Source organism: Acinonyx jubatus, chromosome B2 (assembly GCF_027475565.1).
Source record: "Acinonyx jubatus isolate Ajub_Pintada_27869175 chromosome B2, VMU_Ajub_asm_v1.0, whole genome shotgun sequence".
NCBI lineage: Eukaryota > Metazoa > Chordata > Mammalia > Carnivora > Felidae > Acinonyx > Acinonyx jubatus.
In genome coordinates this window covers 130529645-130673823 of record NC_069385.1, presented here as the reverse complement: position 1 = coordinate 130673823, position 144179 = coordinate 130529645, and positions in this window count along the sequence as shown.

Here is a 144179-nt window from a genome sequence, read left to right as displayed (position 1 = left end):
TTGGCAAAAGTTAATTTCATGTAAAATGGAGGAACGTAAAACAATTAATATCAATTCATGCAATGCTATCTTAAGGGAAAATATTAAATTAGAGAATAATATTCCTGTAGAAAGTGAATGTCTTCCAGAAAGGTTTGCCCATAAAACAAAAGCAAAATATTACCAAATATTTCTAAACAAAGAAAAAAAGTTACAACCTAGAAGTTGAAGATGATGCAAGATATGAAATAATAGCATAAACACGAATTAGAAAAAAAGCTCAAGATTGAGGTGACAGAACTCCAGAAAATATTAGACGTAAAGGAAATGCCATTTCAGAAAGGAAAGTTAACCTGGAAAGCACACAGAGTGAACAAACTCAACAGATACTTCCTTAAAAGATGCAGAAGATAAAAGAAGAAAAACATTTAAAATCAAAAGGAGAAAGGGATTTGAAGACTAGAGAGAAAGTGACACATATAGAAACTAGGCAGTCATGATCCCAACACACATATAATGGAAGCCCCTCAAAGAAGAATACTAAAATCAGGAAATAGAATAATTACAAAATCACAATTCTAGAAAAACTTTGATAAGAAAAGGATTCAAAATTATACACTGAAAAGGTGTAATGTGTACCTGAGAAAATAAATTCAGAATTATCAAAACTGACATGTATTCTAGTAAAATTATTGGATTTGTAAAACCACTGGGCATTCAAGAGAAAGAAAATCAAAGGGAGCCTGGGGGCCTCAGTCGGTTGAGCATCAGACCCTTGATTTCAGTTCAGGTCATGATCTCTCGGTGGTGAGATTAAGCCCTGCCTTGGGCCTGTGCTGACTGTGGACCCTGCTTAAGATTCTCTCTCTCTCTCTCTCTCTCTCTCTCTCTCTGCCCCATCCACGTCCCCAACTGTGCATGCACTCTCTCTCTCCCTCTCTCTCAGAAAGAGAAGAGAAGAGAGAAGAGAGAAAAGAAAAGAAAAGAGGAAAGAGAAAAGAAGAAAAGAAAAAAGAAAAGAAAAGAAAAAAGAAAAAGAAAAAGAAAATCACTTAATGTGAGCCAGTTACTGATAAGATTAACAAAATCAGACTGTCATTAGATTTTCTTACGGCATCAGTTCATGACAGAAGACAAAGGAACATTAGGATACTTAGGTAAGATAGCTAAAATACTATAAGATAGCTAAGAAAAGACAAAGTGAATGAAAGATTTAACATCCAGGCAAATTGACTTTTACATGTAAAGACCACAGATACATTTCATGAAACTCAAAAATATTTCTCCCATGAGCTGTCCTTGGCAATCAATTAGAAAATAAGCTTCAGGGCACCTGGCTGGCTCAGTAGGTTAAGCATCGACTCTTATTTTTCTTTTAAGTTTAATTAGATTTTTTTCAAAGTTTATTTATTTATTTTGAGAGAGGGAGAGAGCGTGCACATGCGTATGAGTGTGGGGAGGGGCAGAGAAAGAGCTAGAGAGAGAATCCCAAGCAGGCTCTGGGTTATCAGCACGGAGCCCAGTGTGGGGTTTGATCAAGCGTCCACCTCTTTATTTCAGCCTAAATCATGATTGAGCCCCACATGGGGCTTTGCTCTGAGAGCACTGAACCTGTTTGAGATTCTCTCTCTCCTCTCTCTCTGCCCCTCCCCTGCTTGCTCTCTCTCCCTCTCAAAATAAATAAATTAAAAAAAAGAAGAAGAAATAAAAGAAGCTTCAGACAACCAAAAAAAATGTAAAAACATCAGTGTAAAAACTAGTTGTAAACACTAGAGAATTGAAATTATAGAACCGAAATTCGTAAGGTAGAGATTACAGTAACTGAGAGCTGTATGTGTGTGCAGGATAAATGTAAATGACATGGAGAGAATGAATGAATTGTGTGCAAAAAGCATATCTATTTTAAACTGTTTTTAGTAATCTTATCATTGGTGGCAGTCCTGACACCTTATTTTGAGCATAGTTTATGTATTTATAATCCTACCATGTCTGGCATATTAAGAATTATTATGAGGAGCGCCTGAGTGGCTCAGTTAGCTAAGTGTCTGACTTCAGCTCAAGTCATGATCTTATATTTCATGAGTTTGAGCCCCACTTCGGGCTCTGTGCTGACAGCTCAGAATCTGGAGTCTGCTTCTGATTCTGTGTCTCCCTCTCTCTCTGCCCCACCCCTACTCACACTCTGTCTCTGTCTCTCTCTCTCAAAAATAAATAAACATTAAAATAAAAGAATAGTTATGCTGAAGGAACAAGTAGCTACAGTTGTAGGGATAAAAGAGGTTAGATAAACATGCTCTAGTCCAGAATTCTAAGTGGAAATATCAATATGAAAAACGATGTGTTTTGTCTTAAAAAGGAGGAAGATATTTACAATTCAGAATTCTATGTGGATGTATATGTGCATATTTGCACACATGTTTTCAGAATTCAACTTTAAATTCAGAATTTTAAGGTGTTTCCTTCATCGAAAAGGACTAGAAACAATGAGCAACCAACCCAGTAGCCATGAACATTGCATGCCCAGTGTTCATTTCACGGGGGCTTTTTGGAGGAACGGCTGTCTGCAAGTCTGGGGCAGGAAACGTACAAGTTGAGGAGCCTGGGGCATGTTATCATCACAGGGAACAGGACACTCTTCAGAGTTTATGGAAAGAAATGTGGGAGCCTACTTGAGAAGTGTCTTATTGGCCGAATGTGAGACAAATTAAGCACCAATAAGGAAAATAACAGCAGTAGGCAGAAACACATCATAGATGTTAAATACATGAGTTCATAATCACACACACATGCATGACGACACCTGTGCACGGACACACACACACACACACACACACACACACCAAACAGACAAAGGAAAAAGTACTAATGGGTCCCTTGGAAGGATATTAGGAAACCAATCATTTGAAAAAGTGTAATAAAGAGATAGAATCAAGAATTTTTCTGCATTTCCTTTACAACAAATAGCCATTGGGAAACCAAATAGAAAGTGTAAAGTTTCTCTTTGTAAAATGCCCCCAACGAAGAAAGTGTTCTTGGGTAGCCGTTACCATAAGAACAAAGCCTAATAAAACACTTCTTCAAATCTTCAGGTCTTAAAGTAGCAATTATCTATTCTCTTGGATCTGTGGATGTGCCAAGTGTTGGCTGACATACATAGGTTGGACTCAGCTGAGTACTCAACCTCAAGCTACAGATCTGGTTCGCCATGGCTGTTCTACCTGTATCCATTCTGGGGCCCGGGATGAAGGGGTGATTGACACTGGGATTGAGGGGAAGTTTTTCTCATGGTGGTGGCCAAAGCCCAAGATGGAAAATGGAACCACAGAAGCCTCTTAAAACATAGGCTTGAAACTGTCACATGGTCAATTCCACCCACATACCATTGGTCAAAGCAAGTAACAAGTCTAAGGGTAAGGTCAAGAGGCAGGAAATGTGCTCTGACTTTGATACGCCAAGGCAAAGGTGCAATATGGACACAGGAACAGATGAAGAAGTGGAAAAATACTTTAAGCTTCCTCAGATGTCGTCGGAATATTATTTTTTCAATGAGGATGGGTTAAAGGATCTAGGTATTGATGTCAATACTGGCAACATCATGGAAAGAGATGGTCTGACATTGCACACCTCTTGTTGAAGGATGAATACCGCCCATGAAGTGATCTTGCCTCCTCTCTCCCAAATTAGCCACGTTTGATACGATTAACTGTCTGGATGTCGTAAGCAATTTACAGGAAATGTAGGATGAAGTAGAACCTGTTAACTTATATTGTGAGAATGCAGCCGGCAAAATCCAGACTGAAAAATTCTCGACAAAAGATGATCAAACTTCTTCAGTAGCTAGATTGAAAGACTGACCATATGATTCTCTTTGTATAACATTCTTAAAATGAAAGATTAGGTAGAAGAGATTAGTGATTGCCAGGGTTTAATGATAGGCAGGAGAGGAGGTCTCTGTGAGTATAATAGGATAATTTGTGGGGTATTTGAAAGGTTGGAACAGTTCTGTGTCTTGATAGCTCTAACGGTCACAAAAAATCAACCCATGTAATAAAATTGTGTACAACTATAGGAACATGTGCACGTGCACACACACACACACACACACAAATGGGTGCATTTAAAACAGGTAAAATTCAGGGGTGCCTGAATGGCTCAGTTGGTTGAGCGTCCGACTTTGGCTCAGGTCATGATCTAGCGGTTCTGAGTTCGAGCCCCCTGTCGGGCTCCCTGCTGTCAGCCTGCCAGCACGGAGCCCGCTTCAGATCCTCTGTCCCTCTCTCTCTGCCCCTCCCCTGCTTGCGCTCTCTCAAAAAATAAGTACATATTTAAAAAATAAGTAAATAAAACTGGTAACATTCAGATAAATTCTGTAGATTGAGTCGATGTCAGTATCTAGTTTGATATCATACTGAAGTTACGCAAGACGTTATCGTTGGGTGAACGCTAAATCGGTACTATTTTCTGCAACATGCTATTGATCTATAATTATTTCAGAATAAAAAGCTAAGAGGGAAAAAAACCCAATAGTACTCAGAGATACACACTGGGTGATAAAATTATAAATCAGAGTAAGAAATTGAATAAGAAAAGTCAGGAAAGTTGTTCCTTTTGAGTGAGAGAGAGGGCTGTGAGTGGGTGGTGGTACGTGAAAGGCTCCGGTGGGCCTGGAAATAACAATTTCTCGAGACGTTGGTGAGTATTACAAAGGTATTCATCATATAATAATTTGTTAAGCTGCGGGTTTATTTTATGCAGTTTTCTGTACTTGCATTATGTTTATCAACAAAATATTTTAAGTTAAGAATAATTAGAATGAAACCACCTGGAACTGTGATTATTTGAATACAGGGGAGTAATCACAACACAGTAAATGCTGTGGCTAGTTTCCGAGTCAAAGAAAGAATAAGTCAGGAAGTAGGAAAATACTGTCAGCTTGGGAGAGAGGTAGTTATGCAAAGGCAACATTATCTAGCAGAGAGTATTGCCTTGGAATACTGCCTTGGAAGTCTGCCAATCATGGGAGAAAGTAGAGAGCAAAACAGAACAGTAGCTCAAGTAGAGGACTTTGACAATCCTTAACTGTTATGTAGCATGGAATGAAGTAGAGTTCACAAAAAGACTAATGAGTGCAGCCAGAGTCAGAAGTGCCAGAATGTAATAGTACTGTGGATCCCAAGAGAACGAAGTAGTAGCTCTTCTCTATCAGGCCCCAAATTGATTTTCTGGGATCATCTTCTCAGATAAGGAATGCCCATACAGTGGTGCAGTTTGTATACTGCACAACTCTAGGGAGGGCATCCTCTGTGAATGAAGCCCTGAGACTGAAGACATATACATCCCGTCTGACCTCCACACCTCTATGATACTCAGGGCTTATGGGATTCTTTTCACTTCTCAGCACAATGTATTATTTGCACAGATGTTCACTCTGTCGTGAATACACTTTTATTCTTCCCGCAAATCACCTTGCTTGGAGTCTAATAGCAAATTTATACTACTCTGTGAAAATTTTGCAGAAATCTACCAAACTCACTTGGACTGAATAAATTTCCCTGTAGTGGTCACATGGTCTGTCGGGAAATAATAATCTCCACATTCTTCATGTGTTCTTTGCATATTTGTCTTGATCTGAGGTTGAGAACTTCTTGAACACAAAGGCTATGTCTTCATATCAATAACTCCCACAATTGGCACATCAAGGTTCAACAAGTGTTTGTTGAATAGATGAATGAATGAATAGCCAAGACCTGCCTCTAGATATGACTCTGTACATCGTAACGTAACAGTATTTTGAATAAAATCTCAACAAGACGATATTTTTGAGCCATTTCCTCTGTTATTTATTCTGTAAAATCAGGAAAGTAGACCTTACATAAAATATTCTAGCCCAACCAATATGCAAGTAGGATTGAGAAGATTGATAAGCAATAAAAGCCCCATGATCTTTCTCCTGTAGAGGTTAAATCAAAGTCAGAAGCTTTCTTTGGTGGCTTTAGAAAAAAGTCCCTCAGATACAATATGTTAAATGATTGTCTGCTTCTAGAACCTAAGGTACACAATGATGGGACCAGAATCCTCGAAGCCATATAGCACAGTCATGGATGCCCAACACTGTGGTTTTTCTTGTAGTTGTCTTCTCTTAATACCCCTTTTTCTCCCTTTAGGTGCGTTAATGTTATTCTTGGTGCCATAGTTTTAATAAATGAATAGAGCTAATATCAAAGGTAGACATCTCAAAGGAAAAGTCATCAGCTATGCATTTACTGGGAGTTTGTTAGGTTGACAATTTGACATTACCAATTCCCCTAAAATGGGTTTGAGGATTTCTTATTCCTTCTTGGGGTATTCCTCTCAATGGACCCAAAACGTCCAAGTGGTTCCACTTGACTTGCTCATTCCTTAGACTTCCAAGTAATTTCTTTGAAGCAGAGAGATCCACTGGGGCAAAAAGTTAAATTAAAAAACAAAAACAAAAGTTGTTTTGAAAAGCTATTCTTTCAATGACCTGCCAAGTGCTAATGGGGGCAGGGGGATGCTGGGAGGAAGATGGGAAGAGGGGATTGAATAGGTCTTTGAGTGGGAAGTAGACAGTTGAAGAAGTGGTTCTTCCTCTGGGGATACTCCAAGAAGCCTTCTGAGCCAAGCACTGGTCATGGCATTTGAAGCATGACCTGTGCCTCCTGGAAATCTCTTCAGTGACCCTTGAAGGCTGTGCATCCGCAGCTAAACTCATAAACTTCCTCCCTCATATCACCTATTCAATATTCTCTATCTCAATGAACGTCACCGACCGGCTGCCCTTCTCCCAAGCCAGAATCGGGTGTGGGTGCAGTTAACCTTCCCTCTTTCTCTGCCTCACAGACATAACAAAGTCTTCAGGCATGCTGTCTCTTGACTCTGTGCCTTCCTTCGTATGGTCTTCTGTCCGGGGCATGGTTCTCTTGCGTCCTCTTCAGCTCCCAGCAGTACTAGATGGCCCGGCTCACATTTCCTACCTTCGATTTCATGCACTTCTGTGCTCACTGTTAATCCATTCCATTGCAATAATTTGCTAATGACTGCTCACCTCTCCTGTGAAGCCCATGTCTTTTGTGCAGTGACGTTCTTCAGATCAAGAACCAGGTATATTGACCTTTGTATGCCAGCAACTCAGCACGGATTCACACACATAATGACCACTTGGTCGTGTGTGTAATGATTGAGATTCAGTAAATGATTTTACACTCTTATTTGTAGTTCTCTGCTTGATTTCCAAGCATGGTTGGCCATGGGACAGCACAGGGCTAAACAGCACAAATCCACTCATAAGCGAATTTTTTTTTAATATAAATACAGTACAGTACTATAAATGTATTTACTCTTCCTCATGGTTGTTTTTACAAACATTTTTTATACCTTACTTTATTGTAAGGCTACTGTGTATAATACATATAAGATACAAAACATGTGCCCATCAATTGCTTTTGTTATTGGTAAGACATCCAGCCAACAGAGGACTATTAGTAGTTGAGTTTTTCAGCAATTGCAAGTTATACACGGATTTTTGACTCTGCAGGGTGTCAGTACCCTGAGCCTCCACGTGGTTCAAAGGTCAATTGTATCGACACTTTTTTCCTCAAAGAATTACTCCTAAATTCTTGTGTTTTTCTTGCTATTTTCAATTCCAGAGAGATTACTGCCAGGCTTCCAAGAAGATGTGCATATAACTGCCCAAACTATGCATGTTTCGCTAAAAATTAATTTATTTGATTTTTATGGTCCAAACTTTGTCCTCAGTCTATCAGTGATGACATATGATTTAAGTATGCATTTAAAATATTAGTATTTGTTACCATTTCTGGTAAATACTGGCTCTCCTCAATTTTTCATGCTTTAGGACTTTCAGGAAAATGTAACACCTCTTTGGATGCATGAGAACCATTGATACTGAAAAGGTGCCCGATTAAAACTGCTCAACTGTCCCCCAACTGGAATGGGAAATGGACACAGAAACGATTGCCCTTTCCTGGTGCTGTGAATTTTCTCATGTACGATGCACCTGTAGATTTTTGGCAATAAGCTTTGTGGGAAGACACCCAAATCTAGAGTCAGCATTTTGTCTCTGTTTCCTTTGGTGAGTTTTGCCATATTTGTAGCCAACGTGTCTGAACCGCTGTGCCGTACCTGCAGAGGAAAGGCAAAAGTGTGAATTCTTACCAGTGCTGTGCAACTGCTCTCCTGTGAGCAGAGCTGAAAGCAGTAGTCAAGATGTATAGGGAAATTATGCCAGATTCATTTACAGAAAGCGTTTGTGTTGAACTACCAGGTTCCTGTTGTGTCAGCAATTTCCGATTGCATTTATTTGTTACTACAGTACTCGGCGAGAGTGCAATCCTATTAAACCTGTACAATACATTACATGAAATTGTAATCATTTTCTGTTTTATAAAATAAAAATAACTGTGAAATTTGTACAATTGCGGAGTTATGAATCAAAATGAAAAGACAGAAAGCCTTGAAGTCAAGCTTTTTTTTTTTTAAATTTCAGACCATTGGCTCAGCTTGTATTTTTCCATAAACCAACAACCTGAAAGTTTATTATTTTAAAACAATAAGCTATTGCCATTGCTCAGTGTTATATTTTGCATGATATTATCTTTAACAATGAGATTAAAGTCTTTAAAAAAATTTTTTAATGTTTTTATTTATTTTTGAGACAGAGAGAAACAGAGCATGAGCAGGGGAGGGACAGGGAGAGAGGGAGACACAGAATCTGAAGCAGACTCCAGGCTCTGAGCTGTCAGCACAGAGCCTGACGCGGGGCTCGAACTCACGGTCTGCGAGATCATGACCTGAGCTGAAGTTGGACGCTTAACCAACTGAGCCACACAGGCGCCCCTGAGATTAAAGTTTAAATGAAATCATCTTTGATACTAATTGTTATTAGTTCCAAAGCCAATTGCTGCCTGTTCTTGCCACGTTCTGGAGCAGGTCCTGATCGGCTGTGGTTCTGATCCACTGATAGAGGTCCATACCCATCGGTGAGTGGGGGTGTCTAATTAGTGTTATTATCTCAGAACTACCAAGTATACCTGTTGCAGCAAGTGCAGGGTCCTATGTGTCAACAAAGCTACAAAACCCTCCCCCATGTCCCAACAATGTGACACAACCTATGCGGGCCAAGGCTTCTAGCTGATTTCCTGCTTTGTGCCCCATGTTCACCTCTGAGACTAGAGTCCCTCCCTAGCACTGACTCACTTCCTGGCTAAGGAAGAGTTCAGGGTTCGATCCTTGTGCTAAGACTTCATAACTAAGGGATTTGGGGCAAAGTAGCTAACCTCCCTGAGACGTCATAACTTCACCATTAAGATGGAATAATAGGAACTCCTCGGTTTCATTTTATACAGGCTAGATATATGGATTGTGCACAGTGTGCGTGCTGAGAATTAAGTGAGATGTGGACAAGAATGTGTCGTTTCTAGTAGGTGATATGTGCTGGGTTCGTGGTTATTAGTCCTTTGGAGATGATTGGTATTGCTGATCAAGGACAGTAAGACAATGCTGCCCCCAAACACGCCCTATTGCCTTATTGGTTTTCTGGAGCTGAAACCATTTGGGGAAAGAATGCAGGGAGAGGCTGTCTTTGAACTTCTCTTCCCTGCCCACAGAGAGATCCTCCAAAGGGACCATAATCGCCATAGCTCATATCCCTGGAAGCTTCATCGGCCGGAGAAGATTGGGGCTAATAACAGGAGAGGAGAATGGGAGTTGACACCACATCTAGACAAACCTTGTCAGAAGCTGTCATAGATTTCATCTGTTCTTCTAAGTACCATTCATCCTTCCTGAAGATCACTCTCTCCTAAGAGATCTGCATCTGCCTTCCCTTTGCCTACTAATATGGTATTTAATCCTTGACAGGAAGCCACCTTGGGAAGTTACTCATTTTTCCCTGGGTATTCCTGCACATATACAGGAGGTTAATAAACTTCTGTTTGTTTTTCCCTTATTATCTGTCTTTTATTACAGGGGTCTCAATAAAGGACTCAGAAGGGTAGAGGGGGAATTAGTTTTCCTCCCTTACATTGATATCATTACCATTATTACCAGTCTCCTCCTGTGTTCTTCTATGTTCTTTTTTTAAAAAATTTTTTTAGTATTTATTTATTTGTGAGAGAGAGACATACAGAGCCTGAGCAGGGGAGGGGCAGAGAAAGAGCAGAGAGAGAGAGACGAGAGAGAGAGAGAGAGAGAGAGAGAGAGAGAGAGAAAGAGAATCCAAAACAGGCTCCAGACTTTGAGCTGTCAGCACAGAGCCTGATGAGGGGTTCAAACTAGGAAACAGCGAGATCATGACCTGAGCTGAAGTTAGACGCTCAACCTACTAAGCCACCCAGGCGGCCTCACTTTTTATATATAGTTTTTCCATGTTCTTATTTTTTCTAGTCATTGGCAGTGGTCTCATTCTAAATAGTATTGATAGTTCAGAAAAATTGTATTTCTATTACAATAGAACCTCTATTTCCTATAAATTTTTGCCGTTTGTTTCTGGCTCCTCTCGTATATAAGTCAGACAGAAGGAATGCAAAGTGGAACTTGAGGATACAGATAGCTTCTTATGAAATTAAATATATTCTTATCATGTGATCCAGCCATTGTGTTCCTTGGTATTTATCCATCTGAGTTAAAGCTTGTGTCCCTCAAAAACCTGCACATAAATATTTATGGCAGCTTTATTAAAAATTGCAAACCTTGAAAGCAACAAGATGTCCTAATAAGTGAGTAGATAAAAGACTGTGGTATATCCTTATAATGGAAAATTATTCAGCGATAAAAAAAAATGAGCCATGGAGCTATAAAAAGACTTGGAGGAAATATAACTGCCTATTGCTAAGTGCAAAAAGCCAATCTGAAAATATTACATACTTCATGATTCCAAATACGTGACTACAGAAAAGGCAAAAATATGGAGGCAGTAAGAATAGCAGTGGTTACTGGGGTGAAGGCGTTGGAGAGCTGAATAGTAGAGCATAGGGGATTATTAAGGCAGTGTTATTCTGTATGATGCTGAAAAGGTGAATACATGTCATTATGTATTTGTCAAAAATGTATAAAACGTACAAAACAAAGTGTGAATCCTATTGTGAACTGGGGAATTTAGTCAACAACAATGTATCAATCTTGGTTCCTCAATTGTACAAAGGTACCATAACAATGTTAGATGTTACAAACAGGAGAACCTGGAGGGAGGGGTGAAGGGGTAGATGAGGACTCTCTGTCCTTTCAGCGGAGAGGATTGATTGGTAGTCCTGCAGGAAGTAAGTGACGAACAGGCCAAAATAATGCTCCAGAAGCTCAGAAACATAAACTTCCTTTAGCATCACAGCCTACAAACATAGGGCAAGATCCATGTGCTAAAAACCTCAACAGGGTGGCTGCCTGCTGAAATAAAATATTGAAGTAGGATCCAGAGTCATACTAACATAGTAGCTAAAATGTCCAGAATGCAATAAAAATCAGCTGTCATACAAAGAATCAACACGATTCCAATAGGAATAAGATAAGGCAATCAACTTATACAAATACTGACTATCAATCAGATGTTGGAATTATCTGACAAGCACTTTGGAGCAGCTGTCATGAATATGTTTGTTTGTTTAATTTAAATCCACGTTAGTTAACATATAGTGTAATAATGATTTCAATAATAGAATTTAGTGATTCAGTGCTCATCCCAACAAGTGCTCTCCTTAGTGCCCATCACCCATCTAGCCTTTCCCCCTATCCAACACCCCACCAGCAACCCTCAGTTTCTTCTCTGTGTTTAACAATGTCTTACAGGGGCGCCTGGGTGTCTCAGGTGGTTGAGCGTCCAACTTTGGCTCAGGTCATGATCTCACAGTTCGTGAGTTTGAGCCCCGCGTCGGGCTCTATGCTGACAACTCAGAGCCTGGAGCCTGCTTCGGATTTAGTGTCTCCCTCTCTCTTGGACCTTCCCCCGTTCATGCTCTGTCTCTCTCTGTCTCAAAAATAAACGTTAAAAAAATTTTTTTTAAAAGTCATAAACATGTTTGAACCACTAATTACAAATTACCTTGAAACAAATGAAAAACTGAAAAAGAAACTTAGCAAAGAAATAGAAATGATTAAAAACAATCCATTGGAAATTATAAAACTAAAAGAAAATAAATAAATACAAGAACAAATTAAAAACCCAAAACTTCGCTAAATGGTCTCAACAGGAAAAGATATACATGAGAAGGGTGGAATTAGCGAATTCCATAGAATTCACCCAATTTCAACAACAGAGGTAAAGTAGACTCGGAAAAAAAACAAAACAAACAAACAAAAAAACCAACCATGGACAGAGCCTCCGAAGCCTGTGGAACAACAATGTAAGAGCCAACACTTGCATTTGTACCAGCAGATCCTTAAAGGAGGGAAGAAAAAGATTGGGGGATTAAAAAGTCTTTGAAGAAACAATGGCTGAAAATTTCCCAAATTTGGCAAAGGATACAACATTCAGATCCAAGACACTGAGCAAACTATAAACAGATTAACCCCAAAGAAATTGAAACAAAGACACATTGTGATTAATGTTTTGAAAACTACAGATAAAGGCAAAATTTCTTGAAAGCAGCCAGAGGAAAAATGGGTCATTACCTCCAGGAAATCTATCAGGTTTCGCATGCCCAACCACAGAGGCCAAAAGGAAGGAGCACGGTATTTTGCCAAGTGTCGAAAAAAAAAATAACTGTCAGGTATGAATTCTATATCTGGAAAAACTATCATTCAAGGAGAAAGAGGAAATGAAGACAAAAACAAAAAGGATTTGTCTCTAACAGATCACCCTTAAAGATCAGCTAGAGTAAATTCTTCAGAGAAGAAATGGTCAAGGAAGGTGTCTTGAAACATCTGGAAGGAAGAAGCAGTAATGACTGAAACAGAAATTTCAACATGACCTAATTTCTAAAACAATTATATTTGCAAAAGGAAAAAGGAAGTGGGTCTAAATGAACGCGAGGTTCACACACTTTCAGGGGTAGTAAAATGTTGATTCCAATAGACCTTTGTAGTTCGTACATGTACGTGGGGCTCCTGGGTGGCTGTTGGTTAAGTGTTGGACTCTTCATTTCAGCTCAGGTCACGATCTCTTGTTTCATGAGTTCGAGGTCCATGAGTTCTGTGCTGGCAGCACAGAGCCTGCTTGGGATTCTCTTTCTCTGCCTCCTTCTCTGCCCCTCCCCTGTTCATTCTATCTCTCTCTCTTTCTCTGTCATAATAAATAAATAAAATTAAAAAAAAAAAGTCATACGTGCACTTTGTAATACCCAGCCAACCACCGTGAAAACTATGCAGACATACACTCAAAAATACTCTACAGGCTTACCCTGTTTCACTGGGCTTTGCTTTATTGTGTTTTGCAGATACTGTGTGTTTTTCAAATCAAAGATCTGTGGCGACCCTCCATGGAGCAAGTCCTTGGTGCCATTCTTCCAATAGCATTTGCTCACTTCATGGCTCTGTGTCACACGTTGGTAATTCTCACAATATTCTGAATCTTTCCATTATTATAGCTATCTGTAATCAATGATTATGATTTGCTGAAAACTTAGATGATAGCACATATTTTAATAATGAAGCTCTTTTTTTAGTTTATTTATTTGTTTTGAGAGAGAGAGAGAGAGAGAGAGAGGGAACTAGAGGGGGAGGGGCAGAGAGAAGGGAACCAAAGATCTGAAGGGGGCTCTGTGCTAACAGCACAGAGCTTGATGAGGAGCTCAAACTCATGAGTTGTGAGATCATGACCTGAGCTGAAGTCAGACGTTTAACTGACTGAGCCACCCAGGCGCCCCTAGCAATGAAGTATTTTTTAATCAAGGTATAATTATTGTTTTTCTATGTTTTATTTTATTCTTTATATCTCTTAATTTTTTATTGGTCCTAATTAAAAAGAAATAGAGATATGAACCTCCATTTCTTCTTTTAAAAAAAATTTTTTTTTACGTTTATTTATTTTTGAGACAGAGAGAGACAGAGCATGAACGGGGGAGGGGCAGAGAGAGAGGGAGACACAGAATCTGAAACAGGCTCCAGGCTCCGAGCCATCAGCCCAGAGCCCGACTGGGGGCTCGAACTCACGGACCGCGAGATCGTGACCTGAGCTGAAGTCGGAGGCTCAACCGACTGAGCCACCTAGGCGCCCCTATTTCTTCTATATTTTTCAAAGCATTGTAAGTTTCATCTGAAAATAAAATACAGTATTTCATAAAATACTTTTTGAATGTCTAAAATATAATTATTTCCTCAGTAAATTCACTTGTAGCTCTTAGGATAAATGATCTGGCCTAGAGTCATTTTGGGGAAATAAATGTCAAAGAAAAGCAAATTTAATTTTATAAACTTATATCTCATTTTTTTAATGAGGTACAGTGGTCATACAGTATTACATTAGTTTCAAGTGTGCAATATGGTGATTCGACAACTCTACATGTTATGATGTGTTCACCACAAGTGTAATTACGTTCTGCTTGCAACACCACACTATTACAATATCACGGACTATATTCCTTATGCCATACCTTTCATTCCATGACTTACTGATTCCATAACTGGAAGCCTGTACCTCCCACTCCCCTGTACATTGTTTTGTTTTAGACCTGATGCTATGTCACACTTAATAGACTACAGTATAGTGAAAACATATATTTTATATGCATTGGGAAACCCAAAAATATATTTGATTCTCTTTATTGCGGTGTTCACTTTATTGCAATGGTCTGTAATTGGACCTACAGTATCTCTGAGGTATGCCTATATGTAAATCAAGATGGAATCCAGAAACCTGTTTAAATAATTAAATACCAACAGATACACAACAGATACGCAACAATAAATACTAACAGATACACAAGAAAAACATGAGCACAAAGAGGAGAAAACAAAAGAAGAAACACACAATAAAATGGCAGATGTAACCACAAACATATCAATAATTACCTGAAAATGCAAATGGTCTAAACACCAATCAAAAGACAAATTGGCAGAGTGGATTAAAAAAAAAGATACAACTGTATGCTGCTTACAAGAAAACCACATCAAATTCAATGATGTATGTGGGTTGGAAGTGAATTCAAAAACTTAGAAGAAATGGACCAATTCCTTAAAAACCACAGACTATCAAAACTCAGCCAAAATGAAGTAGGCAATCTGCATATTCCTATAACCACCAAATACTAGAATTTGTAATTATAAAGCTCCTAAAAAAAGAAAACTCCAAGCCCAGATGGTTTTCAGTAGCAAAATATTAGCAAACTGACTCCAACTATGTATAAAAAAGAATTATATAGCATGACCAAGTGGAATTTTTCCAAGTATGCAAAACTAACTCAATATTTGAAAATCAACTTATGAAATCCATTATCTCAACAAAGCTAAAGAAGAAAAATCATATTATCATAAAAATTGATGCAGAGAAAGCATTTGACAAAATCAAATACCAAGTCATATATAACTCTCAAGTTAGGAACAGAGAATTACTTCAAACTGATAAAGCACATCTACAAAAGAACCTACACTTAACATTATATTTAATCATACTTAATGGTGAAAAGTGGAATGTTTTTTCCCCTAAGATCAGGAGCAAGTCAAGGATGCTCATTCTAACTTCTTTCACTCAACATAGTAGTAGAAGGTTCTAATCAGCAGAACAAGGCAAGAGAAATAAATAAAAGGAATGGACATTGGAAAGGAAGGAATAAAACTAACCCAATTTGTAGCTGATGTGATAGTGAGATAAAAAACCTGAAGGAACACACACACGCGTGCACACACACACACACACACCTCTAAGAAATAAGTGAGTTCAGTAAGGTTGTAAGATTCAAGACACACACACACACACACGCACACGCCAATTGCATTTCTGTATAACATCAATGAACATATAAAAACACTTTATTTTTTAATTTTTTTAAACATTTATTTGTTTTTGAGAGACAGAGAGGGACAGAGCATGAGTGGGGGAGGAGCAGAGAGAGAGGGAGACACAGAATCCGAAACAGGCTCCAGGCTCTGAGCTGTCAGCCCAGAGCCCACCCCGGGGCTCGAACTCGCAAACCGTGAGATCATGACCTGAGCCGAAGCCGAACGCTCAATTGACTGAGCCACCCAGGCGCCCCCAAAATATCAGTTTTTATTACTTTCATTCAAGATTAAACTGGATGTACAATAAGGCATGAAAAACTGAAAGCCATAAAGAAGTAAAGTTAAATATACTTCATCTTTATCATCAGTCAATTCAGCATCTAGCTATTTGTTGAAAAGAAATGAACAGATGTTCACAAGAAACTTAAAGGTTACTAATATTAAAGGTTACTAAGTAGTGGCTGTAACCAAAACAGTGTAATCTTGGTGGAGGAAAGACACACTGATCAATGAAACAGAATCGCGTAGCCAGAAATTATGGTTCGTGAATGCACTCAACTGATTTTGCAAAAGGTTCAGAGAGGGAAAGGTAGTTCTAAAGATGATGTTGAAGGAACTGGATATCCAGAGACCAAAGCAAACACACAAAACACCCTCTATTTAAACTTCCCATCTTATACAAAAGTCATCTCAGAATGGACCACAGAAATTAATGTAAAAGATGACTCTGAAACTTTGGGGGAAAATAAGAGAAAATATTCGGGAGTTAAGTCTAGGCAAAGAGTTCTCAAATTTGACATTCAAAGTGTAGTCCAAAAAAGGAAAAATGATACATAAAACCTCATCAAACTTTTGCTCTGTGAAAGCCCATGTGGAAAGGTTAAAAAACAAGATCCCACAGTGCCTGGGTGGTTCAGTCAGTTAAGCAAAGGACTCTTGATTTCTGCTTGGGTCATGATTTCTGTATCTGTGAGATTGAGCCTTGTGCTTGGGATTCTCTCTCCCTCTCTCTCTCTCTGCCCCTCCCCCACTTGCCCTCACATAGGTGCTTTCTCTCTCTCTCTCTCTCTCTCTTTCTCTCTCTCTCTCTCTCACACACACACACACACACACAAAGTAAATAAACATTTAAAAAAAAAGCTTCCAAGTGGGAAAAAAATCTGCAAACCACTCATGCAACTGAAAGATGATAGAATATGCCACCTTAATATATGTGCTTTTTGACCTAAGGATTATTTTGAGCTAAAGGCACTTAAAAAACAGCAGATGCAGAAAGGACATTCTGGTCTCCACTCTTCGTCCTGAAAACAGGAGATAAACACATCCACGCGAAAGTGTCCTTTTTGTCCTAGGAAGAAAGTAACATTCTTATCATCAAGGAGGAGGAATGGAGACTGAGAGAATTCCATAGAAACAGACCTTGTGAACATAATTCTCATTTTCTGTTAGTTTTCTCACATCGTTCAGTTCCTTTTTCACAAGCTGCCTCCCTTCGTTCAACCGAAAAAGTCTGTATTTTTCACCATTTCTCTGGGTCTTTGTTTCCTTATGAGGGCTTCTGTGCCATGTAAAATTTACATAAATCTGTCTGCCTTTTTCCTGCCAATCAGTCTCATGTCAGGCCTGGCCAAAAAACCCTAAAAGGGTAAAGGTAAAATTCCTTTCCCCTACAAAACAAAGAATTAGTATCTAGAATACATAAAGAACTCTCATGCACAACGGTTTCACACAAAACTCCAATTAGAAAATGTGTGAAAGACACGAAGCGTCATTTTGCTGAAGATAGCAAATAATCACATGCAAAGATGTTCAACATCATTAGCCATTCAGGAAATGCAAATCAAAACCACAATAATCTATAACTACATACTTATCAAAATGGCTAATACATATATATATATATATATGGATATATATATGTGTGTGTATATATACATATACATATATATACATATATATGCGTATATATATATACATATATATATACGCATATATATGTATACACACATTATAATATATTTGGGGGAAGACATAGAGAAACTGGTTCACCTATACATTCATTGATGGTGAGAACATACAATGAAACACTCGGAAAAGTTTAACACTTTCTTAAAAACTAACCATGCAATTACCATACGACTTAACAATTGCACTCCTGAGCATGTATGCCAGAGGAAAAATAATATTATGTGTACACAAAAACCTGTACACAAATGTTCAGAGAAGCTTTAATTTGTGAAAGCCAAAACCTGGAAGCCACCAAAATGCCTTTCAAGAGACGTATTGTTTGGGGTGCCTGGGTGGCTCAGTCCGTTGAGCGTCTGACTCTTGATTTCTGCTTAGATTGTGATCTCTAGGTTGAGCTCCGCATTGGACTCTCTGCTGACAGCATGAAGCCTGCTTGGGATTCTCTCTCCACCCTTCCCTGGCACACGTTCTCTCTCTCTCTCTCTCTCTCTCTCTCTCTCTCTTTCAAAAATAAATAAACTTTAAAAAAATATTAAAGGGATGTATGGTTAAACCAACTATGGAGCATACCTTCCCTGGATTTCTACTAGGAGCTATTGATAGATGCAAAGCTTTGGGCGAATCACCAGAATTGAAACAAGCCAGTCCTATCGTGGTAGTAAAACCACAAACCCACGGGAACAGTATCCATTAACAGTAGAATGGGTACATTGATGTACACTACGTATACAGTGAAATACTCTAGGACTCTTTGAATTGGATGGACTATTGAAAACACAACAGCGTGAATGAATCCCACTAAAAAGTACTCAACAAAAAAGCCAGTCAGGTGTATTGCCCGATTCCATTTGCACAAAGTTCAAGTAAGGGCCAGAGGACTCCATGGTGTTAGAATCCAGGAGAGTGATTACTTTTGGGAAGGAGGGGTGGCACTGGCTAAGATGGGTAGAAGAGGGTCATCTGTGGGCTGATGACATTCTATTTCTTAATATAGGTGGTGGATTAAATGGGTGTGGTCCCACTCAGTGAGTGGCATCCTATCTTGTATTCCTTCCTCAGAAACCTTCCATGATTCCCCATTAACCGAAGAATACCACTTAAACTCAATAAAGGGGCATATAAGTCTTTTTGTTCTCCGATCCAGCGTCTTTTAACCAACCACTACTCTTGCCCTGCTCCCTGCGTTTACTCATTTTCACGAACATTTGCTGAGTGCTCAGTTGGTACAGGGCACTGTGTTCGGTGGCAGGAATACATTTTGGAGCAATATAAACATCTTTCCCTCTCCTGCAGTGTTTATTGTTCCGTAGAGAAGACATAACCTGAAATAGTTAATTATATTTGATAAGGCTGAGAGTTCTATGAGAGAAGAAACATAGGATCTTATGTGCACATAAAGAGGAAACATCTAAAGAAAAGCAGAAAAGACTTTTCATGGGAATAAGGTTGGTCTTGATAAAAGGATTAATAGATATTCACCAGACCTGATGCTGTGTGTGTGTGTGTGTGTGTGTGTGTGTGTGAGAGAGAGAGAGAGAGAGAGAGAGAGGACAGAGATCTTAACTAGTCACTGATTTCTTTATTGTGAGATGGTCTCATTGGGCAGAATTAAAATAGAATAGAATAGAATAGAATAGAAGGCATAGAAACAAAGATTTAATATTTTTAAATGAACTATTTCTAATCAATTAAAGCTTTCTGAAATTAGAGGCGACAATTGTGTTGAATTCTTAATTACAGTAGATTTACAAACCGGATGACACATCATATTGTTACTCTTCTATGAGGTATCTAAAATAGTCAAAGGCAGAGAAGTAGATAATGGAATGGTGGTTACCAGGGGATGGAGAGAGGTGTCTATGGGGAGTTGTTCAATGGGTATAAAATAGCAGTTTCACAAGATAAGTTCTAGAGATATGCTGCCCAATATAGTGCCTATAGTTAACGATGAGGTGTTGTGCACTTAAAAAATTGTGGAGGATAGATCTTATGTTCAATGCTCTTTATGTACACACACACACACACACACACACCAGAAAACCAAACCAAACCAGAGAGATACAAAGAAGGTGTAGGTGTGTTTATTAATCTGGATTGTGGCAATAGTAATATGAGTATGTGCATATGTCCAAACTTGCCAATTGCATACCTTAATTATAGGTAGTTTTCTGTACAAAACTGCATCTCAATAAATCTGGAAAAAATAAAAGATTTCTTTTATATAAAAGCAGAAGAACATTTAAGCTTATGAAAGAGGAATCAGAATAAATCCCTTCTAACACCATGATTGCATGTTAATCAGAGACTCTCTGTATTACCTGTTGGTCTTCAGTGACTCATTAAGGTGGCACAATTTCTAAGAATCACATTTAGGTTATGTTTTCTCAATGCATAGCACCCACATGAACACACAGAAAGAGATTAAGGTACTGCTTATATTTCCCATGAAAATTACTTAACAGGAGCTTATTTTTCATGAAAGCCATGACCACACACTAATTCATAATTAAAACAGTTAACCTATGCTTTTTCCTGTAGTATCTACTTTTCCCTCCTTCAGTTTAGAGCTGGCAGCATTTATGATTTGACAAATTATGATACCACACTATTTTTTTTTAGTTTAATTTATTTATTTTGAGACGGAGGGAGGGAGCAGCAGAAAAAGAGGAGAGAGAGAATCCCAACCAGGCTCTGCACTGTCAGTGTATAGTCTGATGATGGGCTCAAACCCAGGAACCGGGAGATCATGAACTGAGCCGAAGCGAAGTCGAGTTCTTTGGTTAACTGACTGAGTCACCCAGGCGCTCCCATACCATGCTTTTTTAAGGTGATGTGAGTGGTTTCAGTCAGGAAATAAGAGAACATCATGAAACCATGCTCTCGTCATGGATTGTGTGGCCACGTTTCTAAACCAAAATATTTATGTTTTGCTTGTGCCTTTAAATTGCTTTAAGTGAACCTTTTATTAACTAGAGCAGATAATTTATTTTGCACGTATTTAAATAGTTGGATCCATGCCAGGAAGTGAGTATCTATGAGGCTGGGCCTTGGATTTTGAGCAATCATGAAACTCTTTATTTATTTATTTATTTTTACCCTTTACTGTAACTATCACCCAAATCTGATTCTCTTCCTTTGGCTCTTAACATTTTATTCAACAACCTCTTCCCATAGCATTCCTCCGGAGCCTGAAACTCGTGCATTTTGCTACACGGTGCCATTCTACTGCTGTGGTTCGCTCTGCGGATCTGGCTGGGACATGTATGGCAGTATGGCATGTGTGGCTTTTGAGACTGGACTTTCTTCCCCACAGAAGATTCCAAGGAAGCTTGGCCCACAGAACACGCAGATCAAAGAAGTAACCACCAGCATCACATTCTCAGTGCTGTTGCAAAACTAAAATGAAGAAAAGAAGGAAGGAAGGAAGGAAGGAAGGAAGGAAGGAAGGAAGGAAGGAAAGAAGGAAGGAAAGAAAGAAGGAAGGAAAGATGTTGGGAGACTGAGTTTGGGTTCTCCATTCTGTCCAAGACTGTGTTGCGTCTCTGCTCAGGCAAAACAAACCAAAATTGTTTGATCTGCAATAACTAAATTCAAGACCAGATTGGTTTGGGGATACAGTCACAATTGAGACAATTACTTCTCTACTTTCCATTGCCAATGTACTACTGGCTTTGGAAGCTGAACACTGGAACACCAAAACCTTTCTTCAAACATTGTATGGAATATATTTCTAGGTTTTTTCTTTGAATTATAGGAAAATTTCCAATTAGCTGGTAACAGATTTCAATATCTAGATTAAAAAATATATGTCTGGAATTTTTATCTGGCAGATTTTTTTTTCTTCCTAAGATTCTAAGTACAAAAACAAAATAAGGAACAAGTAAAGAAATCAATATGCATTTTAAATTGTGAAATTCCATTTTCACTAAGCTGTCCTTCTGTATAGCCAATTTAATATTATTGTGATACAAGAAACATAGATCCACCAAAGCAAAATACAGCCTCCTTTTGATATAAAAAGTAATACACAGTTTGCTTTTCAGTGGTAGTGACGCAGAGTATTATTTTATCTTTAAGATCTGTATGGAAAAGTTATAACTTGGCTTGGCTGATACATTTAAAGAAGGAAAAAGGGAAGGAAGGAAAAGAGGTAAGAACTGAGGGAAGGGAAGAGACATAAAAGGGAGAAAGAGAGGGAAGAGAAGAAAGACTAGGGATAGGAGACAAAAAGGAAAATAAAGTTGACAAAATGACTATTTGAAGCATTATATGAGACCTTGTAAATCAGTGTTAATGTTGACTGTCTTTGGTGTTGTGGTATTAATGACACGTAAGGCAATATAAAGGTGTTAGGTTTGGACTCATAAAGATCTCACATAAAGTTACATTAATTGGCAACATTAGCAACAGGTGTTTTACCTACTAAGTATCTATCTTGCAGCATTAAAACTGTCAGTCTAAATACCCAAATATTTTTCTCCTGTAGTTGACTGTTATACACCAAATAATAATTAGCACTATCCAGGATTGATCTTATTTGGTTATATTTCTTATTTTTTTATTAATTGTTATGCAAAGCAAGGTGCATGAACATCTGTTTTCCCTATTACTTCTTTTATGTATTTTTAAACACTTAGTCTGGAATGTTAAACCTCATACGGAAGAAATAACATATTAGTATTGAAGGTATTTGCAAACATATATGCTATGAATCATGTGTTAACATGATAATTGTTTCCACACACACATGCCCACAACTCACAACTAGAATTGTTAACATAATTTAAGGGAAACTTACCACAAAACTTTAGAGTCATTTTTTTAAAGCGCAGTTTTGGGGGGCTAATTGATAAATATATAATACAACAATTAAACTTGTAACTTTCTCTGAATGTTTATAAATGCTAATAGTTTCTTCTTAATTCTTTTAAAGATTGTATTTTTTTTAAATTTTTTTAACATTTATTTATTTTTGAGACAGAGAGAGACAGAGCATGAACGGGGGGAGGGTCAGAGAGAGAGGGAGACACAGAATCTGAAACAAGCTCCAGGCTCTGAGTGGTCAGCACAGAGCCTGACGCGGGGCTTGAACTCACGGACCGCGAGATCATGACCTGAGCCGAAATCGGACGCCTAACCGACTGAGCCACCCAGGCGCCCCTAAAGATTGTATTTTTAAGTAATCTCTCCATCCTGCATGGGGCTCGAACTTACAACCCCCATGTCAAGAGTCCCATGTTCTACTGACTGGGCCAGTCAGGCACCCCTCTATCTTTTTTTTTAAGAATCTCTCCCTAAACTGTTCATACAAAATTGTGACTTTAGAATGTTTATAATCATGGCCAAAAATAATAATAATAATGTAGAAAGGCACTGCATCAGTAACTAACCAAAATTAAAAATATTTGTCCCAGATCGTGAAAGTTAAAAATTTCAGGTTATGAAAGATAGGAGGAAAAGGAAATCCTAGGAAGGGATGTAATGTATTGAAAGAATCTGAAGAAAGCCAGAAACTTTCCCCTTTCCCACATACCTTCCCCCCATTCTTCCCCTTATGTTACTAGAAAAACAAGTAAAGGCCTTTGGGTCACCAAAAAGATCAGTTTTTAAAGAAAAGAAAATTAAAGCAGGCTAACCAATGACATATGAAGGTGCACAGAATAAGCATTCTCGGATGGAACTTGAGCCAAGGACCCTCTGGGTCCAAAATATCAGTTTTACCAAAATACGTATTTGCTTCCTAAAGATACAGGCAATAGAACTCCATTAAGATTTGCAATATTTCATAAACAAATGAGGACCAGCTTTCTAGATACGACATTATTCAATTACCCAAGAGAAACTTGACATAGTCGTTTTAAAGGTACAATAAAGACTATGTTTGAATTTCTCAGTTACTGAGAGTTTGTGTGCGGATGTGTTTTGCTTTCTGTTTCTCCTCCTCATTTGCAGGACGAGATTATACAAAAGTGAAGGCCAAGAGAAAACCCATTCTTTCCTTTTGGTGATAATGACAGCACAGCTGACTTACATCTTAACATTACATAAATTTTAACTAATTTGGGTGATTGAATTCATCAGTCTTGTCTACACTATATATGGGTGTATTATTTTTAAAGTGAATGGTACACTTAAGTAGCTAACATAACGGACTTTTAGAACTTTTGTTTTCCTCCCCAACCTACTACTCGTCTTAGGCAAGTCCCCGTATTAAAATTTCCTCATATCAGTTATTTCTTTCCATCTTTTGTGTTCACCAGAAAGTGCCCACTTATGTCCTTTAAAACTTTGAGACAAAAAAAAAATCATATAAATCAAAGGAAAGGGGTAGGTATAGTCAGGGAATCTATCCTGAGAAAAGAAGAGTATATGAGGAATGTGATGCTGTATATTTTTGATATCACAGGAAGTCTAGATGTGTCCAGCCAATTGCTCAGAGCTGATGGGGAGCTTTTCAAAGCTCCAGACCTTTTTTTTTTTTTTTTTTTTGCTTCCTCATCAACCATCCTCGACTTGTGGCTTTAGACCTGATGTTCACCAATGAATGCGGCTGCTTCACCCTCACATATCACAGCTGCATTCCAGGCAGAAAGAAGGAGAAATGCTAACGGTAATGTTAAAAAGGTGTATGTGCGTGTGTCTGCCTCTATGTGATTCTGCCTTTTTCGCAGGAAAACATTACTTTTCCAGAAGCTTGACCCAGTTGAGGGCTACCCGTTACATTTACACCTCATTGATTAGGACGGAGTCACGTGATCATCATACGCTGCAGGGGGAAAGTCAGTTTTTCTAACAGAATAAAGTCAGAGTTCTGTAAATAGTGGAGGAAGAAGGAGTGGATTACAAGAAATAAACATCAGTGTCCACCCCAGGGATGAGACTGCATCCTAGTGAGTTTCCATCCCTGCCAGCGCTGTGAGTCTTGGGGAAAAGGCAAGTTAGAGGAAGGAAATAGAGTTGAATGAGTGAATGAATGAATGGATGCATGGGATGCTTCTTGGGACAAAAAATATTATTACTGTTGTTTATAAGTTACCTAGCAAATTTCCGGGATCAAAATAGGCTCTGGATACTTGTTTTAAGTTTTAAACTTTAAACTTTAGAAAAGTGGGTGCTCTTCTAAACCCCACACACACCAATCCAGTCTTGCAACCATCTAAATGTAAATTGCAAGGTCAAGGCAGATGCTCAATTAAAGACACGAAGAGGGAAAGAGTCTGAGTTCCCAACACAATGTTCATGTCTTACAAATACACATGCACGTGATAAATGTAGGCAAACCTTATGTGTAAATAGTCTGGGGAGTGATTTTGCAGGGGATAAATTTATGAAATTTTAAATCTCTACCTTTTAATTTTAATCTCTACCTCTAAATCTACTAATAACAGAAAAGATGACATTAATTTTATTGTATTATTCATTTTTAAATCTAATTTCTTCCTAAGTCACGGTGTGCTTTCAGTAATAATTCTTTACTACCTTCCTACCCATTCTTTTTGTTTTACCATGTACTGGGTTAAAAAAAAATCTGAAATCTCAGAGGAAAAACTGATGGTTACCAGAGGGGAGGCAGGTGGGGGGATGGGTGAAATAGGTGACGGGATTAAGGAGGGCACTTGCCGTGGTGCCACAGGTGTTGTATGGAATTGTTGAATCACTAAATTGTACACCTGAAACTAATATTACACTCTATGTTAACTAATTGGAATGTAAATAAAAATAAAAATCCAAAATCTCTTTTTTCCATATTTCAACAATTAACTGTAATACTCTTAGATAAGCAATAAGAAATCTTAGTATTACTTATTAAAGCATAGAGTGAAACCCATAGCATATTAATAAATATTGAATCCTGATATTTTAAAATTCAAATTCCTTCTGTCTTCTAAAAATTTAATATGGTTGTAGGAATTATGTATTAATAACCTTAGCACCTTACATTTATCCAAATTCTCCAGTGACTGCTTTTAAAATTATTAAAATTATTAATATATACTTATTAATATGAAAGATGTGAAGATGTAGGATGTTTACATATTTGTGTATTTTAACCCTAACACAATGTGACATAGTGAATTTATATATTTTGATTATAATAGATAATTTAATATCTACAATAGATAGATATCTACAATAGATAATTTAATTATCTACAATTCTGAATTCAAGCGGTAATGACCTAAGTGGTAATGACCCAAGGTAAAGACCTTGGTCTTAGAAAGTTACACGTAGAAGAGAATGATTGTTTTGGTCCTAAAAAATTAGTTTATTTTGACTTTTAGCAAGCTACAGACACCTAGCGTCTAATCAAAGGCTCATCATCAATAACCTAGAAACAGTATGTCTAGGAAGTTAAGACGGTTATGATATAATCATTTATCAGATCTTTATGGAGTGTTTAGGCTTCCTTCTCCCAAACCCAAAACATATAAACCTTGTTGGCAATATTCAAGCCCTAATACACACACTGATAGTATAATGTTTAACATAGGGAAAGACATTGAAAGACCCCTTTGTCGTAGCTCTCCCGTTCTTCAGATGAAAATCCCAAATCCAAAAGGTTAAACAATTGCTCAAAGAATCTTGTGGCCATTTGGGGAAGAGTCAAAACTTCCAACATCATGAGCTGTTCTCTACATCGTACCTTTTCATTAAACATAAGTGTCTCAGGTTACAGAACCAGAAAGTCAAAAGTGTCATCGGAGTCATCTACTCCAGACATTCTCAACCAAAATTAGGTAAACAGTTAACATTGGAACCAATATATGAATTCTTATTCCCCAAGGGCCGTGAGATGGCACTTGTTGGTTTTCAGATCCTATGGGCACATGGCTTCTCCACATGAACAGATTCCTGTTAACTATATACAGTGAACAGGTATTATACTGTTCTATGTGTGCCATTGCGGGGAAGCGTTAACTTATGTCAACATACCTCTCAAGACAGAATCCCCTTTATATTATCTCCAAATGGTAACCATTCAGTCGGCTTGACCCTATCTATTAAATAGAAGAGCAGCCTGAATGATTCAGGTTGAATAGCAGACACATTATCCAGGTCTCTGACTTTGGCCAAGATCCCTCCATATCTCCGTGTGGAAAAGAATGTGGTATATCAATGTACAGGTGGTTGTGGGCTCCCTTTAACAGATTCTTCTATGAATTTAACTTACCTGAGAGACACCCCTAGAGCCGTCCCCCGTAAACCTCACCCCAGAATAAAAAGTACTATCGATTAGCACTTTGGAAAGTAATACTTTAAAGAAGTAGGGAAATCAACCTGTTGCCCATTGCAGTCAATGTCCCCTAGGTTATTGTTCAGTGACCCCCGGCTGACATCGTCTGGATAAAAAAAAACTCAAAAACAAAAAACAAAAGCGAAATATCCAACAACACCAGCATAGAGTGAAAAAATAACTCAGAGGGCAAGATCTGATAGTGGCTCATTTTGATAAAAGGCAGTGTTAGAATTAAAACACAAATGTGTTTGGGCTGCTTTCATAAATTTTAAAATAAAGTCCTGTGTCCATGATTATGAGGAGAGCATACCTCAGACATCCATAAAACATACAGTAAAATTATTTAACACAGAAACCCCAGTGGCATATAGTAAGTAGTAAGCTGAAACATCCCGGGTAGTTGTCTAGACAGTTCTACCAACCCTGGCTACTGTGCCCTTAATAGGTCCAGGATTTGGATCACCAGTGGCTCATCTCAGAGATCCTGGCTGGCGAGACTAGAGCATCTTGGCCTGTCCTTTGTGTCTTTCTTCCAGCCAAGGCATGTTCGCAGGGCAATGGCAGAGGTTCAAGAGAGATCACGCCCAACCGTGCAAACACTTTTCAATCCTCTGTGTGTATTACATTTGCTAAGAGTCTTGTGGCTGAAGCAACGCCATGGCTGAGGCGAGAGTTAGAACAGAAGAGCCCTTCCGACTGACATGGCGAAAGGCAGGAATTTAAGACCAGGTGGGGAATTGGAGCCAATTTTTCAATTTATCACCAAATACGGATTTAAATGATATTGTAAATCAAGGAAATTTCACAGAGAAGACTTCTCAACGTTCCTTGCGTGGGAACACAATGCAATGACAAACCTCAACCACCCTGATAATGTGATTGCTTCACTTATAAAAACACTCATTTTCCCTTTGTCTGGCGGTGAGAATCATATACCCAGTTTTACCACTCTTGTGCCTTAGCTGCCAACAAATACAAAGTGAAATGTCATATATATACATATATATATATATATATATATGTATATATATATATAAGTATACTTCTTTTCGTATGTTTTTTGTGATGTTGAGCTTGAATTTTTATTCATTTGATCTTATCTCTTATTTTACATAAGTTGATTTTAAGTCATTTACCAAAGCATGCGGATTATACACTGTATTGTGATACTGTGACATTTAAGGCCACGTCCTGAGTCATCGGCACTTGACTTCTAGTGGAATAACTCAAGCTGAGGTTCCTACAGCAATCCAATTGATGCAATGGCGCTATACTCAAACTCCTTTGTACTTTTATAATTCACTTCCCTTCTGGAACTATCGATTCAAATGTCAGCCCCCCAGAAACATTTTTCTGGGCTCAAGAATTTCCATTTCCATTTTGGGGGGGTTTCAGTTGCTTGAGGGAGAATCAGTTATACTTCTCCTAAAGGGTCTGCAAAACTCCTCTGTGATATCGAGCTGTTTTACGTGGGGAAATGTAGACACGCTAAGGCCAAGTGATTTACTCCATCCTACGACTAATCAATAGCAGAATAAGGAGGAGACCAGAGTTACAGCACTTGGAGAGCGGGCTAAGCCTTATTAAACAACATGGAATCATGTATATCTGATACTCAGCTCGAAGTATCGAAATTAGACCACCACATCGCACAGGTGGAAATGTGTGTACAAGGTCTGTTAAACATGATATATTCCTAATGTACTGCAATTACTGAAACACCTGTGGCATAGAACACACTCGGTTCTTGAGGGAAAATGTGTAGCTCATTCAAATAGTCTGTCTCACATTTCATTGCGTTTACCTGCGGTTATACGATCTAGCCATTCCATGTTAGTGTAAGTCACAAGAACTGTTTCTTAATTAGAGTGACTCTTGGGTGTGACTGTGTTGATCTGCGGGGTTTATTTTTCTTTCTTAGAATTTTTGCTAGTTTCGGTAGCCTGGGAGGGAAACGATGTCTTTTAACTGAGTGCTCGACAGCTCCGGGAAAGCCATCTGCCTACGTTATCAACCTGTGGAAAAGACTTCCACGCTGAACTAGGATTCAACATCCACTTAGAATCTGGAAATTTCCCACCTAAGTCCTTTAGTTCAATAACACGCCACAGGCGCAATGCTACCCAACAGGTGGAAATTGGTTTGCTATTGAGAGGGCAATTCTGTTTCTGTAACACGCTCAGCCTCAGGGATGCGGCGCATATGTTTATACAGTTACATAAAGCTCAACCCCTGATTGTTTCTGAGGGATGACAGAGTAAGCGGAAAAAATATAAATAAAGAGTATGATGACATTATAAAGGTGAGAAGAAATAATTTTTAAAAGTTAATCTTTTGGTCAGAGAAAAAAAACCCATTGCAGCTATATTTCTTTACAGGTTTAATGGCAGTTTTCAGATTTTCAGGATTCTGTTGATTTGCTGAAATTTCCTATATAAATGGTATATTTATAATCGTCTATCAAAATAATAAGAGATGAGAATACGTGGCTTATGGACAAAATTAATTTTTTTTAAGTAGGTGATAGAATCCCATTGATGGGCTTTTACTGTATCCATTATAGTACCCAGAAAAGAGTTAGTGCATGAAAAAACATAAATTATTAGGCTGGAAGAAAACTTGGGGATAATAGAGAATAGAGAATGCCCACCCCTGGTTCCCAACTCTCACAACACCTAATAAACTTTTGAGAAATTAATAAACTTACCACAGCAAAGAAATGACCTGTATTAATGACAAAACTACTTGCAACAGCTAACTTTTGAACCTAGGTTTCCTGATTTCAGAGTTCACTTCTTTTCACCTTTTCCTCTCATTCCGCTGATTTTTAAAAAAATTCATGGTTTAGACAAATGCATCTTTTTCTCTGCTATGAGTACTATGTGTGTTTGTTCCCTTTCTTCTTTCTCTTAAAAACTGACTTGAAGATCTCTTAAAATATTTTAGAGTCACAATTACGATTGAAGAATAATATAAAATCTGTGTTCCTAACACCTCATGCATGAAAGTTATTATTAAACATAAAATGAGCTGAAATTTCCTTTGCCACCCTTTCAGTGTGATCCCCAGATAATACTGTTTTCTTTTTCTTTCTTTTTTTTTTTTTTTGCAAATGTCAGCATTCCCATTCTTTATACTTTTACATAAAAGGAAGCTTTTATGTAAAAGTATACATAAGCTTTCTACATACACAGTTTTATGAATTAAATTTCTTATAGCATGCCACACATGACCTACTGATGTTTGTGTGCTCAGTTCAAGATTTGACCATATTTATATATTGAGTACTAGCTCATTATTTGTACTGATGTGTGTTATTCTATCTTATAACAATAGTTCACTGAAGTATCCATTCCCCAGCTGGTGGGCAGCTGTGTTGTACATGTAATGATTTAATAAACATATACCTAACTAGTATTTGTTGAATAGTCCATCCATTCCCCACTGATGTGCTGTAAAAGCTTGTCATAAGCGATCTCTTGCATATCTGTGTGGTTTTGTTTCTAAGCTTTCTACTGTGTTCTTTATGCAGACTGACCCTACCATCTTAAACCATTATGTATTTATACTGTCTTTTTTTTTTAATTTTTAATTTTTTTTTTTAATTTTTGAGAGAGAGAGAGGGGAGGGAGACATAGAATCTGACACAGTCTCCAGGTTCCAAGCTGTGAGCACAGGGCCCGACATAGGGCTTGAACTCATGAACCGCGAGATCAGACCAGAGTTAAAGTCCACACTTAACCATCTGAGCCACCCAGATGATCCTAGTAAGTCTTGATATATGGTAGGCATGATCCTTTACCTTTTTATTCTGAACAGTCGTGGCTTTATTGCTCTTCTATAGGAAATGCTTGCAATTTTGATCCCTTGCCCTCCCTCCACAAAAAAATGTTAATGTTGAGTGAAATGAAATTAGTTTTAACATGAATTTAGGTAAATCTGGCATACTTTCACTGTTGAGTGTTTTTATTCGTGACTAGCTATATATTTTTTTTATTTATTTAGGTCATCTTTAATCTCTCTCAATAAAGTTTAAAATTTTCAGTGCCAAGTTCTTTCACATATTTGGTTGGATATATTCTTTGTTGTTATGTTTAAATTGGATCCTTAAATTTTTTTTCACTTAAATTTTTCTTGGAATCTAGAAATCAAATAATATTTTTGCTATTCATTTTATTCATAAACTTGCTAATGACGTGACACCTAAATTTAGGAATTATCGTATAGATACAAAATTTAAATCCATGGGGTCAGCATAGCTTAGTGTGAGAACACAGAAAGGAAAGAGGGAGTAGCTCCTACATGTAGAGGTCAGGTAGAGAAGAAATGTGGCTGGTCGTTGAGGAGGAAAAGCACAAGAGACTGGCATGACATGGAAAAGCAGGGGAGAGTTTCAAAGAAGAAATAGCCAATAATGTCAAATGCCACCAAGAAGTCATATAAAGTAAATATTAATAATACAGAGAGCAAACCGATGATTGCTAGAGGGGAAAAGGGTGAGAGTATACGCAAAACTAGGTGAAGGGGAATGGAAGGTACAGGCTTCCAGTTATAGAATGAATAGGTCACAGGGATGAAAGGCACAGCGTAGGGAATATCGTCAATGGTACTGTAATAGCGTTGGATGGTGACAGATGGCCACCACTTGTGAGCCACACAAGTGAGCACAGCGTAGTGTACAGACTTGTCCAATAATTATGTTGTACATCTGAAACTAATGTAACATTGCGTGTCAATTGTACTTCTGTAAAAATAATAATAATAAATAATTTGATAGAAAGCAATGGACCAGAAGTGAAACTCAGATATATTAATGAATAAATAGGCTATTAGAAAACAAAGAAATTAAATGTAAATTGTTCTTTCAAGAAGTGTAACAGTGAATGACAGTGGTCGGAAGTTTATATGTGTATATGTAAAAAGCTTGTCCTAATTCATGAAGTAGTTTATCCCACCAGTGGGATTTCAATTGTATTGAAATATTATTTCGCATCTTTGAGAAGCCCAGTGGTTTTTCTTCCTTTTATCTGTTAATGTGGTAAATTTCAGTACTGGGTTATTTAATATATACACATCATTGAATTCCTATGCTGAACACAAAGTTGTCTATATAAATTCACATATTTGCATATTAGTTGATAAATTCAAGTTTTGTTCATATTTTAAAATATTTGAATGTATATTCATTAATAAAGACACTGACCACTAGTTATTCTTTTTTTTTAGTTTTTTTTAACGTTTATTTATTTTTGAGACAGAGAGAGACAGAGCATGAACGGGGGAAGGTCAGAGAGAGGGGACACAGAATCTGAAACAGGCTCCAGGCTCTGAGCTGTCAGCACAGAGCCCGACGCGGGGCTCAAACTCACGGACTGCGAGATCCTGACCTGAGCCGAAGTCGGCCGCTCAACCGACTGAGCCACCCAGGCGCCCTGACCACTAGTGATTCTTAGGCTGGTCTTATGAAGTTTTGATGTCAATGTTATTAATCTTTATACAATAAGTTATTCAGTGTTAACTCTTTATTTTCTAAGATTTTTTTTTAAGTTTACTTATTTGTTTTGAGAGAAAGAGAGCACACAGGAGAGACAGAGAGAGAGGAAAAGAGAAAGGGAGAGAGAGAGAATCCCAAGCAGGCTCTGCACTGTCATAGCGTGGCACCCTATGTGGGGCTCAAACTCAGGAACCATGAAATCATAACCTGAGCTGAAATCAAGAGTCAGTCACTTAACCGACTGAGCCACCCAGGCACCTATTACCTAAGACACTCTGTATTAGCAGTATACTTTGCCTTGAAAGTGTGGTAGAACCTAACACTAAAACCACCTGGTCTGGAGGTTGAATTGATATGTGTGTGTATATTTTACAGTTAATTTAACTTCCGCTTATAAGTCCCTTTCAGGTGTCCGTTTCTTCTTGGTACATTTTTAGCAAGTTATATTTTAAAGAGATCTATTATTTGAAGTAAAATCTCAAATTATCAAGTTCATCCCTGTATTGTATTATCTTTATATTTTTATAATTTCTACTTTCTCTGTGCTTGTTTCACCTTTTTTGATTCTTAATACTAAGATGCTTGTGCTGTCTCTCTCTGCCCCCTCCCCTCTCTCTTTTGCCAGTTTATTCATTTTCTCGATTTTTATAAAGAACTAACTTTTGGCTATGTTGATTCTTTCCAATTTATCTCTGCTCTAATCTTCATGATTTTCTTTTTTCTACTTTTTTGGATTAGTGTATGTCCTTGGATTAGTATATAATTTCATATAGTGTTTCCACTGTTTGACTCTAATAATAACCGTCATATTTTCAGAGATACTCTTTTGGTATTGATCAGCTCTAGGTGTTTTCATGTTTCCATTTCCATGTTTGGATTTTGATTTTGGAGAAATGTGTTGATAAATTTCAAAACATGTTTTATTTATTTATTTATTTATTTATTTATTTAGCATCAGAGTTTTTGTCAAGGTTCTTAAGAATGATACGTATTTTTTGGACCTAACACTTAACTGCGTTATCACAAATCCTTTGGTGTCCAGTGCTACTGACCTTTGCTCATCGTGATTCATTTCTCTTCGTGTTTTATAATTTTGGATTGTGAGCTTATTCTTGACAGAGCTTCATCTGTGAGAATCCTTGAAACCTACATCACTGTATTTATTCTGAGAGAACTGGCATTCACTGTTATCAGCTACCCCACAATTACTTGAAAGTGCTTTGAGTAGACCTAAAAATAAGTCTGCTCTAAGTTGAGTTATTTTTTGTTTTGTGTTTCTTTAGTCATTAAGGTGGTATATATTAGAATTTCCGATGCATCTGAAGGTATGCCCATAGATCAAAATTCTTAGGAGATCCTTTTCTCTTGCTTAGAGCCCAGGCTCAGACTTAAATTTTTAATATTTCTTTTCAGGAAGAATAGTATTTAGAGGAGTTTAGGATTATGTGTGTTGAGTGTGTCTCCATTCTAGCTTTCCATCTTGGCAGGCTTACGGCCCTTTTTCCCATTGCCGTGTAATTATTAAGATTCAAGCGTCTTCATTACTTCAACTGGCAAATTTCCTCAGTAGAGCAATATAATTAGCATGAACTCTCCATTGTGATTTTTCAGTTCCTTTGTAGTGTATGATCTCTAAAGATTTCCTTTATATCCTATATAATCAATTTCATTTTTTAGAGTGGTTTTAGTTATACAGCAAAACTGAACAGAAGGTACGGATATTTTCCATATACTCTAGTCCCCACACTTGCACACCATACCCCATTATCAATATCCTCCACTAGAGGATTTTATTATACTTGATGAACTGAAAGTAACACATCATTATCACCTGGAGCCCATAGTTCATATCAGGGTTCAATCTTAATGTTGTATTCCTTTACATCTTGAAAGTTCAAATATTCATTGAAAGATGAGTGTCTTGTTGAATATCCCATATTTGTACATATTTTTAGTTAGAATTGTCAGACTAAGCAACCATTTATTTTATTTTTTATTTTCAATTTTTTGATTTGAGAGAGAAGGAGCAAGAGGGAGGGAGAGGAGCAGAGACAGAGACAGAGAGAATCTTAAGCTGGCTCCACACTCAGTGCGAGCCTGATGCAGGGCTGGATCCCCTGATTCTGGGATCATGACCTGAGCTGAAATCAAGAGTTGGGTGCTCAACCAACTGAGCCATCCAGGTGCCCTTCTAATCCACCATTTTAAAAAGAATGGAAATGAAGCTGCCATATCATTAAATATACCTTTAAAAATTCCAGTGATCAAGTTGTCACGTACCAGAAGCTCATTAGCAATTAGAAAAGATCATAAACAAGGAAAGAAGAAACAACTGAGAATAGTGAAATGAATTAATTGGTATGAGTCCAATGACCAAGTCAGATCTGAGGTAACCAGTGGGCCAAGGATGTGAAGTATGTATTCACAACACTTCCATCAGTGATAGAAAAGCAGGTCTCTACAAGTGGTAGCTGGGAATGAATCTCACGGGTTCCAGGTTCCTTTATACTTGGCTCAATGTGCTCTTGATGAGCTGGGAGCACACTAATTGCCAGTGATAAATGAGAAAGAGAAAAATTACCAAGTTACATTGTGTAAGATTGTTACAACTGATGTGTCAAATTTTTAATGAGATATTTAGGGATTTTAGGCTTTGCTCTTTTTTTTTTAATTTTTTAACGTTTTTTTAATGTATTTTTGAGACAGGGAGAGACAGAGCATGAACAGGGGAGGGTCAGAGAGAGGGAGACACAGAATCTGAAATAGGCTCCAGGCTCTGAGCTGTCAGCACAGAGCCCGACACAGGGCTCGAACTCACGGACCGCGAGATCATGACCTGAGCTGAAGTCGGCTGCTTAACCGACTGAGCCACCCAGGCGCCCCTAGGCTTTGCTCTTTATAGCAAAAAGGTATATCTATCTATGTATCTTTTTTATATCTATCTATATCTATATCTGTATCTATATCTATCTACTATGGATAGATCTATCTATGGATAGATACAGATACAGATTTGAAAATGTGCAAATACTGCTTAGCTACTTCACCAACACATAAAGCTGTGATCTTTGTTATTACATTCAATTTAGAGCTGTGTAACATCCACCCTCCGGATCAATATGATAAGAAAACAACACATAAGCAGTAGTTCTGTTCATGACCTAAGTGAAAGGTCATAGTAAATAAAGGATAATAATGGAAGAAGTTGTGGACCAACTTTCCTTTTCTTTTCTTTTCTTTCTTTCTTTCTTTCTTTCTTTCTTTCTTTCTTTCTTTCTTCCTTTCTTTCTTTCTTTCCTTCTTTCTTTCTTTCCATGAATTTGCATTCCTTTTTTTTTAATGTTTATTTTTGACAGAGAGAGAGAGAGCAAGAGAGCACAAGAAGAGTAGGGGCAGAGAGAGAAGAAAGAGAAGAGAGAGAGGGGAACAGAGTATCTGAAGCGGGTTCTGGACTGAGAGCAGAGAGCCCAATATGGGGCTCAAATTCAAACTGTGAGATCATGACCTGAGCCGAATTTGGATGTTTAACAAACTGAACCACTCAGGAGCCCCAGTGAACCAACCTTTCTGAATTCAAATCCTGACTCCTCCACATATTATTCACTTGACACTGGACAGTTTCCTTCACCTCTATGTGCCTCAATTACCTCATCTGAAAACTGGAGATAATAATAGTGACTACTCCTAAAGTTGTTATAATGATTTCATGAGTCAATGCCTTTAAAGATCTTAGAACAGTGCCTGTCATATAATAAGCACTCCGTTAATACGTGTATAATTATTAGCTACTATGGAGAATGACTTCAGAGCCAAACATTGCTTGCTACAAGAGTTTTCTAATGATGTCAGAGTCCTGGTAGACAAGCAGGCAGGATGAGAGAGTAAAGAAGTGGTACATGCATTTGATTTTACAACATAGTGTAACCTCCAACCTGTTACCATCATTAAACTTTAAATCCTTAAAAGTAGGGCTCCTCATTTACTTTATAGTCCTAGTTCTCAACATAGAAACTGGCTTACAGGTGCAACTCATTAAGTTAGTGTGTGTGTGTGTGTGTGTGTGTGTGTGCGCGCGCGCGCGTGTGTGAGAGACAGAGGCAAACAGAGGAGAGAGAGAGAAAGAGAGAGAGAGGAGGAAGAGAGATTCAGACATGACTATAACAGCAGGTGAGGAATAATCACGGCTGAGCCCTGTAGATTACAGTGAGAATGCATTCAGCTGTCTATGCCAGCAGACTTATTGGCTAGAATTCGTTCTCCATGACCTCATTCTGCTTGGTAGCCTGCTTATTATTTGTTTGACCCCAAAATGGCCTCTATTAATGCCTATGGGCTGTTGATTGCCTTTTGGCATAAAAACTATTGAAAAAGAATTAGCTCCTGTTCCACATTAATTAACAGAGAATGCCTTGGAGTACATTTAGTGCAGGGAATTGCTCTAAAAGTATTCAAAAATATTATATAATTAATTCTTCATATAGATAGATAGATAGATATAGATATGTATATATGTTGTTATTTCAATTGACACTCAAACTTTAATATTTTTTCTGATGCTTTCTAAGTCTAGGATTTGAAGCTCTGAGTACTTTAACCACATTTCAATGTAAATTATATATGTCAGATTCAAAACTACCAAAACTGCTTCAAAAAAATAAATCAGTAGCATCGCACAATTATTTTATATAACATAATTGCACTGAACATAACAAAATAATAAAATTGCTTTAGGAGTAAGACCTGGATATTTTATGGGCAGTCCATGAGTTTTGAACGTTCTTTTCTACATCTAGGGATGGTCTCCAAAGTATAAAAATTAATACAATTAAGGACTAGGGAAACTTGAAATAATAAGGAAATCATATCTATGCGCTTTATTGTGAAATATTTTAAAGAAAAAATTTTAATGGCTATTTGTTTTTGAGAGATAGAGCACAAGCAGGGGAGGGGCAGAGAAAGAGGGAGACACAGAATCTGAAGCAGGCTCCGGGCTCTGAACCGTCAGCACAGAGCCCGACGTGGGGCTCAAACCCATGACCGCGAGCCCATGACCTGAGCCTAAGTTGGGCCCTTAACTCATAAGCCACCCAGGTGCCAGTAAAGACATTTTTAAGTAAAAGTTTTGTAATTTAATGAAACCTTCAAGCAATAAGCTCAAAGAAGTACCTTCTGTGAGTAGTGGCTACTTCTAGCCCTTCTTCCCAAGAGGAATAGTGCATTCTCCAGCCAAAATTTACATGCAGGAGAACTCCTTTACTACAAGTTAATAAATAGTTTTTTCAAATATCCAAAGAAAAATTGCAGTAAAACAAATGCCTATAATCACAGATGTTTTCAGAGACTTCAGTTTTCTTGGAATAAATAATATTTACGAGGTTTTAATCTTATGAGGGAACAATAGAATTTAGCACATTTATTGTTATAAAGGCAACAAAATGTACATTTGAATAAAAAATTTAATACACTCCTTTGCTTCTGCAGGAAAGCAATTATGACGGTTTATTCTTTATTCACCAAAAGGCTGCTCCAAGACAGCAAATTGTTATTTTGTGAAGCTGTTGGAAATTGTTTTCCATTTTTACCTGTATTATGAAAGCTGTAAATAAATGTTTTCAACATCTTAATATAGCGTGTTACATCTTGAAAGTTGTGTGCCAAACACTAAGGTACAAAATAAACCTAGTTACTCTACAGGCTCTTGTTCAAATTGTTCTAGAGTTAAAGTGAAGGATAAAACCTTTACAAGTGTGGCACAGGGATGCTTGGGTGGTTCAGTCAGTTAAGTGTCTGACTTTTGATTTCAGATCAGGTAATGATCTCATGGTTCATGGGTTTGAGCCCTGCATGGGTCTCTGCACGGATAGTGCAGAGCTTGCTTGGGATTCTCTCTCTCTCTCTCAAGAATAAACAAATAAAAATAAATAGGGGAACTTGGGTGGCTCAGTGGGTTAAGCATCCGACTTTGGCTGAGGTTATGATCTCATGGTTTGTGAGTTCAGGCCCCATGTTAGGCTCTGTGCTGACAACTCGGAGCCTGGAGTCTCGTTCAGATTCTGTGTGTCCCTCTCTCTCTGCCCCTCCCCTGCTCACTCTCTAACTCTCTCTTATGAAGAAATAAAGATTAAAAAAATAAAAAATTGGGGCTTCTGGATGGCTCAGTCAGTTGAGCGCCCAACTTCGGCTCAGGTCATGATCTCCCAGTCCGTGAGTTCAAGCCCTGTGTCGGGCTCTGTGCTAATAGCTCAGAGCCTGGAGCCCTCTTCTGATTCTGTGTCTCCCTCTCTCTCTGCCCCTCTCCCACTCATGCTCTGTCTCTCTCTCTCTGTCAAAAATGAATAAACATTTTTTAAAAATTTTAATTAAAAATTAAATAAATAAGTAAAAGTATAGTACACAATTCCAAAAAGCAAAAAATAAATATTAATTTGTCTTGACTAATTCTAGTTCTGTTCTAAAGCCATTTCAAAGCAGCAGTAACATGAAAAAAATGAAAGTTTTAAAATGTGGAGATAAAGACAATTGTTTTGTTACGTAGTGTATTAGGTAGGAGTGATGTTTGCCTGTTCTAAGGAAGATCCCACAGTGGTGCAAACAGAATAAAAATTTATCCCTTTGCCATAGTCTAAAAGTGAGTAACGTAAGACTGATACTGCCTCATGCTCTTGTGGTTCTTCTATTTTTCACTCTGGCATCCTTGACGTGCAGCATCCTTGTCAAAGATGGCTGCCCCATTCTCCATCAGTGCGTTGTGTCCTCTAACGGTGAGATCAGGAGGTCGTGCATGTGCTAATTGTAGTCCATAGACTAGAACGTGGTCAGATGCCTATTTCTTGCTGCTGTTGCTGCACCTGGAAAATGTAGTCTTTATTCTGAGCGTCCAAGTGCCCAAAAAACATTGGGCTTTATTACCCACAGAAGAATGCGAAACTGGATATTTGGGAACAATTAGCTATCTCTGCCACAACACAGCCCCAAATGATCAATCCGGAGTATGTATATTTTACCTAGCCTGTGGAAAAAGAAATAAATTTGCAGTATTTTTATAGAACCAATTTCCACTTAACCTGAATGGCAGTTTTAGACTTATTTTCTATATTTTCAGTATCTAAGCATTAGGCATTTGACCCCCTCATATATATTTTCCATTCTTCCAGAATATTTTCACAGATAAATCTTGTTTTTAATTTAGACTACTGTTTTTCTATTTTTATTCTGTTTCTATATCAGTGGAATATTAAGTATACATTAATATAATAGCATAGATGGTAAAGCTAGATTTTAATATTATACTAGTATTCAATCACATTTAAACACCACACTAGGCACATTACACAAGACTAGACCCATGTATTAAGCATCGGATACAACATTTTATGTAGGTGGGATGTATAAAACTTGGAGAAAATCCAAAAGAGTATAACAATGAGGAAAGAACTGGGAAATAATCCCTTTGATAAAGGGTATGAAGAATTGGAAAGTTTTAGCAGTAAAACAAGAAATGGATAGATGATTTAATAACAGTATTTACATCTATGATGATGTGTTTCTTTTTTTCCTTAAAGTAAAAAGTAGGTGCCTTTGGCTCTTGGTCTCAAATAAGGAAAGAATATAAAAAGGAGTAAGATAAGTGAACATGTAGGTAGACCAACAAATGCCAAATTTATCTTAAAGGTCATATCATCAGTTAGGAGAACATGACCTTAAGCACCAGAGAAACTTGTAATGGAATATACAAAACCAAAAGACACGAAATCCCTCTGGGTTGGGTAAAGTGGATAAATATATAGAAGAAGGCTGTGTAGTAGATATATTGTTGCTTCATTATATCTCCAGGTTTGAAACAATTGCCCAGAATTCCTATAGAGGATTTCGAATTGGAAACACACTTCAAAGTCTAGAGCTATTTCGATTCTGTCTTATTAAAGAAGGAGAAAGAGACTGAGAAAGGGAACTTTTTAAAATTGCTTTAAAATCTTTATTTATTTTTGAGAGAGAGAGAGAGAGAGAGAGAGAGAGCAGTGGAAGGACAGAGAGAGAGGGAGACACAGAATTCAAAGTAGGCTCCAGGCTCTCAGCTGTCAGCACAGAGCCTGACATGGGGCTCGAACCCATAAACTGCGAGATCATGATCTGTGCCGAAGTCTGATGCTTAACCGACTGAGCCACCCAGGCACCCTGGGAACTTTTTTTTTGTTTTTTGATGAAAACTTTGATCAGTTTTTTTCTTCTTCTTCTTCTTCTTCTTTTTTTTTTTTTCGTAACAAGATGTTTTTATAACATAGTTATAAATTCAAATGAAACTATTCTCCAGGCTGAGGCTTTGGACATGTCTTTCACTCTTGGATATGACTAGAATATACCAGATTATGGATTGAAAAATATTTACTGCATCCATGCTTTGTCCTTATTCTAACTCATTGTTGCCATTTCTGCATACGTATTTTAATATACTTCTATTATAGCCTAGACTATTAAGCAGAAATCACAACGGTTACAATGTTGCACTCAGCCTGTGTTGGCTTTAGTAACTTCCCTTAATAACTTCAGCTCCTTTATCCTTTCCATGACTTAGTTTCCTCAGCTGTAAATGGAAACAATAGAGCCAACCTATACAAACAGGCTCAGTTTCAGTCAAGTGTGCCATAATAAGATCATAAAAGTAGAATTCAAGAGCAACTAATTAGTCCCTAATGATATACTTAATAAAATTCTTGAGGAACATTCAGCTTACTGTGTATCCCACATAAACCCACATGCACTCACACACTCTCAGATCAGTGGATGCCCCAGCAGGGGGAAGGGTGTTAGGGGTTCATTTTGAGTCATTAAGTACAAACCTGCCATGAGTATTTGGAAAATCAAACTCCAATAGAAGATGGTTAGTTTAGGACTTTTAAAGTGGTAAATTTCTAAGATAAGTAAGTTTCTAACTCAATTCATCTAAACATGTCCTTTACCCCAGCTCCTGCCATGGTTCTCTACCCCATCCCAATAAATACAGTTTGCGTTGAAAAATAAGGTGGTTTATCATACGCAAGATGCCTACCGTGTCCATTCAAATAAGCACAAGCATCCTTAACATTTAATTGTTATTCAAAACATTTTCAAAGTGTTTTCAGAGGGTGCCAATCTCACAAGGTTAAAAATTTCTTAGGGAGCAGTGTTTTAAATGTTTTGTTTGATGCTGGTGATAAAGTTGTTAAAAACAGTTGTATTGTTACTTTTGACCATGTTCAGCCACTCTTATTTCCTCTTTTTAAACCTTTTCATTTCTCTTCGATAGATAATTCAAATACCTATTAGATTAAAATTTACTCAAGAAACTGATATCAAAATGTATTTTTAGCAAGTACAACCTTGCCTTGAATATGTAGAATTACCATATCAACTTCAAGACTGAAACCTTTAAACACAATCTTGAGCTAAACGTCATGCCTCCAGGGTCACTGGAATATTACGCACGACACAATCTTTTACATCAACAAACTTAGAATGCAAATATTGGAACTGAAGCATCATATACAATTTTAAGTGATTGCATCAAAACCAAAAAGGTTATTTTGCCAAAAAAAACTTTAAAAAAAAGACATAAGTGGAAGTATTCATTTAAGTATTTCTTTGAATATATTAAAATAATAATTGACATTTTAAAATACTAAATACTAAAAAAAATTTCTTTTGAGTAGTAATGTGTAGATCCACATGGATCCACCTCACATTTATATTAAGACAAGTACTTGTTAAAGCAGGAATTGTTGAAGCCAAATATATATTCAAAACCTGTTTTGACAAAAATGGTCTAAACCAAAAATGAACATATTTAATTTTTTTAAAGGTTATTTATTTATTTAATTAATTAATTTTTTTGAGACAGAGAGAGACAGAGCATGAAAGGGGGAGGGTCAGAGAGAGAGAAGGAGACACAGAATCTGAAACAGGCTCCAGGCTCTGAGCTGTCAGCACGGAGCCCGATGCGGGGCTCGAACTTGCGGACCGCGAGATCATGACCTGAGCCAAAGTTGGACGCTCAACCGACTGAGCCACCCAGGCGCCCCAAAAATGAACGTATTTAAATAGCATACATTTTTATAGGAAAACAAGATTATTATTAGCAGACACTTGTCAACGTAGAGACAAGTCTAGAACTCATTTTCCAACGTGTGCCTTCCATAAAACACTTTAAAGACATGCCATCATCTATTTAAAAAGAAAGTAAGGGACACTGAAAGGTCAGAGCCCTGAATGCAGCTTAGTCAAACAGCCACTGCCATTATACTTAGGTTCACAGTTTTAGAACCTGAACATACAATATCAGGTGCAAGTTTACCATTGTATTTTATTTTTTCAGTTTTATTGAGAAATAATTGACATATAGCACTGTATAAATGTAAGCTGTACCACACAATGACTTGGCCTACATATATTGTGAAATGAGTACCATGATAAATTTAATGTCCATCACCTGATATAGTTACAAAAAGGTTTTTTCCCCCCCTTGTGATGAGAACTTTTAGGATCCACTCTCTTAGCAACTTTTAGTGTTACCATGCAGCCGTGTTACTTAAGCTTACCATTTTAGGTATAAGGAAAATAGCTCTCAGGGAAAATAATCTAGAGGTAGAAAATGTAGCTACCCACTTTGCTCATTCCAGTTTATTCTATAACCCCTATACTGTTTAGTTACGGTCTCTTCATTGCCAAGGTCAGTTCTTTGTCTTCCTGGTCTAGTTTCAAAATTTGCTTTCAGTGTCCAGAAGGTAGTAGAAGGATATTTTTCATTAACTAGTCCCATGACTGGTATATTTTCATGATCATAATATCACTTATACACATAAGATGCTGGACAAACACAAAATTTGCCTTAATAATGAAAATTTAATTAAAAAGAGAGTTCCAATAAACCATCTCTGTTACTATACTTGTCTTTATAACACAATAAAAATTATAGAAGGACATCAGGAAAGTTACAGGTACTTTTTGACTTAAAATTAGTGAGCAATTTGATTCTAACATATAACTTTGTTTGCTTTTAACATGAAAAATATGTCTCAAATATACTATTTCATCTTTCATAAAAGTGATGTAATTCAATGTACTACTGATGTCAGAGTTCCCAGAAATTAGGTTATTCACCCATAAATACATGAGCTGTTCACATTAAAAAGTAAAACTGTATTGATCTTTATTTTAGAAGTGTTGCTCTGAATATTAAAGTGCAAAATTAATTTTAGTTATTTTTATATTCGTTGTTTGTTAGCATATATGTTAGTACACAGATATCTGCTAACTGGTGTATACGGGTAGAAAGCATGGTATAACGTTGGACTCTCAGCCCTGTCCTCTCCTACTGTTATGCCATTTGACAAGTTCATAACCTCTCTGAGCCTGGATTTTAATAGCTGGGTTTTAGAGGCATCATAGACAATATATGTAAAATATAGTATATGTTAATATGTAATTAATAAGTTTGCACTTGACGTTTCATAATGTTAACAAATGGGCATTTAAAAGTATCAACATCATTATTTTTAGATATAACGTAACCACAGGAATAATAGCCATTTTCAAACAGGATCATTAACAATTAGGAATATATAGGTAAAATGTGAAAGACGTGTAAAGCATAAAATTTTGCACTCAATACTCGTTAATGTACATAATTAGATTATTCAGACAAAAGGTGGAAATACTTCACAATTCTTTACAAGCAAATTAATTATTTGTTTAGTTGAGGATATCTGTTTCCTGTCGTACAAAGCATTAAACGAAGAACCGAAATGAGAAACTAAGGAAACTGAATTTGTCCTTCAACATGATCTGCTTGTATTGTTTTATATATTAACCCTTCAAAACAACCACAGCATGATCTTAATAACATAGAGACCACTTACTTTTTCTAATTTACCATTATTTAAATCTATCTATCTATCTATCTAGGTTTATTTCACATCAGTGGCATTTATAACTTATCATGTATAAAATTTGCAAAACACTTTTTTCCTTTACAAAATTTTAGGACCCTCAATTTCTTTCAAGCATTAGTGTTCCCTTGTTCAAACATTCTAACGGGACGTAAGGCCATTTTCTATATATATTTGAACAAAGTCCATAGATATAAGGGCAAATTCTGGCATCTCTTTTCTGAAAACTGAATAGAGACAATAAGTTAAACTGGTTTCAAGCCCAGTTCAAGAGGTGAATCCGAGATTTAATCATTTGCCTCTTCATCCATCCATGTTTTGACACGTTCATTGAAGATTAATAGTTCGCCTACCATATCAACCCTGAAAGCATTCTTTCCAGCCCTTTATGAATCTATTGGGGTATGCTTGTTGCTACCCTGCACCTTGAGTGAAAGAGATTGTAGGAAAGCAGAGTTTTTAAAACCATAATAAAAGCAACACACTTTTAGTGATGTATATAGAATCTCATCATGATTTCATTTTAGTAAACATTATTAAACAGAAAATATATCTCAATAGAATTTTAAAAGTGATGGTTAAATTTAACATTATTTCAATGAAAATCTCTTGACTTAAAGTCAGATTTTTAAAAGAAGCCAATAATCTGAAGCTCAGTTTTGAATTTGTGAGGTTCAGTGACTCTGATAGACCAATAGAACCTGACAACCCATAAAAGGTGAGCCATACAGGTGTTGGCACAAAAACAGACACATAGACGAATGGAATAGAATAGAGAACCCAGATTTGGACCCACAAATGTATTGTCAACTAGTCTTTGACAAAGCAGGAAATGGCAATGGCAAAATGGTAAAAAAAAAAAAAAAAAAAAAAAAAAAGACAGTTTCTTTAGCAAGTGGTCCTGGGAGAACTGGACAGCAACATGTAGAAGAATGAAACTAGACCACTTTCTTATACCATACACAAAAATAAACTCAAAATCGATGAAAGATCTAAATGTGAGACAGGAAGTCATCAAAATCTTAGAGAGACAGCAGGCAACAACCTCTTTGACCTCAGCCGTAGAAATTTCTTGTTTGACACATCTCCAAAAACAAGGGAATTAAAAGCAAAAGTGAACTATGGGACCTCATCAAGATAAAAAGCTTCTGTACTGCAAAGGAACCAATCAACAAAACTAAAAGGCAACCAACGGAATGGGAAAAGATACTTGCAAATGACATATCAGATAAAGGGCTAGTATCTAAAACCTATAAAGAACTTACCAAACTCAACACCCAAAAAACAAGTAATCCAGTGAAGAAATGGAAGAAGGCATGAATAGATACTTTTCCAAAGAAGACATCCAGATGACCAACAGGCACATGAAAAGATGCTCAATGTCACTCCTCATCAGGGAAATACAAATCAAAACCACACTGAGATACCACCTCACACCAGTCAGAGTGGCTAAAATGAACAAATCAGGAGACTATAGATGCTGGTGAGGATGTGGAGAAACGGGAACCCTCTTGCACTCTTGGTGGGAATGCAAACTGGTGCAGCCATTCTGGAAAACAGGGTGGAGATTCCTCAAAAAATTAAAAATAGAACTACCCTATGACCCAGCAATAGCACGACTAGGAATTTACCCAAGGGATACAGGAGTGCTGATGCATAGGGGCACTTGTACCCCAATGTTTATAGCAGCACTTTCAACAATCGCCAAATTATGGAAAGAGCCTAAATGTCCATCAACTGATGAATAGATAAAGATGTGGTTTATATATACAATGGAATACGACTTGGCAATGAGAAAGAATGAAATCATGCCATGTGCTGCAACATGGATGGAACTGGAGGGTATTATGCTAAGTGATATAAAGTCAGTCAGAGAAAGACAGATATTATATGCTTTCACTCATATGTGGAACTTGAGAAACTTAACAGAAGACCATGGGGGAAGGGGAAAAATAGTTACAGAGAGGGAGGGAGGCAAACCATAAGAGACTCTTAAATACAAAGAACAAACTGAGGGTTGATAAGTGGGTGGGGGAGAGAGGAAAATAGGTGATGGGCATTGGTGAGGGCACTTGTGGGATGAGCACTGGGTATTGTATATAAGCGATGAACCATAGGAATCTAGCCCCAAAACCAAGAGCATACTATGTTAGCCAATTAGACAGTAAATTACATTAAAAAAAACATAAGAGATTGTTATATATATATATAAAGGGAGCCATGTAATATTCTCCCTTTGTATTTAGATGTTTCGCCTGAGGTGAGAATTGGGAACTGGAGTTACCTAAAGCTAAGGGAGGAAAGAAAGCCTGAAAGTCTCAAGGATTTCCTGTCTAGAGGCACCTGGGTGGCTCAGTCCCTTGAGGGTCCAACTCTTGATTTCGTCTCAGGTCATGATCTCATGGTTGGAGAGATCCAGACCCACACTGGGCTGTGCTCTGAAAGTGCAGAGCCTCTTGGGATTCTCTCTCTCTCTCTCTCTCTTTCTGCCCCTCCCCTGCTCTCTCTCACTTTCTCTCTCAAAATAAAAATAAATATTAAAAAAAAAAAAGATTCCTTGTCCAGCTTCACCACTTACTATAATATCTTTGGCCAGTGATTTAACTTATCAGAACTTCTACTCTCTTAAAAATGAAGGACATAATTATAGCATTGGTTATTGGGATAATTCATTGAGATAATGTATGGAAAAGGGTTTGGCCAATGATAAACTCAGTAATTATCTCATAGGTCACCACTGAAAACTTCCCAGAGGAATATTTTGGATCTGCTTCCCTATTTTGTTCACACTGTGTACCCTTCCCTATAAGACAACCAAAATTACTGAACATTATTATAAAAAAAAAAAAAGCAACCCACTGAGTGGGAGAACATATTTACAAATCACACATCCAATAAGGGGTTAATATCCTAAATATATAAAGAATTTATACAACTTAATATCAAAAACCAAATAACCCCATATAAAAATGGAAAGAGGACTTGAGTAGACATTTTTCCAAAGAAAACATACAAATGTCCAACAGGCACATAAAAAGATCTCAACATCACTAATTATAGGGAAATGCAAACCCAAACCACAATGAGATATCACCTTACACTTGTCATATTGACTTTTACCAAAAATGCAAAAAATAACAAAAGTTAGTAAGGATATGGAGAAAAGGGAACCTTGGTACAGTATTGGTGGGAATATAAATTGGTGCCGCCACTATGGTAAATATTAGAGTTTCCTCAAAAAATTTAAAATAGAAATACCATCTGATCCAGCAGTTCGACTTCGGAGTATTTGTCCAAAGAGAGCAAAAAACATCAATTTGATTAGATGTATGTACCCATATATCTATTCATATTGCAGCATTATTTATAACAACCAAGATATGGAAGCAACCTAAGTGTCCATGAATAGATGAATGGATAAAAAAGATGTGAGATTTATATATATATATATATATATATATATATATATATATATATATATAAATATATATAATGGAATACTACCATAAAAAGAGTGAAATCTGGCCATCTGCAACAACATGCATGAATGGTGCTATGCTAAGTGAAATGAGTCAGAAAAAGACAAAAATTGCATGATTCCTCTTATATGTGGAATCTGAAAGACTATATGATTCACTTGTATGTGGAATCTAAAAGACAAGCAGAAAACAAAACAAATGAACAAGCAGAACAAAACAGAAACAGACTCATAGATACAGGAAACAACCTGTTGTTTAGCAGGGTGGGGAGGGATTGGGAAGCAGGTGAAATAGTTGAAGGAAATTAAGAGGTACAAACTTCCCCTATAAAAAAAGTACGTCATGGGCTATAACGTACAGCACAGGGAATATAGTCAATAATATTGTAACTTCGTATGGTGATAGATCATAACCGGACTTACCATGGGGATCATTTCATAGTGTGTAAAAGTATCAAGTCACTATGATGTACACCTGAAACTAATAGGATATTGTATGTCACTTATACTTCAATGAAAAAAAAAATTACGTAGGATTTCCAGCAACTGAATTGTCACCAAAATAATGGAAAGAAGGTATCATTTTAACAATTGCTTCTTCATCTTTAAAAAATATGTGATTGAGGGGCGCCTGGGTGGCTCAGTCGGTAAAGTGTCTGACTTGCTCTCAGGTCATGATCTCGCGGTTTGTGAGTTCAAGCCCCACGTTGGGCTCTGTGCTGACAGCTTAGAGCCTGGAGCCTGCTTTGGATTCTGCGTCTTCCCCTCTCTCTGCCCCTCCCGTGCCCATGCTCTGTCTGTCTCTGTCTCTCAATAATAAATAAATGTTAAAATTTTTTTTTTAAAATATGTGATTGATTTTTCTGGACATAAATGGCCATGGTGAGAGTAGGACCTATCTTCCTGAAGTCCATTAGAAAAGATGGAGTGATGCGGTTAGCTGGCTGGGAGTAGTTGTCATTCTTAGATCCACATCACAACTGAGATGACATTAGGTGATCTCTAGAGGCTAACAGGTCGTGAAGGCAAATTAACTCCATAGTGTGAGTGAGTGAAAACCTCTATAGTCTTTGACAATGGCTGTAGGAGCATCTCCAGATTGTTGGCTCCTAAGGCTATGGAGAGCTCATCAAACCAGAACCTAGTTGGAAGGGGACTGTCAGGCATCACAGGACAAGTGAGAAGAAGAGTAATCTAATATGAACTTTCCACAGTTTGACCCATATCAGATGTCCTGGGAGCACTGATTGACAGGGAGGAAAATAGGACATCATGCCAGATATTAAGATATAAAGTCAGGATGGTGTATCCTTAAGACTTGAGTCAAAGTAATGGCCTGCTCCTCTCCTGGGCTTACTAGAGACGGTATTTTACTGACTGGCATATGTGATTAGATATGGCACATGCAAGAGAAATAGTGATGTTGTAACGTAATGACCACGTGTCATAATTTGCTATCTTGTTTTTAATAGAAAGACCATTGTGAAGAGGTCAGTCACGAGGGGTGATGAAGATGTCCAGGAGCATAGAGAGGCAAACAATTATTCCTCCCTGAGTGCTGCTCCAGGGCAGAGTTCTTGAGCTTCTATTTGTTGTATGTATAATCTTGAATTATTAGAGTTAGCCTGTAAACTCTTGCAAAGGCAGGGATTTTGTATCGTTTTCTAGAACCTCAACCTACCTTTCTGACATTCAGTTCTTTACCCAGGATCTTTACATTAAGTAGGAGCTCAAAATACGTAGTGACTTAAATTAATTTCAAATAAAGCCATGATAATTCTGGCTTTGAGGGGTTACATGAGGGCATTTTACTACCTCTACAACCAGGCCAACAAAGGATCTGCTGTCACAACCAAAGCCATCTGCCCCCTGATGAATATTGACAATGCATTAAGGTTTCCACCTCGGGAACCGTGTAGCTGTGCTGTGATCGAACCCGTGAAATAAATGCCTCATAGTCTTTCTCTCGCTTGCTGTCTTCTGATCTCACTTCTTATAAAACCTAAAGTCACATGAGCAATGTTACTTCAAGTGAATCTAGGATATAATCTTTGGCTTTCTGTTTTTTCATGATCTAAGAGAAAAGGCACTAGAAGTCACTGCAATAGATGTTGAGCAAGCAAGTGCCCAGCATCCACTACTGCCCTTATCATTGCCTGGAATTATTTTAATTAGTTTTTTTTTTCTTTTCACTTTTGTACCTTTATACCTAGAACAGTATCTGGCACTTACTGGCTGCTTATTAAATATTTATGGATATAGAATGAATGGATCGTTGAATTAATGGATAATGCAGTCATACCCAAGAAGGATGAATTATAGGTTGTGTTTTCAGAACATAGCTCTGCTTAAGTTGAGGCAAGAAATTTGGAGAATATTATAAACTTCAATTCTTTTTTAAAAATTTTTTTCAAGCTTATTTATTTTTGAGAGAGAGAGAGAGAGAGAGAGAGAGAGAGAGAATGTGAGTGGGGGAGGGGCAGAAAGAGAAGGAGACACAGAATCGGAAGCAGGCTCCAGGCTCTGAGCTGTCAGTACAGTGCCTTACATAGGGCTCGAACTCACTAGCCCTGAGATCCTGACCTGAGCTGAAGTCATGTGCTTAACCGACTGAGCCACCCAGGAACTCCAAACTTCAGTTCCATTTTTATAAAGATCATACTACTACCTAACTCGTAAGTTTATCATGGTGGGAAAAAAAATGTATATGAGCCTCTGATAAAACCTGTGTTTTATCCCCAACTAACCCCCACCACATCCCCACACACACCCACAAAGAGAGCCTGAGATCAAGACTTGTGTGCAGGACCTTGATTGGTAAGTGATTCCTAATAGCAGGAGAGAAGGGGTCCAATACAGCATCCCCACCATTCAGATATGCCTGGCTGTCCACTAAGTCTATGAAATCCATTTGAAATAGATGGACAACCATAATCCCCACAAGGGTATATTTATTATTGTTTTTGTTCCCCAGAGTTATTGAGACATAATTGACATATAACATTGTGTTAGTTTGAGGTGTAAAACGTGCTGATTTAATACACTTATATATTGCAAAATGATTACCAACATAGCAGTCAGCTAACACTTAAATCATGTCACACAACTATAATTAGCAACTTTCAATTATATAATACAATATTATTAATAATATTAATAATATTAATACAATATCATTAAGTATAATCACTATGTTTTACATCTGATCCCCAGAATTTATTTATTTTATAACTGGTAATTTGTACTCTTTGACCAACATCTCCCCCCTTCCTCCACCCCTCATCCCGTGCTAACTACCATTTTAGTCTGTGTTTCTAAGAGTTAATCATTTTTAATTTCACATATGATATCACACAATATTTGTCCTCTGTCTGGTTTATTTCACTTAGCATAATGATCCCAAGGTCCATCTATGTTGTGGCAAATTGCATATTTCCCTTTTCTAGTGGCTGAAAAATCTCTCTCTCTCTCTTTATATATATATATATATATATATATATATATATATATACACATATATATATATACACACTATATATTATATATTATATTCTATTTTAATTATATATTATAATTAAAATATAGTATATATAATTATATATTATTATTATTATATTATATATTATATATCATATATTAATATATATGTGTATGTATATACACATATATATGTACAATATAATTTCACATCTTTATTTATTCATCTGTCATCCATGGACACTTTCCTTCTTTTCATATCTTGGTTCTTATGAATGATGCTGCAATTAACATAGTAGTGCAGATATCTCTTTTTGTTTCTGTTTTCATTTCATTCTGGAAAAGGAAGAACAAATTGAGCCCAAAGTTAGCAGAAGGAAGGACATAACAAAAATCAGAATGGAAGTAAATGAAATAGAAAATAAAAGATAATATAAAAGATCCAAGACACTAAGATCTGGGTTTTTGAAAACATGAACAAAATAGGCAAATGTTTGGCTAGACTTACCAAGAAAAAAGGAAAAAGGGCTTAAATAAATAGAATTATCAATAAAAAAGGAGACATTACAACTGATAACCTACACATACAATGGATTACACGACTACTATGAACAATTATACACCAATAAATTGGACAATCTAGAAGAAATGGATAAAGTCCTAGAAACATACAACCTACCAAGATTTAATCATGAAGCAATAGAAAATCTGAAAAGACCAATAATGAATAAGGAAACTGAAACAGTAATCAAAACCTCCCAATAAGAAATGTCCAGAACCAAATGGCTTCACTGGCAAATGCTACCAAAGGTGTAAAAAAGAATTAATACCAATTGTTCTACAGTTTTTCCAAAATACGAGAGGGAATATTTCCAAACCCATTTTACAAGGTTAGCCTTATCCTGATACCAAAACCAGTTAGACACTACACAAAAAGAAATTTACAAGCTAATATTTCAGATGAATATAGATGCAAAAATCTCAAAGAAATATTGGCAAATAAAACACAGCAATACATTAAAAGGATCATACACAACAATCAAGTGGGATTATTCAAAAGTTTCAACAATGGTACAACATCCTCAAATCAATGTAATATACTCCATTTAAAAAAATAAATGGTAAAAATAATATGATCATCTCACCAGAGGCATAAAAAGAATTTGACAAAAGTCTACATTCTTCTTGATAAAACTCTCTATAAATTTGGTATTGAGAGAATGTATGTCAACATAAGGAAGATCATATATGATAATTCCACAGCTAACATCAGACTCAATAGTGAAAATCTGAAATTTTTTTCTCTAAGATTGGAAACAAGACAAGGATGCCCACTCTCACCACTTTTATTCCACATAGTACTGGACCCTAGCCAAAGTAATTAAGCAAGAAAAAGAAATAAAAGTAATCAAAACCAGAAAGGAAGAGGTAAAATTGTCTATTTGTGCATGATATGATATTATGTATTAAAGGCCCTAAATACTCCAAAAAAGAAGAAAAACCCTGTTAGAACTAAAAACAATTCTGGGGCGCCTGGGTGGCTCAGTCGGTTAAGCTCCCGACTTTGGCTCAGGTCATGATCTCCCAGTTCGTGAGCTTGAGCCCCGCATCGGGCTCTATGCTGACAGCTTAGAGCCTGGAGCCTGCTTCAAATTCTATGTCTCCTTCTCTCTCTGCTCCTCCCCTGCTCATGCTCTGTCTCTCTCTCCTTCAAAAATAAATAAAAACATTTAAAAAAAATAAATAAAAAAAAAGAACTAAAAACAATTCAGTAAACTTTCAGGATGCAAAATCAATATGCAAAAGTTTGTTAGTGGGAATGTCAATTGGTACAACCACTGTGGAAAACAGCATGGAGTTTCCTCAAAAAAACATATGTATATAAATACCATATGAACAGTAATTCCACCACTGGGTATTTATTCAAAGAAAATGAAAACATTAATACAAAAATGTATATGCACCCCTCTGTTTACTGAAGCATTATTTACAATAGCCAAGATATGGAAGCAATCCAAGTGTCCATCCATAGATGAATGGTTAAAGAGGTGATATATTTATATAGTGAAATATTACTCACCCATAAGAAAGAATGAAATGTTACCATTTGTGATAACATGGATGAACCTAGAAGGTATATGCTATGTGTAATAAGTGAGACAAAGAAAGACAAATATCACATGATTTCACTTACATATGGAATCTAAAACACAACACAAATGAATAAACACATAAAAGAAACAGACTCGTAAATACAGAAAACAAATGATAAATGAAAGGGGAGGTGGGTAAGTGGATGGGCAAACAGGTTAAGGAGATTAAGAAGTACAAACTTCTGATTATAAAGTAAATAACTCATGGGGATATAATGTACTACATACAGAATATAGTAAATAATATTGTAATAACATTATGTGGTGACAGATGGTGGCTATATTTATTGTGGTGAGCATTAAGTAATGTACAGAATTGTCAAGTCACTATGAAACTAAAATAACATTGTATGTCAACTAAACCTCCATATTTTTAAAAATAGGTTGCCTTTCTATACACTAACAGCTATCAGAGAAATTAAAGGGGAAAATGATGCTGTTTACAATAGCATCACAAAGAATAAAATACCCAGAAATAAATTTAACCAAGGAAGTGAAATGCTGCTATGCTTAAAAGTATAAGACACCAAAGAAAGAAATTAAGGAAGACACCAATAAATGGAAAGATAACCCATGTTCATGGATTAGAAGAATTTATGTTATTAAAATGTCTATTCTACCCAAAACAATGTACAGATTTATTGCAATCCATATCAAAATTCCAATGGCACATTTTTTTTATAGAAATAGAAAAATATTCTAAAATTTATATGGAACCAAAAAAAGATCTCCAGTAACCAAAGCAATCTTGAGAAAGGACAGAGCTCAGAGCATCACACTCCCCTGATTTCAAACTATATTACAAAACTATACTAATTAAAACAGTATCAGATTAGCATTAAAAACAGACACATGGATCAGTGGAACAGAACAGAAACCTCAGAGATAAACCCATGCAAATATGGTCAATCAATTTACAACAAAGGCACCAAGAATATACATTGGGGAGAAGATAGTCTTTTCAACAAATGCAAAGGTATTTTTAAGAGACTTAATAGAACAAACTATAGTCCTTATTGTTTGAGCTAATCTTGAAGCCATTAGTGATGCTTATCATCTCCTTCTCCTGGCACCTATTCTAGAATTTCTTCACTTTTCACCAATGTTTAGACTTCACTTGGTAGCTTGATTGATAAGAAAACCCAAACATTCATTCCTGAATAGGTTAAGATCATCACATCTTGCCTTTTTTTTTTTTGACCAGAGTTCCTGCAAATGTCATTTATCATCAGGAACAGAAGCACCAAAAGACACTTGGTGAACTCTACAGGTTATAATTATACCCTTCCTTGTCCTCAGGGTATAGTAGCAATATTAGCTTATTATGGTTATTGGAGTGAATTATCCCAGTACTAAGAACAATCATTTTTCTTGACTAAAGTGACTAGGTGGTAATCATCATTACTAGCTCAGTAGAAAACTTAGTGTGTTTCCTTGTGGAAGCATTTCCCCCTTTGGAACCAGACTTTCTATTCCTTGTGGAGGTCAACAGTGTGAAGACAGGATGTGTATATCCCATAAGTAGTTCACTGGGAGTAATACTGAGAGACTGAAAGTCAATAGGTGAAAAAATATACAGAAGGTAAATACTAAGCATAATAAGGCAAGAATGACGGTTTTACTACAAGATAAAAGAGACTTCAAGGTAAAGTGTACTACCAGAGAAAAGGAGAAACATTTCACAACAGTTGAAGTGTAGGGGTGTCTCAGTTAGGCATTCAACTTGGTCTCAGGTCATTCTATCGTTTCTGAGTTTGAGCCCCACATCAGGCTCTCTGCTGTCAGCACAGAGCCTGCTTTGGATCCTCTGGCCCACTCCTCTCTCTCTACTCCTCCTCCTGTGGTTAACTCTCTCTCTCTCTCTCAAATAAATCAACTTAAAAAAATGAGGTATCTATTCATCAGGAAAATACAACAATCATAAATGAGTATGGGAAAAATTCGGCAGAATCAAAGGAATAAAGATCTACAATTATAGCCACAAATTTTAATACTTTTCTCTCAGCAATCGATACAATAAAGAGACACTATTTGAAGAATCAGAAAATACACAGAACATATGAACGCTATTAGTTACCTTCATCCAAGATGTTTAGGGAACACCACAGACTATAACAGCATATTACACATTGTTTTCAGATGCACTCAGTATATTTATCAAGGTTGATGCTGGGCCATAAAAAAAGTCTCAATATAGTTAACATGATTGGGGATCTTACAGTGTATGTCCTCTGACCCCAGTAGAATGTAATTAAAAATGTATAACAGTAAGATATTTAAAAAGACCTCAATTATTTGGAAATTAAATAGAGGAGACATGTCTGCATAATCCATAGGTCAAAGAAGAAATCATAAAGGAAAATGAGAAAATATTTCAAACTGAATGGAAATGGAAATGCAACATAATGAAATTGGGGATGTGGCTAAAATCGTGCCTAGAGGAAAGTTTCTAGCTTTAGAAATGTACCGGGAACGAAGACAACTCTTGAATCCCTTTGGAAAGCTAAATAACCCAAATCAAACTATAAACCAAATAAAGTACAAGAGTCAATAAAATGGAAACCAACTGAATAATAGAAGAAAGCAACAAAGGCAAATGTTAACTGTTAGGGTGTCACAGCTATTACGCAACCTAGCACTCCACCTTGCCCTTGTACCTCATTCCAATCTACCTCAGGTGTGACTCTTAGTAATTTTGCTGTGAGTGCCTGCCCCCACTGATCACCACCCACTATGTACCCGCAATAGGATTCCTATTGTCTGACCAGCACATAAATCCAGCACCAACATTTCATTGGGAAGGTCTGTTTTCCTGAGGTCACGTCCAGTACCAACGGTCTTAGCCTTGTGTCTCCCAAAAGGAGAGCCTCAGACAAAGGCTTGGGTGCCGATGCCGACACTTCATGTGTAAAGACATTTTAGTAATTAGGAATGAAAAACAGGCTTAAACAGGGAAGAAGGGCAGCTAACACAAGGATGTGTTCCTGATTGTACCGCCCACTCAGGATGATGAGCTCTCATTCCTGCGGGCTCCTCTGAGGAGCTTTATGAAATGTATCTCACTCTGAGGACAAAAGGGAGACACATCGATGCATCAGATCCCAAGCTCTGTTGGTCAATTCGGCGGTGCAGGCATGGACTCCTCCACTCGGTGATGCTGGGCCTGTAGGAACGCAGAATGAATTCATAGCGCTGTTTCATGCTGCAAGATTAGAGAAGTCCTTACAAGGAAGCAAGAGGTAGTTGGCCACCTCTCTGAGGGGTTCTCTCAGGTGCCCCCTGGGAAAACCCGGGTAAAGCCCACTTGTCTTATTGCTGTAGTGGTAGATGTAGTAAGAGATGGCTGAGGGGATCGGAAGGGACGCGTGACGGGTCCCAAACAGATAATCATCATTCTGCCGAGGACTAGTGGTATTTATTAGGAATTTGCATTCAAATTTAGGCAAGGCTGTTCAAGTGTGGTCTGTACATGCGTAACGTATTCTTGCATATAGATTCACTTTTATTTGCTGTAGCAAGAACTCATAGGTTTTTCCTTCTTAAAATTTCCTGAAACCAAGGTCGCACTGTGTGCTAACTAGAATTGAAATAAAAATTTGAAAAGAAAAAAATGGTAAATAATAGTCACTTTCAAAATTAAAAAGAAAGAAAGAAAGAAAGAAAGGAAGAAAGAAAGAAAGAAAGAAAGGAAATTTCCTGCCCTGATGGAAATTGTATGATCTTAAAAGTCTTGCCGAAAAAAATGGACTTGCAAACTTATCTTTACAAATGAAAGTAGCTGAGTACGCCAATATTGGAAGACTCCATAATGCTTCCAAGGGGTAAAATATTTTTATCCTTCTCCACCCCCCCTTCCATTCATGATGAAATGTTTGTGCCTGTAGACTCAACCTCTTCCTTGTTTGTGGTCACTGGCGGTGAGCCAACAACCCCATTACCATCACATGTTAGCTTTCCATTATGGTGAGTCTCTCTGGCTTTCTAGGGCTTCAAGGAAGAAATAAAACATGCATTTATTAAACATCTACTGTATGTCAGGCACTGTAGTTCTACACGTGTATTTAAAATAGATACCCACAAATATAGTTGTTTAATCCCTGCAACAACCCTGGAGGTGCATACAGTCTTTATTTTGAAAACAAGAAAAAAAAAATAGGTTCAAGGAGATCCACAGTTTATGTAAATTTACATCTTGCTGAGATTTAAACTCCCTGCTGGATGCTCTTTTCTTTGTACCCTTATTAACTCTTACAGCTTAAGTGCCTAACAAGGTGCTGTATCAGTTATGCCTCTTTATTCTGTATTCTTGATGGTGTGACATTCTTGGGGTTTTGTGGACCCCGGAGGGACTGCCCCTCCCAGGGCTGGCTAATTCCTACAGATATAGCAAAAAGCTTGCTTGAGAGCGTGACCTTCACATGCAAATCGCCAACCCAGATCCTATACCCCAACTACTTCTTTTATTGAGCTCTTACAATCTGGGACACTATTCCCCTGCCCTAATCACAATAATTTTAGTTGGTTCTGGGGTATTCAGTCCAGGTACCAGACTAGGGACAGCCTGCATACCCCAGAGCCAAGTGAAATTATTCAAACTAGCCAATCCTAATTCTGCTTAGCCTATCTCACCTATCCTTTCTCACAGAAACCACAATGAAGTTTCTTGCCCAAGTATTCCTATCACCTCTGCCTCCTGACTGATCCTGGGGCCTCTCTGTGTGCACTCACCTCCCCCACCAGGACTGTCCCTCCTTCTCTTGGGATCTGGAAGTAACAGACTATTTTTTTTTTGATGACAGTTGTCTCCTGATCTGGTGGCTGCACAACTGAACAATATAAGACAACCTATAGGTTAAAAGAAGCGCTCAGCATATAGCAGACATGCAATATTTGTTGAAATGAAATAATGGAGATATTTCATAGGGAAGAACAAAAAAGCAAAACTAGATCTACTATCTGTCTAATGTGTGTAGGGAGCTATTTAAGTGTGTGTGGTAGAACAAATCACAATAACAAAATCCATCAGTTTTAGAGTTTTGCAAATCCATATTTGCTTTTGCAGAAACTTCACATTCCACAGTACAACTGCTTACGTTTTCTCCCATTTGGCATGTGATATAAGGTATAGGACCATCCATATTCCCTCCGCCTATACGGACAGGTCTATTTCAGGACATGCCATGTTAGGGCTCTGTGTATGCCCTCCTCTAGCACCCCTCTGTCATGCTGCTCCAAAGTTGCCAAGTTATTGATGGACAGGACACTTACAAAGAAGATACAAATTCTGGAGTCTACATTCTAGCCTGTCGTGGGGGAAAAGTAGCGATTGTAGGCGGTGCTAAAAACACTGCTTTCAGTTTCTTATTTCTCTCCTAAGAATCATTGGCAACTTGAACACATAAGAAGTTCAAGATATTATTTCTCTGTAATTTGAAGCTATTTAGGGGCAATTTCTATGATCTGTTGTTACCCACTCACAACACTTCTGACACCAAATGTGTTGATCTTTCCTCACCGACCACCAGTTCTCAAACTCTCTGGTTGCCAGTTAGGTGTCCACAGACTCAATTTAATTCTGACACTAACTATCTGGAATGAGAGCAGATCTCACAGGTTAATGGCTCAGTCCCATCAGACTGCCCCTACCCCCACATCAGATGTCATTAGCAAGTCTCAAGCCTTCTATGCTTCTGACCAATCAGCTATAAATTGAGGGTTCCCATGTTCCCCTCCTCAAGTTCAGTAATTTGCTGAAATGGCTCACAGAACTCAGGAAAACACTTTACTTGCTATCATTGGATTATTACAAAGGATATAGCTCAAGAATGGCCAAATGGAAGAAATGTGCAGGGCACGATATTTTGGTGCAGTAAGCAGGGCAGACACATGGAACTTCCATGCCCTCCCGGGGTACACCACCCTCCCAGCATCTCTCTGCACTCACCCATCTGGAAACCTTCTGAACCTCATCTTTTCAGGTTTTTAATGAAAGTACTATTACTTGGCATGATTGATTATATCACTGACGTTTGATGATTAATTCAGTCTCTAGTCTCTTAGCCTCTAGATTTCTCAGGTGAGCCTAAATGTCCCAAACCTCTAATATGGATTTGGTTTCTCTGGCAACCAGCCTCCACACTGAAGCTTTCCAGAGGTCCACCAAGGTCACCTCATTAGCATAAACTCAGGTGTGGTTGACAGGGCCTTATTTTGAATAACAAACGATGTTCCTCTCATCCCATCAGGAAATTGCAAGGGCTTTAGAAGCTCTTATGCCTGGAACCAGGAAGCAAGATCAAACACATAATTCTTATTATATCACAATATCACAACTACCAATTAGGAAGTCAATCAATCCACATTTGAGTGTAAGGTCCTTTCTATATAAAATAAGAGGATGTTTTCTAAATTATGTCTTATTGACTGGCTTAAGCCACTTGGAATGAAAATGTATTGGGGTGCTTGGGTGGCTTTGTTGGTTGAGCATCTGACGCTTGATTTTGGCTCAGGTCATGATCCCATGGTTCATGAGTTCAAGCCCAGCGTCAGACTCTGTGCTGACAGTGCAGAGCCTGCTTGGGATTCTCTCTCTCTCTCCAAATAAACAAACAAACAAACTTAAAAAACGACAAAAAAAGAAAACATATTAAGTTGGTTAGAAAAATAATTTCATTATTATAGTTCTAAAGAACATAATTTCCTATTTCTTTTTTTTAATTTTTATTTAATGTTTATTTATTTTTGAGACAGAGAGAGACAGAGCATGAACGGGGGAGGGGCAGAGAGAGAGGGAGACACAGAATCGGAACCAGGCTCCAGACTCTGAGCCATCAGCCCAGAGCCCAACACGGGGCGCGAACTCATGGACCGCGAGATCATGACCTGAGCTGAAGTTGGATGCTTAACCGACTGAGCCACCCATGCGCCCCCATAATTTCCTATTTCAATAAGCTAGTTGTCACATGCCTATGATGTCTACAGAATTGTTATGTGTTCTACAGTTCTTTGAAGCTCAACCAAGTTGGGGGGTTATGTCTCTGAGGAAAAAGTCTTCACTTGAAAATGTATCTATCTCATTTAGAATATAGTTGACAAGGACTTCCCAGAACATTTCTTTGTAGAGGTATTTCTTCTAACAGTTTCTTTTTTCATATTCTTAGTTTGGCTTGCACTAAAAGGTTAACTACAGTCCACATTTGGAAATTTTCTTAGATAAAAAAAAGTTTCAAATATAGCAACTAATGAAATGCTCAATAGGACAAGGGATATATTATGGCCCCGTAATTGCGGGGATAAAGTGTGCCACTGGCATAAGCACTGTATTAGTCAAATGCTTAGAAACCTGTTCACCTCTGTTCTTTACTTGAAAATTACGAAATTATGTTCCCTCTACTTTCATTTATACACAATTGAACAAAATGTACATAATTCTCCAAGTGCAATAATTTGTGTTTCACTAATTTTTTTGAGTGGCAACATTGACTTGAATAAAAGGCTACTGAGATGTTTTCAGGTCCCACTGAATTTGATTTGTATATATTGTAGAGACAGGTTTGTTTAAATTCAGTCAGGCAGGAAAAAGGGGCAGAGGAGTAAATGGCTTGTTTTAAACCAAAGGCAAAATTCACTTGAGTATAGGCTTGCAAGTGAGAGAAAAGCCTGGAAACATTGGATTGTACACGCTGAGCCGTTACATTCTGAGTAAAGAATTTTTTTTCCAAAGATTAAAAATCCCCCTCACTTAAAAAAAAAAAAATCACAGTGTTTCCCATGCAAATGCCAATTCTCATTTTAGTGTTGATATCCTATGGTAAATTAACAGCCATAGCATCATTCATGTGCACAATCCATTTACCTTTTCAGCATATGGATCATTTGTTCATCTCAAAGGGATTTCGGAGAGCAGAAAAAGCAGAATGTGCATGTAGAAGAAAATGATAATTTGTACCAAAGAGAGTATCAGGAGTTCAGCTTACAACTTTACAAAAGCTTGTAGATAAATAAGACTCAAACCGACTTGCTACATTTGCTATGAAAATAACAGGTTATTTCCCATTTCCATGGGAATCCATTCTCCAAATTGGCTGGTGTAATGTGGACAGTGTTGTGTAGAGGAATAGTCTTTGATTGCATCATAGATAGAGATCCAATTTAAAAAAAAAAAGACTAAAATAAACGTTCCTGTGTCTTTTGTCTGGTACAGTGAGAGCTGGGAAGAAAAGAGCGTGTATGTAGACGCAAAGGTGCATGCACAAGCAATAATACAATGCCAGAGCCAGAGTGTTACCTGTGGCTTTTCATTGAGATACAGTGTCCTTTAAAAATTATTATTATTTTTTAACTTTTTAATTTATTTTTGAGACAGAGAGAGACAAGAGTATGAGCAGGGGAGGGGCAGAGAGAGAGGGAGACACAGAATCCGAAGCAGGCTCCAGGCTCTGAGCTGTCAGCCCAGAGCCCGACGTGGGGCTCAAACTCACAGACTGTGAGATCATGACCTGAGCCGAAGTCGGACGCTTAATCAACTGAGCCACCCAGGCGCCCTGAGATACAATGTCCTTTAAACACATGGTGGGGAAACAGTCCAAAAAGTGAGGAAGAGGTGGCCAAAGAAAATAGAGTCAAGAGGACAACAGTCTTGACTCCAAAATTCTAGAGACACATTATCTGTTTAGGTCACACATTTCTTTTTTTTTTTTTTTTAATTAAAAACAAATTACTTTTTTTTTTTTTTTGAGAGAGAGAGAGAGAGCAGGGGAGGGGCAGAGAGAGAGGGAGACACAGAATCAAAAAAGGCTCCAGGCTCTGAGCTGTCAGCACAGAGCCCGATGTGGGGCTCGAACCCACAAACTGTGAGATCATGACCTGAGCCGAAGTTGGACACCCAACCGACTGAGCCACCCAGGCGCCCCTAGGTCATGCATTTCTGAAACACTAACCTAAGGAATTATAGAGAAAAACAACTTTCACCTGCAGACAAGGTAAAGTTTGATGCTATCTTTACACTTTCTCAGAAAGTATTCTATCCTAGCTATCCTTCTTTTCTCAGGCTTCCAGAGGATTTTTATCACTGGCAATGCATGACCCATTCGGGCTACCCAGTGCATAGCCTGAAATGTGTTCCTCTTGGATCAGCATGCCTAGAGACTAGAGGAAGGTTTTCTGTGTTCAGTGTGCTTTGTAATCTATAGCCTTAGCTATAAACTTGGTGATGAAACTTGGTCCAGTGTAACAGCTTACCCTCTAGGTAAGTCTATGAAAGTCTAGAAAGTCTATGATGGTCTCACAGGCAATAGAACATTCACGCTCTGTGACCTACTCCTATCCACCAATGCTTCGTCCATCCCAGAAACTTAAATATCATTTCTAAATAAGATGAAATAAGATGGGATGTTAGTGACCACTCTTAAAAACATTAATTATTTACTCAACAAGAGGCATCAAGATTGTTGAATCCCGTTCCCCAAAATCACCGGAACAGGTGAGCAACCCCAGGGGTAATGTTTTTAGAGCAGACTTCTGATGTAACACCTTCTCCCCGCTTCTAATCTCACTCAAATTTGTTCTGCAGAAAGAGGTATCTTATCATCCATCCTAGGCTTGTTCTATTTATTCATATTTGACAAAATCGTTATATACAACGAGAGTTTATTTTCGTTGTGTTATGAATTCTTAAAACATATTCAAGCATTATTTTTCTTTCTTGGTGAGATAAAGTTTAACGCTAGAGGTCAAGTCATTTTTTTTTAATTTTTTAATTTTTAATTTCCATATAGTTAACCTACAATGTATAGTAGTTTCAGGTGTACAATACAGTGATTTAACAATTCTGTACCCAGTGCACATCAGCACAAGTGCATTCCTTAATCTCCTTCACCTATTTTAGCCATCCCCCCACCCCCCCCAACTCCTCCTGGTAATCATCAGTTTGCCCTCCATATTTAAGAGTCTGGTTTTTTGTTTGTCTCTTTTTTCCTCCTTGTTCATTTCCACGTATCGGTGGAATCACGATATTTGTCTTTCTCTGACTTATTTCACTTAGAAGTCGAGGAGTTTTTGTAGTTAGGCAAAGTAATGATCAAAGTCAAGTGATCTCTGTTTCATTTTCTCAAAAAATGCATTCTAAAAAAAAAAGGTGTATTTCTGACTTGACTTTTCCTTTTTTTTCCCTGGGTGAGACATGAACACCAGTATGACATTCTCCTCTTAGGAGACTGACGTCTAAGTAGGTGTGAGGGGCACCTGGGTGGCTCAGTCCATTGAGCAACCTACTTTGGCTCAGGTCATGATCTCACGGTTTATGAGTTCGAGCCCCATGTTGGGCTCTGTGCTGACAGCTCAGAGCCTGGAGCCTACTTCTGATTCTGTCTCTCTCTCTCTCTCTCTCTCTCTCTCTCTCTTTCTCTCTCTCTGCCCCTCCCCCACTCATGCTCTGTTTCAGAAATAAACATTAATTTTTTTTTTTAAATTAATAGATATGATAAAGGCCATGTAAGAGAGAACACCCATCAGTCTCTAAGTTATTGGGATCAGGGTTTCCTACTCTTGTTTCTTTTTCCTGCAGTGCCTATTATAAGGTTTGGCACAGAGCTAGTACTAAATGAAAGGATTAATTTTATTTCTATTTTCAAATTTGTGTTAAAGCATTATCCTAGTCAAGTGTTTCCAACCTGAGTTTTACAAACCCCAGAAGGCTTCTGTTTGCCTCAAAGGATTTCATAACCTCAAACTTTTCTCTTGACCGTGATTTTTTAATTCACTTTTAGTATTAAAGTCTATGATTTTACATGATCCCTTGAGAATGAGTAAATACTGCTGAAATGTCTTAAATGGCCTGGGATTTTTGTTTGGTTATTCTGGATCTTTGTCTGGGTGTTAATGTAATTTTTAGATTCAATAATTTTTTTCACAGGCCATATTTTTGAGCAGTTTATGATATGTAAAATAAGAATGCTTACTAACTGCTCCTAATAGCAGTCCTGTAAAATGTTTGCATAATCTTCCATTGGTACTCATTTTCAGTCAACTCATGGGGTCAAATAGGACTTTAGAAGTCAGCTTATTATTTTGTAGTTGTTTAGCTAACTGATATAAAAAGCAATTGTTTGAATCATTTAATTCCAGTTGACATATCAATGTATAAAGATGAATTTGCCAGTAGGAATCTGGGTAGCAGCATGTAGAACAGAAGCTAACATCCGATATATATCATATATCATGAGTAAAAGAAAAAAAAAAAGAAAGAAATCAATGAATGAATCCAACATATGCTCTGGATTATGACCTCACTTAACACTGAGTTAACAACTTCAGAATTAAGTATTTGGAATAAGTAAATATTTATATTCCTGGTTATGTATTTTATTTTATTTTTTTAAATTTTTTTTTAAATGTTTATTAATTTTTGAGACAGAGAGAGACAGAGCATGAACAGGGGAGGGGCAGAGAGAGAGGGAGACACAGAATCTGAAACAGGCTCCAGGCTCTGAGCGGTCAGCACAGAGCCCGACGCGGGGCTCGAACTCACAGACCGTGAGATCATGACCTGAGCCGAAGTCGGACGCTTAACCGACCAAGCCACCCAGGCGCCCCACCTGGTTATGTATTTTAACAGATAATGGTGTGTGTGTGTGTGTGTGTGTGTGTGAATGCACATGTACATGTGTATGTCTATATAGTGGCTTAATACCAGTGAAGTATTCCCTGAGTTTTTTTTTAATGTTTATTTATTTCTGAGAGACAGAGAGAGAGAGAGAGAGAGAGAGAGAAGCAGTGTGAGTGGGGGAGGGGAAGAGAGAAAGAGGGAGGCACAGAACCAGAAGCAGCCTCCAGGCTCTGAACTGTCAGCACAGAGTCTGATGCAGGGCTTGAACCTACGAACTGCGAGTCATCACCTGAGTCAGATGCTCAACTGACTGAGCCACCCAGGCGCCCCTGTTTCCTGACTTTTGAAACAGATTCAGCAGGGCATAACAATTGGGAATTGTACTAATATAAGCTTGAAAGTGCTTAGCACCAACCAGTCATTTATCTGGACCCCTAAATCATCACAAAGTGATGAAATCTATACCCTCCTCTCTCACAGAATTCAAGGCCCGTGCATTGTAGGTATATGTATATGGTTAAAAAGGGTATGAACTGAGTAAAATCCGTGGACATTTAATTTACTGTCTTTTGAAATGCAAAGTTAATTTCAGCTGGACTTTATAATTGATATATAACAGAACTCACTGCTACCTCACTTAATTCAGCAGCATTAAGATGTTGCTTTCCTTTTAAAATATTTTCCTCTATCCCATGCCTCGAATTCAAATATTACCTAATTATTAACCTTCTACTCAATTATTCTAAAGAGTCTTTTCTATCTCAAAAATAGTAACATAATAAAAAAAACAAAAAAACATAAAAACGTGATGGACTGTGACATCTTGTCCAAGTCGATGGATGGTACAATCTTTAGAATCAAGCTTTCCAAGGTGCAGATTAACATTTCCTGAGACATTAAGTCAAGTCATACAAGTACACAGCTTGATTACTAGATGTAATCAAAACCAGGCCTGCTGTTGTGGACTAGAAATTTCCAGCTAGAGCAAGCACTGTTATTGCCTACTCTTGTTTTTCCTGCTCTTCTTCTGATTCACAGGGTAGGAAAACATATGTAAGCAAGAGAGGAAAAAGTAGGCTATGTGGGAACTTGCCATAGATCTGGCCTCATTTTTGTCTTACCTTTTCTGTAACACAAATGCACGCGTGGGTACAGGCGTCAATGGTATGCAAATCTAATTGCAAAAGTAATAAACGGGACCGACATGGATGTTTCTTTTGTAGTTAACTCTGTTAACGTCAGAGTGGCAGTTGTCTAAGTGTCTAACATGTCATTGAATCAATGGTAACCCATTTTAGACGTAAGAAGGGTTGGAGAGTGCAGGAAGAATGTGATCTCCACATATCTATGACATTCCCAGAAGACTTTATTAATATGTGTTGGCATGCTAAACAAAACAGTCTAAAGAATAGAATTTTTTGGTTCATTTTGGGCTCTGATTTGATCCACTTAACTGTTTTCATCAAAATCAAGTGGCTATTGGCTTGCTTATCGTATGCAAAACAAAGCAGGGAGAATTTAAAACAAAACAGACCACACGCCCAACCTTATGATGAGATTAGGACATTAACACAGTGAGTCTCATAGTGACATTCCCCAACCAGCAGAATCACCAACTAGGAGTTGACTAGAAATACAAAATCTCCAACCCTGTACCAGACTACCTGAATTAGAAACTCTGGGAGTAGGGCCAGCAGGAGCATTTTAACAAGACTTCCAGGTGTTTCTGGTGCTCATTAACTGTTTTTTTTTTTTTAAGTTTATTTATTTATTTTGAGAGCGAATGAGAGAGAGAGAGAGAGCAGGGGAGGGCAGAGAGAGAGAGGGAGAGAATCCCAAGCAGGATCTGTACTGTCTGCACGAAGCCAGATGTGCACAAACCGTGAGATCATGACCTGAGCTGAAATCAAGAATCAGATATTTAACCCATTGAGCCACTCAGCCCCCCACCTTTTTTTGACAGAGAGAGTGAGATAGAACGAGTGAGAAAGCAAGGGAGGGGCAGAGAGAGAGAGAGAGAGAAAGAGAGAGAGTCTTCAGCAGGCTCTACACCCAGTGTGGAGCCCGACACATGGCTTGATCTCATGACCTTGAGATCATGATCAGAGCCAAAATCAAGAGTTGGACACTTAACCAACTGAGCCATCCAGGGGCCCCTCACTAACTTTGGAGAATGACTAGGTTAAAAAATATCCCCCCGTTTTCAAATAAAGTTCTTCTTTGGACCTACTTTTCCTAAACTTGAACCAAGTAATGTCAAGTAATCAAAAAGAAGGAAACACAACCAAACTAATTTTACCAATTTTTATTTATTTACACTTGAAACTACCCACTTCATATACCGTTTAGAGAAAATGAATTAAAAATCATTATGAAGGTAAAACTAGTAAGAATACATTATTTATACTTATTTTTTTATGGTTATTTATTTTGAGAGAGACAGAGAGAGTGCGAGCGGGGAAGGGGCAGAGCCTATGTGGGGCTCGAACTCACAAGACTGTGAGATCATGACCTGAGCCAAAATTAAGAGTAGGAGGCTTGGGGTACCTGAGTGGCTCAGTCAGTTAAGCTTCCAACTTCAGCTCTGGTCATGATCTCATGGTTCATGGGTTTGAGCCCCATGTTGGGCCCTGTGCTGACAGCTCAGAGTTTGAAGCCTACTTCAGGTTCTGCGTCTCCCTCTATCTCTGCCCCTCCCCTGCTCATTCTCTGTCTTTCAAAAATAAATAAACATTTAAAAAATTAAAAAAAAAATAAAAAGAGTAGGAGGCTTAACCAACTGACCCACCCAGGTGACCCTTATAAATTATTTTTATAAGTAGAAGAGAAATAACTTGGGAATTTGAATGTGGATTTAGTTCAGGCTTTCTCCCCCACCACAAAATTGATAATATGGACAGGATAATTTTTTTAAAATGTTTATTTATTTTGAGAGAGAGAGAAAGAGGCAAAGAGAGGTGGTGAGAGAGAGAGAGAATGTTAAGCAGGCTCCATGCCACAACTCTGGGATCATGATCTGAGCCAAAATCAAGAGTCTGATGTTCAACTGACTGGGCCACCCAGGGTCCCCAGTGTTCATCAATTTTTAACCTCGGGATGCCCAAAAGTTGCTGATATGAAACACAAATGTTAAAATGGGTATTATTAGGCGGTCAAAAAATGGAGGTTAAATTACTCACCCAACTTATTACAGAAAACTAAGTGAAGCACAACCAACATGCCACTGACCTATATGTCAGAAATCACGTTGGTTTCACTCTCTCCTAATAGCCATGGCTTATTCAGCATTTCTCGGGTTTTCTATGACAGTGGCTTACTCAAAATGCGGCCGACCTTTCAAGGGTCCCATTTCTGCCTCTGTCACCTTAAGGAGGAGGATCCTAAAAACCAAGAAGCAGAAAACAAAACAAAACAAAAAAACCAGACAGGTGAGTTTCGTCCTTTGTCTTTTTCTAAACTGGAGACAAAAGGTTTGTCAGTCGATCTGCACAAAAATTGCAGGACTGTTGCAGCGCCTGGCTCCTGGCAGAGTGTCGACATGCGCTTTCAGTGTTATTAGTATTCTTCGTGGCTGCTTGTTGTCTGCCGGGGCAATCATCTTGCTTTAATTTAGGTCACTAATGATATTATGAGATAGTTTGATGGTGGGTGTAATTTCTTTTGATGTTGTTTTTTGCTCCTATTGCTTATATCAACTCATTCCGATTCCATGAAAGACTGAATTCTATACCCACTGAGGGAGGAAGGAGAAGGGAGGGTGGAGGGGAGAGGAGGGAGGGGGGTGGTGAGGGGAGGGAATGGTATGGCTGGTCCCTCACTTCAGCAGCTTTTAGTCGTTGAAGTCTAATTTATAAGAGAGATCATTTGCTTCAGTGACCCCATCTGGGGTCTCCGTAAGCTATCCTACGCAGAGATCTCACCTGAGAAGTACTAAGCTCTCCCAAACCTACTTCCTCCGGTCTCCTCCTCCTTCACTCCACATGGCCCCCCCTTGAATGGACAGCTTGGAGGCTCTAGTGATCCTTGTTCAATATAAACGCTGTCCCTGGTCCTTAGCTTCATTCATTTAGTTTCCTATTGCATGTAAAACCGTAATATTTACCTAAGATGTACGCTCACTGGTTTTAAAGGTGTTTTCATGGCAACCAGCTCTGGGATGTTTATTTCGTCATTCTGAATGCCGGGGGCGGGGGGTGACTTTGTGTTCACCTACGGAGATATTGGTCCAATCTACAGTCCAATCTGAGTCTCCTGCCACGTTACCTGCCTGGAAAGCTACCGTGGGTGGATACGGAAATGTGAGTCCAAGTTCTCATCACTTTTTCTGCTAGAAGAGAGCCACGTATTCAAACATATCTACGGGATAAATGAAACACAGTTAAAACCTTGGTCTGCGAGCATAATTCATTCTGGAAACATGCTTCTAATCCAAAGCACTTGTATATCAAAGCGAATTTCAAGAACCATTGGCTTGGTTGTGATCATGTGACATTCGGCATCATGTACTACTCATATGGCAAGACCTCGCAGGTTTATCAAGTTAAACTTTATTAGAAGTGTTTGCTCATCTTGGGGAATGCACGCAGAACAAGTTACTTGCAACCCAAGGTTTTACTGTATTTAGAACTTTAAAATATTATTATTTGATAACATAATTTCGATATTATTTAGAAAATATTATTATTTAAATGACACAATTTAGATATGATTTAGAAAATATTATTAGAAATATTATTATTTTCAAAGCAGTAATCCAGAGATACTAGTAAATCAAGCTAATATAAAATCAATCTAATAAAAAAAAAAAAACTCGGGGCGCCTAGGTGGCTCAGTCGGTTAAGCGGCCGACTTTGGCTCAGGTCATGATCTTGTGGTCCGTGAGTTTGAGCCCCGCGTCAAGCTCTGTGCTGACAGCTCAGAGCCAGGAGCCTGTTTCAGATTCTGTGTCTCCCTCTCTCTGACTCTTCCCTGTTCATGCTCTCAAAAAGAAATAAAACGTTAAAAAAAATTAAAAAAAATTAAAAAAAAACTGATGTCAGCAAAATGGTAGCATAGAAATTTCTACTGCTTGTTCTCCCTGGAAACACCAATTTGAACAAGTATCTATCCATAAAGATACCTTCACAAAAGCCAAGGATAGCAGGTGCTGGATTATAGCACCTGGATGAAGTACAAAAATCAGAAAGGATGCATTGAGGAGGGTAGGAAAGTTAGATTCACACAACTCCCATTGCCTTCCCCACCAAGCGTGGGCAACCCAGCCAGGAGAGACACCTACTCCATGAGGGAAAGAGAGGAAAGTGAGTGTCAGACTTCACTGTGACCCCAGAACCAGCACCAGGCCAACTCTCACAACCGTAGGTGGTTCCCTGCAGGCTTCCATTAACTCAGGCCCCTCCCTCACCCTGGTGAGCCACCTCCGGTGACCCAAGTAGATTCTGTGACACCAGAATCAAGACACCAGCCCGACAAACGTGCAAGGAACACAAGCAAAAATAAAGAAGTGGGACTATATCAAACCAGAAAACATCTGCAGAGCAAAAGAAACATTTAGCAAAATAAAAGGGCAACTACGGAAGGGGAGAACATATTTGGAGACCACCTCCCTGATACGAGATTAATATCCAAACATATAAAAAGGACTCCCACAACTCAATAGCAAAGAACTACAAGCAATCTAATTGCAATAAGGACTAAAATTGTCTAATAGACATTTTTTGCCAAAGAAGACATCCAAATGGCCAATAGGTACTAATCATCAGAGAAATGCAAATCAACACCATCATGAATTACATCCTCACACCTGTTAGAATATCTGTTTCCAAAATGGCAAGAAATAACAAGTGTTGGCAAGGCTGTGGAGAAAGGGGAACACTTGTGCACTCTTGGCCGGAATGTAAGTTGGGGCCACCCTTATGGAAAACAGCATGGAGTTTCCTCCAAAGTTGAAAAATAGAACGATTGTGTAATCTAGCAAGTCCACTGTTGGGTATATATCTGGAGGAAATGAAAACACCGTCTTGAAAAGAGGTCTGCACCCTCATGTTTATTGCAGCATTCTTCACAATACCCAAGATTTGGAAACAACTTAAATGTCCCTCAATGGATGGGATGGATAAGATATGGGATATGTATGTACACTTTGACACATCATGCTAAGTGAAGTAAGTCAGACGGAGAAAGAAAAATACTGTATGATCTCACTTATATGTGGAATATAAAAAAGATGACCTCATGGAAATAAAGACTGGTGGTCGGAAGGTGTTGATCAAAGGGCACGTCCTCATAGCTATAAAATACATAGCATCTGAGGATCTGACGCCCAGCATGGTGACTCACAATACTGGGCTATACTTAGGCAACCCTCATTTTATTGTTCCTTGCTTTATTGGACTTTCCAAATATTGCATTTTGTACGAATTGAAGGTTTCTGGAATTTTACAAATTGAAGGTTTCTTGGAAACCCTGCTTTGAGCAAGTCTCCTGGTACATATTTTCCCAACAGCATTTGCTCACTCTGTGTCCCTGTGTCACAGTTTGGTAATTCTCACAATGTTTCAAGCTTTTTCTTTACTGTTATATTTGTTATGATCTGTGACCGGTGATATGACTTGATGAAAACTCAAATGATGGTTAACATTTTTTAGCAATAAAGTATTAGTTAAGGTGTAAACACGGATTTTTTAGACATAATGCCTTCGCACACTTAGTAGACTACAGTGTAGTGTAAACATAACTTCTGTATGCAGTGGAAAGTCACAAAAAATTATTTGGCTCACTTTATTGTTGTGGTCTTGAACCAAACCCACAATAGCAACAAAATAAGCCTATCCTTGATATCTGTTAAAAGAGTAAACTTAAATGTTTTCAACGCACACGCGTGCGCACACACACACACACACACACACACACACACCTTGTAATTATGTAAAGAGGTAATGTTAATTCACCTTATTGTGGTTATCATTTTGTAATATATACATGTGCCTAATCATCATATTGTACACCTTAAACTTACATATGTTTTATGCCAATAATATCTCAATAAAACCGGTAGGGAAGGAAATTGAGCTGCATTTCTGCAGTTGTGCAGTCCATCCAAAGTGGTGAGTTCCATATGCAACACCCACATCTGAAACTGCTAAAAGCCATAAACAGTGCAGTTCAGAAGAATGCTATTTAATGCGCATTTTCTGGCTTTTGTATCATCATGGGAATTTACTGACTGCTACACAAAACTGCTTGAAGTTTCCAGTCTCCAAGCTAGTTAGGAGAGCCGATTTCTCCACATTGGATACAGAAACCATCACCTTCAGTGGTCACTGTTCTCAGAACCATAATGAAACCCCGGAGTCTGCTAGTTTGCATTTCCAGATATATTTGTCCAGGTACTGAGCTAGGTACACATTTCGATCTTTGGAGATGTGGGAGAGTAGTCATTTCCATTGGTTGCTGTGTATCATCACTGGAGTTATTAGAGACGACTGTTACTCCTGAGGATTCTGTCAGAGTTCTAGCTATTTAGTATTTACCAAATCACTAGCTTTTAAAAGAGCTGGGAGTAGAGTTCTCAAAAGTTCTTTATTATTAGAGTATTTTTTTTTTACATTAGGGGTGTTAACTTTTAATTTCAAAATTGTTCCTAGCAAATTTTCAAGAAGGTCCTGGTATTACACAAAAATAACTTAAAAAATAAAATAAAAAATAATTAAACAAGAATAAAGGGATTAGGATTATTGTCCAAAAAATGAACATGTGAGTACCACATCTGGTGAATACAATATTTTTTATTTTTATTTATTTATTTAAAAATTTTTTTTAATGTTTATTTCTGAGACAGAGAGAGACAGAGCATGAGTGGGGGAGGGGCAGAGAGAGAGAGGAGACAGAGAATCCGAAGCAGGCTCCAGGCTCTGAGCTGTCAGCACAGAGCCCGACGCGGGGCTTGAACTCACAAACCGTGAGATTGTGACCTGAGCCGAAGTCGGTGGCTCTACCGACTGAGCCAACCAGGTGCCCCAATACAGTATTTTTTAAATCACAAAATGAACATGAAAACTGGGGAACATGAATCCAAGGAAGGAGACAGCAACTTACATGTGTCAGATACTGTGCTAGGCACTGTGCTAGGTTAAACTTCTCTCAGGAAGTGTCTTTGTAATTTTGGCGAGAGAGAGAGAGAGAAAACGAGAGACAGCGAGAGCGCACGTGTGAGTGGGGGACGGGCAGTGGGGGAGAGAGAAAATCCCAAGCAAGCTCCATGCTCAATGCAGAGCCCCATGGGGATTTTGATCCCACAACCCTGGGATCATAACCTGAACTGAAATCAAGAGTCAGATGCTGAACTGATTGAGCCTCCCAGGTGCCCCTCCTCTCAGGAAGTTTATATTCGGTTATGTGTGGCCAGAGCAGGGAAATCAGATTTTGCCAAGGAAAACATGAACTGAGTTGTAGAAGGACCACAAAACACTTTGAAAAACCTCCTGTCATAGGTACCTGCATCACTGAAAGTCCAGTATGATATATGGCATATTGAGTATCCAATAAAGTTAGCAGGCTGGGGTAACCATAAATTCTTTGATTTAGGGGAACAGAGTAACAAAGTCACTTCAGGTAGTCTGTGTGTGACTGAATTGAGAGTTCTAACACTTCCTTTGTTTTCATCTGGAAAAACTTGTCTCATGTATTTGGTTTTTTTTTCATCTTTCTTACCAATATAGAGATAGAGAAGCATACAGCCTGCACTTGAATTACATGTAGAATTTCATAATGCTTTTATTTAAAGGCCAATGTTAAGCTTTGTGGTGTTTTCTTTAAGCCTTGCGGGACTGCGTCCTTAGCCTGTGGGATCCGATGCTAACTCCAGATAGATAGACAATGTCAGGATTGAGTTCTAGGGCACCCAGCGGTGTTGAAGAGTTGCTTGCTGGTGTAGGGACCACCCCCTACACACACACTAGAATTTGGATCAGAATCAATAACATCTTAATCTCATGCGATTTGACAGTGAGGAAAGATGATATATTAAGGCAGCACTAACCTGAGACTCAGAGAAGCTTGATCCTAGTGAGGGCCTGTCACGGATACGACTCTATGATTTTCATGCGGCCATTTAACTTGTCTGAGCTTCGATTTTCTGGCTTATGAAATGAGTGGTTGCGCTAAATAGTACCTAAGATCACGTTCCAGTCTGAAGTCTTACGGTTCTCTTAAAAATCAGCCGCAAATAGAGATTGGCTTAGAACTATACCTTGCCTAGAGTGAATCAGTTTGTGATTGGAGATTCAACAATGTACGTGCTTGATGTCAATACCCTATGCTTCCTATCCTTTGGAAACTTTTTTCCTGTTGGCTTAATAATTTACTCCAATGTTCCTAACACCTTCATGCCAACAGATGAGCCAAGCTAAGGGGGAAAAAAAAGACACAGGAAGTAGACACAGAAGTACTCTAAACCAGCTTGGTTTTATGTAGTCTTGTTTAAGGAGAACTTCCAAATTCCAGCTGTGTACATTTAAATGTCTCCTTAAATGAAACTGACAGAGGGAAAATAGGATCCAATTAGCAAGAGTTTCTTTTCCTTGCATCTGATAAGTTAACATCTGTGCCTTCTGATAAAGGCACTCTAATTTTTTTTTTTAGCGGCATTTTCACTATTCATTAGTTCCCTTTTACTACAAATAGCTGACTCCAAAAAATGCCCCAGGGCTACAATGAATTGTGAGACAGGTGGTAGAGAGGTATCACCTTAGAAGGAAGCCTCTCCAGGTATACATTTGTGTTTCGACATTAACAATATATATCAAAACGTGAAAGTAAACTTGGTTAGTCACACCAGGTTTTTTAAATCTTCCAAAACAATGATTCACCTAACATAATAAGAATGTGATGATAATGACGACGAGGTTAGTTACTAATTTGGAGTTATCTGCTGATTCCCTCAAAGCTGCACTTTGTATTTAAGTAAATACGGTGGCTTTTATTTATTTTTTTTTTCTTCTTGTGATGATGTGTCCTTGTCTTTGGATAAGAGAAGATTTTTTGTTGTAGTTTGACCCTCATTCCCAAATGTCGGACCCTCAGGTTATATTATTGTTGGGAAAATTCTCCCCTCACCTCCGGTTTTTCTGCCAACCTCCCTTGCTCTATCATGTCTGACAATGTCCTCAAGAGCCACCATCTGTCAGCAAGCACCTCCATCCTTCTGTTTCTTCACATAAATGTCCTCTTCATCTGTCTTAAAGGAATTCAGAAAACTTGCAGTCAGTCCTTTTACTAAGAGGCTGGTGAGAACCAGCAGTTTGCTATGATAAGGCCAAACCGTAATGTCTCCTCATCCCTGTGAGAGAAAAAAGCCTCTTGTCAGGCTCTCCCATCCAAATTTGTCACAATTCTTAGTCACGATTTTCTCTCTGTTTACAACCTTTAGAAACACACACACACACACACACACACACACACACACACACACACGAGCCCATTTTAACACCAACAGCATTGCTAAGAGATTTGGTCCAGAACTTTCTGTTTGAGGTATTTTCCTCCTTACCTATCTTATAGATTCTGAAATAATAGTCCTACTCACTTGCCATGTGCCCAAGAGCAGAGCTACTGGTAAACTTGGGGATATTTTTCTAGCAGGGACGCTACAGGCACTTGAAAGATGTGTTCCATTCATACCTCCATTTTTGGTCATCGCTGGGAGGACAGTTGTGGCCCAGTATCTTTCTCCCAGAGAGCATCAAACTGAAAACAAAACAAAACAACAATGATGACGACAACAACAACGCTAAGGAACTGTTTTTTGATTAATAGTGATCTGACTCAAACATCTATACAGAGTCCAGACCACTGTGGCTTTATTAAGGTAGGTAGACAATTTATTTTATAGGCATTGCAGCACTAGAAGACTCTCACTCGAATTATCACATAGCTGTTGGTCATTTCAAATACATAAAATAATTGTCCTATTATTTGATAGCAAGCAGAGAGAGAGTGTAAAGTCAATAGGCTTCACCCTGAGTGTTAGAACTAGTAAATATATGATGTTTTCTATATCGAAGCTTCCAGATCAGTATGTCTGTAAATGTGGACAAGGCCAGAGGACTTCTAGTGTGAAGATATGCTGGCAATTTCCCTCCACCCTAAACAAATCTGAAATTGGACAATATTATCAGAGACAACCACCTCAGAGCTCTGGAAAATGACCCGAAGTAAACAACACATAGAGAAACATTCCTTCGTGAAAAACCTGCACTCCAGATATAAGCTGTGGAGTCTGTGGTTAAGGGGGGTTCTTGCCAAAGGGTGTTCCGTTTCCCCCTTCCTGCAGGTCAGTTAAGTTTGTAGTGCTGTGAAGGCAGGGCTGGTTGTAAAAATGAGCAGTTTTGTTGCTACGGGAGCCTAACCTGATTTGGTACAGGGCGAAATTCCCACCCTGGGGCGGGGGGGTGGGGGGCGGGCATCGTCAATAAAAGCAGCAAACTCAATAGGAAACAAGAAGGATAAACTAGAAGGTGGAGTTTTGCTGGCGTGAGCCACAGAATGGTATACCAGCCAGGCATACCGTCAAGACATCTTACGCGTCAGAGAGCCATAGAGCCACTAAGTCTGACCGATTCGGAGGCTGCGTGACACTTAAATACACTCCCTAAGTCACACACCAATCTGTCAGGAAAAGATGAAGCCTGACTGGTGAGAAGTATTCGAGCACAAAATCTGGCGAAAGGATCGCCTAACCACTCAACTATGCGGGCACAGGGGTGATCCTTAGGATGTAAGAGAAAAACAGAAAAATAATATTAAGCAAACAAAACAAAACAAAACAAAACAAGACACTGTAGGGAGAGAATAATCACACAGACCTAGTCCAAGCAAGTTTGAAAAAAAAAATAAATAAAACAAAAGACACAGAAGAAAAACTCACATGGGCAAATAACCAGAATCCAGAGTTGCCATAATAAATTACCTAATATTTCGGTGTTTTCAGCCAAAAATTATAGAACATCCAAACAACAGAAAAGTTGCTAGATAAGAACTAAAGCACAGGAAAAACAAGAACTAAAACGTTCTTAAGAGTGGGTAAAGATGTTGGTTTTAGCAGAGAAGTCCTCAAAAGAGCTGTGTGACCATATACGCATGCTCAAAAATGCATGAATCTACAAATATGGCTCACAATAAAAAACAGGAGCTATGAAAAGGGCCATGTGGAAATTCTGCAGTGGAAAAGTATAATAACTGAAAAGGAAAAATTGTCATGAGCTCAATGGCAGATTTGACACGGCAGAAGTGAGAATAAGTGAGCCTAAAGACAGAACAGTAGAAATTATCAAACTGAAAATTAGAAAAAAGACTGAAAAAAAAATGAACAGAGGATCAGACTTATGGGACAACTACCAACCTACCAAGGAAAGAAAGGAAGAAGAAAGAAAATGTATTGAAAGAATAAATGCTTACGATTTCCAAAATTGGATGAAAAAATTACTATACAAATTCAATAAACCAAAGGGGATAAATTCAGAGACCCACACCCGCCACATCATCATTAAACTGTTGAAAGACCAAGAGAAAGAGAACATCTTAAAAGGATGGAAAGAAAACTGTACACAGAATGGCAATATAATTAAAAGTTGACTTTTTATCAAAAACAACGGAGGCCTGAAGGTAGGGCAATGGCAAAATTGAAGTCCTCAAAGCAAATCAAAGCAAAAACAGACTTGTCGACCAAAAAGTCTGTGTCCAGTAAAACTTCATAAATGAAGGAAAAATAAAGGTGTTCCTAGACGAACTGTGGCTGATCAGTAGCAGAACTACTCTAGAAGGACTACTGACGAAAGTCCTACAGACTGAAAAAGAATCACATCAAATGGTGACTCGAATCAAGGGGAAGATGTCAAGAGCATAGGTCATGGAAAATATGTGGGTAAATATAAAAGGATATGTAACTGTGTTGTTCACTTAAACATTTCTTTTAAAGTCATAAACATAGAATTATGGTGCTACTTTTATGGTTTTATAACATAGATACATGTGATATGTATGGCAATCAGAGCTGTAAGAAATGGGAAGGAAAAGAGTTATACTGGAGCAAAGTTGCTATATTTTACTGGAATTAAGTCATTATTAACCTAAAGAGGAGTATAAAAACTTTAAAAGTTGGGGCACCTGGGTGGCTCAGTTGGTTGAGCGTCTGACTCTGGATTTCAGCTCATGTCATGATCTCTTGAAGTGTGTGATTGAGCTCCATTGGGTTCTGTGCTGACAGCATGGAGCCTGCTTGGGTTTCTCTCTCCCTCTCTCTCTTCCCCTCCCTGACCTTCTCTCTCTCTCTCTGTCTCTCTTTCTGTCTCCCAAAATAAATCAATAAACATTAAAAAATATAAAAAAATAAATACAAATAAAAAAGGCATATTGCAATCCCTACAACAACCACTAAAAATAACTAAAAAAATTCACAGGAACTATAATTGTACAAAAAATTCATTTTAACATAATAAAAGGCAGTACAAGAGGAACAGAATTCGGACAAATAGAAAATTCATGCAAATTAGCCAACATACAAACTATATCAATAATCACATTAAAGATCGGGGCGCCTGGATGGTTCAGTCGGTTAAGCAGCCAACTTCAGTTCAGGTCATGATCTCATGGTTCAGGAGTTGGAGCCCCACATGGAGCCCCACATGGAGCCCTGCATGGAGCCCCACATCAGGCTCTGTGCTGACAGTGTGGGGCCGGCCTGGATTTCTCTCTCTCTCCCTCTCTCTGCCCCTCCCCCAATCTCTCTTTTTCTCTCTCTCTCAAAATAAAAAACTCAAACTTTAAAAAATAATCCCATTAAATGTGAATGAGCAAAGCACTTTGATCAAAAAGCAGAGATTGTAAGACTGGATCAAAAAAAAAATCAAGATCCAACACTCTACAAGACAAACACATTTCAATCAGCGACGCAAATAGGCTGAACGTAAAGGGACCAAAAGGTATATATAGTATGCAAATAGTAGCTATAAGAGAGCAGGAGCATCTATATTAATACTAGAAAAACAATAGAATCTACGATACAATTTATCAACAGAGGTAGGGACATATTATAGTGACAAACGTTTCAATATGTCATCAGGAAGATAGAATACTCATAAACATCTATACACCTAAAAGAAGAGCATCCAAAATACATGAAGAGAAAACTGACAGGAAAGAAAGGCGAAATCAACAATGTAACCGCTGGCATCAGAGTTCAATATCCAACTCTTAATATCTGATAGAACTAGACAGAAAGTGGCACAAATAAACATCACTATCAACCACCATGACCTAACTGATATTTATAGAATATTATATCCAGTAATAGCAGAACACTCTTCTCTTCTCTTCTCTTCTCTTCTCTTCTCTTCTCTTCTCTTCTCTTCTCTTCTCTTCTCTTCTTTCTCTTTTCTCTTTTCTTTTCCATTCCTTTCTTTTCTTGTTTTCTTTTCTGTTCTTTTCTGTTCTGTTCTCTTTTCTTCTTTTCTTTTCTGTTCTGTTCTTTTTTCTTTTCTTTTCTTTTTCTTTCTTTTCTTTAACACACACAGAATAGTCTCTAAGCTAGATCAAATGTTAGGTGAAGCAACTCTCAAAAAAGTTAAGATGAATTAAAATTATTCAAAATCTGTTCTCCAACCAGAATGAAACACAATTGGAAATGAACAATAGAACGAAATTTGCGAAACCCTTAAGTGTTTAGAAATTAGACAATACACTTCTAAACAATTTATACATCAAAGAAGGAATAACAAGAAAAGTGAAAAGGTATTTTGCACTGAACGAAAATGAAAATTCAATATATCACAATTATATTACATGTTAACACATAGATGTACCTCAAAAACATCACACTAAATTAAAGAAACAAGATACAAAAGAACTCATATTTCATGATTCTATTTGTATGAAATGTCCAGAAAACTCAACATTGTAGTGACAAAAACCAGATCAGGAGTGGCCAGGGCTTTGGGATAGGGCTGCAGAGATTGACTGACAGGACAGAGGGGAACATTTTAGAGTGATAGAAATTTTCTAAAACTGAATGTGATAATGGTTGCAGACTTTCTAAATTTGTTAGGAACCATTCAGTTGAACACTTACAATGGGTCCATTTTTTTGGCATGTAAATTATACTTCAATGCAACTTAAATAAACAAATACATTTATTGAAAAAAATGTTTAAAATATGGCCAAAATCTGGAAAACATGTTAAAACATGGTATTCTAAAGAATAACTTGGCATACTTTGTTTATCTCTCAGAAATAACTCCTAAATATCGAAGATTACAAAGTCCCATTCTTCTAAGAAAGAAATACAGGACATCAATGACATTCCAAGCATTCAGATTGGATGACTAGCTGTTACGTGTTTGGCGTGTCTTGTATTTACATGATGCTTAATTAAAGTACATAACTGTGACAACAAACGTCACTGACATTAACAAGTATAGATACAAAAATGTAAGTTAAGCCTAGGACTGAGCCGGTGGAAGCAAAGAGATGGTTCAATTAATCTGGCCAAGAAGTCCAGTGGATATCATTTGCAGCAAGCATTTGAAAAGGTGTTGCCATCCACTTGGGTTTCCATATCACTAGCTCACGTTCTGTGTGGAGCTCCTGTTAGACAGTCGTCTTGTATAAGTTATTTAGTGCCATCATAATGCTGCACCACAACTGCCACACTTCAGTGCCATGTAAAAATAAGCATTTATTTTTCATTCATCTGGCTCCAGCAGAGTAGGCTAGACTGCTCTGTTGACCTTCATTGAGTTCTTCATGCTATTGGCTGGTCTCCAATGACCTCAGCAGGCTCAAGTGGGGCTACTTAGCTTTGTTCAGAATGTCTCATCAACCAGCAAGCCACCTGAGCATATTTTCAGGACACAGGCAGAGGAAGAAGAAAGAGTAAGCGTGGACCACAAGTTCTTTTTCAACTCCTGCTTGTGTCACATTTTCCAACACTCCATTGGCCAAAACTAATAATGTAGACAAGCCCAGAATCGAGTCATGGGCACAATGCCACAACCACAGAGGGAAGAACAAAGGGAAAGATTGGGGGTATGAAGAATAGAGAACACTTTTATTATTAATCTTCCTATCCTGGGAATAAAATTCGCGTGCATTACCTAACACCGTAGACCATGAGTCCCTTTGTGTCTTCAAATACCCTATCTTTCCATCTCTCCACTCCTGTGGCCTCACCCTCAGGTTTTATTATTCCAGCTCTCAATCTAATCTAAATCGAATCAAATCATTCCAGCTGCATACCTCCCTGACTATACTTTTCCAACCTCAGTGTAAATGCTTTTTTCTCCAAATATATTGACTTTTCAATACAAATGAAATTAACTAGACACATTTTCCACTTATACTTAGGTTGTTAAGTGCTTCTGGAGAAAAACCATAGAGGTTTTCTGAGGTAGACGTGGCTGGCTATCTGCAAGGGAGAAATTCTGTCTTTTTCGTGTTAAGTTTTCCTGCATCCTGTCCAAGTTGTACATTTTCCAGCACCCCCAGCCCCCGGCTTCTTTACGTGGCCACGTCACTGAGGTTGTCAATGGAATGAACTCACTGTATGACTTCTAGATAGGACCACTAAGAATACTTTTGTGATTCTCCAGGCTCATTCGCTTTCTCCACCCATCCGCTGGCCGCTGAGTATCCAGCAAAGAACTCTGAGGCCCCACGATGACAGAGCCGCAAGGTAGAAAGAGCCAGCGTGGCAAATGGAATATGAGAAAGGTTGCCTCACAGCCAAGAACACCACGTTGGAAGCAACATGAGCAGAACATACATCTATTGTGTTAGGTCACTGAGATTTTGAGGTAGATTTCTTCAGTGACTTTCATCCCATTATGCTTAAAATAATCCCTGTATATTAGTGCATCGAGATTCGTGGTCTGCAATTCCACTGAAATTCCTCATACAGTTCTGTAATCCTGAGACAGGTTGCTGATCATTTTCTTCAGGTTCAGTGGGAACTTTCAGCTGTGGTCCCATACCATTTCTTCCCTCCTCGCATCTCAAACTATACATGTTCCCACAACTCCATCATTAAGAAGGTAAACTTGCTTTCTTTTTCACAAAAGTAAAATTCTCCCTTCCTCCTCTCTGAAATACATGTGCCAAGTAAATATAAAATGTGCCCAATCCTTTAGTGGCTGTGAATGAACCAAATGTTCTTTGACAAGTGTTTAAACACATCAGGAAAATGAACTTTCTCAAGAGCTGGTGTGTAGGATTGGCTTTGACTTTCGAGTTTTGAAATAAATCACTGGTAGAAAATGTAAGTCTTTGGACCCTGACTACAACCAGTTACAAGTGACGTTTCATTAGAATACTTTACTCAGTCTATTAAATAGGACCATTACATAATAATGATCTTCTCCCTCTACTAACTACATTCTTGCGGGCTGGGAATAAAGTTTGCTCATTCTGCGGAGTAGTAGTTCCTAACCTTTTAGAACTCGTGGCATTCTCTCAAATGGTGAAATGCGAGCTAGCAGAGCTCGAGTACGGTAAAGCCTCAACACGACACTTAATAAGCAAGAGCTTCGGTAGAATCATACTCCTAGAGAGTGTCTTTAAGAGGCTTACACTTACTTAATTATTTACTCTTTCAGAACTGCGACTGTCTTACATAGAATTTCTGCCTTGAACTTGCTCTGTTAAACTCACCAGGAACATTTCAACAATTACGAGAGAGAGAGAGAGAGAGAGAGAGAGAGAGAGAGAGAGAGAGAGAAAACAGCAAGATACTCTAATGGATCAGGCTCCATAAGGTAAAATTTCCTTCAGTGACAGGAAAACGTAGAGCATTTCAATGCCCATCACTATCAAAAGGATTAAAAAAGGAGTACACTACGTCTAAACGTAGTGCCCTTGGGGTACCTGGGTGGCTCAGTCGGTTGAGCATCCGTCTTCGGCTCAGGTCATGATTTCAGTGTTCATGAGTTCGAGCCCCTCGTCAGGCTCTGTGCTGACAGCTCGGAGCCCGGACCCTGCTTCGGATTCCGTGTCTCCCCCTCTCTCTGCCCCTCTGCCGCTCTCTCTCTCTCAAAAATAAATAAACATTGAAAAAAAAGTTGTGCCCTTTCATCTGGCAGAGCAGTGTCATGAAATGTTAAAAAGCCATGTTTCTAGCCTTTCTGTATCACATGAAATCCTCAAGACAGGAATAATGATTATTTCAGAAACCTATACAAAAGGAAGAGTGTGGCATTAATTTACTAATCAATGAGCCATTTCAGCTGATCCTGCAAGCAATTGAGACCAAGTAGACATCATTATTAAACAAAAAGCACCGTTCTAATGCCAAGCATACGTCATAATTTTAAATAATAATACCTCACATTCGTGTAGCACTTCAGAGCTTACGAAGCACTTTTATGTGCATTATCTGATTTATCAATCTCTAAAAGAGGAAGACAAATTTAAGGCAAGGAAAGGGATTAATATCAGTGTTGCACTGGATAAATGAGGGTGAGTTTCTAGAATAATAGAAGTCCTCAACAAATCTTTATCAGAAACTGATGAATTGCCCGTCTCAACTTCATTATCCTTATCATGAGCACTTATGAGAGAAATGTAAAATTGATGAGGACCGTCATAATCAAAGAGAATAAATGTTTCTCTGTTAAAGTGAATGCACAATCTTTCCGGGAATAAAATAACAATATTCATTCATTATTAAATTCTGAGAATGCTGACACCAAATCTCATCTCAACCAGTGAAGGAAATTAGCAATATAGAAGAACCCAGTGTGGACTGGGCATTGTTAAACTGTATATCTGTGGATAGATAGTTTCCCCCTAAGATCTACTGCCCCTCCTCTCTCAGTTGGGGAATATTTTTGGAATCTATTTATGATACAGTGAAGGCTCGTTTTTTTAAAGCTAGACTGATTACCTTCTAAAATTTCTTTTCAATGTTTTGTTTATTTTTGAGACACAGAAAGACAGAGCATGAGCAGGGGAGGGACAGAGAGAGAGGGAGACACAGAATCCAAAGCAGGCTCCAGGCTCCGGGCTGTCAGCTCAGAGCCCGACGGGGGGCTCAAGCTCATGAACCGCGAGATCATGACCCGAACCGAGTCGGATGCTTAACTGACTGAGCCACCCAAGCACCCCTTGATTACCTTCTAAAGACAGAATGAGACAATACCAGGCACCCCATGCCTTACATAAGGGAGAGGTCAATGGCATCTCACAACAAATCAACTTTTCCTGAGTGATCAGTTTTCATTAAGATCGTCGTGTTTTCTTTATTATGTCCTATACCATCTTAGCTCAGCCTTTCACAAATATAAAGAAAAACAATTTACTCCCTTAAGTAATTGCCTATTTTCTCTAGCTGGTCCTATCAATTATTTCTATTACACTGATGGAAACTAAAATAGAAAAAGGTGATATTACCCCATTAGTTTCTTTAAAATGTGCACTGGTAATGTGCTTAAGATGTAGTACTTTTTTACTACACCCCAAAATTGAACTTTCAAAGAAATACCAAATACAGGTAAGCAAAAGAAAAAAAAAACAAATAAAACAGCTTTAGTATTTCCATTACCGATAGAGAACCGTGGCAGAATTGTTTGTTTCGGGCCATCAGGCTTGTTTTCTGTGACTATAGTCGTGTGTACCTTTGCATATGTCTGTGTATGTGTAGCTGTATGAATCCGTGTGTATCTGTGTGTGTATGTGTATGTGTGTGTGTGTGCATGTAGTCTGTAGGTGGGCACCTATGTAAATCAGTGTAATACTGTGCTTAATTAGAAATGTCTTGGTCAATCTCATACATATATTTTTCATATATATTTGGTCTTCCTCCACAGTTCCCGGCTAATAGCTCCCGAAACCCTTGGAATTTCCAAAGTGTTGAGAGTGATAAAGGTGTCTTTTGTTATATTAATGAAGATGAATTTTGGACCCTATCCAAGGGCAGTGGGTTAGTTGCCGAGAAGACCAACCAAATGGTTGGAGATCTGGAACTTTCAGCCTCACACCCTGACCTCCAGAGAAGAGAGAGGGAGTGGAGATTGAAATAGCCAATAGCCAATGACTCAGGCAGTCATGACTTTGCCATGAAGCCTCCCCAGAAAGCCAAAAAGAGTGGGTTCAGAGAGCTTCCGGGCTGGTAAAGATAGAGGAGATGGGGAGAGGGGTGGGCTCAGAGAAAGCATGGAAGCTTCATACCTTTTCCCCATACCTTGCCCTCTGCACCCCTCCATCTGGCTGTTGATTCGAATCCTTTAGCATATCCTTTAATAAACTGGTAAGTACTAAGTGAGTGTTTTCCTGAGTTCTTTGAGCCTCTTTAGCAAATGAAAAAAATCTGAGGAAGAGGTCATTGGAATCTCCAGTCTGTAGCTGGTAGACCAGAAGCACAGGTAATGGGGGGGGGGGGGGGGGCGGGGCTTGCAACTGGCATGGGAGGTGGGGGCTGGAGGGCAGCTGTGTGGGTTCTTGAGTTGACTGAAGATTGACTCCAAACTGGGAGAAATTGGTTCACGCGTTTGGCAGTCACTTAGGTGGAATTTGATAAGAAACAGTTCTTTTAACAGTTCTTTAAAGACTATAGGGGTCAATTTCTTGACTTTAGCCTTTCAAGGGATTTTGGACTAAAGCATTCTATAGTTTCTGAAATTGTCCACTTGTTTTTTGAAATGACTATCTTGCAGCATTTAAAATTTTTTTTACCTTAATTTGCAAAAGTGAAACTGCCCAAGAAGTAAGATTTCACTGTTACAGTTTATACATTTCACAGAGAAACAAAATTTGTAACCAATCCTGTTGCCTCTAATAGGAGATCTATTATATTGACGCCGAAAAATAACCTTTGAGGGCATTTAGCTGTTGGAAGTAGATATTTATCTCAGTTCAGGGTGTTTTCCCCTTCCTAATCAATCTCATTAATATCAAATGTCAAAAAAAGTTCATATCTGAAAAAGGCACAGGAAAAAAGAGAAAATACTGAATTAAATAAACATTGTAAAAGGTAGCCTACCAAAAGAAAGAACTTTTAATCATCACCATAGTCTTTATTTTTTGAGTTATGTCAAAGCAAAGCATAGCAACCGGCTTATCTTTCCCTTTGAGGGAATTACACAGTAAACAGTATGCACGATATTACGGCACAGGCATCCACAAAATGGAATATTATTGGCCATTTAAATGTTCTTGTTATTGCTAAATAAAAAATGTGGTTTTGGTATAGCATGCACTTACGATTCCACTTTGGAAACATATACGTACATCTGTTTAGAAAAAAAAATGATCGTCAAACTGCATTTGAGAACATTTAAAATGTGTCCTTTTTATTGTTCTTTGAACTTTTTACATGTTCTTGAAGGAAACTATGCGCTAAATAGAAATAGAGTATTTTGACTTTTCTAAATGGGACAAAAAGACAGCTTACTCTTTGTGTTGCTAAAAACGTTAATGAATCTGTCCTAAACACATAAAAAAGACAATCCAGGGCGTAGCAGTTAACATACAATGTATATTAGAGCAAATAGGAAACTGCAAGTTGGGATTCTCTGCCTGAACTGATCCGTAAGTTACTCTTCTATCTCAAGCCAAGTCCACACATTTTCCCTTCCCTCTACATTTCTTAAACGTCGCAGTCAGAGACCAGCACTAGACAGTTGATTGTACTCAGTTCACTTTTTGCTCAGTGAGGATTCAGGTAGCTGCTCCTCATGGCTACAATTTCAAGAGGTCACCTCAAGAAGATGTGACCAACCTGGAACACAGCAGTGAGCCCTCGCCCCAACTCACGGAGCGCAATGAAATTCAGTACAGAAATCTGAAATAAGTAAACTGATACAGAAAGGAGGGGCACTCTTGAAATTTAGGGGAGATTTCAGGTCGGGAGAGTTACATTCACAACGTCTCTCTTAACAGCTGCCCCTCCATGGAGAAAGGACAGAAGCCGCAGAGAGGGCAGCAGTCCTCTAAATCCAAGAAGGCGAGACATTTTCAGAAGGAAAAATGTGACAGCTTCAATGTCTTATCATTTTTCTTCCTTTCTCTTTTTCAAAAATTTCCCCTAAGATTAGGAGTATCAGACATTGACATCAGTCTCAGGGAAGTGACCCGTAAAGTAATTAGAAGAAGAATTCCCCCCCATGCCCCACCCTCTGGTCCCAGAGCTGGGTCAGATGAAAGGCGTCTCTGTTTACTTCCTGATCCATCTAATTTCTGTAACAAGGACCATCCCAAACTCATCTCCCAGCAGCTGCTATAACTGAAACTCAAGAGATTGCCCCGGGCGCCATGGCACCTTCTTAGAGCTGTCGACCCTAATGGATTAGTCTTTTTAGCGCAGGTGGCAATTTAACAGGAGACCAAACTTCTACACTAGTAAGAGACCACTGAAAATCACTTCAAAGATCATAGGCTTGGAGCAGAGCTAAGAAAACACAGGGTTTTCTAAAATGTATGTCAACGGCCGATCCTCACTTTTCAAAGGAAGGTGATTATGGGAAGAGTGGGAGAGGCAGGGAGCAAAGATTAATAAAATTTCAAAATTAAAACAAAGGAACAAACATATTTTCGTTAGGAGTTCCACAACTGTAGGTGTTAACCTGGGAATATAAATGTAGAGGCCCATATTTGCGTAAGGACTGAATCATATTCCAAACAAAATATTAGCACGCTTTTGCCTCAGAAACTTTTCCCAATGACACAAAAAGCAATGTCAAGGATTAATTTCTTCTTGTTTTATTGTGTAACATTTTCCATTTTTTTTTTTTAAATATTGAAAACCTCAAGAAAAGGAAAAATTCATATCATTCTTTTCACAATAGCCCAACATTTAAATTAATCTGATTGCATAAAAATGTTGTTAAACAGGGCATAACACATATACCACACTATTTCCTAACTTACAGTGAAAGCTCACTAAAGAATTCAGAAAGCAGATGAGTCAGATGTTATACAAAGACCAGATTGGCTGAAAGACAGATTGGAGGCTGAGAAAAATGACTCAGAAATGCTGACAGAAGATTCTAAATTACAGGATATTGCACATGAAAGCACTTTGACACATGTAAACCCAAAATGTAACTTTTATTAGAAGGTAATAATTTAAAAAGAAACAATACTTTTTTTTTTTACTGTATTCATATGTGTATACATGGTAAACACATGCCTATACATGAAGAACCATCAAAATATTTCCTCAGTTTTTTAAACATCAAATTTGTGAATTCAACCACAGAAATTAAAATGATTTAGGGATTGATTTCTTTTTGCATTCTTAAAACCTGAGTTGTGGACATCAATGGAGAGGAAGAAAAAAGATATAACATGTTGGAAACATGTCAGACCTGTCTTAGGGTTTTAGATTTTAATCTCCTCCTAGCTGACCACTACCTAACTGTGTGCAGCTACTGGAAAGAATGTTTTCTTCTTTAAAAAAAAAAAAAAAAAAGGAACAGATGTGGAAAGGAAAACAACAGAAATGAAGGCTTGTTGCCTAAGAATAAATAAAGCCTCAAAATGCTTCACAGCCCATATTGCTTCAGATTTTGTTTTCTTACGGGTGGAAAATTGAAATAAAGGTATCCTAATCCTACTTTTTCTAAAAATGCAATTTTTACTCCCAGTTCTCAAATAAGTTTGTGCATTTTCTATTCCTGCCAGGACTTTCTCTAACATTATCTGAGTAAGCTAAACATGATGTCTGCCATATGTAAGCAAAAGCGTAGGAAGGGGTTTGATAAAGATCTGAGTAGGTGTTTAGGGCTGCAGATGCGCCCTTTTGAGTAGATTCCTTTTTTTCCTTGTTGCGCCTCACTTGTCTTTCAGAAAATAGTTCTCAGTTCCATTTACAGAAAAACATTTTTTCAGGCGTGGTCCAACACGGATCCCAGAATCCTGTCGGCTATTTTAACCTCATTTCTTGAGGTGCTATGGAGATGTTTACGAATTTTATAGCAGGAGAAGAGTACACTGGGGAAAAAAACACCGATTTGAATATCAGAAGGCCTGTGTGCTGGGACAGCCACCAGCTTGGGAGTCTGGGCTGGTCACTTCATTTCTGTGGACTTGATTTCTCATCGGTAATATACGGAAATGGAGTGGATTTGATTGCTAAGGTCAGCTTTGAGATTAACATTGTATCATAAGGTAAATTATATACATATATATATATATATATATATATATTTTTTTTTTTTTGCACCCATGGCATATTCTGTACTATTATTGTAATTTTGGTTAATTTTCTGTTAAAGTTATGTTCACAAAGGAGCCGAGAGGACATGCAATGGGATAGATTAGCCTTTTTTGCTTTTCTATTTTTAAAGGTAATGGAATGAAGGCCCTCTAAGCTTGTGACTCACTGCAAGCCACACAGCAACTTAGTGACAGACAGGAGGGAAACAACAACCCCTAACTTCCTCATTGGCGTCCTGAATTTATATTGATTTAAGAGAAGCATTTCGCCAGGAAGTGCCAATTAGGAATAGGATTTGACCTTTGCTACTATTGTTGGTTCATCCAAACAAAATTGAAAGAAAAAAAAAAAGACAAAACAAAATGATGAACTATGCTCAGCCACATAGTGAAGTATTTCTGGGAGTAAGTAAACTGGGTCCAGAATATGAATAAATAACCTTGATCTCCTTTTCTTTCTCTGTTGGAAATAGCACCTGTTGTCTCCCACTCCAAAGGATTTTTCTTTATATCATCTGTAAAGGATAGTTAGTAAAATCTTTATTCTTTTATTTCCTTACTACCAATCTTAGATTATTTATTACAGACTTTATCACTGAATCTGGAGGAGAGCTTTTCATACAATATGAGCTAAGTAAATCCATACATGCACTTACCCATAGCTTAGGTGATTACATTGCAGTTTCCATACTAAGAAAGACCTGTTTATAAACCCCTGCTTTGACACAGAGCCTTGTAACCTTTAGCAGATTATTCAAATTCTCTGAACCTTAATGTCATCATTCCTAGCTCACAGGATTGTCATAAAGATGAAAGGAAGATAACGCACGTAGAGTTCTTAGCACAGGCCTGTTTGTTCTGCTCCTTCCTATTGTTAATTTTATTACTATTTTTATCTTTATGTTCATCTAGTTCTTTTATCCCCAAAGACAGAGTCCTGCCTTAATCATCTTTCTATATCAGCCCAGAAGGAATTGAATTTTTGAAACATTTTTTTTTAGTTTTGCCTTTATTAATGTCTGTATCGATAACAGTCCTTATCTTCTAAGTCAGGAATAGCTCCTGTCCGTATGGCCCGGTTATGTCTTCTAGTTTCATGTGAGACCCGTGTCTGGCCCAGACGGGCAAATACCAGGGAGACGGGAGAAGATGCAGAGAAGGGGGATGGAAAGGAGCTGATGGGTTTTAGAAGGAAGAGAAGAGAGAGGAGCCCCAAGAAATGCCAGTGTTCCAAACGGAGTCACTGGGAAGATAGCCATGTCACTAGCGGAAACGGAAATCACCGACAAAGGAGGTTAGGTGGGGTCACAGGGATCTCACGGGGTATCTGTCAGCGATGACATACCTTCACCTGCTGAGGTGGCAACACACAGGTGACAGTGCACCCTTGAACCTGGGAGGCAGGTGGCTCTGGTGTCACGTGTTCCGTGGTTTCAGTTGAAGCTGGAAGCTTTTATTAGGTTGTAAATGAAAAAAAACAAAAACTGAAAAAAAATGGTCAAGAGCGAATGTTTGAGAAAATTTTCATATTTAGGTGTTGGAAGGAGAATTTTTCAACACAGATACTGAGCACTATGTCCAAGATTAATATAGGTACAATTTATAGTAGCCAAAAAATTGGGGGGTGGGGTAAAAATATTCATCTTAAATGTATTATTAATGCACATTTTAAAGTACCAAGTGGGTAAATATAACCTTTTTCTATTTTAATTGAAATACAGTTACCTATATATGCTCTCAGGTAGACTTCTCTGTAAAAGGAGTAGTCACTCGTACTTAGCAAACTTGAATAGAACATTTTCATGGGAATCTGTTGCTTTAAATAATTACTTACTTGTGGATATCTTTTACTCTCTTTCTTCTTCCTTCCATTTTACATTGCGATGGTTGGGGGTCAACACCTAATTACATCTCCTTCTAACTTCAGGCTCTGCCTTTCGCTAGCATCACAGGGGACTTTAAACCTCCTGGTGCCCAGGTGGCACCCCAGGGCAATTCACTTAGAATATGTGGAGGGGACAAGCCCAGCATTAGTTTTAGGAGACCCTCAGGTGAGTCCAATGCACAACACGATTTAGGACACAGTGTTCTGAGGACAGTGTGAATGAAGGAAGCTCTCTGCCTCTGAGAGATATCTCTCTACACCTGAGAGATAGTTCTGTGCATCTGAGAGAAAGCACCTGTGCTTTAACGTGGATGGGCTAAGATTTCATTCAGTGAGATAGGAGTCTCCTAGCTTCACCTACACCGTGATCCTGGTTCATTAAAACTGCAACCGTTGAAATCTCAAACTCCTATACAACTGTATATGAAGAAAACGATTGCAGAGAGACTTTATCTGGAATCAGGAGAATGACCCTGATATCTGACCCTAAGAAGTTGCTGTTCTGCTTTGGGGAATGAGTAGCTGCTATTTGACTTTTGGAAAAGTCTTAAGATCATTTGTGCCTCTATCTCAAAGTTGGAAGACCTTCGTAGAGTTGCTGTGTCTAGAATTGCCTGCAAATGATTCATAGTAAAAGGCAAGACAGAACAAAACAGAACAGAACGATTATCTATGCTCAGTAGCAATATGGAGCTTAGGAGAAAGAAATTTGAATGTCAAATGCCATAAAAATGAGCATGTATTAATAAAGGAAAAATATCACTGCCTTCAGTGGTTTTGGTTATTTTCCTTCTTTGTAAGGTGGAACAAAGCTATATTAGTTTTTTATATATAGGTAGCTTTGCACACTCCTTTTTTTTTTTACATGTTTTTTTAATGTTTATTTATTTTTGAGAGAGAGTGAGACAGAGTGTGAGCGGGGGAGGGGCCGAGAGAGAGGGGGACACAGAATCTGAAGCAGGCTCAAGACTCCGAGCTGTCAGAGCCTGATGTGGGGCTCAAACTCACGAACCATGAGATCATGACCAGAGCTCAAGTCGGATGCTTAACCCACTGAGCCACCCAGGCACCCCGCACACTTCTTTTTTAACTTAACACTATACTGTGAGCATTTTATTCCCCCTCCCCCCAATTTTTTTTGGAAAACATTTAAAAATCTTTTTAATGTTTTACTTATTCTTCACAGAGAGAGAGAGAGAGAGAGAGAGAGAGAGAGAGAACATGGGTGAGGGAGGGGCAGAGAGAGAGAGGGACACAGAATCCGAAGCAGACTTCAGGCTCTGAGTTGTCAACACAGAGCCTGACGTGGGGCTCGAACTCCGGAGCCGTGAGATCATGACCTGAGCCGAAGTCAGAGGCTCAACAGACTGAGCCGCCCAGGCACCCCATGGGAAAAAATTTTAAATAACTATGTAAATGTCTGGCATATAGATGAACTATCATTTATTTTAATAATCCAGTTATGTTAGAGAACTTGTGTTTCCAAAATTTTGGTATAATAAACAATATTATAATAAATATCATTTTACGGAACACTTTGTGTATTTAATTATTTTATTGTATGGATTCCTTGGATTAGAATTATGATGGATACAGCAGGGAAGATAAAGGCTGCAGACTCTTTAAATGTCCATGACACTTACGGAGATGATCTTTTCTAGAGGAGTTGTGGAAATAAAAGCTTTTGCTAGTATTTTATGAGTATATGCTTATTCTAACCTAGAGCATTATTGCTTTAAATCATTGTTAATGTAACTGCATTGCTTTAATTCACATATCATCAGTTATTAGTGATATTAATCATGAATAAACCCGATTCATAACTTCCTGCTTTAGCAGCATACATAGAAAAGAAAAGCAGCGTCCTCTATTTCATTACTTGTTTGAATTTCAGGGACTAGGATAAAATTTTGCCAATTTAAAAAAAAAAACAAGAGAAAGTCTTTTCCTGTAAAAAGAAGAGTGATGGCAGTTTTTCAAGGATAAAGAAATGTAACATTTTTACACAGGTACCCTATATTCTTATAACCATTTGGGGATTCAGGATTTTTTCAATTTTAATTTTAATTAATTAATTTATTTTTTGGGGGGTTGTTATTATTTTAACTGGGGAAAGTAAATCTCAGAAAATGTAAGCAAGGTTTTCAGGATTTTTCATTTGCTAAGTAGCATCAACGTGATTATACATCAGCTTTAACTTCACATCCTATTTTCTTTTGATTATATGATTTTAAGTAAATAATAGTTTATTCTTATTTCCATAAAAAGGAAACAAAAGAATGCGGGATTAAGAGAGGGCATTGCTTTTTTGAAGGACTACCTTCTTAGAAATTGTGTTGAAATTAAGTGTTGGATATTATAATAAATTAATTTAATGGGTAAAAAAGAGAGAGAGAATGTTTCCCCCAAAATATAAATATTACAAAAAATTATGGGGCAAAAACAAATATGTTTACAAATACATTTTCAATTTTGTTGAGCCACAAATGGCTTTAAATTAACTGAGACAGTCAAGGAACTTAAACATTGTTTTATCTCAATCCACGAAACCAAGGGTTTTGTTTCTAAGTTCACTTCTTAAGATATAAGATGCCACATCACAGAATCCCTACTTATGTCACATAAAACTTTGATATTTGATGTTCATAATCCACACTAAAAGTGAAATAAAATTATTATTTTTACATGTAGAGAAGAAGATTTTTTTTAAGTTTCAAAGTAGCAAAAATGATAACACTGAACTTTAGTATTGAGTCAAGCATTCTTATTTTAAGAAGAAAAACAGCTTTTTATTCAAATACAGTGTATTTAAAATATTTCCTTGTGATCACATATTTGTGAAGATGGTAATAAAAATTACATTTTAACACATGTCACTTAGTGTTTTGATATCATAAATATGTATATATGTGTGTATATATATGTGCTTGGATTATAGATTGAAATAAATTTTCTACATGTATATAAATATGCATAAAAGTGGGGAAATAACCACTTATAAATATACAGATAAAAGGCTTATATTCTCTATTATATATATGTATTTACAGAGTATCTCTATGCTATATAAGCAATGTACATATTATATGAAACTATTTATACACTGTGTATTATACGTAAACTATGTAACTTTAAAAATAAATTACACATTTTAATTGGAATAAGGTTAACTCTGCATTTCTAAAAAATAATTTAAAACAATAGGACAAGGACCCAACATGTAATTGTAACATCTAGGCAACTTTCCCAAAGTAACAAAGTATAAATACAGGAACAAATTAACAAAAGGAACCAATGTCCTTTATGCTGAACATATAGATGGCTAACATTTTTTTCCTCTGTTTCTCTATTTTTATCACTTGTTGTTTATGATGGGTGGGGAATGTGGAAACCACCTTCAAAACCAAAGTTAAATTACGTGTGTGAAAGTTAAAAAGTGTTTACTTAAATGCTTAGGATTAAGTGTTTCCCTTCTAAAAATAAGCATTCACTTTTTTTTGAATAAAATTAGCTCTGATTAAAAAAAAAAGTTATTACAGGGGTGCATGGGTGGCTCAGTCGGTTAAGCGTCTGACTCCTGATTTTGGCTCAGGTCAGAATCTCAAGGTTCATGAGATCGAGCCCGATGTTGGGTTCTGTGCTGACATCGTGGAACCTGCCTCGGATTCACTCTCTCCTTCTCTCTCTGCCCCTCCCCAGCTAGCATTCTCTCTCTCTCTCTTAAAATAAATAAACGTTAAAAAAAGGTAATCGAGAAAAATGATTACGAATGTGTGTGAAAGTAAGGGCACCAGGTGTGCATTATTTATAAAATCTCCATCAATCATACCTGCCACAAAACATTTTAATCAATAATTTGAACTCTTCTCTGTCTGGTGCTGCAGACACCAGTGTTGGCAAACTCTTTCTGGTGACACTAAAGGTGATTTTGACATGATGAGTTCTGGTTACTGATTCTGGACTGCTTCTGCCCTAAAGATCTGTAAACTAGCCAAATCTGACACTCTGGTTTAGGAGATCACTAAAGTGCAAGTCTACTTAGCTAAGGCCTTTCACCATGTTTTCTAAACCTAAACTAAGTCACGGAATATCTATTTTAACACTCAGAAACACACATCATACTTAGGCGGTGAACTAGGAATACAAAAACGTCCAATGAGATCAAAGGAGAAATTTGCGTTTTCTCCTCTTTTTTAGCCAAAATGTCACTACTAACCTTTCCAAAAATTATGACATTTTACTAGGTGTCTTGGCTGGCTTTAGCCTCCAGGTCACAAAAGTATGAGGCAGGGACTAAAGACTCCGAAAGAAGCACTAAAATTTAAGCATTTGTACATTAAGAAAAAGAATGCTATTTATTTAATTAACGTGTCACCTGCTAGAAGCCCAGGTGTTCCTTAGAAGTTACCTACATAAGTATTGATCCATCTAAACTTCATACAAGTTGACAAGATAATGTAACAGAAGCTTTGTCAGAGGGAAAAAAAAAATATGTCTAAAGACTTGTTTACTACAATTTCTGTTTAAGAAAGGATCTCACAGTGCAGGCTTTGTTCCTGAGCAGGATAGTGGCTTCAGTACAAGTTGATGCTTGTAGACAACTTTACCGTGATTATTTGTTGTTCCTTATTTCGATGTGTAGATTAGAAATGTTATTGGAGCTTTTCAGGCTGTATTCACTCTCCATATATCAGGTAATTATCTTTAGATATGGTGGGGTTGGTTTTAGAAAACAAGAAAATGTTGTACAATATAGCAAAAGAATGTTTATCTGCCTCTTAATATTTATTTATTTAATTGTATGCATTTATAGATGCACATATATACACACGTGCATGTTTATGAACTCAAACTACATAGCTATGCAGATATTTATATATTAAAATGTGTTTTCGTGCAGACCCATACATTTATTAGAATTCTTAATGTAACTGGGATGATTTGTTTAAGTAGTGAATAGTTCCTTGAGAACAAGAAAACATAAATATGACAGACTCACTACCTTAAAATGTGGAGGAATAATAATGACTGTATAGTCCAGAAAAGAAATTTAAGAGAAATTCAATAAAAATATAGATTGTTCCAAGGACCAAGCTTTTGTTGTTTAACCAAATATAAACATGTGACCGGTAAGTGCCATTTCAGATCAAAGCTGACCAAACCCAAACTAGTTAGTACTCACCATCTGTGAGACATGTTCATTAGATAACCACTTTCCATTGCAACTAGTATATGACTTATTGCTCATGTTTAACAGCCAGGCCAGAATGCTTTGAAATATAAATAAAATAAAGTAATTTCAAATTTTAGAAATTAAATGTGAAAATGTACTGTCATAATCTGCCATGAGTCACTGAATTGATGGGCAAGCAATAGTGGTAAAAGGATATTGGGACATCTAGCCAGCCTGGTGTAAAGAGATACTAATTCACATGAATCTGGGTGATTAGAAGGATTTAATACAGGGTAAAATGGCAACGATTGTCCAGGATCTACCATAGCATAAGTACAATATTCTATTATGAACCCATTTGATCAAATTTTGTGATTTTTTAAAAAGTAAATATATATATATGTGTATATATATATATGTATATATCTATATATCTATATATATATATATTTGTTTTTGAGAGTGTGTGTGTGTGTGTGTGTGTCTGCATGAGCAGGAGAGGGGCAGAGAGAAAGGGAGAGAGAGAGAACCCCAAGCAGGCTCCATACTATTAGTGTGGGGCTCAAACCTATGAACTGTGAGATCATGACCTGAGCCTAAATCAAGTGTAAGATGCTTAACCGACTGAGCCCCCCAAGTACCCCTAGATTTTGTGAATTTTTTAAGTCAGGTTCTTTTTTAGTTGTCTATTGCTATGTAACAAATCACTCTTATGCTTAGTGGCTTAAAAACAGTGACTATTTTATTATTTTCCAACATCCCCTGGGTTTTCAGGGCTTAGCTGGGTGGATTTTTTATTCCTGTGATGTCACCTGATGACTTCAAATTCAAGATGGCTGGGTGCTGGGAAGTCATGTGAAACTCTTCGAAATGCCTCATTTCTCTTCCACGTGACGTCTCCACATGGTTTGGGTTTCTTACAGAGAGCAACTAGGTTCCAGAAGGGAGCATTCAAAGAAGACACATTCCAATGCATGAAGGCTTATCAAACCTCTCTTTGCATTATGGTTTGTATCAGCCAAAGCTAGACAACAGGCCAAGCTCAAAGTAAATGTATGAGAGGATTACAGAAGTATGACTAAAGAAGACATGGGTTCATTGAGGGCCTCAAAAGTTACTTTCTTTCGTAGTTTCCCTTGTGTTTAGTCAGGGAAGAATCTCAGCAAAAGTAGTTTGAAGGTAGAAGGGTTGGGAGGGGAAACAGCCTGGCAAGAATATAGCACCAGCTGGAGAACAGTCTCGGACTGATCCCATGGCTTCCCATCTGAAGCTAAACTTCACAGAGTTAGTCCAACCTTTAGGCAAGGAGGTTACGGGACTCATAATAACCAGGCTTGTCAGTTTCCAACCAGGGTCAGCTCTACTCTTTCAGAAGAGCAGTAAGGGGACACAGCCTCCCAGTGTGACAGTTGAGGGTAATTCTCTAGACCATGAAATAGCTGTTAGTTATTATCAGCCAGTATTCACAGTAGCTGGAGCAAGAAACATGTACAACATCCTCTGTAGATGTTCACCTACGACACTTGGTTTTCACCTTCCTTGGAATATTAATCTCAGCAGTTTTAATTCCACCAATGCTTTCATTGAAAAATTGTCACCCATTCTGTCTTGACATTGGAAACCTAAGATACCAAGGACTATAAATAACCCTAATACAGTAAAACGCTCATGAAGCTAAATCCTCCTATTTTTTCTCCTACTTTTATATTTAAGAGTATTTTTATATTTATTATAAGAATTCTTATGTTCTTTCCTCTCCACTTTTATAAAATCTACAGAAAGAATAAAAATAATCCATGACGTTCTTATTTTTCTTTTACTTATTTTCAAAAAAAAATCCTAATGAATATCACAATATCCCAATTACACTTTGTAGCATTAAATATTTAGCCAATACTTCTCTTAATAGATGATGGGAATAAATAAAAGAGGTAGAGAAAGAAGAGGAAGGAAACAGGGAGGAAACTTTTCTACAGAGGACCTGGAGACCTAAGGGAATAAAAATGCTTCCTGATGAACAGGAATTAGCTATCTTTTTACTCAGTAGTGTCTTTGTCAAAGATACGTGGCTTGCTGACGAGGCCAGTGAAAGATGAGTTCGTTCATGAAATACCAAGCTGAAGATGTAATTTTGATGAATACAAACATTATTCTGAAAAAGAAAACAATGATCTGTGTTAAGGAAAAAGGGAATTTACAGGTTATCCCAACAGAATGAAAATGGGAGAAATCATTTGTAATATATTCGCTAGATTAAAAAAAAAAGCAAATAGTTACTAGAGACATCATAAAAGATATAATCACTTTCAAGAAATAGAAGTTGGGCTTCAAAACTAAATATATTTTTGGATGGAAATATTTGTAGGCTATTGGAGCAGAATATACAATAATATTTGCCTACATATGAGATTTTATAAAGTTTACATCCAAACTGTATAACATATGATCTTTTTAAAAATTACTTCTAACATTTCAACCCAAAATGTGTAATTTAGCAGTTTTTGATTTTAAATATAATATTCCCAATTTAATAAGTACATTGGTATGATACATAAAATTGTCTTTAGTGGTTTTCTTTTGTAACAAAAATGTTAAACAGTGAACAAAATTCTAAACAGTAAGATTAGTGAGCAGAGACTCATTTACCAGACATTAAATGTATTGCAGAGTTATAATCACCCAAACAGTTTAGTGCTGGTAAATAAGCAGCTTGGCAGGGAGAATAGGAAGTCAAGACAGACTCAGGTGGACATATTTTCCAATAAAATAAAAGTTGCATTAAAATTAGTTGTGAGAGGATGCCCCCAGAATTCCCTTATTCTATAATACAGTTTTGATGTCTCCATAGTCAATTTAAAAAGAATACATTAAATCATAAAGACAGTACAAGGAAACATACTACTAAAAGAATAACCTTGGGGCAGGGAAGTTTTTGTTTGTTTGTTTGTTTGTTTTTAAATTCAGTCACAATATTCCAATCACATATAGCAAAAACACTGATGAATTCTCATAATGATTAAACATTTCCGTAGGTCAAGAAACCATAAATAAATTATATCTAAAACAATAAAATAGGAAAAATTGTTACACATAGGACACAGAAAAGGTTAACAATAACACTTAATAAAGGTTACTTATAAATCATTAATCAACAATTTAATAAAATTATTCAGTTATATGTATGTATATGTATATGTGTGTGTGTGTGTGTGTGTGTGTAGGATAAGAGAGAATATACATGTACTTGGTAGACAAAACAATAAGGAAATGTTCAAAAGCTTAATAGACAAATAAGCAAACCATATAGATTATTTTTTAGGAGAGACTGATGGTTGATGTACACATGAAAAATATTAAAATTAGTCATGATTTTATAAGCCAATTCAAATGTAAAATGTAAATACATAATTGAATCTATTATGGAAGCCATTTGATGAAAGAAATAATTATCTAGACTAGTTTGAGGAAATAGGCCCATCATGTAGTACTGGGGGGAATGCTAATTGGTGTACCTAGCTTGTAAGGAAAATTATCAATATCTACAAATTTTAATATGTGCGTATTGTCAGGCCAACATGGTAAACCTAACATTTGAAAACATTTGAAAATCTACTTGAAAAAATATGTTCAAATATGTTTCTAATTGGTGTTTGTAATTTGACAAGACTTGAAGAAATGATAGACTGATACAAGTAATAATTTATGGTTATTTTCAAAGAATATAGTAGATCTACCTGTAATCTATTGCCAGTAGAAACACACACACATGCACACACATTCTTTTGTCTATATTCATTTTTCTGTACATTCTGTTTTCTGTATTGAAATTTTCTTGAAGCATCAATAGCCTGAACTTGGCTCTGTGGTAGACTAAATGGGCACAATAAGAATAGTACTTTTTGAATTTTTTAATATGATATGCACTTTGGCAGTGATGAACCACATTCTCGCCAATCCCATTTCCTCTGCCTGGGGCCACAGGAAAATGGTTTCCCAGCTGACCTTGCATTTAGATTGGGACCATGACACTTGTCCAGGCCAATGGAAAGGTGGGTGCAAATGATCTGAACTACTTCCGCAGCTGGCTGTCAAGTATGGAACGTGATCTCCTGTAGTCTTTGTCTGCAATCCTCAAAGAGGGAAGAAAAAGTTCTAGTGATAGGTGAGCCACATGGTGAAAGGGGTGCAGAGCCTGGGTCACTGACTTACAGAGAATTGCCAGGTGTCCTGCTGGACCCACCTATGACCAAAATGGGAGCAAGAAATCACTGCTCATTGTCTAATGCAACCAAGACTTCAGGGTTCATTTGTGACTGCAGCCTAGTCCTGCCTATGTCAATAATAATAATAATAATAATAAATATATACATTTATTATTAACTTTTACCAAAAGTACAAAATAAATCTGAATACAAGAGTTGTCTTAAGTTTGATTATGTTATGGTCTACCTTAGAATTTTATTTTCTGGGGTACCTGGGTGGCTCAGTTGGATAAGCGTTCAACTTCTGCTCAGGTCATGATCTCACAGTTCATGGGTTTGAGCCCCACATCAGGCTCTGTGCTGACAGCTCAGGGCCTGGATCCTGCTTCCGATGCTGTGTATTCCCCTTTCTCTCTTTCTCTCTCTCTGCCCCTCTCCTTCTTATACTGTGTGTCTCTCTCAAAAATAAATAAACTTTAAAAAAATTAAAAAAAATATTTTCCAAGAAGGGCATATTTTTCCATTTTTTATGAGTCAAGAAAAACATAAGATTTGCTGTCATTACATTTATTTTATGATTTCAGCACACATCAACTTTTTTTTTTTTTCTGAATCAAAAGTATTTGAAACACCAATCTAGTTACTAGGAACACTGATAAAGTCTTGAAATACACACATAATGTAAGGCGGAGGAAGAATAAGTTATTTCCCAAAATGTTCCAGAGGTTATGAATGTAGAAGACTATGACTCGTGACTAGTTAAATGCCTCAGGTAGAGTAAATGTCCTGTGTGTCACTGCACAATCCCAAACCTAGGAATGACCCATCTCAGGTGAAGTTTACATCGTACAAATGAGGAAAATCTTGTACAAACTAAAATACAGACTTAATTATATGCTTCACTATTCTGAACAGATCTAAGCATGTAATTTTCAAGCGATGACAAATTATAATGTTTTATAGTATTCTACTTAATTATGAAACCAAATACAATGTGGCTAATTGACACATCACTGAATGACATATCACTAAATAGTGAATTCAGTAAAAATGAGCACATCCACTGGGACAATGGCTTCATGTAAACTTTGATGATCTAGGAATAGTGTTACTTTTAACCCACAAAGATAGAGAACGTTGCTCTCAAATACACACATCATTTGATAGTTAATATTTTAAGGTATTGAAGACTGACGCGTTAGTGTTTTCTTTAGAAAATCAGTGTTCTCTCAGTGTTTTATTTGAGTCTTTATTTGGAGGTAATATAGTTGGCAAAGCTACAATAATTTTGGTATAATTTTTTTTAATGTTTATTCATTTTTGAGAGACAGAGAGAGAGAGAGCATGAGCTGGGAAAGAAAGAGGGAGACAGAATCCGAAGCAGGCTCCAGGCTCTGAGCTGCCGGCACAGAGCCCAACGCGGGGCTCGAAGTCAAGGACTGTGAGATCATGACCTGAGCCGAAGTCAGACGCTCAACCGACTGAGCCACCTGGGTGCCCCTGTGTACTTTTGGTATAAAAATAAAAATGTGTTTTTCACTAATCAAGGCTCTATTTAAAGTATCCAGGAAAAATATAAGGTAGTCTTTTTTTTTTTTAAATTTAAAGATCCATTTTATACCCATGTAGGCATATTTTATGTAGACATACATATTGTGACATACATCTCATGCTGAATTTATTTATGTTTTTTTCTTGTCTCTCTGTGCTAAACTCCTATCATTCTCAAATATGATGAGCCGTGTTAATTGATATTCTGAGAATAGAGTATTACTTGTTACCTTGAGATTCTCCTTCTGACATCCACACTACTCTGGATAATCATCATTTGTTCTATTTTGACCATAATTTTTTTTACATAAAATGACTTCAGTTTTCAGATAAATACCTGAGTATAGATTTTATATTAGGATAGAAAACAAAAATGAAAAATGATGATGTATCACCTGGCTTTGTGATCAACCCAATCCTTTGAAAACACTACTCTTTCCAAAATTTCATATAACAATATATTTTTACTAACTACTCTTTTAAAATGTTTCAAATTCTTCCTGTGTGCAAGACACAGCTATATAAAATTTGGAGTGTTATTAAAATTGAAATTTTCTGCTAACAGCAATCTTCTGAGCAATGTGAAATATGCAAATATTCCTAGAGCACATTCATTCTGGTGTATCCTCCCATGAAACTGCTTGAAAGTTTCCACCTTTTCCAGATGTTGCCGTGTAGAAAGAGGCATTTAATGATGAAAAAAGAACTCCTTGATGACAATCCCATATCACCTCCAGTTGAAGAATGCATATTATTATAAGGCAATTCTTATTTTCTCACATCATTGGAAGAAAATAAGAGAATATATGTGGGAATCTTGTAACATTTATTAGAAAGAAGCCTGTCTGAGCAGGGCTGAAAAGAATAAAAGAACTCTACAGTAAAAAGGCTGTTTTTAAAATAATTTTTTAAACGTTTATTTTATTATTGAGAAAGAGAGAGAACACAAGTGGGGGAGGGGCAGAAAGAGAGAGAGGGAGACACAGAATCTGCAACAGCTCCAAGGCTCTGAGCCTACAGCACAGAGCCTGATGTGGGGCTTTAACCCATGAACTGGGAGCTCACCATTTGAGCCGAAGTCAGCGCCTAACGGACTGAGCCACCCAGGTGTCCCAAGAGGCTTTTTCAACTCCTAAGGGTGCGCCTCAGATTTATCGGAGTAAGTGATGGCAGCAAGAAAATAGACCTGTGGTTTCTTTGTTCTTAGCTGTTTAAAGAGATTTTATTTCATTCCGTTGCTTCTAATCAAGTGAAAAACGTTGCTCGATATCTTCTCCTATTAGCGTCCATATGCTTGAGAAAGTTTTATGTTGGATTTTTTTTCAACCACTGCCCATCTTCTCCCCTAACCCCCACAGCTGGAACATGAGCTGTACCGAGTCAGGGGCTTGGCTTTTGCCGGGGATGTGTCCCCAGTCCATGGCACAAAGTAGAGAGTTAAAAAATATTTGTTGAATGGATGCATGAGTGAATCTGTTTTTCATAAGCCGTAGATTCCCTACTGGAAGGGAATTATGAAGTCTTGTCAGGCAGACACTAGAAAGAGCTTTAGGATTTGAGGAAGAGAAGTTATTAAGATCATGCCATTTCCTCGGTCTCTGCTATATGTCCCTGTTCAAAATTCAAGCGATTCCAAAACAACGAAAAGAAAGGAAATGATAGTCGTGACATATTTATTTGTTTCCAAAGCAAATCTCTCTATGAGAGAACTTGGACAACCATACTCACGCTATTCCATTATTTCTCAAGCCACAAGTAGATTAAAGTCATGGGCATTTCACTAATTATTTTGCTTTTGGACTTTCAGGTGACTTCTGATGATGACATTCTCCAAGACAGCAAAATAGCTTCATAATGGGAACTAACATTTTCTGGAACTTCACGACTTAAAAAGTAAATTCATGTATGGTGAGTAGAGAGCCAAATGTTTCTACTAATAGTAATTCTGCATTTTACTTTTTTCTTCTGATCTGGAAATCCACGAAATGTATCAGATTTGCTATTCTACGCTGCACTTATTAACTATTATTTTTTATTTAGTAGTGATAATATCTTGCATAGGAGTTGTCAGTAGAAGTGGGAGAGGATTTTAATGTATGTTATTTCATTTAATCTTCAGAAAAATCTTACATTGCTTGTATTACCCTCATTGCACAGATGAAAAAATAAAAGAAAAAGAAAAACAAGATTTAGCAAACAAGAGGATGAACCCTGAACCCAGACCTTTCTTATTTTAAAGTCTGTGTTCTTTCCGCTATTTCAAATTGCCTCCCACATAATACTTGCTATGTTGAATTATTGGCTATGAAGAGTAGCTGGCATTCATCCGAAAGTTCTTTTCCTTTATTTACACAACTTTACTTTCAGGGAAATCAGTCAAAGAAGAATCACAGTTCTGTCTTCTTGTCCAGGCAAGTTTACTCCTGTCCTTTTTTTCCCCCTGGTATATTCCTCAGTCTTTTTTTTTTTTTTTTTAAGTTTATTTATTTTTGACAGGGAGAGAGAGAGAGAGAGAGAGAGAGAGAGAGAGAGAGAGAGAATGAGTGGGGGAGGGGCAGAGAGAGAGGGAGACACAGAATCTGAAAGGGGCTCCAGGCTCTAAGCTGTCAGCACAGAGCCCGACGCGGGGCTCGAACTCACGAACCGCGAGATCATGACCTGAGCCGAAGTCTGACGCTCAACCGACTGAGCCACCCAGGCACCCCTATCTCAGTCTTATTCAAAGTATTTTATTGGATAAAATGCCCTTCTCACGTTAAACATGTATTTATGAATTGGAAGGGTTTTTTTTCCTAGTCACTAATTTTTGTTTTTACCAGTTCGTCTCTCTGCTTCTTCATATAGAAGTTATTGCATTGAACATTGAAGTTTTATAATACTTCTTTTTATATATAGTGTAGTTATTCAGGGCTGCAGAGTTGTGGGAAGGGTAAGAACATTGTGAAATATAGAATAATTTTGAATACGTCCACCACTATTTTCAGGATCAATAGATCCTAGAACCAAAAACGTTGGCAGGAGAATAAAGTGTATTTCAATTAACAAGATAGCTAATTATGCAAACTTCATGTGGTCAGATGTTATATAATACACATTTCTAGATTATCTGAACTCACTTTTAGTTACACCTGGTAAAAGTTTTTTGTTTGTTTGTTTGTTTTAAGAAGGGTATTTATTTTCTTGGACCTTCATGTTCTAGTACCTTTATCTAGATACGATTTCAGTTATAACCTAATGTTTGAAACAGTAATGTAATTTATTCCAAAATGAGTATTCAAGTGGAGAATTACATTATAATGATCCTTAATTGTGTACAGTCCTGTGTAACCACTCTTATGTTAGCGTCAGCCTAAAAACACATTGAACTGGGGTGCCTGGGGCTCAGTCAGTTGAGTGTCAGACTCTTGATTTCTGCTCACGTCATGATCCCAGGGTGGTGGGATTGAGCCCCACATGGACACCACTAAGCTCGGAGTCTGCTTAAAATTTCTCTCTCTCTCTGCACCCTCTGCCCCTCCTACCCTAATCATGCGTGCATGTGCACACTCTCTCTCTCAAATATAACTAAACAAATAAGCAACAAATAAAAACAAATTGAATTAGATCCAGCAAAGCAGATTCTTATTTCAGATTTTCCAGTAGTTGTGAGACTTCTTCAAAGTTTGGTCAGTTATGGTTGTAATCACCATTCTCACCCAACATTGTCCAAAAATTCTTTCTAGACTTCATTCAAAGAAAAGCATAAAATTCCCAGAATCATCTATTCTCTTATTGATACTCTTTTGTTATTGAAACTATTCTGATTTTACTATTTGGATACTTCTTAAGGTTAAAAAAATTCAGAATCATTTGTTTTTCCCTTCAGTCTCTGTTGACATCTGCAAAATACCTTAATATCTTTTAGTGGGTTTGTGATTGAAGAGAAATCCCATGTCCACAGTAATCATGATGGTTAGGGAAAATATACTGCTTACAGACATGATTCAACAGTAAACTTTATGATATAAAAACCTCATTAGAATTTTGTTTCTTTCAATTTGGCTCACATTGAGGAACTTTTAGCTAATATGCCCTCTATCATTTATTTATTTATTTTTAGTTGTTTTTTTCTTTATTTTTACTTTTGAGAGAGAGAGAGAGAGAGAGAGGCAGAGGGAGAGGGAGAGAGAATCCCAGTCGGTCTCCATGCTCCACGACCCTGGGGCCATGACCTGACTCCTAACCAAGGGTGGGTCATTCCGTTGACTGAGCTGCCCAGATGCCCCTATCATTTATTTAGCACATATGATGTAACAGTTACTGCACTAGCATTGTACGTGCATGAAACTGTTCACTATTCACTCCTTTGTGGCTCGTAAGGATGCGGCTTCAAAAGGTTCACAAGAGGCCACGAGTGGTTCTATGGGTAAGCGATAGGTCCCACGTGTGACCTGTGGATGACTGAGTAGAGATATGTCCACTAGGGTATGGTGCCTCTCTAGGGAATAGAAGCTGGAGATCTTTTTAGAACATTGATTCGTCAGGGCCCAATTAGGAGTGAGATTATCTGCCAGTAATTTGAAAAGAAGGAAGTTAGTATGAAAAATTATTGACCTAAGGAGAGTTACTACAAAGATGTAAAGACAATGCTAAAGGGTCCCCCGAGGATGAGGTTTGGACCTCACTGGAGAATGGATGATGTCTGTCCAATGGACGGGAGAGAAGTTTGCTGGTGTTCCCAGAGTCGGTGGATGGTCATGCACCAGCAAGAAGAAACCAGTCAGGGTGAAAGCAAGCAGAGGCCTGTGAGCAGGTCTGCAAATGCAGTCGGGGTGCTGTTGAGAATGTGAGGCCAAGGGTACGTGCCATCCATCCTGGGAGACACAGAAAATCAACCTCCGGAGTGCAGCTGAGCCCAAGCCGCTAAGCTCTTGGGGATGTGGCCAGTCCAATTCTGTGGGAGGTTTGTTGGGGGGGAGTCAGCGGGCTACTCAAGCAGCAGTCCTGGGGCACCTGCTGTCTGTGTCGGAAGGGCTGAAGGCGAGGTCATTTCCAAGCCCAGGCCAAGATGATTTCATATCGCTGAGCGACTACCCCCTCTGGGTGTATAGATGGGGCAGTGCACCACTTGATGTCCCACCCATACCTACATCCTATTTGCTAATCCTGTAGCAGCAAAATGAAGCTCACTAGAACAAAACCCATTTTCCCCAAGAGGGTAGAAACACAGCCTCTTCCTCCTCCAACGTTCCTACTGTGCCCCCTTTCTACCTAGTGATCACTGTGTGAGAGAAGTGCTTAGAGTCTAGTATGTTAACATAGAGCTGGTACCGAAGGGTGAATTTGCAGAGGCAATAAAGTGATAACTGGTGCAAACCACCCAAAATGTTATAGAGTTGCTATGACAAAGCTGTCTAATTTTAATTTTTTTTATTTTTTTAAATGTTCATTTAATTTTGAGAGAGACAGACAGAGTGTGAGCGGAGGGCGGGGTGGAGGCAGAGAGAGAGGGAGACACAGAATCTGAAGCAGGCTCCAGATGGCGCCTGACATGGGGCTCGAACTCACATGACCTGAGCCGAAGTCTAACGCTCAATCGACTGAGCCACCCAGGTGCCCCCAGCTGTTTAAAAATCAATGGAGAAGGGGCGCCTGGGTGGCTCAGTCGGTTGAGTGCCTGACTTCGGCTCAGGTCATGATCTTGCAGTCTGTGACTTCAAGCCCCGCGTTGGGCTCTGTGCTGACGGCTCAGAGCCTGGAGCCTCCTTCAGATTCTGTGTCTCCTTCTCTCTCTGCCCCCACCCCTCCACCCTCTGTCTCTGTCTCTCTCTCTCTCTCTCTCTCTCTCTCAAAAATAAATGAACATTAAAAAAAATTTATTTTTAAAAATCAGTGAAGAAGAATTCCACCAGTAGTTAAAACTGTCTTTTAAGAGTAAGTGAAACACCTAACTTGCATAGTTCCTCCAAAAATATATATGCAAACTTTATTGCCTAAATTGCAAGGAATTCTGTACCCCAAAGCTCACAGGGCCAGCGAGTACTCCCAAATATCTTCCAAAGCACAGGTTTCTCCATGGAATTATTAACATTAAATAGACCACTTTCTACGACCCATCTCAGGAATTGTTTCAGAGGGAACGGTCTAAGCTATCTCTCAATCATGATACTCATAATCAATACGTGTGAGAACTCTTTGAAATCCCAGTCACAACCTCCTCCAACTCTGGGCATGTTTCACGGAAGATCCATGAATTCACAAAGAAGGGAACTTAAAACATCTATTATAATTGCCTTTTAGAACTGAAGATGACTTGGATTCATAACAACTCAAGTCCTACTCTAGTGTTAGATTTATAGAATCATGAACAGACTAGAAACTCAAAGAGGTTGCTCTTTGGTCAACTTTTATTATTCACGGCAAACTGGAAACTCACTTTCCTTTAAAATTTCTAACATCAATTTCCCCTTTTGTTTTTGAATTATTATTTTGAAGAGCAGAGAGGAAACTACTTTTCAAAACCACTTCCTTTAAGGTATGTGGAAAAAGAAACTAGAATTAGACAAACTTAAATTATAATTTGTGTTTCCACGAGCTAGATTCAAAGAACATGTTTACCCTAACATCATCTGAGACAGTTTTACCTGAGCCAGTTTTCTATCCTTAGCATAGGAACAAACAAAGTATGGAAGCAATCCTTTCCAAATGAGAATAGTGTTTCAATCCCATTCTGCTTCTGATTGCAAAGGAAATGTCAAGTGGGGAAATTTCTTTAAAGATTTAGATATTTTCCTCTAGTTAAAGTGAAATCAGGTATATTATGTATGAGAGTAAGAGAGATTTAGTAAGTATCTGGTTTTCCCTATATCTATCACTGAACCCGTTCTGTTTTCTTGGTTATATTTAGGTAAGTTTAAGAATCACCTGCTTAAGATTTATAGATCTTATTCTAAGCATCTGTTTTTAATACAAACTTCCTTAGGTTTTATAAAAATAGGATCTAGATCCACGCTAGGCACTAATGTGTATTTAGCATATGACCTAAGGTCAAGTTACAAAAGAGCCTATACGCATTGCTGTAACATAATATCTAGAGGAGTATTAGAAATCAAATTTAGGAATTTCACTTATGTTTGGAGGAATTTTCAAGGCTTGTTCTCTTTTTCTTGCCTTGCTTCTCTCTCTCTCTCTCTCTCTCTGTCCGTTTCACACATACATGCAATGCAGAATCTATTACAAGAGATTTCATTATTATGAACTTAATTGTGTGTATTATGATACAATTCTTTTTCCTGAGACATAATCACATAAATGCCATATACCATGGTTAGCATAAAAGGAGGATATGAGAACTTCTATCATTATGTTTAAGAATATTCCAAGGTAGAAGCACATGGCTGGCTCAGTCACTTAAGCGTCTGACTCTTGATTTCGAATCAGGTGATGATCTCAGGGTTCTTGAGTCTGAGCCCCACACTGGGCTCCGTGATGACAGTGGGGAGCCTGCTTGGGATTCTGTCTCTCTGCCCTTCCTTCTGTTTCTGTCCCTCTTCGGCTCTCATGTGCACATGTGCGCGTGCTCTCTCCCTGTCAATAAATAAACTTTTTTTAAAAAAATATTCATTCCAGGGTGCTTTGTATATCCTTTTTTTTGTTTTGTTTTGTTTTGGTTTTGCACATTAGGAAGCAATTTTCATTTCTCAACATCGTAACATAGAAAGGCCACTGTGACAAACACGTGTGGAAAAGCTTCTAGTAGAATTAACATCAGAGATTTAAAACGCGTATTTCTGGGGGTGCCTGGGTGGCTCAGTCGGTTCAGCATCCAACTCTTGGATCCCACACAGTTTGTGGGTTTGAGCCCTGCGTCAGGCTCTGCACTGGCAGCATGCAGCCTGCTTGGGACTCTCTCTCCCTCTCTCTCTACCCCGCACCCACTTGCACTGTGTCTCTCTCAAAAATAAATACACTTAAAAATATTTTTTAAAAACCTATATTGCTATTTTATGACATAAAGTCATAAGTGCTGACTTTTGCAATTTATCAAAATTATAGATTTTGAAGTTTACATCTCAGTATTACCACTTCTAATTGTGTGGACTTCATCTAGTTTATGAGCTTCTTTATGTCTGTTTCCTCATTATTAAAATTTGGGTGAAAAAATGCCTACCTTTAGGGTTTGAGTATGAGAAAGACAGGGTACCTAGGTGTAGAGAATTGTGGAGAGAGAGGAGGGAGAAAAGGAGATACATAGACAGGACAAGCCAAACAAGAAAGATGCTTACTGAAAGATTATTATTGCAGCTGTCGATGTTTTCTTTTTATTATTACCTTATAAATAGTTGTATCCCCAGTACCCAACAGTCTGAGTGTTCAGTAAATACCACAAAGGTTCTCTTGGAAAAAAAATGCAAAATATATTTTGATATACATTCTCCTTAAGTGAATAAATGAATATGTTGATCATTGTTCTTAACATCTGTTCAACTTTGTTGCTGTGCTATGAAATCCAGGAAGACAGGGGTGCCTGGGTGCCTCAGCTGGTTGAACGTCTGACTCTTGATTTTGGTTCATGTCATGATTTCAGGGCTGTGGGATCAAGCCCCACCTTAGGCTCTGCACTGACCTAGGAACCTACTTAAGACTCTCTCCACTCACTCATACTCTTTCTCTCTCTCTCTCTCTCTCTCTCTCTCTCTCAGAAAAAAAGGAAGAAATCCAGAAAGACAAACTCCTTATATTTTTAAGCACAAAAATGGAAACTCATTTGCTCTTAGAAAATGAATTAAAGGTGTGCCCCACAAATGTGTCTAGGTATAATAAATCTCATCTTGGGAAAAATAGGGAACAAATGCAATAATGAACTTTTTTCATGAGAAACATATGTTATGACTCATTATGGCAAAAGAAAACATTTTAGAGATGACGGGAGTGATTTCCCAAGTCAATTGTCCTGAAGCTGGAACTCTATTGTGTTTACTCTCCACACTTGGAAGGTATTCCTCTGTGTCTTCTAACGTTTCCCTCCCCAAAATAATATAATACCAGAGAACAGAGGATGGGAGAAATGTATGTCTATGCTCATTGGATTATTCATTAAAAGTAACCAAGTGGAAAGCTCGAAGTTATAGTCAAAGACCGATATGAATGTAATATCATTCGTCATCATCATAATATGAGATAGACCAGGAGTATTCACAGTATACATCTCTAAAATAAGATTGGGAGTAGTCAAAAAAGATACACTTTTAAAAATATATTTTAATATCTAAATATTTTAATATCTATTAAATATATTTTAATGTCTATTTAGTTTTGAGAGAAAGAGAGCACAAGCGGGGGTGAGGCAGAGAGTGAGAGAAGGAGACACAGAATCTGAAGCAGGCTCCAGGCTCCAAGTTGTCAGCCCAGAGCCGGATTCGGGGCTTGAACCCACCCACGAACCATGAGATCATGACCTGAGCCAAGGTAGGATGCTTAACCGACTGAGCCACCCAGGCGCCCCATTAAAATGTCTGTTTAAAACAAAACAAAACAAAACAAAACAAATAACCAACCTTTGGGGAAATATAAAATAATTTGAAATGTCTAGGACACACAGGATACAATCCAAAATTATCTGACAACGAAGACAAGGAAAACATAATGTATCTTCAAGAGAAAGATTCATCAATGACTATAAACCCAAGAATGCTCAGGCACATTAGAAGGCACATTTCCCCAATTTAAAGAAAAGACCTAGATTTACAGATTCAAGAATCTCAGCAAATTTCAAGATAAATGTAGAAAACCGCCAGTAAGCACATCACCAGTAGTATATAGAGGGATTAAAAATAAAAGGAAAATCTTGAAAACACCTAGCGAATACCAGGACATTATATACAAGGAAACAGCAGTTCAAAATATTATCAACTACCAATTTAAAAACACAGAGGCCAAAAGACAATAGTATAACATCCTTAAAGCACTGAGCAGTAAGGTAGAAATAAATTCAGAATTTTATGCCAAGTAAAATCAGCCTTCAAAGCGAAAGTGAGCTAAAGACATATGCACATCAATAAAACCAAAATAACTAGGTGCTAACAAACTTACCCTATAAGAAACATTGAAGGAAGTTCTCTAAGCTGAAAAGAAATCGTTCCATACTGAGACTCAAAGCTGCATGAAGGAAAAGCAGACGTCAGATGGTGTATCTGGATAAATTTAACACACATTTTCCTCTCAGTTTATGTAAAATAGTAGACATAGTTGCTTAAAGCAAAGATGATAACATTGTATCTCAGAGTCGGTAATTAATGACTGTAGGTATAAACTGATGACAACTACAGCATAAATAAAGGGGCGAACAGTGGGCAAATTCACCTATACACCTGCCCTAGTACACCACTAATTCCAGAAAGAGCACGCAAAGTGCAGATGTGTATTGCAATCCCTAAGTTAGCCACAATAAAAAAATAAATAAATAAAAAATAAGAGTTACATCCGAAAGCCATTAGTTAATATAAAATGGATTTCTAAAAGGATTCAAATGACCTAAGTAGTAATGTAAAAACTCTCCAATTAACAGGTAGAAATTACTGGGGCACCTGGGTGACTCAATCCGTTAAGTGTCTAACTCTTGGTTTCTGCTCAAGTCATGATCTCACTGTTTCATGAGTTCGATTCCTGTGCTTGGGCAGATCCTGCTTGGGATTCCCTCTCTCCCTCTTTCTCTACCCTCCCCTGCTCATGCTGTCTCTGTCTCTCTCAAAATGAATAAATAAACTTTAATTTTTTTTAAATAAAACAAATGAAAGGTAAAAATTATAATGGGTAAAAAGCATGATCCAACAATATACTATCTACAAAAGGTACACTGATATATAAAGGCAGACAGGTTGAAAGCAAATGGATGGAAATGTTTGACCAGGCAAATGGTAAGAAGAAAGCTATTGCTGTCATAATTGTTATTATTATCAGATAATAGCAACTTGAAGTAAAAGTGTTACAAGCGATAAAATATTTCGTAAGAGTAAAAGTGTCAGTTCAGAAGGAATGCATAACAATCATAAATGCCTAATGCCAACTTTTAAATATATGAAGTAAAATGGGCTTAATTAGAAAGAGATTTGGGAGAGGTAGACAATTTTGCAATCACAGCTGGATATTTTAACACTACTTTCTCAGCAGTTGATGGAATAATTAGGTCAAAAAAAATCAACAAAGACATCAACTTTGTTTTGTCATTTTTCTATATAATAAAATGTAAGAGCTAAAGACGTAGATAATCTGATCCAAAGCAGCAACTTTGACTTTTCAAATGCACGTGGTATATTCAGTGACCTATATCACACATCGCACCATAAAACAAGCCTGGATGTAATCAAATGACCGAAATCACAAAGAGTTTGTTTTCTAACAATGAAATTAAATAAATTAAATAAGAGGATACCCAGAAAACTGTAAATATTTGGAAATTAAACAGCAAAATTATGAATAATTCAGTGTTAAAGACAAAATCGGAAAGAAATCAGAACCATTTTGAATTGAATGACATTGAAAATATGGCATATCTATATTTATAAGATGTGGTTAAAGAAATTTGTAGAAAATGTATAGCTTGAAATTCTTATAATAGAAAAAAAGAAAACCTAAAAATCCATGAGCTAAGTTTCATCTTAAGTAGCTAGAAAAAGAAAAGCAAATTAAATCCTAAGTGATATGGATAAGAGTAGAGGTCAAGAAAATAGAAAGCAAAACAAGGAGAAAACTAACAAGGATAAAAGTGGTGCTTTAAAAAACTCAACAAAAGTTATCAATCCCTAGCAAAGACTCTTTGAGGAATGAAAAGAAGGCATAGATGACCAATATTAGAAACAAAACAAGGGGTTCTCATTACATATCCTAAGACAGCATAATTATTACAAAAGTATAATTGTAAATAAGTATAAAGTAATAAATGTAACTTATAAATAAAATTAAATAATTATAAAGCAATGTTTTGAAAAAACTTCATGAAATCTACACACACACACACACACACATCACACCCCACAGAGGGACTGATACTTTCACTGTGTGAATTCTGTCAAACATTCAGAGTATCAGTCTTTTTTAAAAATTTTTTAATGTTTATTTATTTTTGAGAGAGAGAGAGAGAGAGAAAGCAAGCAGGGGAGGGGCAGAGAGAGAGGGAGACACAGAATCTGAAATAGGCTCTAGGCTCTGAGCTGTCAGCACAGTGTCTGACACGGGGCTTGAATTCATGGACTGCGAGATCAAGACCTGAGCCGAAGTCGGACGCTTAATGGACTGAGTCACCCAGGTGCTCCCAAAGAGTATCAGTCTTAAACTCTTTCAGACAACTGAAAATAATCAATTATTTATCAACTGCTTTTGTGAAAAAGGAATTATTCTGATACCAAAACTTGAAAACTACGTTAAAGGAGAAGAAAATTATAATCCATGACTTGGAGGAATTTAGTCCTTAATGAAATATTAGCAAATACTTGCCATCTGTGATAATATATCATGATTGTGTGAAGTTTATTTCAGAAATGCTGAGCCTATAACATTTAAAAGTAATCAACACGATTCACCATATTATCAAAAGAATAATCATGCAACTGTTTCAGTAAATATGTAAAAGTATTTGGCAAAAGTCAACTTGCAACCATGTTCAAAACTCTCCATAAAATCGAAATAAGAGGTAATTTCTTCAAGTTGAAGGAATTATAAAAACAAAACAAAAACCAAAACAAAACACTTATGGTCACAATTTACTTAATAGTGAATCATTGAACAAGTTTCCTCTAAACTTGGGAATAAGGAAACTATAAACACTTCACCATTTCTACTCAACATATAACTAAATACCCTGGCCGTTTTAATAACTAAGCAAATAAGCTGAAGGTGTAAAGATGATAGCAGAGGAAATAAAAGTCTATTTGCTGTTGACATGATTGCTTATGTAGAAAATTCTAAAAAAAAAAAAAAACCTCTTTAAAATGGCTTGAAAAATTAGTCAAGAAATTAAATATATTCACAGAGTATAAGGTTAATAAATAAAAATAAATTACATTAATATATACCAGCAGCAAGTATTTGGAAAATGAAAATTTAAAAAGTATATTTACAATAAGATCAAATTCATAAAATAGTTAAGAATAACAATAAAAGACAGATGCAAGCATTCTCAACGGAGGCTATAAAATACTGCAGAGAAATAGTATGAAAGACAAGATAAATGGAGAGACATACAATTGTCATTGGTTAAAATAGTCATTGTTATTTTTTAAATTTTTTAAATTTCATGTTTATTTATTTCCAAGAGAAGAAGAGAGAGAGACAAAGTGTGAGCAGGGGAAGAGCAAAGAGAGAGGAGACACAGAATCCGAAGCAGGCTCCAGGCTTTGAGCTGTCAGCACAGAGCCCAATGTGGGGCTTAAACTCACGAACCGTGAGATCATGACCTGAGCTGAAGTTGGACATCTAAGCGACTGAGCCAATCCAAGCACCCCAAAATTGTCATTATTAAGATGTCAACTTTACCCTAGTTGATCTACAGACTGAATGAAATACTCATCATATTTTTTTAGAGAGATTTTTGTAGAAACTGACAAATTGACTTTAAAGGTGAAGGGCAGTGCAAAAGACCTGGGGTGGCTAGAGAATCTGGAAAATGAAGAAAAAAATTAGAGGACTTACATTATCTGATTTCAAGATTTACTATAAAAGTGTGGAAATGGCCACAGTAACAAAACCAAAATCAACAAGTGAGAATTAAAAACCCAGAAACCAGGGAACATAGGTGGCTCAGTAGGTTAAGTGTCCAACTCTTTGTTCTGCTCAGGTCATGATCTCACGGTTCGTGGGATGGAGTCTTGCATTGAGCTCTGTGCTGACAGCACAGAGTCTGCGTGGGATTCTCTCTCTCCTTCTCTCTCTCTGCCCCTCCCCTACTCATGCTCTCTTTCTCTCTTTCTCAAAATAAATAAACTTAAAAAAAGGCCTGGGAAGCCGTTTTTATAGAAAATAAAATAAAATAAACAAAAACCCAGACATAGATTGAAGTATATACATTCACTTAATTTTCAACAAAGGTGCCAAAGAAATTTAATGGATTAAAAAAAAAAAAAAAGTCTTTTCCAAAAACTGTGCTAGAATGCTGAACATCCGTATTTTATTTATTTATTTGTTTGTTTGTTTGTTTATTTATTTATTTTAATGTTTATTTATTTTTGAGAGGAGAGAGAGACAGAGTGTGAGTGGGGGAGAGGAAGAGAGAGAGACACAGAATCCGAAGCAGGCTCCAGGCTCTGAGCTGTCAGCACAGAGCCTGATGCGGGGCTCGAACTCATGAACTGCCAGATGATGACCTGAGCTGAAGTCAGATGCTTAACCAACTGATCCACCCAGGCACCCCTGATGTTGAAGAATGACCTTCATGACCTAGGCTAGCCAAATGTTTCTTTGGCAGAAAGCAAAGCATAAGATTTAATAGTTAATAAATTGGACTACTTTCAAATTAAAACAGCTTCTTCTCATCAAAGATATGGTTGAGAAAATATATAGATAAATCAGCTATGGGAAGAAAATATTTTCAAACTACATATTTAACAAAGGACTGGCATCTAACGCATATAAAGAACATGAAAAACTGGATAATGCAAGCAAATGACCCATTAAAAAATAGGCAAGATATTTAAACAGCCATGCAAATGGATATTAAGCTCATGAAAAATGAGAAAATTCATTAATCATTCAGAAAATCTGAATAAAACTATAGTGAGATACTTCTCCACAGCCACCTGCATGCTAAAACTAAAAAAAAAAAAATTGATAATGCCAAAAGTTGGTGAGGACTTGGAGGAAAAGATATTCTAAATGCAGTTGGTGAGATTGTTAAATGGCAGTTAGGTTTTTAAACTGTTTGGAAATTAGGAATTTAAACACGAGTCTACCATCATATGACATGGCCGTTCCATTGACTCAAGAGAAATTATAGAACAGCTTGTAAAAAAAAAAAAAGCAGCTTGTAAAAGAATGTTCACTGCAGCCTTATTTATTACAGACAAAGACTGGGAACAGAGTTAGGTGTCCAGCAGCAGAATGAATAAATGGACTGTGGTCTATTCATACAATGAAACATTACTTATCAATAAAACGAAGCAAACTATTAACATGCAAAACAACATTTATTAATTTCAAAAACATGTTGAACAAAGCAGCTTCACATAAATAGTACACATCATAGAATTCCTTTTATATGAAGTTATGAGATCGGCAGAAATAATCCAAGGCTGTCAAAGGTCACAGCAGCAACCGCCACTTAGGGAATGAGGATGAGATTGAATATGAAGTGACAAGGGCTGATTCAATGTCTAGTTATTGATAGGATTTGGATTACAGAGATGTATACATGCCTTTGTGAGAAGGCAGTGAATATATACTTAAAATTTCCATTTTGACCGTAGTGAATTTGATTTCCTCAAAATGGTAGGGCTGCCTGGGTGACTCAGTCAGTGAAGTGTCCAAATCTTGATTCCGACTCGGGTCATGATCTTACTGTTCATGGGATCGAGCCCTGCATTAGTCCCTGCACTGACAGCCTGTGGGGGAGTCTCTCTCCCTCTCTCTCTCTGCCCCTTCCCTACACTCTCTTTCTTTCTCTGTCTCTGTCTCTCTCTCTTTCTCTCGCAAAAATAAATAAAAGTAAACATTAAAAAAACAAAACATTAAAATGGTAAACAAATACTGAACTCCACTTAATACATGTTGAATATTTAAGAGGATGCTTCTGTTTTCTACAGTTTATTTTGAAGTGCATCAAAAATAAGATGGTTTAGGGGTGCCTGGGTGGTTCAGTCGGTTGAGCGACCGACTTCGGCTCAGGTCATGATCTCACAGTTTGTGAGTTTGAGCCCCGCGTTGGGCTCTGTGCTGACAGCTCGGAGACTGGAGCCTGCTTCCGATTCTGTGTCTCCTTTTCTCTCTGCCCCTCCCCTACTCATGCTCTGTCTCTCTCTGTATCAGAAATAAATAAACATTAAAAAAAAGATGGTTTGCTGGGAGGATGGATAGATTGATATCTACATGATAAACAGCTATAGTAAACCATTACTGGTTTAGAGACTATGTGGTGAATAGAAGTGTATTCACTTTCACCTTTGTTGTATGTTTAAAATCTTCATAATATAATGTAGAAGAAAAATCTTCATTCTTTCATTCCACTACCATATTGTTTAAGGTTTGTAATCTGAGATATTGAATGAGATATGATTTGGAAAGCCATGAAAATAGTGCTAAATAAGTGGGTTTTAAAACAACAACAACAACAACAACAACTCATTAAGGGGCACCTGGGTGGCTCAGTTGGTTAAGCAACCAACTTCGGCTCAAGTCATAATCTCATGGTTCCATGAGTTCGAGCCCCACATTGGTCTCTCTGCTGTCAGTGTGGAGCCCACTTCAGATCCTCTGTCTCCCTCTCTCTGCCTTTCCCCCGCTCGCGTGTGCGCGTGCACGCTCTCTCTCGTTCTCTCTCAAAAATAAAATAAACATTAAAAACAATTTTTTAATACAAACCAACTCATTAAGCAAATAAAAAAAGTAGAAATATCAAATCACACGTTATCACATCACAGTTTATCCATCAGTGAGACATTGTCAAAATACGTCTTCTCTGAGGGTTAGTTCTAGTAGGTCTAGAAGTGGCTTGGGCTGTTTGGCCCATGTACCTGCCCTGCACTTCCCCTTTAGCGAGAAAAGTACTTATTCACGGTGTTGCTTTGCGAGCATGGGTCCAAGGGGTGGTTTGTGTGAGCTTGTCAGCCTTGTGGATGGATAACAGTAAGATTGATGATTTGCAGCTGGGCCCAGGGAGATCCCCAGAGAGTTCAGCTGGGAGGTCTGGTTATGTAAAAAGACGTATGTGTGACTCGTAGGGTATTAGAATCTCTGGCCAAAACTTCTTTTTGGTCCCCCTGGTTCTAAGACATCCCACCACAAGGCAGCAGTTGGTGATCCCTGAGAGAATGCACTCCTCTGGTAATGCCCGCACAGAGGGAGAACAACGAGAGCTTTCCCTGAGTTCTCCTGCCCCTAGTTCCGGGGCAGTCTTTGGATGTAACACACGTCTTTATTGCAACACTGATGCTCCAGTGTGTCCTCAACCTGCAATAGATGGAGATGTAGTGAGCATTATCATTTTGGGTCCTAGAGACATTTTTGGTAACAGAACTTTAATTCCTACCTTTAATGCATCGTGTTAGTGTGTTGCCTTTAGGTAAATTTAGACGAAGTACTTAGATCATACGTCCTTATTTGGTTAACCAAAGAGATGTTAGGGACAGCTACTACCACTGGAGCGAGCACTGTCCAGCACATTTCCACACAGTGAGAAATACTGGATCAAAATACCTTGCATTTAATAAAAATAAATGGCCTTTGATGAGGCAGTTTTCTTCCTCTAAGATAAGCTAATAGTTGAGAAATACTGTTTTGGAGAGAGTGAGATCTATTTTCTTAAGCATTCAACAAAAGAACATTGACTATAATTTTTCTCTCACTTGTTAAAAAGGACCATAGTATTTTCCACGTAGCACGTAATGAATAAGCTAGGCTTTTTAATCATGAATTTGAACACAATTATTACTGGAATACTGTGAGTGGTTTTCCGACGATCTGCAAAAGTGAATTGTATGCGTGCGTGTGTATACGCTGTAATGTTTTCTGAACAGAATGAACAGTGATCAATTGCATATCTTGATTTAGGGGAAGCGATACATAATCTAGATCTATATTGGTAATCTATTGTATTCTACTAGCTAGCATGAATCAGGCTTAAGAGATTGTCAACTGTGGAGGTGGCTTGTTCTCTTATACCACTTAGAATTCTGAAACAGCAATCACTGTATATTATTCCAGAAGGATGTAAAAATGAGCACCAAGTAATCACTTACATTTGAGAGAAACTACTGAATTTGAAGAGAAAAATTAAATAGCATGCATAAAAGGTCTTAACAGAGGAAATAAAATAAGGCGCTGGGATGTGCAGGGGTGGGTTAAAGTTTTTCCAAAATTATCCTGCTAAACACTGTACCTGTACAATACATCTTGGGGAAAAAAATTGTCCCATGTCCAATTAAACTTGAAAAAATTTGTGTGGATTGTCCATCTTCCTATACTTACCCCAAGGAGAGTTGCAATAAAGGAAAACTGACTAAAGCCATAGAGAAAACCTGAAATAAATAAGCTTGCTTATTTTTTTGACATTCAGCAGTTGATCAAGTTATCTCTCTGTTGTTATTCTTTCATTGACCATGTTATTCCTTAGTTGACCATGGGACCCTTTTGCTTAGGGACGGTATTAGTGTCTTAAATGCAGCGTTCTTTGGAAAGTCCTGGATTATCCTAGCAAAAGGACTGTGTGGGATTGAGAGTTTGTGGGAGAGAATGACTGCGGGTGAAGGAGGCAAAGGAAGGAAACTTAACATCTTTGGCAAGCTTCCTTCATTTGACCTCACCTGGGCAAAAGTTTCTATTTTCACTATATTTGCGCAGATGGGTATTTGTACAGTCAAGCCTGTGAGAACCTCAGTAACCTGGGTTAAATACAGTATATTTTTAAACCTTCTTAAAGTCACCCAGAAGTTGGGAACTCATCTCAGCTTTCTCATCAAATCACAAAGTTAACAAGAAGGAACAGGGATTTCGGAAGGCGATGTGAATTCACACTCACGGATTCTTAACCACGAGGGCGAGCCTGGGGTTAATTGGAACCTTAGACTTAAGAGTACTTTGAGATATCATGTTAAGTACTATATTTAAAACAAAAGCAAAACAAAATGTATAATGTATAGTTTTGAATATCAATTGTAAAAATAAACCTTATAAAAATCTTCCTGAGCAGAGGTGATTTGTAGGAGATAGACATTGTCATATATACTGGGGTGTCGTGAGCAGTGGGAATGTGAGAGTATTTGTCCTGCGGGATGCATGTTTAGAAAAGCAGGGAAAGGTAAAAACTTTAGGTATTTAAAAGAGAACAGGCAGTGCCTACATTCGGGGGAATCATTTCTATCAGAAGAGAACTCTTCTGGGAAGAGTTAGACTTTCTCAGATATTGACAAGATAAACATCCTCCAGCACCTCGCATTTTCCTATTGCATCAGGCCCCCGTGGGTCCCTTGGACTTTCAGAAGTAGTCTCACCAGAATTATTCCATACAGAGGGCTATGACCACAGCTGATCCCACGAGCAGCACATTGGACATGGGACAGTGAGGGATAATGGAGGTCTTTATTACGGAGTTCCTAAGCAAAGAGCCTTTGTTCCATTGGTTGGAAGTTGCACATTCTGTGGCTGTGCTTAGCTACTCGATGACTTGTAGGCATTAGAAGAAAGGTTATGTCGGTCACACATTCACATAAATCATCTGTCCCACACTGATAGAGCACCTATGACTTAGAGTTTTATAAGAATCAAAAGGCGGTAGAATATGGGACTCTCAGGACCTGTGAGATCTTGAGCAATCCTGCCACCTGTATCATGAGAGCATCAGAATAGTTAGGACTCCAGGATTCCTCCTAAGCTGGAAAACAAGCAAGCAAGGAAGCAAGGGAAACAAAACAAGGCACGACAGTATTCTCGCAATTGGGGGTCTAGCTGGGAGTACATCCCTCCACTGAGCAAGTCGACTCCCAGAGGGACCCTGCCTTTTTTCTCATCGGAGAATTCTAGCTTCATTGTGATACTCCAGCTACCGCAACATAAATCTCACTGAAACAGCATTTTCAGTGTTCTAGTTTATTACAGCCACTTAACAAACAGCATATTCTCTTTCATTCACATGGATACTAAAAATAATCAGATCAAAAGCAACTGTTTGGTAAGCAGCCGGATTTATTGAGGGAAGAGGGCAAAAAGAAGATGAAAAAGGGAATTCTTTTATTTCTCTCACACACCCTAATTGTATGTTGTACATAAATAAATGTCGCGTAGCTCCTGGGAGTGGTTTTTCAATGGTAGGAGAAACTGTCCTACCTCCTTAAAGGTAGGTAAAGGTAGGTAAAATCCATTGCAAGAAAGCTAGTCTTCATTACACAGAAGAAAAATATTTGATCAAAGTTTGCATCCCGAGATACAGTACAGTCAAGCTATATAGGTCATAACTTAATTTCATGCTGACTGTCCCAGATAAAGGCTGTGAGAGGGAAGGTTAGCTCATATGTTTTGCTTTCAGATTCTCTCAGTCAAATCTTAGATCCCCCTTTTCCATCTGATATGACACCCCTGCGTGCTCTCTGCTGATGACATCACATAAACCACCGAACCCTGTAGGAGACCAAGGCATCCCGGCAGGAGACAAATAAACAGCATTTTGTCAAACTTCCAAAGGTGATGTGCCATAATACACTGAAAAAGCAAACAAACTTGCATGACAATTGGAAACTTAACTTATTCATCACTGGTGTGCAGAAGGCATGAAATATTTTGTGAAATGAGGGCTTTGAATTAGGATAAACATGAACACTTAAGACTGATTAATAGCTACTATATTCAAAGATTTCGGAGATAATATTTCTTAGAGCTGTGGATCAGAATAGAATTGCAAACAGATTAATTAACAATAATGTTTTTGTTTCCATTGCACTGAACCAAGCCGAGTGAGGGAGTTCTACATGAACAAATATTATTTCCCAAGGAAATTGTGTTGCAAGATCTTAGTCAAGGATGTGGCTATTGGCCAATGTCCAGACATCTGCCATGTCAAAGTTAGAAGAAAACCACTATGTGGTAACAAACAGGGAAACTTACATGAAATGGAAGCAAGTGAGTTTTCTTTCCTTAAGTGCTAACCCAATCTTAGAACACTCTTGCATTATTTTGGGGTGGTAGGGGGTCTGACAGATAATTAACCCAAGGTACTGTTCTCAGAAACTTCTTTTCTCCATGCCATTTGTCATCATTCGCCCTGTTTAAGGCTGTGGCATCTCAAGTAATACAGGTTTTCCAGCTTTCAGGGGGCAGTGCTAAAAATAAGATTCCGTTCTCACCCTGCTGGAATTTCATGATTTTGTTTTTCAACTCCCATTTCCTTTTAGTCCCTGCTTGGGCCATAGTGGAGAATTTCTTATAAACAGGACCAAAGGGTATGCATGAGGTAAACTATAGACAGCATTACCCTCTCTCTTTGATGTATAGTCACCATTAATATAAATACAAAAAGACAGAGTAGAGAAAAGAAAGGGTTATAAATTCAAAACAATGCAACCATTCTGAAACTCTGAAGTGCTTTGAATATTGACACACTTAGATTGCCTTATCACTCCTGTGTTTTTTCATTCTGTTATTCATTGGACAATCACTTATCATTTCCTTTATTAATTTTTTTTAATGTAAGCCCAACGCTATAACCTAGGCAGAAAAACAGATCTGCCCTTATCATCAAGGATCATGCTGCTTTTCTTGAATGGTGCTTCTAAAAGCTGAATGACGGATGTGTTGCAACATAAGAGAACAATACTCTGCATGGTGGAAGACTGGCTTTCTTGAGTGATTTTTCCATGCGTTTCACGGGTAATGTTTGGCCTACGGTCGAGTAATACTTGACCTATACTAATGCCTTGATTTCTCCAATAGCAAAATGCAATCGATAATGTACAGCAATTACCTACTTTGTGGGAATATCAGGGAACTTATGAGAAAGATGATTTTTGCAATTTGGAGGAATAAAACAATGCCATGAAAAAATTATTATATCACATTTATCAGATAAGGAAATAAAAGCAACACATTTTCAAATAAATCCTTTATACTGTAGACATTCTAACTGGAGCTACAAAGTGCATGGGTAAGAATGACTCTATATCTATGTCTATCATCTGAAGTTGCATTTATATAAAGAAACTATACACTACAGTACTGAACCAGTTATTAAATAATACAGCCTACAATGGCTAAAAGTTAGATTAAAACACTGTCATATTTAAAACTATTAAAGAATAAGGGGGGCTTGGGTGGCTCAGTCGGTTAAGTGTCCAACTCTTGATTTCGGCTTAGGTTATGATCTTGTGGTTTGTGGGATCGAGCCCTGTGTCAGGCTCCACAGTGACGGTGCAGAGCCTGCTTTGGGATTCTCTTCCTCTTTCTCTCTCTGTTCCTCCCCTGCTTGCGCTCTCTCTGTCTCTCTCTCAAAATAAATAAACTTAAAAGAATAAAATTATTAAATAATGAACTGTAAATACAGGCAGTAGTTTAAAAGGTAGAGTTTTTTTTTTTTTTTAATGTTTATATGGACTTCTATTTCTTCTTAGGCCAATAACTGCAAAAAGCAATAGTAATCTAGAATGCTTATCTCATGTTACCTTACAATTGATACTTAAAAATTCACTAGCCCTTTCTAGCTTAATGGAAAACAACTTATATGGCTTTCCAAATATCATAATATGAATTGAAGGTGATTGAAAAATTCCAGTGGATCTCCTGAAGTCCACATATATTAAGTGATTAAAGTGGTAATTTAATGAGATTGTAGGCCATTTACATTGCCTCAAAAGTCCTAGATTCTTTCTTCTGTGATTATTTATTTATTTATTTATTGAAATTTCATCTTTTAAAAATATAATTTATTGTCAAATTGGCTTACATACAACACCCAGTGCTCATCCAAACAGGTGCCCTCCTCAAAGCCCATCACCCACCCTCCCACCCCCCATCAACCCTCAGTTTGTTCTCTGTATTTAAAAGTCTCTTATGGTTTGCCTCCCTCCCTCTCTGTTTGTTAACTTTTTCCCCCTTCCCTTCCCCCCGTGGCCTTCTGTTAAATTTCTCAAGATCCACATATGAGTGAAAGAATATGATATCTGCCTTTCTCTGACTGACTTAAGAAATTTCATCTTTTTAAAAAGAAAGTTCTTATTTACTTTTGAGAGAGAGAGAGAGAGAGAGAGAGAGAAAGAGAGAGAGAGAACTAGTGGGGGAGGGGCAGAGAGAGAGGGAGACAGGATCTGAGGCAGGCTCCAGGCTCTGCACTGACAGCCCAGAGCCCATTGCGGGGCTTGAACTCATGAACTGTGAGATCATGACGTGAGCCGAAGTTGGACGCTTAAGCTACTGTGCTGCTCAGGCACCCCCTTTTGTGATTAAACTCCTGGTGCCTACATAATGTAGTCAAGCTCTCTCCTCTAGATATACTACTATTTTGAGGTAAGAAACCCCACTAAGGCAACAATTTGAACAAAGAATAATAAAAAAAAATGCTTACTATAGTTGTCACTTGTTTCCTCTTATATAAATAGAATATCTAAATCATAACATTTTAAGCTAAAACAGCACTTTTGAAAGTTCAAATTCTCTTGATCTATAAAAGTAATTTATGACTGCACAGTAGGCAAAACAAAGGTTACCAATCCATGGCCCAAATTATTAAATAGAAAAGACCAAGGTGGGCATAATTATTTTTGCATTTCTGACAGATGCAATTTTTCACATGCTAATACTTAACGGCATGATGGGAAGGGTTAGGAGAAGTGGATTGTCACCGGAAGGTAGGTGCACTTGTAGAAATTGCTTGGAAGGTTGCAGAAATGAGTTTTGATCTTGCAGATACAGCTCTCTATACAGAAAATCCAATACAGAGTGGAGATATGGACAAAATCCATTCTGCTTGTTTTTACTAAAAATGATTTTGGGGCATGTAGCTGAAGCTTGAACATCTGTTCAAATCAACAAAAATCATTTCAGAAAAGTGGTTTTCAACCAAGAGCAGCTTATAGTTTGCAGCTTACCCCCGTTCTATGTCCTCAGTTACAGCAGCCATCAAAAGAAGGGACTGGATTAAAAACTATTTAAATTTTTGGGGTGCCTGGGTGGCTCAGTAGGTTAAGTGACCGACTTCGGCGCAGGTCATGATCTCATGGTGTGTGGGTTCGAGCCCTGCGTCGGGCTCTATGCTGACCGCTCAGAGCCTGGAGCCTTCTTTAGATTCTGTGTTTCTCTCTCCCTCTGCCCTTCCCCCACTTGTTCTCTCCCTCTCTCTCTCAAAAACAAATAAACATTAAAAAGAAAACAAACTATTTAAGGTCTTTCCAGATCTAAAGTTCTGTATCTTTATTAAAATGAAGTCTTGATAGATTAATGAATTGATAGATATACAATAAAGAAACTATACTGAAATATTAAGTAGATGGTGTGTATGTGGACTTTGTTGTCTGTTTACAATTTTTCATGATAAAATGTTAGAAAATGTAATTCTGATTACAAATATTCTACGTGACTGTGTACTGATATATAAAAATGGATATAGGCATTCACATCATTTTGTATTTACAGGGACCTTTGAGGTATAATTGAATTATTTGCAGCTCTGTTTTGTAGATACAATTGAGAAGGGAAAGGACTTATCTAAGATCACATAACTGGCTAATGGGGGAACTTCTGTTAACAGCCTCTAAGTGGTGGGATTAAAGTTCAAATTAAACAATAACATATATATCCCCTTCAGGAAGTACTCATTTCTAATTGGGGCATTTATTAAATGAGCACAGCCGCATAATCATGACACCATACAGTTTTATAGCATTTTACAAAGTAGTTTCACATACACTGGTTCATCCAATTAATGAAACAAACCCATAAGATAAGTTGGCAGGAAATATTACCTGCATGTTAGCAGGGAGGCCTCCTAAGCCAGAGAAATGTTATGACTTGCTCAAGGTAATAGAATCAATACAGATAAAAGCAGATAAGTGCCTAGAAGCTTGATTATCTGTGCCCTACTGGAAACGTGGAAACTTTGAAGGAAAAGGTGATACAGATTTGACTTATGAGTAACTAGTAATTACATTGGTGAGGTAAGAGACGTTTTATGAAGTACCTAGAAAATAAATAAAGACTGTTAGCAAATTTATCTTGAAACATCAATTAAGAGAAAAGACTGCTGTGGGAGCCTGGGTGGCTCAGTCAGCTGAGCGGCTGACTTCGGCTCAGGCCATGATCTTACACCTCGAAGGCTTGGGAGTTCGAGTCCTGCGTTGGTCTCTGTGCTGACAGCTTAGAGCTTCGGATTCTGTGTCTCCCTCTCTCTCTTCCCCTCCCCTGCCGGTGTTCTGTCTGTCTGTCTGTCTCTTTCAAAAACAAATAAACATTAAAAACATTAATGTTTTTTTTTTTTTAAAGGAGAGAAAAGACTGTTGTTACTGTCCAATGACTGAGCCTTGGAGTTTCAGACATTGGTGTCAATTCTAAAAAGTTAAAAATGTTTTTAAAAATTAAAAACAAAATTTAGGATTTATCAGCATTTCTCCAATTTTCTAGCAAATGTGATGGTATGGTCCTGAGCACTTTGGTTTGTAAAAAGTGATTCTTGAGATGGTTCATTTATAAATTTGACTAATGCCCTTACTTATACTTAAGGTGATATAATAAAAGTTCATATTGGTTCATCATGGAAAGGTTCATGGTCCACCACCATGATATCAATCAGGTTAAGCTATTCCTGAAAGAAATATCTCTAGAACTGTATCTGTACCAGCATAGTATGAATATATAGGATTTTATGCTGGCTTTAAACAATGCAAAGCTATACAAACAGAGTACAAACAAAATGAAGGAAAATCGTTTTCAAGCACAACAACAAAATGTTGGTTTGGGATTAAAGAATTTAAACTGGATGGTTTGACTTTATTTTCTTCTATTGATAAAACCTCAAACCGTCCAAACAAAATTTCAATGAAATACAGATTTTCCACTGTATAATTTTATGGAGGAGGGGAAATAAATAATAATAAAACTAAGATGTTCAGTACGGCAAAGTAAAATTATAAGGTTGATTTCACTTAGCTCATTAAATATTTATTTAATCATATAATTAATGATATAATATAATTATTATATTATCATGGTGTACAATGCTTTTAGGAAAATAAGGATGAGTTAGATGTACATGCATGCAGATTTAATTCTAACTGTAAGCTAGCTACCTATTTGTCATTGGTCAAATACAGGTTTGTACAGGTGATTATACCAGTACATACATGGCAGCGAATCCTTATGATAAGAGAAAGTCATACATGCATAATAAGAAATCTTATGCAATTATAGGTCCTTAACACGTTAAATATGAGTAAAGAATTTAGAATATGGCAGAATAAAAATTCCTTTGAAATTGAATGACACAGCCAGGCTCTAAGAAGAATGCCATTCCACACTTAAGGGACGCTGACCCTGCATAAATTCACTGGCGAATTTTCTTTTCTCCTAATGTCTTCACTAATCCATGGCAGAATGTAGAATGTCAGCACGTTAAAAATCTGAGGGAAAGGCATTAGTTTCCTCATTTCCCATCACTTTAATTGAATGTGTAGTGTATATACGGAACTGTAATTCTGTCCAGAGGTTGTTTGTCAAGCCACGTTTTTATTGTAATTACCTGATTTGTTCAGCTTTAATCATATTTACTTTTGAAGGTCAGCTGTCCTGCTCAGACATGGTTAGTTGAAGCAGGGAAAAATATGTAACACCCACAGGCAGAAAGCCTAAAAGAAAGGACAAGGAGAAAGAGTACAGTCTTTCCATTTGGACACGAAAACAAAGTAAAATTGTCACCTACAAATTACCGTAAGCTGAAAGATCATATTATTTTCTTTCACATCGTTACATTTCATATTCACTTTTACCATTTGATACTAACTTGTCACTTTGGGGGGAGGAGACTCAGAGCTCTCCTTTGGGGATTTATTTACCTTTATTCTTTTAGTGCCAACCATAATGACTTCTTCACAATTGACACATGGGAGAGAAAGCTGAAAAAATGGACAGTGCCTTTCCTTTTCTTGGTTTCCACTTGGAAAACTTAGGTCAATTTCCCATCATATTTCTTTTATTTTTATTTTTATTTATGTTTTAATTTTTAATGCTTATTTATATTTAAGAGAGAGAGAGAGAGAGAGAAACAGAGGGTGAGCAGGGGAGGGACAGAGAGAGAAGGAGACAGAATCCAAAGCAGGCTCCAGGCTCTGAGATGTCAGCACAGAGCCTGACATGGGACTCAAACTTACTAGCGGTGAGATCATGACCTGAGCTGAAGTCAGGCTCAGGTCTGAGCCACTCAGGTGCCTCCCCCAGTCCCCATTGTATTTCTATGTATTGCGAAAGCCTTTCCAAATTCATACTCAAATTTTTGTAGGAAGGAGGAGTTTTAACCTCATGATTCCAACTCATGCCACAGATCTTCAGGACGATTATAATAACCCTTTAACATCGATTGCAAATACTTATGAGGTGATGAACATCAACTAAACTTGTGGTAATCATTCTGTAAATATATGTATGTATGTTGAATCATTGTTCTGTACACTTTAGACTTATATGGGGCTGTACATAAATCATATTTTAACAAAACTGAAACAAACAAAAATTGCAAATACTTATTAAGTTTCTGATGCGGCCACTTATAATTTAATATGAAGCAAATTATTTGATCGTGTCTTGAAACTTTTATCAGCAGGGAACCACTTAGCTGGTGGCTTCATTGCAAAGAAATATTCTTAATGGTATGAAGGATAAGAAAAAGAATAGTAAGTTGAAGGTGATTAGTATTACTCAGCAATTGTAACTGGTATAGGGGAATCTCTGGCAGGATCCAACGGGAAGCATCAAAGCAACCAGTCATTTTTTGTACAAGGCAATTAGAAGATATCCAACAGAATTGTAGCCCAAAGAGGGAACAATTTCAAGACAAAACTAGCCATCGCATAGTCCAGTTATCTATTGCTGTGTCACAAGTAACTCCTAAACTCAGTGGGTAAAACACCAATGATTATTTTGCTATATATTTTATAGCTGGGGAGTTGATTCAGCTCAACAAGGTGGTTCTGACTCTCTCATGTATTTACAATCTGACAATGACCTGCACTAGGGCTGTTTAAGAAAAAGCTTCCCCCTCACATGTCTGGGACCTCAGTTGGGGCCGTCAGCCAGAACACCTACATGTGGCATCTGTATGTGACCTGGGCTTCCCAGCATGCTTACTGTGTCCCCAGGACAAGCATCTCAAGAGAAGCAGGCAGAAGTTGTATTGTCTTTTATGACTTAACCTCTGAAATCACACAGCACCAAAGAATGACACTTCTACTACAGTCGCTTTCCTTTCCTTACAGGGAAGAAACATGGACCTCACTTCTCTAAGGGAGGGATTTTTTTATTAAATTCTTTTTAACGTTTTTATTTATTTTTGAGACAGAAAGAGACAGAGCATGAGCAGGGAAGGGGCAGAGAGAGAGGTGGAGACACAGAATCTGAAGCAGGCTCCAGGCTCTGAGCTGTTAGCACAGAGCCCAACGCAGTGCTCGAACTCATGGAGTGTGAGATCATGACCTGAGCCGAAGTCAGACGCTCAACCGACTGAGCCACCCAAGCGCCCTCTAAGGGAGGAGTTTTAACATCATACTGGAAGAAGAGCACATTGGTTGCAAGGTCCTGTTGAAGCCTCATCTCGGATAACACAGACTGTCACAATGACCAGCCCTGCAAGCTCATCAGAATTGTAGTTTAAAGCAACCTCTAGGGCGCCTGGGTGGCTCAGTTGGTTGAGCGTCCGACTTCGGCTCAGGTCACGATCTCAAGGTTCCTGAGTCCAGCCCCTGTACTGACAGCACAGAGCCTGGAGCCTGCTTCGGATTCTATGTCTCCCTCTGTCTCTGTCCTTCCCCCACTCACACTGTCTCTCTCTGTCTCTCAGAAAAATGAGTAAATGTTTAAAAAAGATAAAAATAAGTAAATTAAAAAAATAATAAAGCAACTTCTATAATAACTCCCAAGTGAACATTGACTACAGGCTATAGGTAGCACTTTAACAGCTGAGAATGACTGTAGTGTTTAACAAGTACTTGAAAACATATATATATATATATATATATATATATATATATATATATATACGTATATATACGTATATATATATATATATACGTATATATACGTATATATATATATATACGTATATATACGTATATATATATACGTATATATATATACGTATATATATATACGTATATATATATATACACACATATATGTGTGTGTGTGTGTATGTTTACATTTTTAGTCTTAATAAGGACGTTGTACTTCTTGTACCTTCTAATTCTGACAGATTTTGCTCTATTTATTTTGATACTAGATTATTAGATACATATACACTGATAATGTTTTTATCTGTTCAGGATTTTATTTCTTTATCCTTATTCACTTCACCTTAAAATGCTTTAGTTGGATATTAACAATTGCTATAGTAGCTTACCTTTTATTAACATCTGCATTTATCACTTCTATTTCTTTGATTTCAAATCTTTTATGCAGTACTGTTTTAGATAGGTTACTTTTAAGAGCATAGAGTTGGATTTATTGCCTTAGGTATTTTAAAATCTGAGCTAATTATTCACCCTTTTAAGTAGTGAGTTTAGCTTTTTTTGTATTTATTGTGATTATGGTGTATTTGAGCATGTATTGACTTTTTTTCTGCTTGGTAAATCTTGGAATTTATTCCTGTATCCCACTTGTAGCTCAGAATCTAGAGATTACTTTTCTGCTGTTTTAATTTTTAGTATTTAATGTTTGACATACAGTTGTAGGTAAAAGTTTTCAGACAAAATCTAAAATTATTTTGTACTTCTGTTGTCTTATAGTATATGATACAGAACCTTTTCTGTTTAAATATCTATTTAGCACATTTCCAATTAATGATATTAGTCAAAATTTTAGCGTTGTCTTTCTGACACCAATAGTTATATTAAAGTGTTAATCTTTTAATTTATTAAAATGTCAATTTCTCTGTTTTATTGGTCTTTTTTCTGGGACTCCATGCTTATTGTTTACTTGTTATTAAAAAATAAACATTCTATAGCAATTCTTCCACTGGTAAAATCTCTTAGTCTTACTCTCTCTGAACATGTTTTTTATTTTATACCCAACCTTGCAGGATAGCTTGCGTAAATATTTGTAGGCTGATATTTATTTTTCCCTTAGCAATTTAAGATATTATTCCATTGTTTTCTGGCATCTATTTCTTTCTTGTGAGATGGCTTCCAAATGTCATATTATTATGTTTGAGTTTGAATATAATCTTTCAGGACACCTGAGTGGCTCAGTCGGTTAAGAGCCTGACTCTTGGTTTTAGCTCAGGTCATGATCTCAGGGTTCGTGGGCTCAAGATCCAAGGAAAGGGGAAGGGAAGGAAAAATAAGACAAAAAACAGAGAGGAAGACAAACTATAAGAGGCCTTTATATGCAGAGAACAAACTGAGGGTTGCTGGAGGGGAGAGAAGTGGGGATGTGTTAAATGGGTGATGGGCATTAAGGAGGACACTTGTTGGGACGAGCACTGGGTGTTGTATGAAAGTGATGAATCACTGGGTTCTGCTCCTGAAATCAATACTACCCTGAATTTAAACTAACCTGAATTTTAAAAAAGGAAAAAAAAAGTGTGGAGCCTGCTTGGTTTTCTCTCTCTCCTCCTCTCTCTGCCCCTCCCCCACTTGCATTCTCTATGTCTTAAGAAAAAAAGAAACACTTGAACATAATCTTTCTTTCTCTAATAACTTTTAACGTTTTTCTTCAATATTCTATTATTTTAACACCAAACATCCAGAGGGGCACTTATTTTTGTCTAAACTGTTTGATTCTCAAATGGTTCTTATCATTTATGTATTGATGTCTTTCTTCAATTCCTGAAAACCCACCTATTGTCTTCATAAACATCAACATTCTATCATCTCTTCTTCTAGATCATCTATTTGACAGCATGAAGGTTAATATTAAAGATTGTGGCTTCTGATAATCATGTTAAGTTCTAACATTTTCTGCTTGTCTATTTTAGTTTCCTCGTCTTCTACCAGAATAATGTTTCTAAGTCATTGGCATGATCCCACTACAAATTCTTTTTGAATAGACACATCCTGCAGGATAAAACCTGAGTCCTGGTCCATGTAGAATTGGTCTATGAACCCTGTGTAGGATCTGGCCTAACTAAAATGCTTAAACTTAATTTTCCACTAATTTAATATTTAAAATTTCAGCTGAAATCAAATTAACTTATTCATTGCCTTCTGAACTTACCACAGGCTTTTCCATTGCCACATATTTTTGAAGGTTGTTGCCTACTTATCGAAATACTTTACTTCATGGAGAAGCATCCTACTCATTATCTGGAAGGATTGCCTTCACCATGAAGAAAACCCATGTAGAAGTAATTTCTGCTTATTCTGTATTCTTTTAAAGCTGATGTGTTGTTACAGAATGAATACAACGTGTAGGGTTGAAGTTGACAGATTATAGGGCCAGATCGCTTGAATTTAAACCCAGTTCTTCCATTGATGTACTATCTTAAAAATATCACCTAACCTGTGTCTCTAGTTCCAAATCTGTAAAATGGGATTAAGAGAATTATTTCTCTCATAGGGTGCTTTTGAGTGTTAACAAGTTAATATAAGCAAATTCTCTTAAAACAGTGATTAACATGTAGCATATACTAGCATTGATATGTTTTCTGATATGTATAGCTATATTGGACATCCTTGTCTGCCGCATTTTGGGGTGAATGTTTCTCCTCTACTTCTGAGCATTACTTATAAGTAGAGGAAACTTAGTTGGCTGTAAATCCTGACTTTCTTGTTTTCCTTTACTCACTTTGCCCTGGGGAATGTGGACTGACTCCCAAAATTTCCTCTTGGGGCTCAGGTTACCACAGAGAATAAACATTTTATTTTGCCCCCCCCCCCTTTTAAGTTTGCTTATTTATTGAGAAGTGGGGAGGGGCAGACAGAGACAGAGAATCCCAAGCAGGCTCTGCATTGTCAGCCCAGAGCCCAATGCAGGACTTGATCCCATGAACTGGGAGATCATGACCTGAGCTGGAACCAAGAGTCGGATGCTTAACCAACTGAGCCACCCAGGTGCCCCTTTATTTGGCCCTTCTTGAGGCAGTTCCTGCCCTTATAGAGGGATGGGGTGAGATGGGGAAGCCAGCCCTGGTCACTGTCACTATAACTGGGTGGAAATATCCACCAGATACTGAGTTTCTCCCATCTGATCCGTTTGGCTTCCACCCCGAATTAGTTCACCACGTTAACCTTTATCAGCAATGGTGTTTATTTCTGGAGCACATGTGCTGTGCTCTGTTTCACTTTGCAAAGCTTTCAAACTCAGGAAGTGATAGGAGTCCTCCCTTCAGAGACCCTACCGCCTCCATACCTTAATGACAGTAGATGATAAGATAAATATTTCCTAGAACCAATGACAAGTGTTATGATTCTACCAGATGAGAAATAGTAGACATACTTAAATACATTTCAGTTAAAATTCCTTCCTGAAAAGGTAAATAATACCTTGCAGAGTTAGTATCAGTAAACGAAACTTCAAACTACAACAAGAAAGTTCCATAAAGTACCGGGTAGTTATTCATAAGATTTGAGAGACAGCTGGATGGCAGCATTATTGATTTTTAAAGCTCTCTATCCTTTAGTAAAATATGATTATTTAATTTACGTCCTTAACACCATTTAAATCACAGCCATCCAACCTTGGCTCTTTTTGCTCTTAGAGGGAATAGCTGTAGGACATTAGAGGAGATGCCAACTTGGACCAGCACTGGCCAGAACAGTCCGAAATAGGTGTTAAAAAATTGACACTGTGAGCTAGGACAGAGTAAGCTTAACGATGCTCCTGAGTTATTGGCAAATACTTTTAATCATGACTATTGTCAGCCAGGCTTATAAAGCGTTCCATTCACTTTTCTTATGGCATTGTAAAATAAAAATACCAAGATAATTCAGATGTTTACTTTAATGTTTCCCTGAATCAAGTCTTCATGGACATGACTGACAAAAATCTAAGAATCTTGGGCTAGTGTATATACATATATTTTTTTCAAGGATAAGAGATTTAATATGGTTGATATTTTAATATATTCTTCAGCAACTACAGAATAAAATGATTTGTATACCACAGTATGAAATGGGAACATTTTGATTTCTGATATGGATGGCTGCTAGTATCTGAATCAATCAAGGCTTATTCAAAAAATCAGAAATCACTCCCTTTCTTAAAAGCAGAGGGAGTTTAATGTCGGGATTTGCAATGATGACAAGAGAGCTGAGGGGTTAAAGAGGAAATGGTAAGGCAGCACAGAGATTGACAACAACAACAAGAAGCAACTATAGAAACAGCCACTCATAGGCCCAGGTACCATGGAGGTTGTGATCTTGCCAGACGTCAGAGCCTCTCCAGAATCATCTGCAACCATGAAGGGAGGGGTGGTCTCATGGTAGATGGGGTTCCAGAGGAGACAAACACTGGTGTTGTTAGAAAGATATCACACACTGAAAGCAAGAAAGGGAGAGATGGCTTGGCTTCTCTCCTTTCCCTCTTCTCCAGTCTTCCACTAGCACCAATATTTAGCTTGGCCACGTATTGGCTATGCCAAGCTAAATAACAAAGAATCCTGGAAATATTCTTCCCAAAGGCAAAGACCAGAGCAGGAAGAAAACCGAAAGATCAAACAGAAAAAGGGACTCATACAGTGCTCCTTCAGTATCATGGTGATGCAGATAAAATTTATGATGGATCTGAGAATCCAGCTCTGCCAAAGTCCATGGAGTTTCCCAAACTAAGTTGTGTCTTGCTTCTGTGCATTTCCCAAGCTGTGTCCTTGCCTGAAATACTTCTTTTCTCTCCATCTACTTGGGAGACAACTACTCCTCTTTTAGGATTTGCCACTCTGAGACCTTTCCTGACGACCCAACCCTGCTCCTGGTAGAATTAGATTACTTCTCCTTTTCTGCCACTAATGTACTTTCTCTATATGTCTACCATAGTGCTTCATCATTATAACTAACATATCTACTCTCTTTTACTAAATGGTAAGCTCAGAGCAGGTTTTATTTCCTTTGTTTCAATGTCTATAGTACTTACCATAGTGCCTGGCCTATAATTCTGTGCATAAGTAGTTAATGAGTGAGTAAATGGTTAGATGGACGATATGTGGGGTCCCAGCAGATCTTAATAACTATTCACTAGTGACCTGCTTTGGCAGCCTAGTGTTTCCACTACCATTCGATCCACTCCTCCCCTGATATTCAGATAAATTCTAACAAAATAAATAATTGCCAAGATGACAGAAATCCTTTTCTTCCTTCAAAGACTCTTCATTAAACTCCTACTTGGCTTGAGGAATGTATAATCTAACTGACTCTTTGGTCGATTACAAACCAATTTATTTGGGTTTTTGTTTTGTTCTGTTTTTGTTTGTTTTCTCTCTCTCTCTCTCTCTCTCTCTCTCTCTCTCTCTCTCTTTTTTTGCATGGGCCAGCAATAATATATATTAAAACAATCTGTGTCCAGATTAATCTATTTTTAAAATTTTTTAAATGTTTTCTTTACTTTTGAGATAGAGAGAGAAGGTGTGAGCAGGTGAGCGGCAGCGAGAGAAGGAGACACAGAATCTGAAGCAGGCTCCAGGCTCTGAGCCATCAGCAGAGAGCCCGATGCAGGGCTCAAACCCACAAACTGTGAGATCATGACCTGAGCCGAAGTGGGACACTTAACCAACTAAGCCACCCAGGCTCCCCAGATTAATCTATTTAGCTATAAAATTGAGTAGGTACTAGTGTTTTTTTTCCTCAAAATTATTATCCCGTAAGCAGATCACAAGTTGGTAAAACATTTATATATGGACACTCTTCTTTGACATAAAACTGAACCTACAACTGTGCTGCTTTTTTTTTTTCACTGATTGAGTCAATTGAGCTATTTCTTGCTAAATTACACTAAGACAGCATAGTTAATACAGCATTTGAAAAATTCTTTTATTATATCCCTAATGCAATAACGATGGATTTCACAAATGCACTTGTTAATGAGTGAGGCATTCTTTTTTTCAGACAACAATAGTGTAAAATTGGATGGGTAAGAAGATCCTACAATAAGTATTGAGTTTGGGATGGCAGTTTTATGTTTGTTTGCTTGAAGGTTGGAAGAAAAACAGTGAAGCAAAACCTGATTATTATGTATGTGCAAGAAAATCCTCACGGGCAGAGACCCCATAATATTCTTATTTTAGGCAATGTGTGTTTGCTCACACAACTTTAAATTCAGTGAGTAATTCAATGGCCGTTTTTTGTTCCAATCTAGATAATTCCTTGGTCTCCTCAGTTGGCTCTAATCAAATGAACACAAGCTCTCTCTTCCCCGTCTTACATCCACCAGCAACATAATCTATACTGCCCTGTACTGTCCACACCAAACCCTCATGACCTTAACTACAGAAGACATGCTTTTGCAAGTCTAATGCTCATAATAGTCAACATCTTGCTAATACTTATTAACATCTTTAAAACCTTGCGTGTGACCATAGCTAAATAGGCATTCAGTTGAGCCACCCAAAATATGTTTAAATGTCCACTTACCATTCAAACATTGTTAAGTTGAATGCAAATCATGAGCTGTGGTCTATGAGAAATCTTCTTTGCTGAGAATTTGCATGTGAGGTGGGTATCATTTTGAAAGGAAAGTCGAAAACAATATTTTTAATATTTATGCCATTTTAAGTGTACAAGAAAACTTCGAAACTTCTAAGGATTGAATTAAAAAATAAGTAAAATGAAGTAAATCATCTTCATTTCATAATGCGGGAAAGTTTTGACAGTTTACAAGAGTGTCAACTTCTGAATCTTATACTGTTATTCGTGGTAAATTTTAACTGAAACACTGCTTCTGATTTAACATGATGGTATTTCCCAATGGCATTTTTATTTTTAAGTTCCCATTCTCTCTATTAAATACTCAAGCCAATGTTATTTGCATCAAATATTGCACTTCCCCTAGAGATTTGCTTCCAGGCCCTTCTATTTTGTCAACTCTCTAATCCAATTTGATATCACGGATTCCACCCTTAAGTCAAATGATTTGGCAAAGGAAGACTTTTTGGGGTAAGATTTAAATAGTAATGACAAATATTTTGAAATATTTAACAGTCAAAACTTTCAAGGCATTTTTTTTTTCAAATGTGTAAAAGAAACAAAAAACACTTAACAAAACAACAACAGTGAAAAGTCATTGTACTAAACAGAGATAGTCAACAGCTGGTAGAAAATTGACTTGAACTTTGTCCAGAGACAATAGAAAAAAGGAAATTAAAGGCTTCAAATTGCTTATAGCAGGCCAGAGTAAATCCAACTGCTTTTGGGGGTCATTTAAACATCTTGAACAATTTTCTAAAGATTTTTGGTTCAAGAAGCCCAAAAAGAAGATTTTTCCCAAGCACTGCTCTCCTCTTATTGTATTTCATGAGAAATTTAATCCATATGTTTCTGATTCATTTATAGTTAAGTCATCAAACAGTTCTTGTGCAAGAGCTATTTGATTTCTAAGAAATCATTTGAGCCCTTTATAGAAATCTGCTCATTTTCTTTGAAGTAAGTTTTGCAAAACCAAAAATACTTCACTTGATGTTCTAAACTGAGCTTTTAAGTTTTTGTACAATCGTAGAACTTGAGATTTTAGAAGAGATATTAAATGTAATTCAGCCAATCGAAAGTAGAATATCTCTTAGCAGTATTTAGAACATAAAATTTCCATTGTCTTTGATCATTTTAAATGATAGGGAATTCATTATTTGAGAAGAAATCATTTCCCAGCATGTTTTACCTCCCTTCTCCTGGCACAATAATTTAGCATTCATAATATAAGGCTATGTCTGGTTGTGTGTGTGTGTGTGTGTGTGTGTGTGATGACTTATTCATTCCCCTTTCTCAGGTCCTTCCTACTACCCGATTGCTATCTTGACTTCATTTTAAGACATCTTAAGATAACTTGGGAATTTAACTGAGGTAGAGAGACTATCTTGAGTTTGAAACACTAGTTTATCTTACAAAGGCTTCATTTCAATTGTTTTTCTTTGTTTAAATATGTAATAGACCTAGATATATATCTTCCATAAATATTTCTCTTTAGTCCATATAGTATGCCATAAGAAAATCCTACTGTATGAATGGGTAAACTACATTTCAGAAAATTAATTAGTTTTAATGAGGTTACACGACTCTTTGGGAGCTCTTGTGTTCAAACCCAGGTCTCACTGACTCCGAAGTCATGGTCCTTTCTTCTACATCGAACAGAATTCCAATTAAAGTTTCCTCATAAAGTCTTTCTCTACGAGAAGTAGGTAAAGCAAAATTAATTGAGTTTTACACACCTACATATTTTACCGCCTCAGAATTGTCTAATTACATTTTAGGTTGAGTTGCATGAAACTATTGTAAAAGATATACAATGTCTACAGTTTTATGACCCACTTTAGGACATAGATATACTTGACCCCATGTTTGCAGTAAGTTTTATAGTAGAAGATTTCTACTATACATTAGTGTGTACATTAGCTCAGTAAGTTAATGATCTTGTTTATATTAAAAAATGTTATCTTAAGAAGTTAGAAGAGAAAAACCAAGATGTTTGTCCTAGTGTAAGTACCTAACTGAATAGATTCCTCAAAGTTTCAGTATTTAACTAACCAGATAAACTCCAGTGCAGATTATGTATGTGATACCAAGCTTTAGAATCCTTTCTTCTCTGAATTCACTTTATATATTGAGGACCAACAAAGTGCCAAACACTGGGCTTAGGACTTGACATAAAAAGATGAATAAGTCACTGTGCCCTTTTCAAAGAGTTTTCAGTTTTCTTTGTTTCTTTGTTTCCCTTTCTTTCTTTCTTTTTTAAAAGACATAATCATTCTCTCATATTGTGGGTCAAGCTTTTACATCTTGACTTCCTGGCTCTGTATCTTTCTTTTTTTCTTCTTTTAACTGTCTCTTAATTCCTCGATGAACCAATGATTTTCTAGTAGAATATGTGGTCTCTCTCATCTCCTTTAAAAAATACATATTTATATGGGGTGCCTGGGGCCTCAGTCGTGTGAGCATCTGACTTTGGCTCAGGTCATGATCTCACAGTTTGTGAGTTCAAGCCCTGCATCAGGCTCTGTACTGACAGCTCAGAGCCCGGAGCCTATTTTGGATTCTGTGTCTCCCTCTCTCTCTGCCGCTTCCCCCACTTGCACTCTGTCTCTCTCTCAAAAATAAATAAACATAAGAAATTTATTATATATATATATATATTATATATATATCTTTAAAATATGCTTGTTTCTGTTTTCATGACAACTGTAAAATCTCTCTCGCAGAATGCATCCTTGTTGCAAGTAAGCTGTGAATTCTAATTTCAGAGTTAAGTATGTATTATTGCTCAAGTTAATCAGCAGAACCTGATGTTTTCCTTAGACAAATAATATCATCCATCCTCTTTATAATGAAGTTTTCAAACAATCTGCCTAAGTATTAGAATATTTAGAAAGTAAAAACCAAAATATCATACTACCTGCTGTAATTATTAACATATTGATATTTAAAGGTAATTTAATCCCAACCTTCATTCAACATTTATTATGCCTAGTTTATTAGGGACAGAAAAAAGTTGCAAAAGAAACTTTGAGGGAATGATACATTCAAAAGCAAGTTTTAAAGAGAAGAATTGGATAATATGAAAGAAAATAAGCAATAACAACGCATGTATACGGAATATACTTATAGTGGTAGATTTGATTGATCATTAGATTATTGTGATAATTATAATTTAAGGGAGAATAGGCTATATAGCCTGGCAAAATACAGTAGTAGAACATTTTGATACAGTGGATAAAAATAGGATGGGAGTAGATACATTTTCTAGGCAAGGAATATGGACTGAGATATTATAATTGACTGAAATCAAATGTGTCAACAGGAGTTATAGAATCAAAAACTGTAGCGTATAAGGTGCCTTAGAGATTACCGCATCCAGACATTATGAATTTGCAGAATTAAATAAAAGCTCCAGGGCTTTCCAAGTAGTTTCCACTGTAGCTGGGACTGGATTCCAAGACCCAGAGGTCTAAATTCAATGCTTTCTTCCATTTATGTGATTTATGTTGGCTTGTTTAGGGTGTGTTGGAGGGAGTAGAAGCTGAGAGAAAAATGGGGACTTTGAAGACTGACTCTACAATCATATTCACTAGTGAATTCCAAGCCATAGTACTATCTATATGATATAGGAAAAAGATGTGTGAAAATCTTGAAACAGAAATCCGTCCAAGAGTATGAAAGGAACACATTATCCATTCACTTAAAAGTTCCTATTTTAAAAAAAAGAATCCAAAGTGAAATTTCACAACTAACTTTGCAGTGTAATAATGAGTTTAACTGGGAATAAAAATGTTTGCTTGTGGATCAGACAAGTTTAAGATCCAGGCAAGAAAAAACTTGAAGGTGGGTGGAGTAAGGGAAACCTTGGCAGTGGTTTTGTATTGATCTTGAGTATTAAATATGGATTGTGTGTATCAGTACGTAGAATATCATCCTCAACCTAATCAAAGGCGGTCTTATTTGTGAAACTATAATTAATGGTCTTTTAAGTTATGATATCAGGGTGCCAAGCCCGTTTAAAACCGTAGAGGAGAAATCATCATTTGGGAGCTTTGCAAAGGATGCCGTAAGAACTGTTACAACTGGTTTCAGAGTTGGAGGAAGGGATAAAAGTGGGGCAAGTTTTCACAGGATGTTATTTATTTATTTATTTATTTATTTTAATAAAAAATTTTTTTTAACGTTTATTCAGTTTTGAGGGACAGAGAGACGGAGCATGAGCGGGGAAGGGGCAGAGAGAGGGAGACACAGTATCTGAAGCAGGCTCCAGGCTCTGAGCTGTCAGCACAGAGCCAGACGCGGGGCTCGAACTCACAAACTGAGAGATCCTGACCCCAGCCGAAGTCGGATGCTCAACTGACTGAGCCACCCAGGTGCCCCTTCACAGGATTTTAGAGCAAGTTTTCACATGGTTAAAAATGATAAAGTAAAAAAAAAAAAAATTACCTTAACTGGATAGTCAGGCAGGGGACTGGTTTTATGAATAAACTGTTATTTTTTCTTCTAACTTACAATTCTCATTTTAAAATATTTAATTTTTTTATGAGACTCCTGGGTGGCTCAGTGGGTTAAGCGTCCGACTTCAGCTCAGGTCAAGATCTTGTGGTTTGTGAGCTTGAGCCCCGTGTCAGTCTCTGTGCTGACAGCTCAGAGCTTGAAGCCTGCTTCGGATTCTGTGTCTCCCTCTCTCTCCGTACCCCCCCATTCATGCTCTCTCTCTCTCTCTCAAAAATAAACATTAAAAAATTAAAAAAATAAATGAAATTTTTTTAAATCACTTTTTTAAATGCCATTAAAAATGTTACAAGTTACTCAGTTGTTATAATGTAAGATTTGTTAGAAACAATTTATAAATTGTGGAAGAAATTGAAGCATCAAGATTGCGGAGATCTATATTTCTTTATAGTTGTTTTTTATAAACCCTCAAATACAAACTCTCACAGGAACCCAGAATCCAATAAGAAATGAAGGGAAGTGGAAAGATAAAGAGAAGAAGGAATTAAAGAAGAAATCACCTACCTTAAAAATAATAATATTTTATTCTGTTAACAATTACATTATTGGAAACATAGAGACAAAATGGGAGGAAAACCTAACTGCTGGAATATAGCTGTTATCTTTTGCCTTGTAGAGGAGCAATTGAGACTCAAGTCTTCGTTTTGTCATTGGGTAGAACTAAGCCAGAACCCAGGCACAAGAACCTAAGTTCAAGGACTCCTGTTTTGTTACAGGGCTTCCTCCTTATACTAGAATGGTAATGGTCAGTTCCAATAACAACAATAATTTGATTTGCTTTTACAAATACAACTCGGATAGTTGTAACTCGAGTGTAATCGATGCTTTCAGATACTGTGACGACCAGAGCGTCATTTTAAGTGGCATATTTGTGTACGTCCTGATTATTACAAGTAGTAGGTTTTGGCAAGTTTTCCGTATCTCCTAGGCATCCTTACATATATTATCGCCATAGATCCTTTCATCAACCCCTTGAAAGAGCCAAATAAAAATGAATATCAGGAAAATGTAGCTTTTCTTCTAAGGGTACAGTGTTGGTAAGTAGCAGAGTTAGAACTTGAACCCAAGCGCCCTGGAACCCACTGCACATTTCTTTCAGTGTTCTAGTCACAATAATGGAGGGAAGCGGCCAGAAAGATAGAACACTAAACTCTTGAAATTGTTGTCAAAGTCTCTATAAATCTGTCACTACAATACTGAGAGTAAAGAAACACATCTTTCTGATTTTACAAGGCAAACACAAATGCTGGAGTCATATCGTTTTAACTGAGAGACATAATTACTAAAACATAAATGCACTGACTCTGAAGTCGCTCAAATCTGGATACAAATGCCTAATTTTCACTGTCTATGTAAGTTGTCTCCGACTCTTACCCATAGTGTAGGAACGTCACAGCGATCAGGCTGACTTTTGTTTGAACAGTGAGGCTTGAGTCTGAGAGTACTTTGTCAGGGTGAGCAAACTAAAACAAAACTAGGGGCACCTGGGTGGCTCAGTCGGTTGAGCATCTGACTTTGGCTCAGGTCATGATCTTACCGTTTGAGAGTTTCAGCCTTGCATCGGGCTCTCTCCTGTCAATGAAGAGTCCACTTTGGATCTTCGGTCTCCCTGTCTCTCTGCCCCTCACCCACATTTTTCTCTCTCTTTCAAAAGTAAATAAACATTAAAAAAAAAAAGAAGAAGAAAACTAATGCATGAGGGAGCTTAGACAGCCTAAGTCTCCCAACCTTAGGTCCAGGGTGACTGACTACAAGCATTTCCCAGCATGAAAAAATTCTAATGTTATTTAAAGTATTAAATATAATTATATAACACATTTACATGGAACTGGCATATTTATACAGTTCTTCTAATTACCCCATGATAATCTTCTTTAAAAAAAACAAAAAAGAACAAACCAGGAAGTCATGTGATAGTTACCACATGCCAGACCAGCAAAATACTCAAATTCTGATTGAACA